This window comes from Lagopus leucura, unplaced genomic scaffold (assembly GCF_019238085.1).
Source record: "Lagopus leucura isolate 7727_CA_CO unplaced genomic scaffold, USGS_WTPT01 Super-Scaffold_100001, whole genome shotgun sequence".
Lineage (NCBI taxonomy): Eukaryota > Metazoa > Chordata > Aves > Galliformes > Phasianidae > Lagopus > Lagopus leucura.
Window position 1 is genome coordinate 13,241,154 of NW_024962262.1, and position 114,375 is coordinate 13,355,528.

The window sequence follows — 114,375 nt, forward strand, 5'->3', positions numbered from 1 at the left end:
GTCCTGTGGTGTTGAGGCTGCTGGGTGCTAGGGAGGGTAAATGTTTTGTGGTGGGGCAGTGCTGTGGCCCTTAAATGTATGTGGGAGCAGATGTTGACTCCACATAACCCATTTCCTCCTTGTCACTCTCTCCTTCCTGCCATGCTATTTCAAGCAGCTGTTTTCTGCAGCTGAAAAACTCAAGTGATTTAGTAAGGCAAGGGTTTGCACGCACTTAGTGCTGTAGCTTTGGAGTTACTACACTGATGGTAATCCCCAGTCACAACAAAATACCAAAACATGGACCAAGCTGAAGGGCAGCATAAAGACATAAAACAGCTTGTTTTAAAACACACTTACTGGGCTTGTTCCTTGGGAAGGTGTTTTCTGCAGCTGAAACATCTCTCATGTGAGGAAGGCCTGCACAGCTTCTCTCCCCAATGCCAGAGCTTGGCTTATGCAGCTCAGGAGAAAACTTCACAGCCCCAGCTCCGGTTTCAGCCCTGCAGCTGGGCTGCCCCTACACCAGCCAAGAGCCAACTGGCAGCAGAGTGCTAATAGGTTATAAAAAGAAGGAAGAAAAAAACAAAACACCACCAGTACTCTCCTCCCTTAGTTTCATACTTCTGTGCTTAACCATGTGGTGGGTTGGAGTGGAGGAGGAAAGCAGTGCTGCTCACATCCGATGCTGCCCTTGGCTTTTCACCCTTTGCTTGTCCCTGCAGCTTTTTTTATTCTCTTGCTCTCTTAGGGCGTCTCTCTGTCCCATGCCTGGTGCAACCAAGTGCTTGGGAAACCCCAGCTCAAACCTGGCAGTTAAAGCCCAGATGCTGCAGCTGCTTCCTTCCCCTGAGCAATTCGCTGTTGCTGAGCTGAGTCGGGCTGGCATGGTGCAGTCCTTGCAGTGCTTTCAGCAGTAGCCACCTGGGGAGGATGCTTTTATTGAACAGCAGTACCATCTGCATCAAGACACCTCGGCTTGTGGCACTGCTGCTGATTGCCTCCCTCCGCTCCCACTGACCTCTTCAGCTCCAGCTCCGCATCCCTGGGATGTGTTTACGATTGCAAATTGGGATTTCATCCTCCACCAGCTGGCAAGGAAGTGCTTGCATTGCCACCAGCCTGCAGCAGGAGAGCAGCAGTTAAACACTGCCTTCGTTCAGCTCAAGGAGAAATGTCTCAGTTGGAGAGAAAGAAAACTTGCCAAGCCTGAAAGTACTTGGCATAAACAGCCCCACGCTGCCAGGGCGCAGGCTTGCCGGTTGGTGGCCCTGCTCTGGTGAGTTCATTTTCCCCTGGTCATGGGGCTGAAGGTGCTCTCATCCCCCAAATCAACCAGTGCCATAGGTTGCTCACAGAGATGAATGATCTAAAAGTTCCCAGTGATCACAAGCCACCACCAGAACAGCCTCCCCAGGGATTTGGTGAGTCCCCATCACTGCAGGTATTCAGGAATTAGCAGTTACCTCAGTGCTTTGCAGTGCTGAAAGCCTTCCTTTCCTCTTGGAGGAGCTCATATCTCCATGTAAATGCCACTCTAAAGACCGAGATAAAATTGTTTTAGGAGATAATTAAATAGATCAGGAGTGAAAGAAACAGTCATTCGTTTCAAGATTTGAAAGCCAAATTACACAATTTTGGGAAAATACTTTCGGGAAATTCTGGACACTTGTGAGCCAGAGGTGTCAATGACTGCAGGTGACACTGAGCATCATTTCAGCCAACTGTCCAGAGTTTCCCACCCAAACTGCAATGAAGACAAACATTTCGGGAGGTTTTGGCTAATGGGCAGAGGGAGGTCTTCCCATGCCAAGCAATCAAGCTCGCACTCCTGTGTCAAATATTTGATACTGAAAGCAAAGCTCTCATAAGCACAGGACCAGCTCGTGTTGCTCCCCAGCAACAAAGCAGGACCACTCAGTTTTGCTCAGGTGACTTTTCTGCTTGGTGCTTTTTGCTCCCTTGCTTTTTGCTGCATCTGCCTGGCTGGATGCTCAAAACCTGTGGGGGCCACCAAAATAGGGAGAGGGCAGCAGGACCAGCCTGCAGGAACAACCAGGCTTCCCTCTCCCCATGTCAGTCTCCAGTCCCTCACCTTTTCAGTCCTTTCCAGCTTGAGGACAGCAGTGTTCCTGCAGTATTCCATCATAGGTGCCTTGCATCTACCAACTAAGTATGCACACCAGCAAAGCTATTTTGGTGCAAAAACCATCGTTGGTGGCAAGTTCTTGTATTAAAGCTGTCAAACACCACGTTAGCTCCTGGGGAGAGACTGCTTGCTGAGTCAATTCCAGCATTAAAGCATGGGCTAAAGCTTTCCCAACACCTTCCCACTCCAAAGCTGCTTTGCACAGTGTGGCTGCTGGTGTCTCAGTATCACGATGCCTCACGTGTTTGTTATGCATGTGGCCCATGGGACCACACGGTGCCCAACACAGCATCCAGCACTGCAGGAGTTGGTTCCCAGCATCACCAGACCTGGACTCACTACAGCAGCAAGATTCCCTCCGCTCAAATCTGGCACCACAGATCACAGAGTACAAAACTGCTGATGACTCAAAGAGATGGCCAACAGGGAGGAGTAATGTTAAGAACGTAGATGCACTTTCAATTTCATTTAATGCCATTTAGCACATTAATATGTCTGCTGGTGCCTGTGGGACCTGCTCATTTCAACAACTAATATTGAAGAACATCTGCACTAGCACAGAGCTCAGCAGCAAGTGGAGGCAGCAGCACGTGGGAAGACCATCGGGGAAGCAGCGTTCATCGCTGCTGTGAGTTCATGGTTTAAATCAATCAAAATGTGGGGGCTGGGGAACCAGGCACAAACACCTACAAGCTGCCTCCTCTCCTTGTGCAGATGGCAATCCTGCTAGCAGCACCCACGTTAGGTCCCCCTGCAGAACAAGCAGAGCAGAACTGGGGATTTTGGCTGGTTCTTACGTGCTGGATCCAGAAAGGTTGCCCCAAATGTTGAATATCTGTTGCAGCTTCACCCAGAGAGGCCAGTCCTCCATTACCTTGAGCCACTGCAGAAGGGAGAGTTCTGGTAGCAGTGTCTGCCCTGCTGATCGGTTCAGATGCAGTCAATTGTTGAACACATGGCACGGGTCCTGGGCACCACACAAGAGCATATTCCAGCCCCTCAACTGGCACCTCTGTAGGCTCTCCAGTCACCATCATTTTGGGACTGCTCCTGGATTTACAATTTCTTTCCTGCTCTCGCCTTCCAAGATCAGATAGAAAGCAGGAAAAAAAAGTTTCTTAGCTGTAGTTTTGAAATGGTATTTCTTCGTTGTCTCACTCTTCTTCATCTTGAATGCTGCAAGGCTGGATGAGCTGAGTGGTCTTTTCCAACCTTAATGATTCTTTGATTCTAAGTCAAACGAAGCACGTTGGCTTTCCTAATCTTGTCACTCATTGGCTGAAAACTCCACTGCCAGTTTCTCTCTACCACTCTCCATGTTTTCACACAAATCCCCAAATACAACCTCATATACTCTCCTTCTACGCTAATCCTGCTAGATTAGATATCCTGCTAGATAGAGATCCTACTAGATAGAGATAATCCATTCCCTCTGAAATGGAGCAGTCATTTTCACTTACACTAATCAAATAGCATAACATAAGTTCCTTAGAAGCATTAACAGTTGTTCTGTTCAAACTAGACAATTGTATCAGTAAACAAGAGTTGCATGGCATTCTCTGGCATGGTTTTAGAAGACCACAGGAAGGTTTGTCACTATCTTAGCAGCTCAAATGGGGCACAAATGCAACGAAGAAGTCCAGCTTCCAGCGAGCCAAGTCTTCCCATCCTACATGCCTGCAAACATCAGTCTGCAGAGGACTTGAACAGCATGGGAAGGACAGCAGTACGTAAGGCTCTGGCTATTCCTGGGAAGGAAACAACTTATCATAGAAACAACTTATCATAGCCAGCAAAGAACTCTGGCTTCCTGGGCTCCTGTCAGCATCTTCAAATACCTCCTGCAGCAGTAAGCAAGCTGGGTCCTGCTCATAGAATCTGGGGAGACAGAAGTCACTGGCAGGATTTATAAGAGCACACACAGAGCTGTGGAATGTGACTGGTGTTTTAAAAAGCCTTGGTTGTCCACCTGCTGGGATTGGGCAGATTGTGCTGCAAGAGGCTGAGCACCAGCAGGAAGCACATCTGTAGAGAGGAGTTTACACAAACAATTGATAAGAACAGTCTGAGCAAAATTAAAATGCATGACATGCATAGAGGGTCACTTGTTACACAAACCTGAGGCATTTGATCCTCCTCCTAAGCTTTTATTGCTTGAAAGTGCACCAATAATGAAATATTTGCTTTTAAAATAGGTCATTGATTTTATTACTGTGTGCAAAAGCAATGGACCCATCTGAAGAACTGGAAGGAATGTGACAGTCATGCTATAAAATCTCACCTACTTCATTCACAGACACACTAAGAAGTTCTTTTCCACTGTTTTCTTTGCTCTGTTTTTTAACACACGAGCTCTGAGAATATAATTAAGTGGTCCTGTACCACCTTCCTCCCTGCTCCCTCCCAAAAAAGGATGCTGAACATGCAACCCTACAATCTACATTTCAAAAATGGGGGAACAGAGAAACAGACACCTTAAGAAATCTTCCCCAAGCACAAGGGAACCCTGTCAAAAAGCCACCAATAACAACATGCTGTTTAAAAAAACGGCATACATAAGACCTTCTAAATCATGACATGTCTTCAGTCAGTAAGATAGGTCACTGCTTGGTACAAATTAAAACAATGCTTTTATTGGTATGCTTGAACACAAAACATAGGTAACACTAAAAAAAAAAGCATAAGATATATCTATTTCCTGATGTACCTAGCAGACAGTTCTCTTTTTCCCTCAGTCGTCACCTAGAAGGGACTGTCATCTTTCCCACAGAACTGTGTATCTAATAGCCCTTGTTTTAAGGTTTTCTAGCTGTGCTGATCTGTTCCCATGAAGTCTCAAGGCTGTGATGAACTGTTTTGGCTGTTCTTCCTAAAGCCTGACTGCCAAAGGAGCACAGTGTCTGTGCACCAATCACTACACAAGCACTGCACGACTTTAGAGCCTCCCAGGTGAAGTCCTGAAGGATGACAGCAGAAGTGAGAGCATGAACCTGGTTCTACTTGGATGCAAAAAAACGGAAGTTACAGGTTTCTCTGGGACACGTTGCCCTTCCAAGTCATTGAGGCTTAGAAGAACCACAAAGCTATCAAGAAAAAGCAAGTCAGAACGTAAAAAGATTTCTAATAAAGATTAATCTAATCCAAGTTTATTCTATAAATATTTTTTTTTGTCAAAAGACAAACATTTATAGAAACTTAAAAGAAATATTCCTTTGAAAAACAAATGGAGCTAAGGAAAATTACAAAGTATTGGTTGTTTTCATTTAAATTTAACCTTGCAGAGTTACGCTGTGCTCAGTCCTGTCTGCAAACCCATGACAGCTCCCTCACTGCAATCACTCTCCTCCGTTGTTCTCTTTTGCTTCATGAGCAGTTTCCTTAATCACTTTTGTCTTCTACTTGGTAATGTCTATATTCTGGCTTCAGCTCCCATGTGTTTTTGTGGGTCCCCTTCACGTTGTAGATGCCTATTTCTCTTAGAATTTCTTTCAAGTATATCTGAAAGGAAACAAGACAGCAAATTACAAAGACAGGCAACTGCCACAGTTCATACCTGATGTTCAATCTTCCACCACATCGCGTTGACTTTGCTAACACAGAGAAGACAAGGGGCAATAGGTACAAGCTGCACAATGAGAGATTTCATCTTGATGTAAGGGACATTTTTACAATGGGAGCAGTCAGTTGCTGGGACAACCTCTCCAGGGCCATGGTTGAGTGCCCATCACTGGATGTTTTCCAGATTTGGTCGGAGGAGGTTCTCAGTGATCTCGTCCAGGCTCCCTTTTCCCACGAAGGGAAGGACCTGCTGATATTTCAAATTCTCTTCCATCCAGTGACCCTAAAAAACGGCACACTTGGAAAATCAAATGACTGAGACATACCCAACGTACCCAAAGTGTCAGACATGCAGTTGGTCTCAAAATCTGTGCACGGCTACATTTCCTGCTAAGTGACGAAGGCGTGGGGGTGCTGCTTTGCTTTCTGCTTCGGAAGCTTGCTGCCATGCCAGACGTTAATGGGGCAGATGGCAGATCTGCATGAGGAGCACTCCCGGAGGTGGCTGTCACACAGCTCCGTCACCACAGCCCTATGGACATGCTCCTGGCTCTTGCTCCCTGTGCAGTCACATCAATGCTACTGTCTCAACAAAGTAAGGCATTATAAAAGCCTATTTCAGGCCCTTGGCTTTTCTCAGCTCCATCTGACCTCTACATACACGTGTCTTTCCTTGCACGGCTCCCTGTGACCTTTGCTATGAAATTCATGCAGCTTGCCTTAATGTGGCCACTGTGCCTTTTGGTAAGTTGCAGTTACCACACAGACCTTCCTGCTGGAGTTTCACAAGCCAAGCTAAAAGCTCCTGGCTTACAGTAGGAGAATCAGCTTCCTTACATTAGGATTTTCAGTACCTTTAAACCCGCTGTCATATTCTGATCCGACCAAAGCCTCAAGCTGTTGGTTTTCAGCTGTTTTGCAAAGCTTTCAGCATTTTATTTCTGCCTTGTTTTTAGGGAAGTGTTGAGTAGGTGCCAGAGAATTTCCTAATATATTCAAATATTAAGACTAAGCAGGGAAATTAGGGGAGAAAAAAAAAAAAAAGTAAAGCTACGATAACCAGTAGCACAAACTTTTACATAAGACAGCTCACAAATATTGCCCTCCTTTCCTCCTTGTAATAAACATCAATAATTTGTTGCATTTTTTAAAGAGCCATCTCCCTGCTTGCTTGTTTAAATATTTATCAGTGCTGACTTTGGAGGATCACCATGGCAACTGCAGGCCACAGTTTAAGAATCTCCACATTAAAATCACAACTGCTTTAGTCCGGATACTTCAATCCTCACTGAGTGCATATACAGATCGGGAGCTATGGGAACCCTGGTATATTCTGTATCTCCAGTTACACTAAGTGAAAATATCAACATCTTCCAAGTCATTAATGGCAAATATTTGTTGGTGACAGTAAAGAAGAACTGCCTGATCTCTTCATAGAATCACAGAGTTGCTAAAGTTGGAAAAGACCACAAAGATCATCCAGCCCAACCATCAGCCCATCCCCACCATGCCCACTGACCACATCCCTCAGTGCCACATCCACACGGTTCTTAAGCACCTCCAGGGACCTTCCTTACACTCTGTTCATTTTTCCCAAATGAAAAACCTGGGAAATGAAAATTATTTGCAGTGACTAAAAAGAAAAGTTCTTTTTTTTTTTTTTTTCAAGAAAGCTGTTGTTATTCTCTCTCCAGTTACACATAAAAATTTACAGAGCCCAAAATAGCCTGATCCCACACTAACAATGATACTTCACTGAAGGCTCATGTAGCAAAAACGATCCTTTAAAAAGACACCCCAAAGCAATGAGATTGCTTAAAAGATCACTTTGTCCACATTAGAAAGATGCCCACACCGGACTGCAGGCACAAACTAGCTCCTCAGGGTCTGCTGTTTGCCTGAGGCAGCTGTGCTTCTGCTCACCGCAGGGATGACTTCCTTCAGTTTTGGGGCACGCACGATGCAAAGCCCAGCAGGTGGCAGCAGTAGATCGGTGTGAGGCTCCTAACACACCTTCCCAATGCAACTTGATGTAGAGATGCTGTCACTGTTTGACAGTTGGGCCCATACGACAAATCTGCTCAATAAAACAGCAGTGAAAGTGCAAGCACTTTTCATGGAATCACAGAATCATAGAACGGCCTGGGTTGAAAAGGACCACAATGCTCATCGAGTTTCAACCCCCTGCTATGTGCAGGGTCACCAACCAGCAGACCAGGCTGCCCAGAGCCACATCCAGCCTGGCCTTGAATGCCTCCAGGGATGGGGCATCCACAGCCTCCTTGGGCAACCTGTTCCAGTGAATATTTCTGTACACTGATGCTGCTACTGTGGAATGTTTTTTTTAAAAGGTGATCAGAGCAGGTGGAAAAGCTATTATGTGAGTGCATGTAGATGTGTACGCTTGCACATCCAGTGCCTTGTTTGCTATCATTGTGTATGCATGTGTATTAGCTTTTGGTAGTGTCACCAACATACTTCAATAGATGGCAGCGTGGGTGGGAGAAATACGCTCAGATTCAAGGTTAAATTCTACCATGTGGACAGATTCATGAGAATTAAATACAAAATGCACCCAGTCACATGAAGCACAGCAAGACACAGTTACTGTGCTGAGAGACCCAACCTGCAGCGTGGGAGCTAGGTCCCAAGGTGGGAATGGGGAGAAGCACAACACGGTGAGCGAATTGCTGCTCCTTTGTGGCACTGCCTTTGGGTGATGTTCTGCACGATGTGATTCACAGAATCAATCACAGAATCATAAAGGCTGGAAAAAGCCTTAAGGTCATTGAGACCAACTGTCAACCTATCGCCACCATGCCCACTAAGCCATATCACTGAGTGCCACAACTACTTGCTTCTTGAAAATCTATCTCCTATCTCACCTAACACTGCCTGCTTCATGCCTCCGTGCCATTCCACCCAGTTAACAGAAGGTTACTTTTAATTTCACAGAATACAGAATGGCAAGGGCTGGAAGGGACCTCATGGATCATAGATCTCCAACCCCCCTGCGACATGCAGGGCCACCAACCTCCCCATTTAGTACCAGACCAGGCTGCCCAGGGCCCCATCCAACCTGGCCTTGAACACCTCCAGGGACGGGGCATCCACAACCTCTCTGGGCAGCCTGTGCCAGCACCTCACCACTCTCTCTGTAAAGAACTTCCCCCTGACATCCAACCTCAATCTTCCCTCCCTCAGTTTAAAACCATTTCCCCTTGTCCTGCTGTTATCTACCCTTTCAAAGAGTTGATTCCCCTCCTGTTTATAGGCTCCATTTAGGTACTGAAAGGCTGCAATGAGGTCACCTCACAGCCTCCAATTTCAGCTCATTTTCAGATGCAGTTCCCCAGGCAGTGCCACTTCTGCCTCAAACTTTCTAGACTTCCAAGAATTTCAGTTAGACAGAAAACTAAAACGGAACAAATTAACCCAATGTGATGAGTGAGATAACAGTTCTGCCACAAATAAGGGCAGTACAAGCCTGCAGCGACTGAGGTTTGAAACTATCTGCCATCTCTGCTCCGAGTGGAGGAACTAAAAGCAGAACTGAGAGAAACATTTTTGAAAAGCTGAAGGAGGCATTCACTTCCAAGCTCTAAAAACCTTTCTGAAACTTCAACAAAAAATAAAATCAAACCAGAATTAGCATAACCATTACTTAAAGCTGAATGTAGGAAAAAACTGTAATCAACCTACACTATTTTGAAAAGCAACGTTTCTGATTAGATGACTGGTTCCACTCCTTCCTGGTTCCAAATGCTCCAACTATTTGACTGCTCACACAAAAAGCGTATTTCCTTCTCAGCCATTAAGCCCAAATGTGGAATTACAGCAATATTTCTAGGCAGCACTGCATATTTGCATGTGGGTAGGTGACAATGGATTTGCCTAATACTGCAAATTGTTACTTTTAATTAGGAAGAAAGCCAAATAAAACCAGGCTTCTCTAAAACAAGAGGAGTTTGCATCCAGAAATGACTTGCTTTGTGATTGCACAATCCCAAAATAAAGATGGCAGCAACTTCCTCTGAGAGATGCAATATATTCTGCAGCAAGGATTCCATTTACTATTTACATTTACTACTGCATAAGAAAAATACCCTCATTTATTTATTATTTTCCTGGCAGAGTCTTTGATTCCTTTAAGTGTATTTTACATATTATTAGTTAGAGTCCACTGGTTGGCAACCCTGCACGTAGCAGGGGGGTTGAAACTAGATGATCATTGTGGTTCTTTTCAACCCAGGCCGTTCTATGATTCTAGAGATGTAGGCGCCCAGGAATTCATTTCAACAAGAGCTGCAGCAACCACAACATTTTTCCCTCACTTCTGAAAATAACCTCAGCATTTAGAAATCAGAGAAGAAATTACATATCCAGAAAATCTTAGACGCTATGACAGAAAATGAAGCAGTGAACACTCAGCAGAGATTAATTAACAGCCAACCTCTGTGCAGCATGTGTGCGCCTATTCAACCTGTTGGCATTTATGATTTTTCTTAGGAGGTCTGGCTGCTCTGTGAACAATTGGGTCACAGTGAGCACTGGGAACAGATACTTCATTTTCAGTAAGAAATACAAGTTTCACATTGGAGGTTGAAGCCCTCAGCATTAGAGAAAACCCGCGCACAGAGTGAAAACTGGCTGAGCAGCAGGAGATGATGGGTAGTGTTCTGAAATGGAACTGAATGCCATCAGCAACTCCTAACAGAAGTTTTTAAAGGGAACACAGTTGGGAAATTATCACAGCTTTACTTTTGAATTTATCAGTATATTGGCTATTCAGTGAAAGAAGAAAGGCACCAGGAAGAGGGTTTGATTCAGTTAGAGCATCCAAGCGTGAGGATGCTGTAAGGGCACCAACACCTAAGGCAAAAGTCCTCCAGGGAATTAACAAGAAATCCCAATTCTTACAGTTTGAAACTGAGACTGCACAGTCCTCTTTGAGGAAATGGTCTAACAGCTGGCTGATCTCAGGAGCCCTCAGCTAATTAGGAATAGAGGGGCTGCCACCCAGACCCTGCATACACAGACGGTGCATTGTGCTACGGGCAGAACACATTCAAGAGCATAAATTTACAGCAGACACACATAGGGAGATTTACAAATTCATCATAAATGTAATAAAAGTATTCACCTGAGGTACTTTGCAAATACAGAATACAAAACTGCAAGAAACTTGTGTCAGAAGCACAGCTTTTGCAGGCTCCTTGGAGATGACGCAGAGCAACAGGTACACTCCAGAGGTAAACTGCATTGCAGGAAGATGATGACTTTTGTTCCCCCATGGCTTAAGTGGGAGTTGCAGAAGACTATTTCTAGCTGAAGTCATGTTAGATGGGATAAATCTGCTTCAGCTCACATTGAGAGTGATCAAGATAGTGACTGTCACACCTATCTCTTATTAAGAAAAAAAAATTTCTTGCCACTGCTTTCATGCCTTTCTCCTCCTCCTTCCTCCTTCTCCTTTTCCATCAGCTGCAAGCCTTCTATGCCACACAGATAAGGAGCTGAATCATTAGATAAATCAATGAAACAGCAGAAAGAGATAAATGATCCAAGTAGTTTCTTCCAGGTTACTACAACACTGTGAACCTACATGTATTTGAACTGGGAAACATCTCTGTGCAGTTTCTTGACTGAACGCACTGTGTACCTTATACTATACAAATCACTGGTACTGATCCACTTATCTTAACCATCAAATGAGCAAAACTGGTAAGCATTTCTATTCTCCCTCTATTCTTTTGCAGAGAAGTATTTTTTTCTACTTTTCTATTTTTTTCCAGCTATCACTGTTCCTTTTTCTGCTTTAGCTCTGTTAACTTTTGAAATTGTAGCTCCATTTGATCTTAAACACAATTAAGTTTCCCTAAGTCTTCTGAAAACTCAGCAGGGTTGTAGAGAGACATCAAAGTCAACAGTAAAAAACATCCAAAGTACAAAAGATACCCTCATATCCACCGTGGAAAACAGGCAACAACAGATGCTACAAGCGCTGTTCAATGGAAGCCACTGATGAATAAAAGAAGGACAACTTCAAACTAAAGATCAGGAGCATGGGCAGGTGTTTGGAGCATGACTGTGGGTGAGGCTAAGGTGATACAGATCATAGGAAATCAGATTTTGTTAGTCCTACCAAATAACCACACAGCTTCTGCAAACACTTCTAATTTTATTGTGCTAGAACTTTATCTCCTCTGTGTGCCCATCTGCAACAAAGCCAGGAGACAGGAGACAAAAGAATCAGCTATACAATTTCCTGACCTGCCATCCCATTTCCTCAAGAGCTACAGCAGCATTTGGTAAGCAAGCAAAAATTACCGATTCTGTCTGTTGCAGTATCTCCTCACTGTATCCTGGTCTATAAGGAAAGCTTGAAGAGTAGAAGAAGGGAAAGAACTGCGAAGTTTGTGTTGACAGAGAAAGGAGCTGGCAAACACTGAAGATTAGCACAACCACCACGTGAGTGTAGGTCTTCATGCTTTTCTTGTTTGTGTATCCAAAGAAGTCTTTAAGAAAAGCAAACAGACACTCGAACCCTCTCTACTTTAAGATTTCTTCTATTTGTAAAGGAAATTAAGAGCTTTTGCAGGTGCTGACATTATGCTCAAGTTCCTAGCATGAACTACTTAGAGAAATAACACTCACAGAAGACACGGAAGCATTACAGAATTTGGTTTCTAGTATTGAAGAGAACCTAAATAAACAAGAGATCAGGTAAGTTACTCAAACCACCTCTCTCAAAAGTTTACTCACTGCAATGCTTTGTATCCTATGCAGTTCAATAAGGGCGCACTTAAAAGCTGCTGATTTCCATTAGTTGCAAAAAAAACCACTAAGAGATTTGTTTCAAATGCATACAGTGTGCATTAAACTATTTTCTGGATATGGAAAGTAAACATAATGTTAACTACTGAAAATGCTTATATTAGAAGACTACTAGTACATACCACTGGCTGTTTGGTTATGTCCACCAGGTCTTTAATGTTGTAATACTGATGTTTCTCAAAGGCTGAAAAGAGCATGTCCAATACTTGTTGTTTATCAGCTCGAGCCCGTTTTCCATCTTCTTTCTTTTTCTTTTCATATTCAATCTGTTAATGAGATGCAAAACATTTTAAATACATTCATATGTAAAACCATGTGATTCTCAGCACTGAATATTAAGACACCAAAATCTCTATATAATAATAAAACACTCTTCAGTGCTTTTTATCTGAAAATTTTTCTTTTGAGCACTCAAATATTCCTCTATGAACATAAACTAAGCACTATGTCCTTGCACAGCGAGCTTTTCAGATATGTATCTCTGCTTTAAAAACAAACAAACAAACCAAAACACCAGAAGCAAAGCCTGCATGATGTGCCCAAACCTGAAGGGAGAATTAATATTAGTACAAGCATCCAAACTGAGCTAGTGCTTTTGTTCCACCTCTGTTGATATAATAACAATAAACAACCTCCAAATTGCCACGCTCATGAAAATCCACAGAGCAACACAGCTGCACCATGACCACAGACATCACCTGCTCAAGGCATGCTTAGCTGCTCTTTGGACATTGCCTCATCCGTTCCAGAAATGGCACTCGAGACAATTACTCCACAAATAGGAAAACAGAATTCTGAGTACCATGAACAAACTTACTGTTGTCTGAAACAAAAACTCTAAGCAAGTACAGGCCCTCATCATCACGTATCATCCTATTTTAGGATATATATTAAAAATGTTTAATTGTTACAATCTATGCAAGTTAGCCATATATTTTTGCAGAAACTTTTATCCAACCGCTAAAAATGCTTTTTGTGTTTCACCAACTTCATCATCAGAAGCAAGACTTGCACAAACCAGCATAGATCAAAGCAATAACAGACACTACTGAGCACCAATGGCAGAATTTGCCCGTACATTATACCCCATTCACCCTCAAAAACATCCTCAATAGCAGAAAACCATCAAACTCCCCAGAACAGTACTGCATTTCACATGATCAGTAGATGCTTTCAAGCAAAGTCTATGAAAAGCAGCATGACATAGCAGAACAGAACTTGTGCACTGGATAAAGACCTGGTTGCCTGTGGGATAATTTCATACAAGTGGCATCTCTCCTCTGATGTCTCAAACCTGATCCTGAAGGAAGTTTTTCAGAGAGGAAGCCTACAGATGAAAATTCACAGTTCTACTGGAGACTGAAAATCATCTTTTTGACGGGAGATATTAATTTCATTCCACATTTTTCCTGTACTTCATTGCCAGCTAACTCCCTTCTTCTTTCTGATTGAAAATAGGCTGTCTCTTGCTATCTGTCTCAAAGAGGATAAAGCCTGTTACTACTTTTGCTCTTGTTCACAGGTCTCTGGACAGAGACACCTTTCCCTTTCAAATTCTGAAACAGACTTCATTACTAAATGAATGTAGAGCAATTGCTTCCAATCTGTAACTTGAAGGTTGTTCCTTCAGCTAAAAACCTGGAGGGAAGCTTAGGCATTCAAATACTTGACTGTTTTTCCAAGTATATATTAGTGCTATAAAAGATACAGCCTATCTAATTCAATTAATTTGCATCCACTGATACATTTTGGTGCAATTATTTAAATCTTGAGTCTCTGTATTTCAAAAAAAAAACAAGAAAACAAAAAAGAACAAGTCCTTCAAAACAGCAATAGCTTTGTAATGGTAGTAAACTGTAACAACAAGTAGAACAGCTTTATGTACATCATCTTGGTTGCTGTTATCTGGAACAGGACTGCTACACAGCACAGAAACTAGACTACAACATAAATGTAGGACATTGCCCCTGCTACAAGTAACAGTTTGTCAAAATATCTGCTGCTTCTAAAAGTCCAGCAGACTAATCATTAGGGTTGCCTGTTGACCTTGGAAAGATTTCAATTGTAAGCTTTGGAAACTCCATTGTGGATTCAATTTCTTTTTTCTCTTGGCAAAGTCTCACAATACTGCAAAACTACCAAAACAAGATACAGCCAGGATCCATTAATATAGTAGAAAATAACTACATAGCTTATAGAATGACAGTGTTCTTCTGGCTGTAAGGCTGAAATCTTTTCCAGGGATGTACTCAGAGTTATCTGCCTTGCAGCTCCGCTAGCAAAACAGCTGGCCAATTCTCTGCTGGTATATTTATATGGAATTTGGAGGGGCAGGGAAAATCTCATTCGTCTAGAAGTCTGCAGTGAGTCCAATGAAGGGATACCAAAATGGGAAAGGGCCTGAATCACCTCTCCCATGAGGAGAGATGAGAGAGCTAGGACTGCTCAGCTGGAGAAGAGGAGGCTCAGGGGGATCTCATCAGTGTCCATAAATCCCTGCGGGAAGGTGTCAGAGGCTGCAGCCAGGCTCTGTCAGTGGTGACCAGCACCAGGACCAGAGGCCATGGGCACAAACTGGAGCACAGGAGGTTCCCTCTGAACACCAAGAGCCCTTCTGTGCTGTGCAGTAACAGAGCACTGGCACAGGCTGCACAGAGGCTGTGGGGTGTCCTCCCTGGGGATCTCCCAGAGCTGCCTGGACGTGGCCCTGGGCACCCTGCTCTGGGTGTCCCTCCTGGGGCATGGGATGGAGCAGAGGGACCCAGAGGGCCCTGCCAGCCTCAACTGTGCTAGAATTCTATGAGTCTACTATGGCCTACAGCACTTCTCCAAGTTCTGCTAGTGAGCATGAAGAGTAGAAAGTAGGAGGAGACTTGTCTTTGGTTGCATGAAACATAGGATAAAACACAACATAGGTGAGACTGCTGGCCCTTTCTGCTACCTGCAAGATAAACAGCACACTAAATTGCAGATTGATTGCCAAAATGTTCACACATCTTATCTTTGACATCTCTGACAGTGGTCAGCTTTTGATGTACATTTGGCTCATGTCAGCACTTCCTAAGATACATGATGACATATGAAATATTTTTCCTGCCAGAGTAATCATCTCTCCACAGGAAGCATCTATGAATTATGCAGCTACCACTGTCAAGTCCTAACTCAGTGCATAACCATAGGGACTTGCCACTATAAGTTGTGAATACTGAGGAAAATGAGATATGCATGCTTTAAGACATGCATTTGGGATTTATTGCAGTATGACAGTCATCCCTTTGGTCTTAAATACATTAATATGCGACATCCCAGACTACAGTCTAGTTCATACTTCATTCTAACATCAAAAAGTAGCTGTAATGATCAGAATTCCATTAAACTGTCTGGTTAAGAGACTGTATTTGCAACTACAAGAACAATTTTGGTTTCTATTTTCTAGTATTATTTGTATTAAAAATCTTTGCTTTGTAAGCTGGAGAAAGCTGATGGGAACAACCCACTGTCATAAGTAATGAAATTGGAAGTGCTTCTTAATGAGTAAGATCACCACAAAGTGTGGCAGTATCATCTTTACATGGAAAGACACCAAGATAGAGACAGTACCATGTTATACTAGCTTTTAAGAAGAAAACAAGTAAACAGCAACCCAAATATTACCAAAAACAAGCAAATGTAGTTATGTACATCAGATATTTTTTGTTCTTTGACTGAAAACTGTTTCAGATTTTTTTCCCTTTGGTAGTTCACAGTCAAGCACAGGAATCGTCCTGTAGGATTTATCATATGTTTCCTTCAACATAAAAGGAAAGAAGGAACTGCACTTTTACTGGGTCTTCTTCAAAGATCCAGCTTTCTTGAGCCTGACTTTTCAGCCTTCTCTGACTGGGGATTCACATCATTTTCTAGTTTTTCTGTGCAGCTGCTGGCATTGGCAAACAACACTGCACTGTGTTGTCCATAGAGCACTACTACATTTAAGACACTGGCGTATGCCAACAATACTAACATTTTCAATGCATGCAGAGTAATCTATTACAAGAGGAAGAGAAGAATTATCCAGCTTTAAATTTGTTGCCAGACAAGCTTCTGATACATCAGAGGTCAAGTCCAGAGAAATGGTACGAGAGATGAAGGCATTTTTATTTTCAATGCTTGACTGAGTTCTGGTTTCCTGTATAACACCTGAGGTCACTTTCCAGTGTAAAGACCTCTGTACTTGGTTTTGGGGATAGTAACTTCTCTCTGAGTTAAAAGTACAACAGCTGAAAGATGTGGTGTGAAAGATTACAGACTGCATGGCTCTGCTACAGAAGCAGCTATTATGTCTGCTCTTCCCAACCCTTCAGTGATTTTCTACCTCCCCAGAAACAAAAATAAAAGGAACACAAAGAATAAAAACACAAAGAATAAAAAGAATCAAGCTGCAACCTCCTCAAGTAGGAAGGTCAAGCTGAAGTGATGGAAGAAAACAATCCCATCTTTTTCTGGTTTCTGGCTTGTTTTTAAGGGCCAAGAACAAGAGCCAGGCATTGAGGTTGTTCATCCTGTACGTGGTAGGGCTGCAGGAATAATGAGTAAATAACATGGAGCGATAAGGAAAGATACGGTGACTTCCAAAACAATCTCTAAAAATAATGAAAAAAGTCACAGTACCATTTGTGCCTCTTCAAATGAAGTATAGTGAAAATGTGCTCAGCTACAACTCTCTCCATGTGGAGAAAAAAAAACAACATTAATTTTAAAATTGATGTTTCCTACACAAAAGAAAAAAGTAACAGGAAGGAAATTCTCAAAGCTGCCTTTACTGATGCAAGGTCTCTGACAGGGTCATTTCGTGACTAGGAATTAAATACTAACGTGAACAAAAGTCTTCCTATAGAACAACATGAAGTGGTATTTTAAACTGAGCGATCTGTTTTTGCTGTAGATTGTGCTGCTCAGCATTCCTCTTTCTCCATTATTTTTTGTGACTCAGCAACTCTTCCCCAGTAGGAATTTTTATTTTACAGCCTCCTGATTCTCCAAAGCAAACCGAGTGGAAGTGTTTGGTTTCCCTATAAAAATACAAAGTGAATATTCGAAAATATTCTAAAAGTCTTCATTCATTAATGTATAAAACCTACTCACATACAAAACTGGTGACCTAACTCCCCCTTTGCTGAAAACAAGTTATTTGCAAGAAGTGTCTCAGCTGCCTGTGTTTTAATTAGCAACACTCTAGCATTACCTCCAGCTTCAGCAACAGCCACCACTGTTGTTTAGAAACACTGAGCACATTGTGAAGCGTGTTTAAAAGAAAACCACATTGTTTCAGCTGCCATTTTCTTCTTTCGCCTTGTGAATACACTGTTTATAGCAAGTTACAATGCATTCTTTCATTTTTTCCCCTTCTATTTTCTTTGCTAACAAGATGTTTAAAGAAATAGACTTAAAACACTTTCTGAGAGCCATATGACAGAATATATGTATATTGGAAACTAATTAGATTTATTTAAAACTGTGTAGTTTTCAAATTTAAAGACCATTGAAATATGATTTGATTTCAAGGACGGATCATTTTAGAACATGCTGCCAAATGTAGAAGTTGTTAGTTTATCCCTGCAAGACTTCATACAGGAATCAATTTCTCTTTGTTTATCATCACAGTATGTTGCTCAACTTGCTGAAAAGCTGCCAAAATTGCCTTCTTGAAGGTATAATTAGTAGGAGAGCAAAGTATTACACCTCTTTGTTAGACAGACAATGTAAAAATGATAGATAAGGCATTATAAAGCAAAACTAAATTTAAAGTTTCATCTGAAGATGTTAGAAATATGTTTTAAAAGGTCTTATATCCTTTTTACTGTTATTACTCTTTTTTTATCTAACAAATCGCTTGATAATCAACAAAACAATTCCGGTGCGTTGTTCTATTGACTGAAAAACAGAGATTTTAGTCCTATGCAAAGCAATGGAAACCACACCATGCAATACAGAAGTGGAGCTCAACTGGTCAAATGCAAAGCTTCCCTTCTTAAATCTGTGTCTATTCATCTATGAGCTCACTACGTGGCTCCAGACAGCCACCACTGTCAACAAAATATTCCACAGACTGACTGAGGTGAAAAACAGGCCAGCATGTTCAAGTAGTGCTTTTGCATGCATGCATGAGTAATTGGAAGCCCTGCTGCTCACCCATTTACTCTTATTTTGCTGATGTCTTCTCACAAGTCTCTATTCTGTCCATGAGTTGCCAGTCATGCATGCATGACTGCCTCTTCCATGCATCACTTTCAATGGATGTGAGTGCATGCGACAGTACCAAGACCAATTACAAGATGAAACAATGGTCTTGGGAAGTAATAAAATACCCCAGAGGCAGAAGTCATTTTGTTTCCAGGAAGTTTTTGCAGTTGCCCTGAGGGCCAGTTCAAGGCTTACAAGCAGTTCTGCCTGTTTATGTAGGATGGAGATGAATGGAAATGTTGGGAATATATGAGCAAGGACTTAATCCTACCTTTTTAAGATTCTCCTCCACCTACTCCTGATGATTACTAAGTAAGAAGCATTGTTTTTAGCATCTGTTTTCAAGAATCTGACATAAATGTCATTTGTTATTCTAAATACTGCCTTGGAAAGGAAACAATTACACCTAGCTAGCTATCAACATTTATCCATACCTACATGCAAAGTAAATCCACAGTATCTATTGCTAAGCTGGGAAAAAAGACTCAGAAAGCTTTTCTATCTCTTGGAATACGAATACCAACCTCCAAAGTAAGAGAAAAGGTGAACAGGGAGTTCTCAAAGAAAACTCTTCTCACTTTGTGTTTAAAAAATGACTCCGTACTTCAGAACAGCAAAAGGATAAAATCAATTATTTTGTTCTTGCAAGGTCATAAATGCTCTATTTTACACTAACTATATTTAAAATAATTATGTCTGTTGCATGTATAATGACTGACATATTATCCAGTTTTTGCTGAAAGAAGTGATCTGAAAGTGATGGAGGGATGACCCAGCAGGGCCTAGAGAACTTTTCTGCTGTAGTGCGAACAATAATTAAGTCACAGAAAGATTCCAGCAGCTGCAAGAACATTAATATTGCAACCGTGTAGACATAAGCACCACTTGTAGATACAGAGAAAATGAAGGTCCCTTCCTCAGAGAAGAAAAGCTAAGCTGTAATCATGGCATATATTCTAATGGAATAGCAAATTCTTCTAGGGAAAAGGTAGATGTATTTAATTTGCACAAAAAGCAATCACTTACTAAAGACAGAACTGGTAGTCAAACAAGCTGTCACTATTTCCCCTCTACGGGTAATTTTTCTCCCTCTTCCTTCCATCTGTATGTTCATTTAGGAGCAGTCATATCTACGTCCCACAGTATTCTATCACTCCTCCCTTCAGGAAGCTTTATCCTTTCTTATTTCAGTAGGTGTTCATTCATTCCTCATAAACTCCCAAGAAGATGACTGAGTTACAATTAGTACACAAGAAAACCACAACTTTTTTAAGAGGCCTTGTGAAATCCTGGTTATATTGCTCAAACCTTACACAAGACTATACTCATATGAAATTGCAATTACATAGCAGGATATAACAGTGTGACTATTTTGATTAAATGTCATTCCCCTAACTGAAATAGCTATACTGCTACGATCATCTATCTATAGATCAGACTTTCAACAGTAACTACTACAGAACAGTCCCATGAGGAAGAGAAATGATTATTTTGGGTTCTGTAGAAATAGACATTTCAGAATAATGCTTAAATATCAGCCAGCATATTGTCATTTGTTTTATGTAAATAAAATCTTAATAAAAAGTGTAAAAGTTTAAGTGACTAACACACTGACTCACTTTTAGCATGACTTAACATTCCTCACATTCAACAGTAACAGTGATTATATATGCATACATACAAATTACTCAAAGAGGATCTTTAAGGAAAAGGACATTATAGTTTGTATGTACATCAACTGATCTGGAACAGCAGCGTGGGTGTAATATTGACAAAGCTAATGATGCAAATAACACGTACTATGAAGGTATGAAACTGTGAAAAATTACCAGCTGTTATTCTTCCCTACTCAGTTCCAGCAAAGGACTAGAAAATAAAGATTCATTTCATGTCTTTTTTACCCACCTCCATGTGGTATTTTATTTGTCTCAAAGGAGCGTTTTATTGCACTAAGGCAGAATTGCTTTTTATCCCCAAACTTTATATTTCAAAAAAAGACTAGAGGAAGAACACAATCAAGACATTAGAGAAGGTTTGGGTAAAGGCAGTTTGCCTTCTAGCAGGTAACATGAGAAGGTAAGAATGGGCAGACCTTAACCCCAAAGGTGATGTGGCTCTTGAGGCAGAAGGAAGATTCCCAGAAGAAAAACCTTGGGAGAAACAACATAACGTGGAAGATCTCCAAACACTGTGTCCTACTGTGAGCAACAGGGCTACAGAAAGACTGGAGTGATGACAGCAGCACTGCAATTGTGGAGCCTGGAGCCTGCTTAGGAGAAAAAGTGAAAGTATTCAAAGCTACTTACATTATATTGATGATTAGCCACAGGTTTATAATTGGTGGTTACTGCTTTGTCCAGTTGCTGTGATAACCTTACAGGTTTAGAAGATTCCTCTATCTGAAATCTTTAAAAGAAAAGAAAAATAGAATTAATAAAAACTTTGCACAAGCACACAAGCAAAATGAATTATAAAAATCTGCAAGTATGAACCATCTCTTATCAGAGGTGAGCTGCAAACAAATAATTCACTCTTTTGAACCTTTTCCTGCTCTTTTTGCTTGAGGAAAGCAAGGACATTAGATGTTACTGAAGATACTGAAGTACTGAAAACCAAGCAACTGTGAAGGGATGATACTAAAAGTTCTGTCTGAACAGAGACTTCAAAAGTCTGACACGTGTAATAAAAGCCCTTGCTTTTAAAAATGATCAAAATCAATGGAAATGAATGTCAAATTTCCCAGCTTACTTAACTGAGGGCTGGAAAAGCTTTTAATTTATTTCTATCAATACTCAGACAACAGTGAAAATGACCTTCTCTTAGATATTTTAATGTAAAAATGAAGATTTCTTTTGCCACAATAGAGCATCAAAGCACAAATAACCATTTGAAGTGTACTTTTAAAGACACGAAGACAAAGAAATCCACACAGGTTCAAACCAATGCACAATCATGTCTCAAAGAAACTGCTGACAAATGGTGACCTTGAGTATAGTTTGGGAAAGATTAGAAAAGTGCAGAGGTTTAACATACTTTGTTAAGTTCATCTCTAGGTACAGTAAATAGGAAATAAAATCAATCTTCCTTCATATATAGCTGGTACTGCTGAACTGTGTAGTTTTGTCCCATATGTATGTAGATATGTATCTGCCTGTTTCCTTTTGAATTTTTGCAAACATGTCATTTGTTCTATAGTTTTATTATCCTTAAGTACAATACAGTGCCTTGTATTCTAGATTTCTAAATCAGAAGGTACATTGATGCCTTCTGTCCAAATGAAGCGTGTCTTCTTCTTAGCTTGAAAGTAAATCAATCCGAAGTTAAATGAGTGGTTAACATTTTTTACCACCATTCTAGCTCATAAAGGTACAAGTTTTTATCACAGGAGCTTGTCTTCTGGCCAATCTAATTAAACAATTTTAAAGATTTTAGTGATCTCATTACCAAAGGTCTCCTAAACATTTAACTTCCACAAAGAGGAACAGACACTACAGGAAAGCTAAACGCCTATATTTTCTACAAATCTTCTCCTCATTTTTATTTTTTAATATAATCTTGGCTATGTAGTGTGGCTTTATTCTTTGTTCTTACTTCAGGAAAACAGCCAAAGAATATCAGCCCTTCTGTAATTACATAACAGAATACTGCAAATATGGCTTGAACACATTTTCTCGGAAGAAAATGCTTTATAATGGTAGCATCAACCCCCCTCTAAATTCTTCATAAATTAGATATTTAAGCATGAAAATAATTGATAACTCTTTAGCCTAGAACCTGTGATGAACTTCATACAGCTGAATGCTAAAGGGCTCCTGCAGTTCTGGCATTTTAAAATTACAGCACAGGAAATTTCATCACAAATTTCAGTGCAGCTTCCATAAATTAATCTTTGCTCTCCTTCTCTTTGCACAGGAGAATTCCAGCAATTTCTTTCTTGACATTTTCCACTCCAAACTATTTGCTAGGCATAGTATTCATTTCTGTGTTTTTATTTTAACTTGCCAACTGCTGATTTTTAGAAGAATAGAAAACCGTATGTGTACAACTACTGCATTTCTCAGAGACTTCCAAAGACTGATGGCAGTGGAGTTACACATAACATGTGCAGCTCCCCAGAACGCAATACACAAAGCAAACAAAAACATTCTGCATGCTTAGGAAACAGGCTGAAATCCTACAATGTAAAAATGGAAATCTGAGTTTGTGAAATGACAGAAAAGTTCTGAAAGATCTACAAGGGTCCGGGGAGACCTCATCATGGCCTTCCAGTACTTGAAGGGAGCGTATAAACAAGAGGGGGAATGGTTGTTTATGAGGGTGGGCATTGATAGAATAAGGGGGAATGGTTTTAAACTGAGACAGGGGAGGTTCAGGTGAGATATTAGGAGAAAGTTTTTCACTCAGAGGGTGCTGACGCACTGGAACAGGTTGCCCAAGGAGGCTGTGGATGCCCCATCCCTGGAGGCGTTCAAGGCCAGGCTGGATGTGGCTCTGGGCAGCCTGGTCTGCTGGTTGGTGACCCTGCACATAGCAGGGGGTTGAAACTGGATGATCACTGTTGTCCTTTTCAACCCAGGCCATTCTATGATTCTACATGTACCAACTAACAAATGTTTCAGCTACAAACGTTTGTGTCTCAGATGGAAATTTCAGACATATCAGTGTTGTACTTCAAAATCTCTTCTACTTGGGCCAGTGGTTTGCAAATTATAACCTATAGATCTCATCTATAGAACACTGCCTAACGGTACAGTGCTGACTTTTCTTCCTGTTCCTAGCTGATCAAGTGCTGTAGTGAGAAGTACAAATACATGACACCCCCAGCACTGCTTTTTAACGCAAGCAAACACAGCAGTTGCAACACATCCGTATGGAAATTTAAATGGGAAGCACAGTGACTCATGAGGCAAACCTTTTTATTAATATGTATTTATTCAATGCATGCATCCTGCACTTCTCCCTAATGGCTGCCCTTCTCACTCCTTTTCTGAAGTGTTCAGAATCTCCTGCAGAATGACAGTCTATGATTGCCCTTCTTCTGCCAGATTTCCAGGCTCTACACGGTCCCAAATTACCAAACTGTTCATGTACTGAAGCACTGAAATTTGCTTAGTGCATAGCAAGGTTAAAACAAATACCCTGCAATCACTTTATCAAGGTAATTTGTTCATAAAGACACTATTTACAGTGAAAGCATAATGGGGCCATGATGGTGGAGGAGGGCGGAAGAGGTTCAAAATCCTGCCATCATTTTCCCATATTCATAAAGTAGTATGTCTGGGTAAATACATTCGACTTCTCTAATTTGTCTAGCTGTTGATTGAAAAAAAATTAATGAAACATATATTTATGTATTCTAATAATTACACACTACAAATTTGTAACAAAGGCTGTGAATTAGACATTATATTCATCTTTTAGACTGAAGTTTTCATGTTAGAGATACCACTTTAAAGTGCTCATTTCCTAAAAAGAAATTAAAAAGCAGTATTAAATGAAAAATATTACAACACATTTTAGACTGGCTGTTCTCAGAGTGGATCTGCTGAATTTTAATTGAAACTGTCAGTAAGAATAATTAAAAAAAAAAAAAATCAATAGGCATTCTGAGTCACTGGTGACCTTGATTTAAGAGAGCAGTCAGTGGCTTTTTACCTAGTACTCTTTATTACAATTTGCATGTGCGTGACAGTTAAAAGCCTTATCCAAAGATTTCAACTTTCCACATGGCTTCTGTTGAAATAGCAAACACTCATGCTGATACCTGGAGTAAAAAAAAATAAAGAGAATGCAGATTTTTTTTTTTTTTTCCAAAACTGCCAGTAAATTAATGACAGATCAGCCACCAGCTTGCACACTGTAGTTTTCTCTTCTACCCCCAAGGATCAAATATAGCTCTTCTGCCCTGAAATACAGCATGTAACCAGCATGGCATCAAATTCACCACGGTTATTTCCCAGTAAAATACATTTTATGCTGCAACTCTGATTTGTCATTGTGACTAGAGTTGAATAAGGGAGAAAATATTCAAGCAGGTTGGAAATAACTGTATAGGACTTGTCAACATGCAGCAGACTCATAAGGGGAGACAGATGAAGGCAATATGTATATTTGAATGAGATGCTCACTGGCTTTTAAATTCATGGATCTCTCAGCAACAAGAAAATAAAACAAAGGTAAACCTTAAAATAAACCTTTAGAATAGATTTCCTCTGATTAATCTTCCGCCACAAAACAAATGTTTCAGAGATTAGAAGCAGGTATTAATCAGAAGTGTTGATTGAGCTTCAGCTCTTGACATTTCTAAAGAAATTATTGTAAGGCTGAGACAGAACAGTTTCAAAAAGTTTTCATGCTTGATTTTATTTACACAGGGTTCTAGCAAGGCAGGAGCCAATACCACTGCTGTCCAAAAAGAGAGGTTGCTCAAGGTTGATCTGCATCTCCCTCTGCAACCTCATCTGACAGATGAACTTCAGAAATGCATGACCACTGCTCAAAGCTTTGGACAGGTGAGAAACACAGCTCTGGCTCTGCACAACTGTGCACCTTTTTTATTTTTTTTAATACATGAAAATGGCAACGAAGTTTTCTTCTTTGCCTTTTGATAGAATCATAGAAACCATAGAGTTGGAAGGAACCTCTAAAGCCCATCTAGTCCAGCTCCCCTGCAATGAACAGGGACATGCACAGCTACATCACGTTACCAGGGCCTGATCCAGTCTTGTCTTGAATGTCCCCAGGAATGGGGCATCAACCACAACTGCGGGCAACCTGTTCTAGTGCCTCACCACCCCCACTGTAAAAGACTTTTTCCTTATATCTAACCTAAATCTACTCTATTTAAGCTTGAAACCACTTCCCCTTGCTCTATCACAACAGACCCTGATAAAGAGCCTGTACCTTTCTTTCCTGTAGCTTCCTTTCAAGCACTTGAAAGGTCCCTCTCAAGTCTCCCTGGACACTTCCCCTGTCCATGCTGAACAGCCCCAGCTCTTTCAGCCCGTCCTTGTAGGAGAGGTGTTTCATCCCTTGGATCATTTTTGTGTCCCTCTCAGGATATGCTCTATGAAGTCTGTGCCGAGGACTCCACATCTGGACGCAGTACTCCAGGTGAGGCCTCACAGCACAGAGCAGAGGGGCAGGATCACCTCCCTTGCCCTACTGGCCACACTGCTTTGGATGCAGCCCAGGCTTTCTGGTTTGTGAGGGCACCTTGCTGGCTCATGTCCACCAGTACCCTCAGGTCTTTTTCAGCAGGGCTGGGCTCTATCCCTTCCTTCCCCAGCTTGCATTGGTTATAGTTTTTTTGTTTTTTGCTAAGTACAGGGATGTCCTAGAAAATCATATCCAAATCAAGCTAAGAAATTAAATAATATATGTAACAAAATGGGTTCCCGCCTACTTGTCTGCATTTATTTGAACCATACTTTGTTTAGGTTTAGGCAGTGCCTTTTCTGACTTCTTTCAAGTAGAAGCATTAATTACACAACAACTGAGTTGATGAAAGGCAAGAGACGGGTATTCCTAAGAGATGCTGAAACATCTCATCGAATCATAGAACATCACAAATTGGAAGGGATCACGAGTCCAACTCCCAACTACAAACAACAGCACCCAAAAATCAGACCCTGTGTCTGAGAGTGTTGTGTAGATGCTCCTTGAACTCCAGCAGCTCGTGCTGTGCCCACAGCCCTGGGCAGGCTGTTCCATGCCCACCGCCCTCTGGTGCAGACCCTGTCCCCAGCCCCCAGCTGCCCTCCCCTGTCACAGCTCCATGCCATTCCCTCAGGCCCTGCTGCTGTCACACACAGCAGAGATCAGCGCTGCCCTCCGCTCCCTGTGAGGAGCTGCAGCTGCCATTGAGCCGCCCCTCAGCTCCTCTGCTCTGGGCTCAGCACACCAAGAAATCTCAACCGTTCCTTGTAAGTCTTGCCCTCCAGACCCTTCACCATTTTCTTAAGGTTTTATAGTTCCATGAAGATTCCATGAAGATCACAGGAACTCATCACCCTGTGGGTCACATCCCACTGTAACAATCCCATGGCGCTGCCCAACCACAGCAGAACGACTTCATTTGTAAAAACACACATTAACTAATCAGAGAGATGACAGCCTGTCAACGACCCAAAGCTACCTGTCATATAGTCTGAAACATAAGAATTAGCAACATGCCACTGACATGTAGAACCATTGACTGTTCTCTTTCAGACATTGAATGTTACCCTAGCGCACACCAAGTCCATATACAGTAAGCCCAACCCTGCTCGTAAGGACAAGGACAAATTCTGAATAGAAATGGCATTACAAAGTACATTTCTCAGCCTTCATGAAGAAAATACTTCAGATTATTAGTATAGTATATGATTTGTAATTGCTTTTAAGTCCTGAAATCTTGGCAATTCAAGAAAAGTACCTCAATTATTTTACGTTTCGGAAACCTATTAGGCTTTTCTGAAGTTGATATCTTCAACTATGTATGCTGAAGGTTGAGCAATGAATCATTTGAAAGTATTTTCAGGCCTAATACCGAGACAAGCATCACAGCCATAAATGAAGACTCTCAGTTCCTCAGTACAGAATACGAGACGATATGAACAATTCAGCAATAAGTAACAATTTCTTATTACAGAATCACCACGGAAAAGACCTTCAAGATCATCCAGTCCAACCACCAACATCATTATGTGATTTTTTGTTTGACAAGATGGGAATAACTGATGAATAAACTCTCATTTTTCTCTCTGAGTTTAGTATCACAAAGTATTTAAATCCTTTTGGGCCAAGGTTGTGACAGTAAGTGACGCAAAGACAAAGTAAGACAGACTTCAGCATTTTAGGAGTGATACAATTGAATATCTTTCCTTTAGCATTAGATGCTTAACATTAGCCACTTTAAATGATGCTCTAATGGAATCAGTGTGAAGAAAATTACACGGTCTGCTTGACGTCATGGATATTTTTGTTCAAGCTCACACGTGTCTAACAGACTCTTCTGGAGGATGCTGACGACGTTTGGCCCTGGTGGTTGCTGGTCCATACTGTGGACATGGTGTAAATGTGCCATCCTTTTTAGCCCAGAGGAATGTCTTATGCAATGTGACTGTTAACAAAGGTTATAAGGGGCACCAGCTGTTTTGTTTTTTTTTTCCTTCTTCTTCTCTTTACTTACTCTGGGATAAGAAGGACACTTTCCAGATGCCTTCTCCTTCCACATGCCCTCACATGGATCACTCAGCTCTGTGGAACACTCTGCATACCCCCTGCCCACCCTGGAGGCTTGGTTCAAGCCAGCACAGGTAAAAAGCTCCTTCCACAGCTGTCAGGCACACCATGCCTCAGCAGGGCTGCCTGTTGCAGCCCGTCGTACTTACTGCAAAGAAATGAACACTTGCTTATTACAACTCACCTCTGCTGAAAGCACAGAGAAGTCTGCAGATCTGCAATTTCTGTAAATGTCAATGTTTCACAGTCCTCTCCATACTTCAATCATCATAGTCAATCATTCAGTGTCCATAAGGGAAACAAAACCTTCCTTATTGGTTCTTACATGTCTACAAATCTGTTTGCAGCTCATCTCAGTTTTTAAAGAAATAAAACTGCAGACCGCAGAGCATTTCTGTATTTGGAAAGTTACATGCGTGGCTTTTTCCAGCAACAAACAGGTCTAAAACTAGGCAGAAAGAAAATGTGAGAGCACTTTTTGTACAGTCCAATGCATGCAGGCAACCTTCACCACCGACTTGAGATGTGGAAGAAAACTGGCAGGGTGACAAGGAACACAGGGAAGAAGAGATCAGGTAACATGCCAGGAGAAATCAGAGTGAAGGTGAGATCTGGGACATTAGCTATTTCTGAATTCCCTCAGAAAGAATTATATACAATTTTAACTACATACATAACTGTGTACATATATTTCATTGTTGCTACTAAAAACGATCCTTTAGGAGACAACTATACAGTACAACTTCTTCCTCTTCTGTGCTACACAACGTAAAAGGTAATTTGGAAAAGAAAATAAATGGCTGCATCATTTTGGGAAAGGGTCAGACTTCCTGAAAATGCACAAATGATCTTAAATATATGCAAAAAAAAAAAAAAGTATTACAAATCAAGATGAGCACAGGGAATAATTTTATCCTCCCTATTGTTGGTTGAAGGCTTTTTCTTGCTGCAGAGCCAGATGTTGGCAATTCCTGCCTCTTCCTAAAACCATTTATCCTAAGCCATCAACAAAGCCAACAAACCCAATCCATCAAATGAGCAGTAAAGTATACGAAGCACTGCTGACTACATTCAGACTGGGTGAAAGGATTAAAAGCGCCATTCCTAACTGCACAATACTCCACCATATACACCCTTCTGAAAATTATGCAGTTTGGAGTTCTAAGCTTACCCAAATTTGAAGGACTTCCAGACAAAGACCTTGGCAGAGCACTGTAGCCCAGTCCAGACTACTGGGGAGAGTGAGCATTCAGTTACAGCAACTGCTTATAGGAAAGCCTGCAGTTTGAGTGGCTATTTCCTCTCTTCTTCAATGGAAATGAAAAAGAAGAGAGCTGGGACCTGCAAGTATCAGTGCCTGCTCTTTGCCATGTCTAAATGGCCACCAGCTGAGTTGCACTACCAAGCACTTCCCATGCAGGCCAGCTGCCCACCTGCAGAAGGAGAAAGGTAGGGCAGAACTCATTTTTAATCACCCCAAATCTCCACTTCCCTCCCCCTCCCTTCCCCTCCCTGCTGTCAGCCTTTCCATCAGAGTGCTGTGAACCAAAAACCCAAAATCTCCCCTCTCCTTTCTGACATCCCTAAGAAGCCCAGGAAAGGTAACCTGAGGGGTCTTCCTCTGGCATAGCCGGTCCTACAATTCTGGTCCATCCTCACTAGCCTGCACTGCCCACTCTCCCACCAACATGAATAAACTGTCCTGTTTGAAAGCATGTGCCTATACTTGGAATTTGAAGCTATAAATAATTTCTTGCTTAGGAAAAACTTCAACATGAATAGTTTTCTTGATACCATAAACCAATTAGTTCCAACATTAGAACTGGATGCCTGAGGAGATAAGAGGAAAGACAAGATCTGACTTCCTAATGTAAAAACCTAGACAAAACAGATCTATAAAAATCAAGTTACCTTCAGGTATTTATACATTTTAAAGACAGAAATGACTATTATAATCCCTAAATGATCATTAAATTTTTTTCTCCAGCATATAACTGACTAAGGAGTATCCAGAGATACTTCAAGCTTCTAATGTTAATTTTGCCATGCTACATCTTTTACAGAAAAACATCCTGTCACAGCTTAAAAACAAAACAAAACACACCTAAGTATCACAATATGCTTTGGCTTTTTATTATGTTTGTAAAGATACAGCCTCCTTTCCCACTTCCATTTGCAGACACGCAGCTTCCTTTCCTGTACCCATTTTGCTCAGTTCCCAAACCTCTTCATAAAAAAATGAAGTGTCTTTGTTAGACATGATCTGGATTTGGCTTTCAGAAGACAGATTTTAAATTCTTAACTACTAGCTATTTCTAAAATGAAAGATTTTCCTGCCAAACCAAATCTGTTCTCATTTGTTGCTGCTTTGAGAAAAATGGTAATAAAAAACAAGGACTTGAGAATCCTGTCAACAAAAAGCTACACGTTTCTTTTCAGCATGCTGAGATAGAGTTAAATTATTTCATAGCAGCTTTTATGGTACTGTTTCAGATCTATGATCTAAATAATGCTGGTAACACAGCCGTATTTTAGCTACTGCTGAACAGTGTTTGCACAGCACCTTTGCACAGCACCCAGACTACCCCTGTTTCTCACCCCTTGGTGCACAAGGGAAAGGACAAAATATGGCAGATGAGCCAAAGTAACCAAAGAGACATTCCAGTTCATACAATGTCATGCTCAGCAATAAAAAAGGGACAAGAGGGGGCTTAGGGAAGTTAACCATCTTTTGCTCAGAAACTGGCAAGGCATCAGTCAAGCAGTGGCAGGTGGTTAATGATCACTTTTGTATCACTTCTTTCACTTTTCCCCTGCTTATTAAGCATGTCTTACCTTACCCCATACGTTTTCAAAGAATAACAGAATCATGAAGGTTGGAAAAGGCCTCTAGGATCACCTAGTCCAACCAACAGCCCATCCCACCATGCCCACTGACCACATCCCTCAGTGCCACATTCAACACCTCCAGGGATGGTGACTCCGCCGCCTGCCTGGGCAGCTTGTGCCAGTGCCTGACCAGTCTCCCCTCTGAGAAGTTGTTTTTCCTAATATCCAACCTGAACCTCCCCTGGTGCAACTTAAGGCCATTACCTCTCATCCTATCACTAGTTACGCAGAAGAGCCCAATACCCACCTCGCCTAAACCTCCTTTCAGGTAGTTATAAGAGAGCAATAACGTCCTCACAAGTCTCCTCCAGACTAAACAATCCCAATTCCCTCTGCCATTCCTCATAAGACTTGTGCTCCAGACCACTCTTAAGCTTCAGTGCCCTTCTTTGGACACATTTTTTTTCTGGCTTTTACCTCTACCTTTCCTCTTCTTCCATACTACCAGCGGTGCACGCTTGTGGGGTGCTTAGCTGCTACCACAGTTACCTCAACCCAGTGTCTGCAGATCCACAACCACTGTGACATTTTACTATGAGCAACAAAAAAGAACTTTATGAAGGCATCTTTTAGACAGAAAAGCCACATCTTTACCAAATTCTCCAAAGGTCTAGGTTTTGAATTACTGGTAAACAGGCAGATGATGTACAAGCTTATTTAATTTGCTCTGAAGTTCTTTTGATGAAGCTGCTCATGTAGCTAAAGACAAGTTATAAGGAAAGAGGCAGACGGTTACAAGTTCCCAAAGGAAAAGAAAAAAAACTACAGCATCTCTGCTACCTCTTCTCTTGCAGTGACAACTGGAAAAAGGCTCCCCTTCACTCAGCCTTTAGGGAGTTACGGATGCCAGCACTCTGCCTCCAAGCAGGCAGTTCCACCTCTAAAGCTCCACTCACAGATACCTCATCACTCCCTCAGTAGCTCTGCAAACAGCCACAGCATCTGGCTCGACTAGAGAGCTTCCAGTTAAAATTTACTGTAAACAATTTAACAGTTTGCGGCAAGCTGGGAAACATTTGGACTACGTCCCTAGAAAACCTCACTGCTTCAATTTCTTAAGTTTTTTTTTCCATCAGACCTAAAATGCCAGGCAGCAGGTCATCTTTTTGTGGACGTCCACCTCCTTTCTGTTAAAATAGTCTTGGAAACAACCAGCAAGGGGCTTTTGCAAGGGACACTGAAATGAAACTGCTCCAAGAAAGCACTGCACTTGGATATGTGTTGTCATGTCAGACTACACACTGCTGTTGGTAGCTGAAAAGGTGAGCTTGCATACCTTATCTGCTCTCACATAGCTCACACTAAGCTGTTGAATTAATCCACTTAACACTTCCCAGCAAGCAAAGAGAAACAGATTATTGCTACCTGAACTTTGAAAGCATGCTTAAATACAAGCAAAATCAGCATTAGGTTAAAAGAAAAAGATGCACAGCCTCAGCAGCCCTAAGGAATCATCCAGTATAAACAACACACTAAGGGAGAAAAACCTATCTTTCTCCTTAGCCCACGTGAAAAAGCAGCTTTGCTTATCGTCTCTAATGGGAACACCTTACCAGCTTCTGCTGTTAAGTCACCAACAAAGAAATGAAGCAGAGCAAGTCAAACAGCAGACTGAAGGATGCATCAGATAAAGCAAGAGACAGATTTTTTTCTTAAATTTGATCATCATTCTTTCAGCCAACTCTAATTCCTTTGCCAACTGCACAGTACTCTGCTGCTGCGCTCTCTTTGTTCAAATATCTTAATTACATTTTACTTCCCTCTGTTTGGCAAGACCAGTGCTTCCCTTTCTTCCCATGGCTTTGCCCACCCAACCACCTCCACTGAAAACTGCTGCTACACCATCAGGAAGGACTGTGCTTCTACAAGCAGAGCAAGGGGACACAGCAAAGCCAGAGACAAAAACCAGCAGTGTGGATGGAGCCCAGGAATAGGGAGGGGTAGGAGCTGTTGAACTGCTTAGTGGCTGGGAGGAGGCAAGGGGAGAGAGAAGCTGAGGTAGGTGAAGGACGGCTTTACATTCAGCCTTACCTTCCTCCGGGTCTTTTCTGTGAAATCCCGCAGCACAAACCAAACACTTGTTCCATTTTCTTTAAAAATAGCCTTCTTTGAATCACAGAATCATTGAGACCTCTAAGATCACCTAGTCCAACCATTAGCCCATTACCACCTGTATAACCAAGATGTTATAATCACAATATAATTGAGTATAATCAATAGATATCAAGATGTTATAATTGCAATATAATCAAGAGAGTAAGGTAAAGCAAACAAGGATCACAAGAGAGAATAAGTGGAAGAGCTTACCCTTGGGTTGAGCTCACCAGAAAATACCAAAAGAGGGGATCTCCAGAAGAGATCCTTCCCCTCTGGTAGCCAGCTCTTAAGTAGGTCCAGGAGGGGTGGAGCCTGGCTCCACCCCTTCCGGCAGCACAGGTGAATTGCCTTCAGCTGTGCTCCTCTGGCTGACTCAAAGCTCACCTCAGGTGATTAATCAGAGGTTCAGGCCATGACTCAGCAGCTCCCATACACCACCATGCCCAGCAACCATATCCCCAAGTGCCACATCTACATGGCTCCTGAATATCTCCAAGGATGGTGATTCCACCACCTGCCTGGGCAGCCTCTTCCAATGCCTCACCACTCTCAAAAGAATTTTTTCCTAATATCCAGACCAAACCTTCCCTCACACAACTTAAGGCCATCACCTCTTGTTCAACTGCTGTTACCTGGGAGCAGAGACCAACCCCCATCTTGTCACAGCCTCTTTTCATGCAGTTGCAGACAGAGATGAAGTCTCCCCTGAGCCTCCTCTTCTTCAGACTGAACAATCCCAGATCCCTCAGCCATTCCATATAAGATTTGTGCTTCAGGGCCTTTGGCTTCTGTGCATCATCTCTGAAGCTTACAGTGCCTGTCACAGGCACATGTGTATCGTTTCTGAACCCTGATACAAGCTCTCAGTATGTTGAAAATACCTTCAAGACACGCAAGCTCTGGATCAAGTCACAGCTCCAATTTCTGCCACAACTAAAGTTGTTTTAAAAAAACTTTCCAATACTTTGTTTTTAAAAAACACCCATGACTAAAAGAAGAAATGGCTAAGTTTTGAGGTAACTGAGTCCAAAAGCATGAGATTCAATTTTAAAGGTTAAAGGTGTAACTTTATAACAAGCAAGCAAAAAATCCATAACATAAGTTTGGCAGCTCAGTACATTAATGTCAGAACACTCCCTACAGAGCTTGTTTGTTAAGAAACAAACCTAGAACCCTGCACTTCTGAGCTCTGCTACATGAGTATTCATGTCTTAATTAGTGTCTACTGAAAAGTGTTATTGTGAACGCACTGAAACTCACCCAAGCTTTGTGAAGCTGTACCTATTCTGTTATTAAATAAAAAAACAACAGATCTGATTACAGATTCATCTGGCATGACAAATTTCAAAACCAGTAAACAGCTGAAGCACAAATGTTAACTAGCTTCCCTAATAAGAAGCAGTATAATTGGGTTTGTCCATAAGATCTGTGTGAAAGCAGACTCTGTGCATGTGTAATTTAGTTGAGCAAGTCATCCACAGAAAAAAACAAAAAAAAGCCTTGAAAGCTTCAGGATCACAATATATAAAATACAAAGTGTGCTCTGCATAGCCTTTCTTAATTACACCTATGGCTACAGTTCAAAATACAGACATATACAATAAAAATACAACTTTCAATTCAGAATGCATTCACATCAAACACCAGTGTAGAACAGCATTATCATAGAACAGCTTGGGTTGGAAGGGATCTTAAAGCTCACCCACCTCCAACCCCTGCTGTGGGCAGGGCTGCCACCCATCTGCTCAGGCTGCCCAGGGCCTCATCCAACCTGGCCTTGATTGCCCTCAAGGATGGGGCACCCACAGCTTCTCTGGGCAAATCACAGAAACATTAATAACTCTTTTAACTTTATAAGAAGTATCTTGGGATTAGATATACTGAGAACAAAAATTGTAATTTTTTTAATGGTTTAACACTAATGTAGAGAGTCTTCTGTACTAAGTAATGCGCATACCATCGTCTGCAGAGGACACACAGCAGTAAATATAGGTCAGCTCAAAATGATGTGAATCACACGGCATTCCCACACTTATCGGTGGCATATATTATATATTTTTAGGAACAATCACTGTCTATCACACATACTTACCATTTTACAAAATGTCAGGTTTTATTTCCTCAACTCACACTTCTATGACATTCCTTTCTTTTCACACAGTACCATCACTGAGAGGGTGATGGGCATGGAACAGCCTCCCCAGGGCAGTGGTCACAGCCAGTGGTCAAGAAGCTTTTGGACAACGCAACACTCCCAGGCATATGGTTGGATTTTTGAGTGTTGATCCTTATGGGTCCCTTCCAACCAGGGACATTCTATGATCCTAGGAAAATACCTATGTACATCCTCCACAAATTAAGCACTGGATTTATAAAAACAAAAACAAAAACAAAAACAACCACAAAACTTAACAGGGAAACAAATCACCTTCTGTGCAAGTTGTGATGTTTAACAGCTTTGGAGCTGGTGGGCAGAGTTTATATTGTGTGGGAGATGAAATTTTGAATTCCAGCCCTAAGTCCAGAGCAGCTAACAATGCTCTGGAGGCAAGAACTGGAAAACAGAATCGCTTCAAGGAAAGTAACAGTTGTAACAATCATCTAATTCTCAAAAGACAGAGAACAGTCTAAAAATCCTAACAAGTTTCTTCCAAATGGACACTTCTGTATCATGGTACTTCTGTACTATTTTTGGAGTCGTTGCTTTACTCCACTGCATCCTTTAATTTAATTAACTACATACGATCTGGACGATTCTGACACAGAATCATAGAATGGCCTGGGCTAAATGGCGAGGCCGGACTCTTTTCAGTGGTGAGTGGAGACAGGACAAGGGGAAACGGCTGGAAACTGCAGCATAGGAAGTTCCACACAAATGTGTGCAAGAACTTCTTTACAGTGAGGTGACGGAGCACTGGAACAGGCTGCCCAGGGAGGTGGTGGAGTCTCCTTCTCTGGAGATGTTCAAGACCTGCCTGGATGCCTACCTGTGCGACCTGCTGTAGGGAACCTGCTTTGGCAGGGGGGTTGGACTCGATGATCTCTGGAGGTCCCTTCCAACCCCTACAAATCTGTGATTCTGTGATTCTGTGAAAAGGACCACAATGCTCATCCAGTTTCAACCCCCTGCTATGTGCAGGGTCACCAACCAGCAGACCAGGCTGCCCAGAGCCACATCCAGTCTGGCCTTGAATGCCTTCAGGGATGGGGCATCCACAGCCTCCTTGGGCAACCTGTTCCAGTGCTTCACCACCCTCTGTGTGAAAAACTTCCTCCTAATATCTAAGCTAAACCTCTCCTGTCTCAGTTTAAAGCCATTCCTCCTTGTCTTATCACTATCCACTCTCATGAACAGCCATTCCCCTCCTGTTTATATGCTCCCTTCAGGTACTGGAAGGCCACAATGAGGTCTCCCCAGAACCTTCTCCAAGTCAAACAAGCCCAGTTCCCTCAATCTTTCTTCACAGGAGAGGCACATCCTTCAGTGCAGAAGGAAATGGAATGTAAATTACCTAGTGCTTTCTCATCTTTATAGCTTGCAACATCTGTATCCAAAGCTGCAAACATTTTGTGCTGTAGTAAATGGGGAGAGGAAAGCTGCCCCTGTTAGTCGGTTTATTCATCTACACAGAGCCTCAGGAGTTTATCGTTCCTGACTAAACAGTTCCTGCTTTAGACGCTCCGAGATCTATCTGAGCTGAAGGAGACAACGCCATACGCTGTATTCTTTTCTGCACTTGGCAGAGCAGACACAGAACACAAACAGCTTTTATGTCTTTGGAACAACTTCGGAAAATTCTTCATTCTGAAGGAAAGAGGAAACTTGTATTTTATATTTTTTTTAAACAACAGGAAATATGCCACCTTCTGTGAAGCGCTGTTATAATTAATTTGAAATTCCTCGTCACTCCACAAATTAAGAAAATAATTTGCCATCATTTTTCCTCGTGTGCAAATTTTATTAATGACTACAAGAAAACAACGTTTGCAAAAGGGACTGGCAGCCCACAGCCTTAAACAGAAAAGCATAATGAAAAATGACAATACCGAATTACAAAGAATACAGTCTCGTGGATTTAAATAACATGCCTTTACCTCGAAGCAATCAAATGCAAACATGAAACAGGACCTCTCCCTTTGCACACATTCCACAACAGACTGTACTGGAGTGGTATTTGCTGCAAACCAGCTTAAATCAGTTTTAGAAACTGAACTCCATCGATGAACAGATTGCACCATCTGCTTCTACTAACATACATTAGAGAATGTGTATTTTCCATCGCTGCTTACTTACTCTGTAATCAAAACACCAGAAGACAAATAGGTATAGCTTGGCTACGGAGAGGCTGAAAAGCATTATTATTTGTGAATGTCAAGGGTGTAAACAACAACAAAAAAAACAGTGGGGTTATCTCAAGGCTGTGCTATGAAGTAATGAAAGGAAATTAGGCAAAAGAAAACTGAAGAAGCACACTGGGATATATCATGTCATATCATATCATATCATATCATATCATGTCATGTCATGTCATGTCATATCATATCAGTGAATGGCCTGGGTTGAAAAGGACCACAATGATCATCCAGTTTCAACCCCCCTGCTATGTGCAGGGTTGCCAACCACCAGAGCAGGCTGCCCAGAGCCACATCCAGCCTGGCCTTGAATGCCTCCAGGGATACTACCAGTCACTGCAGTCATGAGATAACTACAGCTGTTTAAAAGCATAGATGTAACCAAGTTTCTTGCTGTTACCATGTAGAAACAAAAGGGAAATAATCTCCCAACAGAAGTGGAGCGGTCTGGAAATCTGAATTTTTATTACACGATTTTTGTGTTTTCAAGAAAAAAAATCTAGAATCGGGAGGTAAGCCAACATTTCAAGTTTTCATGGAACAGAAATCCTTCAAAATTTTGTTTTGGAAACCCAAACATGATGTTCCCAAAACAAAATATGCTTTCCCAGTATCCTCAGCAGCTGCTGACTGCAATTAATGCAACTCTTGTTATTTCACAAGTGCTATGTCCATAGCTTGCTGTGGTGACAAAAATGACAAAAAGCAGGTTAGGTTCCAGCCTGGTGCCTCTCAGGGTTCAGTGTGATGTCCCAGTGGTGTAGCCACTGGAGCTGCACTGTACACCAGAGCCCAGAGCTCCACAGACAGGAGACTAGAATGAGTTCAGAAATACCTGCTGCAGAAACCAGACTGATGTATGGCGAGATGCTCACCTACCAGGCTGGCTGTGCAAAATTAAATGTGATTTAAACACCTGAGAGGCCAATGAGAGATTTCAACACTATGACTCTATGCATTCTCTCTAGTGATGATGATAGGCCAGTAGAAGCTGCAACTAATGTGACAGTATTTCCTCAAAAACAGCAATTTTCTCTTCTTTGTAAGAAACTGTTTAGTCTAGAAAAGAGGAGGGTTAGAGGAGACCTCATTGCTCTCTACAACTGCCTGAAAGGAGGTTGTGATGAGGTGGGGGTTGGCCTCTTCTCCCACGTAACAGTGCTAGGATGAGAAGTAATGGCCCCAAGTTGCATCAGAGGAGGTTTGGGTTGGATATCAGGAAATATTTCCTCTCAGAAAGAGTGATGAAGCACTGGCACAGGCTGCTCAGAGAGGTGATGGAGTCACCATCCCTGAAGGCATTCAAGAATTGAGAAGATGTGACACTTGGAGACATAGTGGGCATGGTGGTGATGGGTTGGTGGTTGGACTAGATGATTCTTGGAGGTCTTTTCCAACCTTAATTATTCTATGAAAAGCATTAAATCCTGAAAGGTAAGTGTATTGAGGACTGTTAAATGCTTGGACAACACAGCAATCACGGAGTTAGAAACTGCTGGGGACTCAAAGAATGTGTTGCAGAAGAGTCAGCAGGCACTTGGCCAGCTCCATGGCTGTCTCTAAGCCACTCAATTGTTAACTGCTCATGTTGTGGCAATGGAGATGTTCTTAGATTTAGGAGTTGGACTCAGCAATCTTTATGGATCCCTTCCAACTTGGGATATCCTATGATTTATAAAAACATGTTGTATGCATCTGATATAATCTATTATGCTTCTGTGTCAGAAGACAAGCATAAAACATGCTGGATTTAGCAGGAAAACTGAAAGAGACTCAGCAGTGTGAAGACTGCCCTCCAGGTCATACCAGAAGCAAGCAGACGTGTGGTCTGTCCTCTGTAACTCCAGCACAGCTCCATGCAGGTCCATAAGAAACAGATGACAATTTGGATGTGCTACATGTTCATTCCAGCTAAATAAAACTGACAGTTGACAAAGAGGAAATAGGCAAAGTGATTTCTTCTTACTCACTTGAAGTGACAGTCCTGAGAAATGTTAATTACTGGGCTAGTAACCAAATGTCATAAACAGTTACACTGCACTAGAAAAAAAAGGCTTATAATGTCATTCCAACCGTGTAGTAGATTTAATTATCTTCTCAGAATTATCTCAACAGAAGCATGGGTTTCAATACAGGGATAAAAAGTCATGTGTTGCTTCTATCCTGTGACTGGAAATAATTCTAAAAGATAAACAAAAAATTTACTGGAAGACTTTACAAGTTGAAAAAGTATCATTTCAAAAGGAAAGCTTTTGAATTTGGACTATTGGAGGGAAGAAGAATTCTCAGCGACACATATGGAAAAGAAAAAGAAAAAAAGAAGAAAGATTTAATATAGTTTTGCTTGAAGCTGGGAAATGATTGTGCCACCATCGTTTCACTCTTTCAATCTGGTTTGGACAGATTCTTCAGACAACTATTTCCCCACTTTAAAACACAGCATAAAATCAATCATCTAAAATGTAATGCTTTTCACGGCCCTTGAATACAGGCATAGGATAGAGAGTTAACAAGCCCCACTTGGCTGTGCCCTGGAGTGGGTACATAAACCACTTTGTAATAACATGCAGGGTACACAGTTAACCCAAAAAGAAGAAGAAGAATGGAAAAGTGAAATCTTTTTTCTTGCTGGCCAATGAAACTCCAGAGGAATTAAATTACTGCTCAAGATGGATGTCCATGACGTTTGCTATTTACACTCTGGCACAACAGAAAAGAACTGAAATGACTGAGAAAGGAAAACAACAGCAACAAAGCCCAAATCACAACAGTTTCAGAGATACTGGATTTATAGAGGATAAAGTAACATGCTCGTGACCTGATCAATATCACAAGCAAACAACCTTATGTACCTGTACAGACACTTCGTATCTTCAGATCAGCAATCTCCTAAAGCCAGAAGCTAAGTGAAGAAGAATGGAAACATAGACAAAAGTGTTGCAAAAAATTGTTTTTGTAAAAAGGTTTGTTTGTTTGTTTGTTTGTTTGTTTGTTTTCCCCCAAGTAGACAAAAAAAACATTACTATGTAAATAAAAGAGTCTAATTTGTTCTAAAAGGAGTAATGGAACAGTATGGATGAAAAAAGATAATCAACTAATAGAGAAAGAAGGCCAACAGGCAGCAATTGTAAGATATTTATTTTCTGTACCTCACACAGCAGGTTAGGGACATCAGACAGAACTCTGAATGCAAGGGATTCTTAGGAGAAACACATCCGTTTGTAGGTACAGACAGTGAAGCTGTGATTGCCCTTTAATCTCCATTCAGAAATCAAACTACAGCATCCTCGAGGCAATTTAGTGAGGAATAACAAATGCTGCTGGAATCAAATATTTCTATCTGGTTTATTTAAAAAAAAAACCACACAGCTTCATTTTCCTTGGGGATTGGCTACTAGCTGTTGCTTTGAGTCATTAACTTTGAACACGTTGTTTCCAAAAGGCTGCTATCTATAGCTGCCAGAAGCTATCCTGAACACAAGGATTCTCTTGTCAGCTGGATTTTGTATAGCTAAACTCACCTAAATCTGGCTTTTCTTTCCCTTATTAACTAATACTGTCATGAACTGGAAATATCTCTCCATCATTACAAACCTTCAACCTTTGATTTTTTTTCTTTAACTTAGGAAATATTCTGAAGGTAGGAAAGATGTCTATTCTTTGAATGAAAACTACTGATTTCTCTTAGCAGAGAGCAATAGAGTCCTGAGCACTTGCTTGTGTTCAAGGTGATTAATGAAACGACCTGTTGATCCAGTGTGAAAAGCCAGACTCTCTGAGAAGCATTTGGATGACAAAGCAATGCTCAGTCATTCTGCAGGCAGTGTTACAAAATGGACGGTCCCAACTTTGCATTTTGCTAGGGGAAAACAACAACAAACACTACAGTAACAGTATTCTCTTTCCTTACATAGAGCAGAGCAGGGAGAAAACAGCAAGGTATGACCGCAAATGACAGCTAAGGCATCTGACTTCAACATCATAGAAGCACACAATCACTCAGGTTGGAAAAGACCTTGAAGATCATCGAGTCCAACCACGACCTACCCTAAAAAGGGTAGTATGAAAGGGTTGGACAAAACACCTGCCGCCATCGATGGAAGTCTTCCTCCTTGATTTCACAGGGTTCAAAGTTCTGGCCCTAAAGCCCTGTAATAAGCACTTAATTGGTGCAGTATGTCACAACTGAGCAGTCAATTCAAATTTAATCTTTGCCTTTTAAATTTTTGAGTCACTTTTTTATATAGACACACAAACATATCCAAAGGCCCATGTAGACATCCAAGCTGATCACACATAATGAGATTTTTCCTTACCTCTATAAGAGGTACTTGTCTTTCTGAACTTAATAAGAATTTGTGCTCATGCTTTTTATCAATTTTTGGATATTTCTACTACATATACTTTGCATTCACCAGGCCTCCTAAAGCCCAGGCTCAAACCCTGTGTTTGTTCTTAGATTAAAATGATTGCATATGCAAGGCTTGGACAAATACAGTTATAAATTCTCTTCATCTTCTCTGGATGATGTATAGGACACTTGTAACTTCACCCATTAGTTTCTGAAATTGATCTATCCATAATCTATGCAACTCCAAATTACTTCATGCATAATTAGGCACTTCCTTGTTTTCATTACTCATGTCCCTTTCTGTAATATTTACACATCACCAGTCATACAGCTGCCTGTGTACAGATTGGAACACACCACTAATTACTGATGTTTAATTTGGCTGTGTTCCTCTATGAGAGAGGATATTGTTTTCAAGGGCCTTGTTCCATCCTCACCATCCAGATGTTCAGGGACCAAGAAGTCAGTGAGGTGCATAAATTCTGAATTTACTGACCACAAATGAAATCTGCGTGCCATTTTATTTCCTTGCATATCTATTTCTAAAACACGGTACACTAAGGCTTGTAACACTTTACCTGTGATCTCTTACAAATGTTTTACAGTCTTTTTTGTTACTTTTATTAATATATAGGTATTTCATCTGTTCAGTTTGAAAACTCTTTTTTTTTTTTTTTTTTTTTTGAAAATAGTATCTGTAGATTAGTCCATAACTTATTTGCTTTACTCTCACCAGTTTAGATGAATGTCTGCCCCCTGTTTACCTGCTAGAGAGGATGCCTGCAGAGAAGGACCCGGGTGTTCTGTTGGACGTGAGCCAGCAGTGTGCCCTTGTGGCCAAGAAGGCCAATGGTATCTGGGGTGCATTAAAAAGAGCATGGCCAGCAGGTTGAGGGAGATGATCCTCCCCCTTTAGTCTGCTCTGGTGAGCTCACATTTAGAATACTGCATCCAGTTCTGGGCTCCCAAGTCCAAAAAAGACAGAGATCTCCTAGGAGTCCAGCAGAGGGCCACAAACATGATGAAGGGCCTGGAGCACCTCCTGTATGAGGAAAGGCTGAATAACCTGGATCTGTTCAACTTGGTGAAAAGAAGACTGAGGATAGGATCTGATTAACATTTATAAATATCTGAAGGGAGGTGGGAGGCAAATGGATGAGGCCAGGCTGTTCTTGGTGGTGCACCGCAATAGGACAAAAAGTAATGGCCTAAAACTTGAACATTGGAAGTTCTGTACAAACATGTGGAAGAACAACTTTATGGCAAGGGTGACAGCACTGGAACAGGCTGCCCAGAGAGGTGGTGGAGTCTCCTTCTATGGAGATACTCAAGGCCCACCTGGACACTTACCTGTATCACCTATCGTAGGGTACCTGATTCAGCAGGTTGGACTTGATGATCTCTTGAGGTCCCTTTTAAATACAAAGAGGTGTGTAATAGAAAACTCTTTAAGTTATAAGAGCAAAGTAATGAAAGTGGATAATTCCCATATTCCAATCTATGTTCAGACTGCTTTGATTACAGGCACTGGCTACACAACAACTCATGTACTTCACTGAATATTCAAAAGCTATTCACTTTCAACACACGCTGATTCTTAGGCATGCTCATAAGCAACAATCAGCACATGCATACCAGAGCTAATGTGAATTACTTACTAAAGTAAGATTAACTAACTCAACATTACTAGCCTAACATACAGGTTAATAAAATTTAAGAAAATAGTTTTTACTATGGTTATATAATAAATGTTCTCCACAGAGTACAAAATAATATCCAAGCGACATTCAGAGTTCTGTTTGTTTCTAACAACAGAAGGATGTTCTATGCCACCCCATGCAGTTCTAAGTGCACAGCACAGAGAAGTAGGAAGAATATCTTGTTCGTTTGTAATAAATTGGCTTGAAACTGAAAGAACTATTTGTTAGCTTTGCCTTTGCTAAGGTGACACAAACTAGTAGCCTGTCAGAAGCATCCTCCACTTAGAATGGATACTGCATTGGATGTTTATCTACTAACACAAAATAGAGGTAAAAAGAGTTTTACAAAAAAAAAGACTTATAATCTAGCACTTGGTTCCAGGGATTTAGGCACCAATTTATAAAACCTACACCATTACTCCTACTCATTACTCCTACTCTATTACGCAGCAGCGTTAACTGTGCTGTAGACGTTTCTTTTTAGTTACCCAGAACAGCTTTTCTGGTCTATGTCACAGTAATAAGGAGAATTTTGTATTACTTTGTGCTAGAAAGATAGGAAAAAAGGGTTTAGGTGACTATTTAACATTCGCTACAGGGTTTGAAATGACAACAGATGCTTTAATTTTTCCACAGTGTAATAAGAAATATTTGTATGATTCAGTTTCACCTGATGTGTGACTATAAATCCGGTAGGGATTTAATTAGCTGGATTTTATCATAAACTTCATTCCCATCAACAGACGCTGCTACTGCATCACACCGATAACAACAAAGACCAAGTGACACTGAAGACAGCATCTGAAATGCATTTATCTGAAGATATCAGGTATAGTAAGAGAACCATTAAGTTGTGTTGAACAGAAGTACAGATGGTTTTCCCCGTCCGGTTACCACACCTACCTGAAGGGCAGCTTATTTCACATAACATCAACAAGTTAACCTTCTTCAATTTCATGAAGATACATCTATTTTGTCAATCCACAGAAATCACTTTTCACTCATGATACCAAAAATACCTGAGAATGGGAATTCTCAGCTTGCTGTATCCATGAAGGCTTTACAAGAGCCTACAAAAACACCCACTTGCTTTGAAAATCAGTATTTTGATCCTCTTTATCAGCTAAAAGGTCATTTCTCCAACACAGCCATCTCTTAATGCTCTAAGCAATTTGACCTTGGTTGAGCACTTGAAGGGTCCAGAGGAGGGTGACTAAGATGATCAGGGGGCTGGAGCACCTCCCCTATGAGGACAGGCTGAGGGAGTTGGGCTTGTTCAGCCTGGAGAAGAGAAGGCTGCGGGGTGACCTCATTGCAGCCTATCAATACCTGAAGGGAACCTACACCCAGGAGGGGAGTAAACTCTTCAAAAGGGCTGATAACAGCAGGACTAGGGGAAATGGTTTGAAGTTGAAGGAGGGAAGATTTAGGTTGGATGTTAGGGGGAAGTTCTTTACTAGGAGAGTGGTTAGGCCCTGGAACGGGCTGCCCAGGGAGGTTGTGGATGCCCCGTCCTTGGACGTGTTTAAGGCCAGGTTGGACGGGGTCCTGGGCAACCTGATCTGAATGTGTATGTTTGGTGGCCCTGCCAGGCAGGGGGGTTGGAACTACATGATCCTTGGGGTCCCTTCCAACCCGGGTGATTCTGTGATTCTGTGACCTCAGATACAAAAGTTTAGGTGTGTTACTGGTTCCCTGCATTTTACTTCTCAGAAAGAGCCGAAACGTCCCTTTACAGCATGGAACATCAAATGTAAAGTTGTTAAACAATCTACACAGCTCTCAGAGGAAGCAGTAAGAGCCAATGTCTGAGTTGAAATTAGAATTCAGAATTATTTGAAATACAACTTGAGAAGTTTTTTGGTTTTTTTCCATATTTTGAAGTACTAAATAAATTTATCTCTCAGATATTAGCATATAACATCTCCAGTGTTGATTTTCATGTAGTCTGCTATTTTTATCATACATTTTTATCCCACCTACACTTACAATACAGTGAAATTTTTCTTTCAAGATGACTTCTCAATTCAGAATATATTCCAGAAAGCTGGGATTTTCTTCCATTTTTTACACAGAGAAATCTGGCCATGAATATTTTTGTGTGCTCATTTCTCCTATCTGCTTTCCAGATGGAAAAATGAACTACAATGCAGATAACATTAAGCCTTATACCAGGTTTTGAACATTGGACTTCCTCCTAACCTCAGAAATAGAGCTGTAGTTAACACTTTTAGAGAACCAGAGAAATAGGATCCCTTCTTTTCCTTTTTTCAGATATGAGATAAGAACTTTTAAAAATAAGCTTGGCATCCCTTCTAGCTCCAACCAAACCCTTTTTTATCTCCCCATCAAAATGATTTCACAATTTTCTCATCATTCTCTGCTCTTAAATTGAAAGTGGTCACATGTTTGTAGATGTGATGGTCTAGGGATTAAAAAGAGTGGACTTGTGAGAAGTTAAACTCTTGCATTGGCCTATTTTTCTTTCTATTTTTACAATTAGTTTGTTTACATTAAAGCTATTGTCACCTTTTGGCCTTATTCTGACCAGAATTAACACAGTTCAACTGATTCTGCAGGAAGATGGATGTCCATTTGACTCTACAGCCTGCAGATTGGAATCCTGACCCCTATAAAATCCCCAAGTTTGGTGTCTATTAATGGGAGCTCTGTACAGAGCCTCAGAATTGAACACAGTCCAAAAGCAGAAGGAGCAGAGGAAAGCTCTTGGGTGAGCTGTCTCTCTTCTTAATTCATTACTATTTCTTCTCTTATCTTCCTCTTTGGCAGGGTCTCAGCCAGCACTCAAGCACACACATAGTCTGAGGGAACAGCAGGACAGTAATTCAAATTTGTATCACATGTTGCAGGGTACAGTTCCTCCTCATTCTGCCATCAGCATTAAAAAAGGGGTTAGCCAGATATTTCTGCAAAAATACTGAAGCATTCGGAGATCTAACACAGATACTGAATTCGTGTTAGCTCTGCCTAGGACTGAGCGAAGGAGGCTGTTCACACTTCTCTCAATTACTGTTTCAGAATGTCTGGGACCTGAAAGATGGTGCTGTACCTGTTAATTTTTTTGCAGGGCTTTTTGCACTTCCAGCAAAAAGGGTTCTGACAACTGTGTGCTAGGATGCTTGGACAAACACATTAATAAAGCTGGACGTTAGTTATCACCAGCATTATTTATTCTTACGCGAGTCACTCCAAAAGTAATGCCTACTCTATTTTATCATGTGCGCCCACACAGCATCAGAGGCAGATGTTGGTGGCATGGCAGTAGGAGTTGAACATTTTCACCAATATTTCACTTAATTTACTGCTGTGCGACAGATGGCAGCAGGACAGTCTGACAGTTTGACACAGAAGTGCAGACGGAGCAAAGGTGTGTCACTGAATTCCTTCATGCAGAAAAAACTGCACACACTGATGTTCACTGGTGCTTTCTGAGAGTCAGTGGAGACCAACCAGTGGATGTGAGCACAGTGAGGCAATGCATGGCACGTTTCAGTGATGTGAAAGCCACATTCTGGATGGCCATGCAGATTTTTATGTGTGGCATCCAAGCTCCTGTTTATCATTGGTGAAACACATAGCTAATGGTGGTGACTATGTTGAAAAACAGTGTTTCATAGATGAGAATTTGCTCTATTAGTGTCACCATGCTTTTTGCACCTATTGTAGTTTCCATGGAAATGAACAGGAGGCATTACTTTTGGAGTGACCTACAGACATGTGCAACAGAAGACAATCATATGATCCAAGAACAACCTCAAATAGAATTGTAATGCAAAGTAACACTGATCCTAAACCTTAACGATTACAGAGTAGTTGGCAAAAAATGGCTCAGCTCTATAGGAAAGGAAGGAGCTGGGCAGCAGAAAGCCCACAGTGCTTTTATGCTTTTTTTTTTTAAAGCAGGGTACATGACTCATGGCAATCATGGCATAAGGGAAGCTCAGGAAAAGCTTCCAGTTCCATCCTCAGAGATGGATAAAGCACTCCAGTCCCACGATGGTATCACACAGACACTGTGCAGCAAGCATACCTTTGGCTAGCTTTTAATAGCTCTATCTAACCACTGCAGATGGTTATGTGTTCAGCTCCACTGACTGTACCGGCTTATCGCATAGAGCAGAATTTTCACTGAAGCATCAGAGGTACTGAACTGGCAATGATGAAATGCTGGCCAAAACCACCGGCTGCAAACAAAGGATGCAACAGCTTGCCAGACATATCACAACAACCAACTGTACGATCACTGTTTACAAAGTCCACTTAAAAAACGTATTTCATCAGATAAACACAAAGCAAATGCAAACTTCAAAGTCAATGCAGACCCATAACTGAGGAATAATTTTATGATTTGTACATCACTAACACTGGCAGGTCATATTCTGTTGATAAAATATCATTTTAAATACGATGTTCGTTTGAATTCAGTTCTGCAGACACCTAAAAAACAGCCTGGACTGGGACACTGGCAGGTGGCAGAACAATATTCTCTTTTTGTAAAGTGTTTCTTGTGTACTAACTGATGCTTCAGCGCTCCAGGTATCTGAGGTACCTAGGGGATGACGGACGCTCCCATTAAATGTAATGCAATTAATTTCTAAAGCTGTGATCTCTTCCACCCACAGAGCCTGTGAGTAGCACAAGAGATACCTCATTTGCTCCCTCCGTGCTGTGGCTGCCCTATGGCAGTCTAACTGTTAAGCTCCTGCTGGAATTCTGCCCATATCTCAAGGAATTAAATCACTCATTGCTCACAGGGAAGCCCAGTTTGAGAGGCACTGGAGCTCTACAGTCTGACGCTGCTGCAGAAAAGAACCAGGAATGGAGGATGGATGGTTTGTCATCTATGAACTTGCTCTGAACTTGGCTATATCCCAAATAACAAGTGCTGTTTGGAGGGAAGCACCCTGTCACCCTCCAGACAGTTTTACTGTTCTTACAGTGTCAAAAATCTCAGACATATTTTAATCAGCCAGGAAATCAATACACCACCAACAGAGCTTGCCACTTGGTGAGTGAGCACAAGGATAACTTTTAGTACTCACCGAGATCATACAATTTTTGGAGCTTCTTGGCAGCAGGGTGGCTGTTGGACGATACCAGTCTACTGATCTTTCCCAAATTGCAAATATCATCAGTAGTATGTGAACAAAGTTGCTTAAAAATAGAAGATGTACTGTGGTGATGACATTCTACATATTGTGTAAATTTGAGCTCGTCAGGCTGGTGGCTGCCAAAGCAGTTTTGCAGAGCCCAGAACACCCGCAGTGTTCAGCATGACTATAGCATCTGGCATAGTGGCTAGGGAGAGATCCATGAGCTTCCCTGAGCTCTGCAACAGAGAAACCCACAATTAACATCTGAACTCTGACACAGAAATGGCTTTCTAGATACCAATAAGCTACCTCACCTTGTCTGACAGGGGCAAGCATGATGGTAAACAAAAAAACCAGAAGGGTAGTAAGGTAACTCATGACAGCTAAATTGGCATTCTCTCTCAGAGGTTTTCACCCACTACAGTGTGACAGCCACACTACAGAAGGAAAAGTAGCTGAAAAGAAGAACTGGTGCTGCTTAAGACTTAAGAACAGGAAGGATAATTGCAGTCAATACTAATTAAGAACCTCTTTGAAATCAAGAAAACACCTTATGGGAGGAGATGCCTTTACAAATACCAAAGACTCGGTAGCAGTAAAGTATAATGACCTCCAACACTGCTGACACCACAGGCTTTGGTTCCAAGAGCAGGAAATGGTGTCACTGACATTTAGGTTCTCTGGAAACACAAGTACTGAGGACTTCTGGTGCTGGTACTGAATATGACTTTTTTCAGTCTGAAGAATTGCTAGGATTGGAGCTGGAACATACTCCAGAGTCACTATTTTTAGTCTTGCCCCTTTCAGCAAATAGCTTCTTGGCTAATTGCCTCAAAGGCAAAGTAGCTACAATCTTAAATGCAATGCCTGTCATAGCAGGGGAAAAGAAGCAGAGTAATCAGAAGAATATTACTACATAAAGCCAGCTTTAAAGAAATAGGACAATGAGAGCTCCTCAGTTGCAACACCAGATTTCCTTCCCCGGTGGATAAGGAAAAATCCACTCAATATTTGCCATAAGCCCTTTTTTAAATACACATCCCTAAGCATCTTTACTCTTTTTGAAAATGACCTCCCAGCCAACTTCCTCTCAGCAATGGGCCTTCCCCAAAATCACAGGAATCATTCTACATGCCTGCTATAAAGGAGCACAGCAGCTCCCAGCAGCACCTCATCGCACAATTTCAGCTCCCAAGAAAAGCAGGCACATCTGTAACCTGGAATTGATGATGTGTAAAAGAGAGAAGACAATTTTCATGTTTTATCCATTTTAAGGCAAGAGAAAAGGAGAATGGTAAGTTATCCAGCAGAGAAGCCCACTTTCTCCATCCTGTGTCTCCATGCATTTGCAAGAGGAAGGAAACTGAGATCCAATGACTATTTATGCAAAATTAAAGAATACCCTTTCTCCATAACTGATATGACTGATATGCAACTAAGTATACTGGGGTGAAAAAGTTCCATGCTTCACTTCTTATTTTTTCATTTTTCTTTCTTTCTGGCTAGCAGAAGCTAAAGACAACAACGGGGCAAGAAGGATGTATTGACTATGCAGGTTTAAGAGACACTTGATAAAATATCTGCTGCATTGCAAACAGTAGTTTACTCCTTATTTGTTAGCATTTTTATAATGGCCAGAAGCAGCACCCAAAATTAGAACTGTTTCATATAACTGCACAAAATAGCATGGTAATATAACAGACCTATTAAAATACAATCTCAGAACAGCACTCTTAAAAAATGCAAGGGAAAAGAGACATAGGAAAGAGCCTAAGACCACAAAGCAATATGTAGCAAACCAACAAAACAATCTCTGAAGCGAGAAATAACCACTCCTCCGTGCTGCCGAACACATCTCACTTTAACCATGTTTTTCTTACTTGCTTCTCTTCCTTACTCTATTCCGAAAGTCTGAAAAAATCACAGAATTGTGGGGGTTGGAAGGGACCTGCAGAGACCGTAGAGTCCAACTCCTCTGCTAAAATAGGCTCCCTGCAGCATGTTACACATAAAAGTGTTCAGGCAGATTCTGAATATCTCCAGAGGAGAAGACTCCATAACTTCTCTGGGCAGCCTGTTTCAGTGCTTCATCACTCTCAAAGAAGTATTTTCTCAAGTTCATATGGAACTCCCCATGTTCCAGTTTGTGCCCATTGTCCTTTAACTGGGCACTGGGCACCGCTGAAAAGAGCCCACTTGACTCCCACCTCCCCTGAGATATTTAGAAGCGATGATAAGATTCCCTTTGCTTCTTGTGAGACCCCCCCTGGAGTACTGCATCCAGTTCTGGGGCCCTCAACACAAGAAGGACATGGAGCTGTTGGAGCAGGGCCAGAGGAGGGTCAGGAAGATGACCAGAGGGCTGGAGCACCTCCACTATGAGGACAGAATGAGAGAGCTGGGATTCTTCAGCCTGGAGAAGAGAAGGCTTCGAGGAGACCTTATAGTGCCCTTCAGTGATGATTCCCTGTCCGTCTTCTCCAAGTTACTCAGTCATTCCTTACACAGGAGATGCAACAGGCCCTGCATTGTATTTGTAGCCCTCTGCTGAACTCTCTCTACAAGTTCTCTTTCTTGAACGGAGGAACCCAGAACTGGACACAGCATTACAGATGTGGCCTCATCAGGGAAGAGTAGAGGGGGATGATCACTTTCCTCGACCTGCTGGCCATGTTAATTTAATACACCCCAGGATACCACTTGCCTCCCTGTCCACAGGGACACACTGCTGGCTCACGGCCAACCTGTTGTCCTACAGAACACCCACGTCCTTCTCTGCAGAGCTCATTTCCAGCAGGTCAGCCTCTAACTCTTATTGATGTATGTCATTATTCCTTCCCAGGTGTAGGACTCTACACTTGACATTGTTAAACCATCACAGAAGGCCACCATATTGATAAAATGGATGAATAAACTGAAGTACCTGTGTGCCTGCTACTTTGCAGTCCAAGTTCTACTGGCTTACAAGTAGAATGGCACTTGCTTGCTTGTAAAAAAATGATGGATGTCAAGGAAGTTTAGGGAAATATACAGCACCTCTCTAGACAGTATGCCTTAACCCGTATGAGCATGCACGTTATTCTCTAGAACAGTGCTAGGACTGGAAATGTTTTCCCATGTGGGAAAAAAACACTTGTTTTTTCTACTTAATGGTGTACTTAGGGAACATCTTTTTGAACTACAGTGAATTTTATTTCAAGACAAAGAAATTGATCTTCAATACTTGAAAACCACGGTTGCACTGACTGACAGGCAGATGCAATCTCAGCTGTGCACAGAAACAGCCTCCCACTTGAAACAAACTGAACAGCATTCGTGCAGCATGTCAGCTTTTGTGGAAAATGCATGAATTTATTCATACGTATTTTCTTCAAAAGGAAATTCGTAGCCAACTGAGAATATCTACAAAAATATACGTGAGGTGGCATGCTGGTCAAATTCTTCATTTTCTTTTCCCAGTAGGGGGTATTTGGAAAAAAAAAAAAATAATCAAGAAAATCCTGGCATAATGTTCATTTTCAGCAGTATTCTGAACTGTCAGCCAGTCAATACTCTTAGCACTATTTTTGAGATGAGAACTAATAAACATCCACACTAATTAAATTTCACTTTCTTGGCCTGGACTAGCAAATGTCAGGACTTACAGCAGCCTACGTAACAAAGTAGGAAGGAAATGTGACTTTTCAAAGGTAAAAGATCATTAACTCCTGAGCTTACAACCCATTTTTCCAAAAAGCACACAACACATGTTTATTCCAGCAGTTTTCTCTAAGGACATTCATCACATTCTCCACTGAAACCTTTAAACAGAAAAAGCAAGAAGACATACAGAATTCATGTCACCCTGTTATGAGATGCCATGTTGGCAAATACCATTTTCATTAACAACACTTCAGGTTGCATCTTTAAGTTACTTGAGAGAATTCTAGATATTATTGGTCTCAGTGAAGCCTTAAACGTCAGCTCTTATAGGCACTGCAAATACATGTTTTTAAACCTGGAACACAGTTTAGGAGAGTTCAGTAATTTAGGTTAAGTATAACCGATCCGGAGTCTGCCCCCAAAAAACACCTTCTGAAAGGCAACAAGCATTTGAGAAGCACATTTGAGAATGAAATACGTACTCTGATTTCCTTCCAGTTTTTGCTGTCCATTCATTACTTTTGGGGAAGTGCTATCAAACCAGGTTCATCAAACACTTGCACTGTATTTGCATTTCTCTTCAAAACCTCTCCTTAGAACTGTCAGACTGGTACCCAGCTACCATGTTGCACACAACTTGACCAATCCTAGGGAACTAATCATTACAGTGTTACAAAGAACAAATGCACAGTTAATTAAAAAAAATTAATAATCACCTATGAAATTGATCAGCCTGGAGCTGTACTAGGCAGTACAGCAAGTGTTTCATGGAATTTATTCCCCTTCTAGAGCTTGAAGTTCAGGAAAACAGAACAAATAGATAAACATAACTTCCAAAACAGAAAATACTGATTTGAAGGTCACACAACTTCTGCATTACTTTTCTGACTGGACACATGTTTGTACCTTGCATTTAAATTGTTCCGAACATCAGCTGTCTACACTCTTCCCATCATCAAATCGAAGGCTCTTTCCCAGGAAGAAGCCCTGAAATCTGCCAGCTTTGCCAACACTTGCACCCATATGTACGTGTCATCTAATTCTGTGCTCATTACCCACCCTTAAACCCACATATCTCACTCATCTCCCACCTAACTGCTGGTAGTCCCATCGCAAGGCGGTTGCTCTGCCCTCTCTTTGAGAATCAGGATAGAAACCAAGCACGATGCTGCACACCATACCCAGTAGCCTACAACCTTCAGCCAGATAAAGAGGGTCTAACAGAAGAGATCCGTATCTGCATTTGATACCAGGGAGGCATGTAACTCCTTTAGGTCACTGCCAGCTCGTAGAAAACAAATGATTGGAGTTATAGGAGTGTGCAGCTTAACTTCATTTTCTAGATCTTCAAAGTCTGAAGCAACTGCACTTATCATTTAATTTTATTTCCTTCCCAAAGTCAATTTATTGTTGTAGCACTTAAGCCTACACAACAGATTTGCTGTTTTCTCAGTATTATCAATCCCATCTTTGGAGAGTCTCTCTCATGTAAAGCATAATAGTAAATAAAAAAGCAAATAAAAATAGTTTAATATAACACAATTCTATAATTTATGTGGTTTATCTTCAATGTTCTCACTTGTCTTTTAGGCACCAATACAAACTGTAGCACGCTGAGGGTGGGAGAGAATAAAACGGGAGTGAAAAGTTAGATTCTACAACTGAAATGCCAGAAATTCTGTTTGGACATAAACCAATTTCTTCTGAGGCTGTGACTGCTAGATCTGCTAAATCTCATGCTGATTTCCACCAGATGAGATTTTAATTTATTTTTTTTTCCCCAACAACATGGAAAGTTAGAAAGTAGGCATGCACAGCCTGCCAATTTCCCTACAGGATAGGGAAAAAAATAAACCACGCAATACAGTCAGTTTTCAGTTTCTCAGTGCCTCCAAAGACAAAACCTGCTTTCCTTTTTCTATCTTTGTTGCTCCTGCAGGAGTTCAACATGAAAGATCAGGAGGGGCTGCATGCATGTGCACACGACAGAGTACAGAACGCTGAAAAACTGAAAGTTCAGGCAGCGTGTCATTAAAGCTATCAGTTCTGTTTTGACCTCCTGCTGTGGCCTTATCTGATCAGCTAATAGGAGACTGTAGAAAACGCTAAAAAGCACTTGGATCAGGCAACCTGCAATTAAAACAATTACGGAGCAAATATATTCCACAGACGATATTCATATATATTTAAATTTGCCAGAATGGAACGAGTCCTTTTCTAGTAATATCACATTTGCTTCATACTCCATTTCACACTGATGATAGGAATCACGATAGCAATCACAGAACACAGTCTGAAATGAAGTAGTTCACTGTACACGAGCAAAGTTATGGCACTGATTTGCCAGCAGCTAAAACATGAAGTCTCAGAATTGAATAAAAACAATAAGGAAATACTGGAGCAATTTAGATCTAAGAGGAGGTTAATAAAACAAGATACTGGAAGTGTGGTGTGTGATGCACATAAAACAGATCAGGAATTGTGGGAAAACATCAAAATACCACTTTGCTTTTTTGATTTTGAACATTCTGAAACTAAGTCTGCATTGTTAATTCTCTTCCTGAAATTTCCTGCTTTGCACTTCTCTCTAAACAACAAACTCAAAATATTAAGAGTGATTTTATTAAAACCCACATGCTTAAAACATGCAAATATGTATTTAATATAAAGCACAACTGAATTCCAAATTGGATTTATTAACAGAGAGCATCATCAAGTTAATTATGCAAATCATATATGAACCACATGGCAACTCTGAGATGTATTGAATGCAATTTTGTGGTCACTAAGTGAGACCGTAAAGGAGAGAGACCATTTAGTGATCTTCATGTCACTTCTACTATCTTTTCTAGAAAGTATCCTGGCTTAGGTCTCCCTGTTTAGGGCATTTTAATGTCACTGGTGCTCCTTGCCCACCATAGCACAGTACTAACTGTTCAGTGGAATTCAGGCTGGACAATCCACACAGCTGTATATACACACAACATACCAACTGACCAAACATAGGTAAACCTTTAAGCCTTCAGGAAATGTTGCATCAAGAACATCCAAATACAAGCACATATTCATATGTTTAGATGTGAACAGGCACAATGTGTGCTCTAGTAAGAGTTTTGCACGTGATGAAATGCACAAGCCAATATCACCCCAACAGGTAATATAAGAGGGAGGCATAAGTATCACGACAGCCTCCATTCGTCCCTTCTGGTAAAATCCACTCCCATAGAAAGATCTATTCCAATCCTGTATAAATCTTATATCAGAGCATGAAAATAGTGACGTTGTTCATCTCTCGGAAAACAAAAGCATCAAAGTGAGCTATCACATATCCATTTGTAGTAGAGCTGTCCTACCTTTTTAGTTTCATGTAATTTTCACTAGCTGCAGGTCTGCATTCAGCACGTTGCACCACTATTCCTTCCAGGGAAAGTTTATCTGGTACAAGACAACAAAGCAAAACTGGACATTAAAAAAAAAACCAACACAAACACAGTCAAAGCTTGCATTTCTGTTTAATTCAGATTTAATAAATACAATGCAATAATAAGTTCTCAAATGTCAAATTAAGTTCAAAGTCTCTGCTATTTTGACACTGAGGAAAACGAAGGAGAATCATTCTTGTACAGGTGGTATTCCCAGCACATCTTCATTTTGCAATCAGATGCTTTACGTATTAAGAATGAATCACAAAGGTGAGATTTTTAATAAAAGTGTGGGCCTACTTTCTTCAGACAGTTGCACTCAACTTACCTAGGAATGGTTTTCTAGAAATTCTCACTGAATACAGTCAGCATAAAAAAACCAAAAGCCTATCTACAAAGAAAACTTACCTACCAAAATATCCAAAATCAGTGAAAGACAAAATGAGATTTAATTTTGTTTTCACCTTCAGAAAAAAGAAGTAATTAATTTCCATCTTATTACAATAAAACATTGCTCATCAATGGAATGTTATTTTATTGCATTATGTATGTGCTAATGCTTGGGGAAAAAGGAAATGAATTACCTAGAAAACCACCTACCACATTACATTTAATAATGTTCTCTCCCCATTCACCTGGGTAGCAGTTGCTTTGTAGTCTGATGAGAACACCATTTAGCTTAGAGCAACAGTACTTAGACAGCAATGCGATAGTACCAGCCTACAAAGAAGTAAAAGCCTGAAAACTAAAAGCAACCATAAGCAGAAAGGAAGGGAGACGTAACACTTTTGCCAAGCACTTAATTTTGCACTACTGTGTCCTACTGCACGGAGGGTGGCGGTGCCAACTTAACAATTTCTTTTGGGCATAGCCAATGCAATATGTATAAAACCTACACCTCTCTGCAACAGCCTTGCTTAAAAGAAAGGATGAGTTTCTTAACTTCAACGCCTTCATTAACTCTATTTAAAAATTCCTTCTGGAAGTCTTGTCTTGCTGTTGGCGCAGGGTGCTACACTGTCACTGCCAGTTCCAGCTGACAATACCACTGATGAGAACAGAAACACTCAGAAAACCAACATCTAGTAACACAAGGCAATTTATGAGATGCCTGAGATTTTTACCAATGCCTTATCAACTTAAAAACTATTACACATGGAAATCCCTAAATAATGCAGACAGCAATTGCTTCAACAACACATATCTAGAAAATAATTTAATTTTAAAACTCCTGTTTTGATTCAAAAATTCATTAAATCATGTAAAAGGAGAAGAATACACTACTTTTGCAAGTACTTAGGAACAAAATTTGGTGAACGAGAAGCTGGACATGAGCCAGCAGTGTGCGCCTGCAGCCAATCCTGGGCTGCATTAACGAAGGGGTGGCCAGCAGGGAGAGGGAGGTGCTTGTCCCCCTCTACTCGGCTCTTGTGAGGCCCCATCTGCAGCACTGCATCCAGGCCTGGGGCCCCCAGTACAGGAAGGACATGGAGCTCTTGGAGCGGGTCCAGAGGAGGGCACTGAGATGATCAGAGGGCTGGAGTACATCTCCTGTGAGGAAAGGCTGAGGGAACTGGGCTTGTTTAGCTTGGAGAAGAGAAGGCTCTGGGGAGACCTCATTGTGGCCTTCCAGTACTTGAAGGGAGCATATAAACAGGAGGGGAATGGCTGTTTATGAGGGTGGACAGTGATAGGACAACGGGGAATGGTTTTAAACTGAGACAGGGGAGGTTTAGGTTAGATATTAGGAGGAAGTTTTTCATACACACTGGAACAGGTTGCCCAAGGAGGTTGTGGATGCCCCATCCCTGGAGGCATTCAAGGCCAGGCTGGATGTGGCTCTGGGCAGCCTGGTCTGGTGGTTGGTGACCCTGCACATAGCAGGGGGTTGAAATGAGATGATCACTGTGGTCCTTTCCAACCCAGGCCATTCTATGATTCTATGAAAATAAAGCATCATTTTTATGAAAACATTTCCCTTTTTACAGATCCGTAAGGTTTTGATGAAAAGAAAACACTTGGCCAATTTGCCTGACTGCCTGAGCATACAATTAAATGTTATCCTCTTTCTTCTGTGCAGAATCTAACAACCTGTGTGTGACTAAAGTGCTACTAATATTGGTGCTTAATTTCCAATATGAATTTGTCTCCAGCTTCTGGCACTTGGTTCTCATTACGTCTTTCTATATTATGATAAAGAGCCTTTGAGTACCTGGTATTTTCTCTCTGTGAAAGCACTTTTACACAGCAATCAAGTCACTTCTCAATCATCTTTTCAATAAATGAAGCTAGCTAAAGTTCATGCATTATCTCACCGTAAGGCACTTTAATAAAAAACACACCTCAATAAAGTTGTGTGGCTCTTACCTGCACTAACTCAACCTTTCAATGATAGTTCGACAACACAGAGCCCAGAAAAGAGATGAAATACTTCTGTACCAGTCTTACCAAAACCATTTAAGGGAATAAAATAACAGCTACAGGAGATGAGCTTGAAATTCATCTTGCCTGATGTTAGCCCTCTCAAGGTTATTCTGCAAACTCTGAATTCAACACACAGAGGGAGACTTTCAGAAGACAATCGGCCTCATTTCTTTTAGGATTCAGTGAACTGCTCTGTGTTGGTGGTTCCCCCCAAGATCGATTGTTCAGGGGCTTGATGGAGTTGATTGCTTATTATAGCACCACTGCATCTATTCTGAGTCTTCCGACGCCTCACGTTTTATCTCTCTACTCTGCATCCCCCGTTCTTAGGGAATATATACATGTAATTGCTTCTGTCTTGGTTAAAATGCATTTTCTTTAAAAAGATTCTGTGAATTAAGTGATCCAGGTCATGCTACGACAGTCCTGTCACAGTTATTCACTGCCTGACCAGCACTGGTGTCAATCATGACACATCACATAAGCAGTGATTCTTACTTGCTGCTGTCTCTCTTGCTAATCCTGGAGAAAGCCCTTCAAACTACAGCCCAAGTGACTTCTTACTGATAATTACTTTCTGATAACTGTCAGCTAGCTTTTAATCTTATTTCATGCTTGCTGATTTATTTTTTTAGACAAAAATCAGAATGCCACAAGATTCTAAGTTATGTGCAATATGAGATATTAAGCAGGCTGCAAACACATCAAGCATATTTGCAGTCCCCCAAATAACAAGTTAGGTTTGTTTGACTAGAAAACCTTTCCATAAAGCCACATTTGCTAGTAGCCATCACATTTCTGTTCACTTCTGCCCATTGAACTCCATGACTATTTTTCCATTAGTTTGTATGGCACAAGGTTACTCATCTGAACCACCCAGCCCAGCTGTCTGAACACTGACACTATCGATCTCTGCACAAAACCCTTACTGAATTTTGAAACTGATCTTCTGTTTTAAGAATCAGTATCAGTGAATTTGAAAAGTTCCCCATACCAACTAGTTAGGAAATAAAGAAGGTTGCTGGAACCTACCAGTTAAGCATGACCATCCTTAGTAGTATCTCTTGATATAATTCTTCAACAATATCCCCTTTTAATTACCAGTGACCTGGACTTGGTTTTTGATGATCCCAAGTGTTGGATTCCCAGTACCAGGCTGACAGCAGTGTCTGAGAAGACCTTACAGCTAACCTAGCCTGGTGTCAAATCCCATTCGCTACCCAAAGCTGTGGTTCATGTTCCATTTTCCCTGGACTCTCCTGGGATTTTAAGTCATGCAGAGGCCATCAGAATAAATCTGCAGAGATGCGTGCAAACTTCCAAATGCAAGAATGCAGCAGGGAAACAGTTCTTACTCTCTTCACAGCCTAATTAGACTTAAATCTCTGAACGATGCTTGCTATCTTCAGAAACCTGAATCTCTTCTCACCTGTTGCAGGGCCAGAGCTGCAATGAACAGACATCCAAAGTGTCATGTCTCCCTTTACACTTCCATAGTACAGTCACATCAACCTAGAACCCAAAGGAGGAATAAGGCATGAAAGCAGAAATTCCCTATTAAAAAAAACCTACTTAAAATAAACCAGCCAGTACAACACGAATGAGCCAGTACCTGGAAGATCAGCTAAGACCAGTGATTAGATGGGAAAAAAGATGTCTCCCCAGGTGTCTGACACCATCAGTGACCACAAACAGGGTCAGCACAGCACCAGATAGGCTGCTCTACATGATCCTTATATGCAGCATCAGCCACCAGATGCACTCACGCCTCTACCTGTGCATCCCTATGCCAGCCCATAAAGAAATTTCAGCTGCTGACTCCTTCAAAGAAATGACAGGGAGATGTTGGTTCCAGCTTCAAATTCTGCTGATGATCACCATCAAAACGTAGTTAAAATGCTTAAGGCAGTCTTAGTAAACAGGCACTGGGGAAATTTACTGGAACTGTGCAGAAGATGTTTTGATAGATTTTTTTTTTGAGAGAGATAAGGAGACAAGGAGCCACAGAGAAAAACAGGCTGGCCCAGAGATTTTAATGTGTTCATTTCCTAGTCTGACTGCACTGCACCTAGCTCTAAGTTCCAGCACCTAGACCTTGTCAGACCAGTGACTGCTAAGTTGAAGAGCTGCATATAAAAATTTCCTGCCCACCCAGGCACTTACGTATTTTCCACCTCCATTAAGCTTAACAGGCCATGTTTTCTAAAATCTTCTAGTAGGCTTATTTTTCAGTTTCTTAACTGGTCTGAGGAAGTTGAGCTCACTCATATCTCTTCCTTGATGATACACGGGGCAGGAACCAGAGCTTGCTGCACACTGCCCACAGTGATGACCTCACTTCAGTTGTTCATGATGCATTCAGTACACACAGGACAATACCACAGTCCTTCTCCTTCCACAAACACATGGACATGCCCTGACTACACTGTATTTCTTTTCAGAAAGGGTGTAAGACACTAGAACAGGATGCAAAGAAGCACGTAGATGTGGCACTTAAGAGACATGGATTTAGGGCATGGTGGTGATGGGTTGACAGTTGGACTATATGCTCTTAGAGGTATTTTCCAACCTTAATGATTCTATGATTCCTAAGCATATAAACTTTATATTTAGCCATATTAAAATATTGTCTTAGCCAAGTACCCAAATGATTATCTGTCAGAAATTACAGAATCACAGAAACAACAAGGTTGGAAAAGATCCACAAGATCATCCAGTCCAACCATCCACCCATCACCAACAGTTCTCACTAAGCCATGTCCCTCAACACAACATCCAAATGTTCCTTGAACACCTCCAGGGTCGGTGACTCCATCATCTCCCTGGGCAGTCCATTCCAGTGCCTGACCACTCTTTCACAGAAGTAGTATTTCCTAACGTCCAGCCTAAATCTCCCCTGGCACAGCTTGAAGCCATTCCCTCTAGTCCTATCACCAGTTACATGAGAGAAGAGGCTGACCCCCAGCTCACTGCAACCTCCCTTCAGCTAGTTATAGAGAGCCATAAGGTCTCCCCTGAGCCTCCTCTTCTCCAAATGTGTCTCCTTGTCTACTACACTTTCAGTCTGTATCATCTCCAGACTTCAGCAGTAACTATCTCCTTGATCACTGCTCGAGAACCAAGAACCAAATCACATTAATGTATAGGTGATAAGCCTCTGCTTAATATTTACCAGCTTGAAACCTGGCAGACAATTTTTGTATTTTATATAGTTTTATAATCTATATAATTTTTGCATTTTGACAAGCAGTATCTACTTAGAGGTGAAAAGAAAAAAGCATCATCTCTTTTGCTGAACAAATTACAACCAAAAACAGGAAAAAATATTTGGCCAGTCTATTTTGCCTACACTCACATAGATGAGCACCATATCTTTCTCCCTTAATTTTGAACTGATTGATTTCCAAGTCAGATGTTTATTATTTTTCATACAGTCAATTTTGTTTGGGTCATACAATTTACCTTTTGAATGCTGGCATAACATTTGCTTCTTCAGTCTTGCAGTGCTCAAAAGTTAATGAAAAATATCAACAGTAAGTATTGGTAAAATTTCATGGACAAAACTCTTGAATGTTCAGACTTTCTTATTTGAAGTTCTTCACTTTTAATTAGTGTGCAGAGCTTGTCTTCAGTAGCCATTAATCAACATCTTGCAAATATTTATTGGGATGAGAGTGGCTATGCTACTATTACTGTGAGACAGTAACTACTGAATGGTTTAATTGTCCCAACAACCTGGCCAGCTTTCTGTGTTACAACATTAAATGCCTAATGCATTTCCTCAGTAACCCAAACAGATTTTATTAGTGTGGCTTCCTAACATGTTTCAAAAATTCTCCACCTCTTTTAGCTGTAGATTTCCCCTGTTATCATTCTGTACTGAAATAAAATTAGCTGCTTTCTGTAATCCAAGACAGTTTCACTGATAACAGAATCTCAGTCAAGCTGATGCTGTTCAGATGTGTAAGATGAAGCCTTGGTAAAGCACTGGTTTTCCAGTGATGTGCTCCAGGACCAGATCCTCAGCTCTGAGGCATGCTCAAGCTCCACCAGGTGCTGCTTCCTGATCAGCAATCAGAAAAAAGATGGAGGCTGAAGAAGAGGAAGGTTTTTTTTCCACAAAGAAGCACATCAGTCAGAATGAGGGATAGCTCCCTAGTTCCATTATCCTCAGCTCTGCTTCCCTTGTAGCTGACAGATTCCAGAACTGCATTTTTACCATCTCTAGGACAGTGTCTGAGAAGAAACTGGATAGTTGTAGGGTGACAGTGCCACCCAGGTGGTCAGTTCCAGCGACCAAGTGACACACTAGCAGCCTGGAAAGCGATGGTTACTTCAGGACTTCTAGCTACCAACATCAGCAAGCACAATTCAGTTGTGCAGCGCACAAACAGAGGCAGTCCACCTGTGGCATGGGATAGCATTCAGCACTAAGTTGTTCAGTCCCAGTGGGAAGCAGAAAGGACTGAGACAGGACTGAGCGCAGTTCCCTCCACTCCCAGTACATCACACAGACTCTGAGAGCAGAAAACTAGGTGAAGTCTCTAGATTTGCATGCAAGTTGCCTACCTTTGCCAAAAGGGACCTCAGGGCAATTTTCTAGAGGAAGGGAAAAGGGAATCCAGTTCTTCTGGCGTACACTAAGCTACGTGAAGCCACTGAAATATCTTCTACTTCACTAAACCTACAGGCACTGCAATAGTGCATGCATCATCGAGTGTATGCAAAGAATGAGGGCTCTTTGGAACAGACATCTTACAGTAGATCACAGGAAGTGGAAAGTTGTCACAAAGATGTGCCAGCCTCAAATTCTGTATTACAGACAACTGTCAGCTGCAGTGAAGTAAAGCTGCATGGGTCTGTCACGAGTAAAATTTTACATCGACTCTAAATGTTTCAAGCCTCAAAGGTTTAAATGCATATATTCATGATCTTCACAGTCTATTTGCCATATCAAATAGATTTTGAATATTTTATCATATGAACCACTAGAATGATTTAGTGTGATCTTTCAAAGAATATGTACTTGTTCATGGAAGTGGAAAATTTCAACTCTAAGTATCAAAATATTCAGAAGATTACAAATGTGGAAAATCAAAAGAGCCCAGATACTGTTCTGTAACTGCTGCCTCTTAAAATGTAGAGAGTTCAGCTCTCCTATCCTTTACAAACCTCAGCTTCTTGGAAATCCCTGCTTAATTCTGCCAGGACATTACTTGTTCAGCTTCAAAGTGTTTCAACAACACCATGCAAGACAAAAGCACTGCAGAAACCATTCTCCTAGGAACCACTAACACTATATTTAACACTAAATTATATATGACATAAGCACATTAGCTGACTTTTCCATCACTGGATAATAAATTTGAACAGAAGTCTCTTGCAATGACAAAAAAAATAAATAAATAAATAAAATTCAAACTGTTCCAGCCTTTCATTTTCTTGATTATTCACTCAATAATTGTGAATGGAGTTGATTTGGGAAAAAGAAGTTTAAATGTTTAAAGATCAGAAAGTGGTTGAAATCTCTGACTGAACAATGCTAAACACTTCAGTGGTCTCAAAGAGTTAACATTAAAACCATGACTAATTCCTGATAAAAAAAAATCTAATGAATAATATCTGTTTAATAAACCACACGCGGCAGCAGAAAAAAATAGAGTATCAGTGGTAGGGATACCCTGGCAAGGCTGAATTTTAAAAGTGCATTTATTTCTACTAGGTTTAATTGCCAATTAATAAAATATTATAGTGATGATTCCACAGTATCAATAAACAGCCTTAGAGACAGTGAGAACAGTATGAGTAATATCTTTAGAAACAGAACAGAAAAATTCACAAAAGGATCATCTGACTTTCTGTTGTTTATTGGGCCCAAGCAGGAGGCATTCACCTGTAGAAGTGAAAAACTCAGCTGGACAAAGATGGGCTCTGCTCCCCCCGGCCAGCCCAACATAGTGCTCACTGCTCACACTGCTCACTGCTCACTGCCCTGGATGCACGCAGTGCCTGCCACCCACTGGTTCCTCACAGCCCCAGGAAATGTACACACAGATGTGTGAGGAGCCTTCCTCTCCCTGCTTAAAGGGGAAACCTTTCCTAAAAGGAGCCCGAAAGCCAACCTCAGTGAAGCTTCACAGAGAGAAGACAGCCATTTGATTGTAGCACGCTCTGCTGCTGCTGCTGCTGCCGCTGCTCCCCCCATACACAAGTGTTGCTAAGCTGTAATGTTAGGTGATGTTCAGCATGCTGTCTGTGAGCACACTAACCCTTTGTTCCACAGGCCAGCAGTTGTTGCTATTGAAAAAGAAGGAATTATGCCACTCAGTGACTTACACACCATGCATGTGAACAGCAAACCGCTCTCCTTTCCAAAACAGTTTTTATCTACGGCACAGATAAAGCCAAACCTCATTAGGCTGCTGCAGTGCTTGTATTGGTGCGGAATGCTTCCATCAGCTGAAAATGGAAGCTTTCATCACAAAAACTCACCAGACCGACAAGTCTTCAGCAGCACTTCCAAAGTAACAGTACAAAATCATCTCAGTGCCACACACACATCTTATACGTGAGGAATAACCATAACTGATACCTCTCTATGTACCACTAGGGATGCCTTCACTTTCTGTGCTGCCCTGCTGTACGAGCAGGTACCACAGATCAGTACCTAATACAAGGAAAATGTGAAAAAAAGCTCCATACAAACTGAGATCCTTGCACCGTAAATGAAGAGGAGTGTTTAACTCCAGAAGCATTACACACAATTTGGCCAGCTGATACTACAAACACATTGCAAAGCATTAAAAACAAGGTGCCCTTTAGAAGAGCATTACTCATTTCTGTGCGGAACTCTCAAAACTCTGTAAACTTCCTAGGTGTAAGGACAGAAAGAGAAGTGGTTTTTATCCCCTCCTTCCCTCACACAGTTAAATGCAAATTCCCTCTACAGTCATATTCCTGCCATCTCCCTGCATACACAGCTGATACGCCACCTACTGCAAAACCCAGCTGACAGCCCGAGCAATGCTAGCAGCATTTCCATTCCAACATCGTGCCTGAGCTGAAGAAAGGTGCTCTTAAATAAAAATTTCTCTTTCCAAGCTGACAAGAACAAAGCAAGATCGCTGTGCCTGCTTCGATAATGGAGAGAAAATCAAACAGGAGAGCAAAGGAATCTGAAGAAAACCACAGCAACTTCGAGGGCTCTGAGCAAGACAAGGACTATAAAACGTCTCTGATTACTCTGAATGTTGGTGGCTATCTGTACATCACACAAAAACAAACACTAACCAAGTACCCAGATTCTTTCCTCGAAGGTATCATCAACGGAAAAATAATGTGCCCGTTTGATGCAGATGGACATTACTTCATAGACAGAGATGGACTCCTGTTCAGACACATTCTGAACTTCCTACGAAATGGAGAACTTCTTCTACCGGAAGGGTTTCGAGAAAATCAACTTCTGGCACACGAAGCAGATTTCTTTCAGCTGAAGGTCTTATCGGATGCAGTGAAATCGAGGTGGGAGAAGGAGCAGCTCGCATCTCGAGAGACCACTTTCCTGGAAATAACTGACAGCCACGACCGCTCGCAGGGGCTCCGGATCTTTTGTAATGCTCCTGATTTCATAGCAAAAATAAAATCCCGAATCGTACTGGTGTCTAAAAGCAGGCTGGATGGATTTCCAGAGGAGTTTTCAGTCTCTTCGAATATAATTCAATTCAAATACTTCATAAAGTCTGAAAACGGTACGCGACTTGTGCTGAAGGAGGACAACACCTTCGTCTGCACCCTGGAAACTCTTAAGTTTGAGGCAATTATGATGGCTTTAAAATGCGGATTCAGACTGCTGACCAGCCTGGATTGTTCCAAAGGATCTATTGTTCACAGCGATGCACTTCATTTTATCAAGTAATTACAGAGGCAGAGGAAACAAGCATGCAGTCGGCAGACCTCCTTTAACGGCAGCGTCCTGGCATCACAGATCTCGTATCCAACCAGCCCCGTACCACACAGCTCGGCTGCTCATCGGTTAATGTGAGCTAATGGTATGTAAATCTCGTAACGACATCCATCTCCGGCTTATTTGAGCTGAATGAAATTTTTATTAAATTCAGGCATCAGATTTATCTGCTAACCACTGTAAACAGAGACCGAATGCTTTCTGGTATTTGTACTATGTTTTTCTCATGCTGTTTTTCAACCGGGAAGTCTCGCTGGATTTCTGTGTACTTGTATGACTAACACGCATACACCTAACTGCTGTGCCGAGTAGCACGGAGACTATTCTCATACAACAGGCAGGCTCACAGTATGTTCTGCTCCTCATGAATTCAGAATGGATTTTAACTGGAATAAATGTTTTTAAATGTTCCTTAGTGTTGATGCTAATTTGTTGTTACGCTGAATTTGCACAAAGAAAAACAAAAAACCAAATGTGGTATTAAAAGAGGGTTTCAAAATTAATCTGCTTGATTCTAAAGTTAAACAACTCCGATTTCAACTTTCTTGCAAAGAAATTCACAGCTGTGCTACTACATTAATAGCAACTGCTAAGAACATGTCAGCCAACCCATAATGCTGGGGGGTCAGTTCTATGATGGGAAATGAGTTGACTCTGCAGAGAATGTTACATTTTTCTGCATATATCTATTTATCAGATGGCTAATAAAAATGTTTGGCATAAAATTTCATGTAACAGGTTTCCAACAGTTTTGTGTAACAGGTTTCCAACCTCCTATAATGCTGAAGTCACTACTTTCCACTAATCACTGGTGATCATAGAGACAGGCAATTAGAGCCCTGCACAACAGCTTACCAAAAGCAAGTAGTAGTATTAGTTTTGAATAGACAACCTGTTGCATTTAGGAAGCATCAATGTAAGCGATGGAATAAATACCTTCTTTCTTCTCATCTGCACAGCTTATTAAATCTTCCCATTTGTATTTTAAACTGAGTTTACAAAGCAGTCAATCCACAAAAGCCAAATGAAAAATCATCAAGCAACGCAAATGGAAGCTGCTCAAACTCTGAGTTTAAGCTTCGACCATCAGTGAACTCTACCACCACAAACAGCTCAAATGAACCCAAAACTCAAGTGAAATGCTATTAAAGAAAGCAAACCCATCATCCAAGTGGTTTCTTAGCTTTCCCAGAATATCTGCTTTGTACAGAAAAAAGAAAGCAAACATTAAGAATGCACAAAGAAAAAGCAGTATAATCCATGCTAAAGTGACAACTGAGGAAAACAGACAATATCTGATAGGAAGAGAACAGCCTTCTTTTGGATTTTGGAGGGAATAAATCCATCTTTAGTAACAGTGACCAGGAATACAATGCCATACAACAACTCCCTCCTTACCCTCCACTGTCAAACTCTGTTCATTGTAACATACAACGGCTGCTGGTATCAGAGACCCTACAGAAGAACTCACAGAGGGAGATCAGACAGAAGTGACTGAACAATAACCTACTATGATTTTATCTAGTAGGAAAATCCACTATCTCCAGAATACCTCTTTAGAACAAACCCTCGGGCTAGAAACTTTTCTGTCCTCCCTATGCTAAAAACGTAACGATTAAAAAAGATGTGGCTTTAAGTGGAACTTTCCCAAACTGTTTAAAATTTGCATCACTGTAAATTTCAGGCATGCAAGTCTGTGTGTCCCAGAACTGACCCACGTTAGTCCAAATGCATTAACCACCCACAAAAGATATACAGTAAAATGTAATTTCTTACATACGCACCACTATCACACTTTTAGGCCATTTCAGCCAGCATGCTATCGCTGTGTACGTGTCCAACACCCTCCTTCACCACCACAATTGTCAGAAATCCTCACTAATCACTAATCGTATACTTTAAACTATCACTAGAACTTCTGTGGAAAGTAAATGCAATAGCTCACCTGAAACACATTCAAATTCCTGCTGATCTGCTAGGACAAGTACTAGGAATACCCTCACACAGAATGACTCTGTGAAACTCATTTGTAGACACACTTCTTCACATGAGCAAAAAAACAAAAGCGCTGGGACAATCTAACCAAGCTCCTTCTATAATCTACAGGTTTTAAAGGCTGCTCTCAGTGCTATCAAATACACAGCCTGTATAAGCACAATGTCTGGAGAATTTGCTCCTCACCCATTTTCACTTAAATGCTTTTGGTTGTAACCTTCAGATAGAATTAAACTCTGGTTGGGATTTATAACGCTGTTCCAGTTGAGAAGAAGAAAATAAATTAATTAATTTTGATTCCAAACCATTCATAAAAATCTGTCGTGGTTGCTTGCCTTTCATTTGGGCTCTTCGGAACTGTTAGCACCGTTGTATCAGAAAGAAGCACCAGTCGCCCACCTCAGTAGAACTTCACTCATGAAAAAGAAGCAGAGTTCGATGGCTCTGCATTTACTATGGAAAGTACTTTTGTAATGTAAGCTATTCACAAGTTGGTAATCATAGGTAACGTTCAAACCACTTGAAATACTTTCTAAGAATATTTTGCAGCTATTCTTAATAGTCTTACTGGAAAGCTTTTATTCGCCAGCATTTGGTTCAGAGTACCTACACCCTCCTAATGTATGAAAACAAAAAAAGCTCTTAAACTATTTTTGTTATTATTTTTGAAGTGAAAAATTACATAACTATGCGTACCTCTGATCAAATGTACCCACTCAGCTGTTGGAATCACAGAGCAGAAACAGAAGGAAGATGGGGATAACAAAATCATTGTCTTCCAGGTTCACACTGAACAAACCCACAAATACATCGAATTATACAGTTACCATTGCATTGTATGTTTCCTTTTTACTCCATAAATAAATTTAATAAAATGCAAATACACTTTGCATATGTTCACTCGGGTGGGTGCTTGTGTTCCTATCGCTGTGTCAGAAGAGACAGTGAGTTTTTCTTTTCCTGCCTTGCCTTTACAATTGGAAATTGTATACTTAAGGGTACTACAACAAAAATAAATCACAAAATCAAGTGCTTGGGTCAGAAATACTAACAGCTATTTTAACAGTACTGATTTGAATATAATTTACATGCAAGTACTTCTATTCCTCTTTCACTAAGAGCTACTTATCAGTACTAAAACCTACAAGAATCATGAAAGAAATGTGTGGATTTTCAAAGGTAGGAGTAAAAAGTAACTTCCTCTTCCCCTAGGGGGCACTTTGCCTGCTCTTGCTCTATGTCAACTCCACTTGCCTCTGTCTGTTTTTTGGGCAAGAAAAAGGGCCATCCAGCAAACAACTCAGTAGCGAAGGAGGGAGCTGAAGACAGGACTGACCAACACGCACTGCAGAAAGAATATTCTGGCCCCTGTAAACTCATTGAATGACTGTTCATTAAGTATATATATATATTGATCAAATCACCCATTGTACTGCCTCCTCCCGCACTTGCATATGCCAATTTTCCATCAGCTAAGGAGAAAGCAATGGCAGTTTTATCACACTTGGCACTATGCTGTTATAGTTATCACCAATTCAGTTTATTTCTGTACAGGACAAAACCTAAGAGTGGCTGCATTACGTCAGACTAAGGTCTGTCTTTCCCAATATCCCGTGGTGACTGTGAACTCTATTTCCATCCCTCAGTCCTTCATATCTTTTGGCAGGATCACCAGTACTGATTCTCTGCACATCCTTCCCTACCTTGTTTTCCCCCCAGTATCACACAGCTACTTTTCATTTTTCTCTTAAGCCACTCACCCCCTTCATTAGAGGGGCTGTGGGGCTTTGTTAGGGGTGAGCATCAGCCTGACTGTAAGAGGAGAAATCAGTAAAGAATATAGGAAATAATATAGGAAGCAGACAAACATCTATGATGCTCCCCTGAAGTACTCCCTCAGACTCCAATCACTTACTACCAATGATCTCTAGAGCCAAAGGTGGCTTCGAGAGGTGGCCTCGATGCTAGGAAATAGGGCCCTGAATCAAGGCCAAATTACAGTTCTCATCTCAGTCATTACTGCCTACCCACTGATCAGTGTTCAGCATCCTAATTGCACTACTGACATTTTCACATACTTACGCCATATTTTTAACTGTATCTTCGCATTCATACTTACTACGACTGTGTAAGTGACAATTGGCTACTTCTTTTCTAAGGCAGTTAATACTTATTTAGACCTTAAAGGGAAAAACATTACATCATTTGCAGCAATCAGTGACACTGTAATTTTCACTTGCTTCTTACAAGCATTGCAAGGCTGCCATTCAATGAGACAGGAAGGTCTGAAGAAACGTAAGCTCTCTAGCTCTCTCCCCATTAGCATACAGGCAGAATAAGGGCATGCAATGAATATAACAATTTAACAATGGAAGTGCTTCATTCATTACTTTATCTGTATAGAAAGGTCACAGTGCCCTAATTCTGTCAACTAATGAATCAGGATGAGTGATGGGGGCACGAGTCAACTTGGGTCTATGACAAAATAAATATTATTTTCTTAGACTAGAATTAATTCATCTTTGCTAGACAGCTATTATCCAACCTCAATCTTGTCTCCTGCCTTAACATGTGGCAGAAGTTCTTAGACTGACAGGAAAATGACTACTAGTTAACAAAATACAAGCATTTTCACACGAACAGACAGGTTTGCATACTTTATTCAGTTGAAACAAAGCCATCATTAAAGTACAACAAATTTAAGATCAGAAAATATGATGGCTTCCAATTAATTTTGAAATTGCTGTTCTGGAAGCGCTATGCAAGGGTATATCACACAGAGCGCTTTCTCTAAACGCTGCCTTCATAAATCATCATTCAAAGTAAAATGCCAGAAAATAAGAAACGCTGCAAGAACTCAAGACCGTAGGAGGGAGATGTACGATGGCACCAGAGCAAGCATTCTGAAAGAAATTGCATAATAATCTGCAGAACCAGACAGTTGATTTCTCTTCCTAAAAATGTGTGTAGTAGGAGTGCCACAGCTAAAGCAACAGTCTCCAAAAAAACTGTTTCTATCTGCACTGGTAACAGCTTAACATCATTGCCATTATCATATAGCACCACATTTGTTCATTTTAAGCTTCTGGAAAGAATACTGCCCTGCTGCTTCAGAAAGAAAAATGTTCAAGAAACTGGTACAAGAATTGTACCCGTAAACATCAGCTACTCATTTAAAACATTATTACATGATGGCGTGCAAGTTCAACACAGTTAAGGTTTGAAAAGCAAGTAATTAGAAGATGATTTTAAAAACCAAGTTGTTCTAAAGGTCTGTAAAGTTCTGATAATGCTAAAAATAAGTAGGTATTGCCTTGGTGTCTGGTGTTAAATAATTTGGGGAGACATTACATAGGTTAGTGGAAAAGAGACCAACTACACCAAGGAAAAGAGAAGTGAGATTTTAAAACCCAAGGCTGCTTCCTAGGGAAAACTCCAGCTCCAGGAAAACAGGGATCCAAGAGGCTTGCTAGTGCTTGTAGTGCCAGGCTGTCCAAGCAAAGAGGAGGGGGTGGTGCAGTGAGCCAGCAGTGAGCCAGCTCACAATCCCTGAGCACCAAGGATGAGCAGGGCAAAAGGACTCTGTGAGAGTGACTGTAACCTTGGGGCCTTGGGTTGATGATGAGGCACAGCTGCACAGAGTGTAACAGTGAGATTGGACAACACAAGTTTATGGCCTAATTATCTCCGAAGTACTGCTACCACAACCAACTTTTGGTTTTTGATAAGTCATGTTTCAGAAAGACTTTTTTTTTTTTTTTTTTTTTCTGCAGCTGCAGCAGCAGAAATAAGAGGAAAGATTCCATTTTTTTACTTGTTAACAGAAAAATACCAAGCTATAAGCTACTCCTGCAGCTCTGCAGCAAGCTGCTTGCTAATTCAAAGGAAGTTCTTGATTTTGTACCATAGTGAACAGATGAATAAAAAAAAGAACAGGTCAGATGTGGGTACAGACTCTCTCAATTAGAAAGAAAAAATTAAGCAAACAAACTAGCAATGAACAGCCTAAGCACCAAAAAACATAAACAGAATATGCAACTGTACCACCAAACCCAGTCATTTTCTGCTTCTCTACTACGTAAGTAAAGCCTTCAGCAAGTACTTGGGATACAGAAGTATATTTTCTCAATGCTGAAACTGGTAATCTCATAAAAAACAAACCAAAGCTCCTGCAAATCAGGCAGGTCAGAATCACCTAAAGAGAGAAAAGGGTACTCTCAGCTTCCTAGCTTTCCCAGGGCTAACTCCGCATCTCAGGCATTGCCAGTTCTTGTGCTATTTCCTATACATTTGCTAAAACGAATAGAAACTCATATTCTTTCCCTACAGTTCAGAAATCTAACATATAGACTTCTTCATGCCTTCTTATACAATAATAAAAATCCATCTCTCTAGTACTTTCTGCCGTGCACAATGATGATTTCTGGCTTGCACACAGATTACAGTGCAGAAATCCCAAAGACAACCTGCATGAGTAAGACAATATGCTGTAGCACAGCTACACACTGTTCCTGCTCCTGTTGGCAAGAAGCTGGGGCTGGAAAAGCCTTAGAGTCCAAGGAGAGCACCAAATGAGCTCTGCTAGACTGTTTCCAGACTCAGGCATACAGAAAGCTGAGGTCCTACTGCACGACAGCCTCCAGTACTCTCGCATCCAATTGTAACTAAGGCAGAGGTAAATAACTACAGGCAACCTTAGAACTGCTCCTGGCTTTGCCCTCAGAAGTCACTCCCACGTTGAGCCTGTTCAGTCGCTTCAAGTGGTTAAGGCTACCAAGCTATGTGAAGCTTCTTCATCCTCACTATAAAATGGAGTAGTAATTTGTGGTAAGTAAAGAGGGAAAATGAAAAAAAAAAAGAACTTATCACAAGCACGTTGTTTAAAAATGCAGGCAGATGGCTTACCATATAACTAGACATGCTCCAAAAGAAATGCCTCCTATTTATTTCCATGGAAACTACAACAGCTACAATGAAGATAACATTATTTGATAGAATATATTCTCAGCTACAAAACACTATTTTGTGACATAGTACCTCATGTTAGCTAGGCACATCTCCATAAACATTCAGCACTCATTGATGAATGTCAGTGGGAGCTATTTTTTCTGCATGGAGGAGTTCACTGACACACTTTTGTTTCATATGCACTTCCATATCAGATGCCATTTTGTCAGACTGCCTCTCTGCTGCCATCCGTCACATGGCAACAATCTGTAACAGAATATTGGCAGGAAGGTTCAATCTCTTCTGCCATACCATCAACATCCACCTCCGACGTCACGGGCCAATGTAATAAAATAGGAGGTATTACTTTCAGAGCAGCCCTTATCAATTGGAAAAAAACAAACAAAAAACTACAGTTGGAGAATAATAGTACTGGGTCAGCTCAGCATCTTGTTTCCAACACAGTGGTGGATGCAGACATCCATGAAAATGCTTATGGACAGATTAAACATGTTGGATTCTCACCCTAGATACACACCAAGCCACCATCAGGCATTTGTGAGTCTCTAGACTAGAATCAGATGTCTTCTTAATCTCCAGACCTTTCAGTGGATATTCTTTTTACACGTCTTTTTGGTTGTGAAAGCCTTTAACATAAAGTATCTTTACAAACACATCTTCTGGCAAGGAATTCAGCAGCTTAATTACATTTTGAGTGTAGAATCACTTCATGTTTGCTTTGAAACTGCTTCCTGCTAGTTTTACATCCACTACATATCAGCCCTGTACTGGTCAAGGCAGCAAGCTCTTGATCTCTCTCTCTGCCCCTTTAAACCATCACCTAAGGCTTTAATTTAGTCCTCTAATGCTGCAAAGGACTGATGATGGACTCCAGTGATGCAATCATGCTGGCAAGTAGATGAACTCCAATAATCAGCAAAATTTCTCAGAAAAGACAACTACTTGTGGAGTCATGGTATGCAAGATCAGACGTGGCTGAAATTCCTGGGATTACTTGAGAGTCACAAAGAAAGCCCAAAACCTCCAATACAAGCCAAAAGTGTACTGCTCAGCAATGTAATCCAACAAACTGGACACTGGCACAGCTGAAGGAGGGAATATGCTTGGGGCATTGACTCCCACTGTTTCATACTGGGTTCTGTTCTCAGAATAGAGCCTGCACAATAAAATTATAGGTCTGTACTGAAAGCTGTGAAGTTCACTACATTTAATTTCTTATAGTATTTTTTTAAATGAGTTTGAGACAAACTATAAATGCAATAAAATGACTGCAGGCTAAACACATCAGGAATTCTAAGTCAAGAAGATAAATACTATAATATTCATACAGTATTCTAAGATAAACAGACATTAAAGACAGTATTTATGCAAGTTAAAATAAAAATCAGCTCCAATTAATATTAATCTACATTAAATCCATATCCTTTATACTGTTCTACCACTTGGATATCCACAATATTTATTTTACCCAGTATAATAGACTCAGACTACCTTGAAAGAGAAACGGTTGCCTCTCTGTGTATATTAACAGCAACAAATGGAGCCTCATTACTTATTGTGATTCCTGGAATACTACCAAGAAGCCTGTAATTTAAGTTTTATTGCATTTACCTGCCAACAGAAAGAAAAAAAAAAGTTACATTTCCAAGACAAAAACTGCTTCTGTGGCTTGAAAATGACAGATTCTGTAATTAAGTTATCTTCAATACTGAGGTTTCTGCCAGCATTTAAATAATTACTCCTTTACTGCTGATGATCATTCTTCCCTTTAAAGCTTTACTTTTGGAGTACAATTAATATATACTAACCACTTTCAAGTAGATTAAAATCAAATGTGCACGTAGCAGCTTCATGCAGTTCTGCCATAATGTAAAAAGTCTGTGTCCTTAACAAAAAACAGCTGGTTTACTGCATGCAGTTCAGCATTTAATAGAAGTACATACACTGAATTTTAAGTATTCCAACACATGTATAATCAGTACCCGATTTTTTTTATTACATCAGAAAATGGAACAAGTTATCATCATCTGCAGACAATTCAAATGTTACATATTTGTGTCTGCAGTCAAACATGTATGCTCACAATTGGCAAAATTTTAGTACTAGGTTCATGTTCTATTGTCTGCAGCATCTCAGATAATTTAGTCCTCTTACCCAAAGTCCAATAAATGGTCCCAATGGTGCTTCTCCTCTCACTAGTAGGCTTTAGTATTACTCACTGGCAGGCACAGGGAAAGAGATGACTAACCTTGTCCTAAAGCATGTTAAGTTCTGATGGCTGCTGTTTGCCATGACCTTATGTCAAACATTTTAAGAGATGAAATTTAAACACAACGGGAGGCAACTGGCTTGAAGTGGGTTCAAGAGCTAAATACATGTGATATTCCTTGATGTACGTGTCCTTGAAAAAAATATGCACCTGGAGTTTCCATACACAGCTGACACACACTTCCCTATGAAAGATTAGCTATGCTTTCCAAATGATGCTCTCAAAGCCTCAGTAATATTATAATTAGCTGCTGCCCAGGCAACTTTAACACACCTCCAAGAGGACAACACAAGAGAACACATTTCTTTACCATACCATGCCTGAAAGACCATATGTGCTAGAGACAGCAGCTTTGGGGTATTTCCATCTGGGGGCAGGTTGGAGCACAGGTCACACTTCACCTGGCAGAAATGCTTGGTTTTCACAGCTTCTGTCGTCACTGACAGCACTTATAGGGAGGTGCAAGAGAATCTATAAGCCAACAAGATCTACGTACATGTATTTGGGTTTAAATTAGTTGCTCAGAAAATATATGATGTTGCTCAGCGTCATATAGGAATGAGTAGGACCAATTCACATTTCTCTTTCCTTTAGTTGACATCTTACCTGTTACCTTCCTTTCACATTCAACAAAAACCTGGCTCCAGGCACTGAACAACATTGGCTGAATCCCTGAGCACTGTTGATCTCAAATTATCAAACTGAATATGTGAAAGGAGCTCACATTTTTTTTTAGGTAAACTTGTTTGATGTTATACCTTAATTCCTTAATATTTTGACTACAACCTTCACATCATTCAAAGTTGGAACCAGTTACATGGGCTCAAAAACCAACAGGGATACTTCACAGAAGTGAAATCGAAGAGGGCCTACTAAATAAAATGCCATCACTGCTCGGTCTGGATCTCTTTACATCATTAAAGACTGGAAGAAGTATTCCTAGGGAAGCACCACAATGCTGTTACGTTGTTCTTATCCTCTTCTCATAAATTCTTAGGCACCACTGAGGACAAGATACTGGGTACATGATCTTTGGTCTGAACCAGTATTGTGTTGTCTCTCTGTACAGTATTAGGTATTGTGGCAACACTGATCCAATTATAAATGTTACTACAAACATCATACGTAATGCTAATGATCTATAAAATAAGTTCTGAAGATTTACAGTATCCTCCTAAAGCAAAAATTCTGGTTAAAATCTTAAGGAAGTAAATCAAAGGATCTCCTTGTATTATTTGTCTCATTCACTTCCTTTATTTACTTTCTAGGTACAAATAAATTTTATTGCAGAAACATCTAAAAGTAGTCACAATGGGTCTTGTTATGCTAAAATAATACACAAAAGTATACAAGACATCATCTTTGCCTCAAAAGTACTTATTGTGGGACAAGATAAAATAGACCAGCAGTGAAATGGAGGACTGAAGAAGCTGAATTACTTGAAGGGTAGTTAGGGAAAGGTCATCTGAGTTCCATGATGCATTTGGGAAAAAAAGTGAATAAACAAATTCCAAACCAGTACGTGTAACCGATGGCTAAGAGTCTTCCTTTAAATGCCTTTAAATGGTGTAACCAATTACCATCATTTAGTAACTGAATCCCCAACCAGCTTAATTCTATCAGATGAGTTTGGCACTTTATCTTGTCAGTGTATTTAAACAGTGCCCAGCATGCAGTTGCTCATTCTCCTCACTGACGCAACAAAAGCAACTAAATATATACAGTCATCTTACACAACGTACCATGGATGAGGAGCAGCAGAAAGAGTGAGATGCAGACAACTTAATCATTCACATGAAAAGCCAGAACAAAACTGAACAAAACAACTGCAAAGCACAAACAAGCATGTATGCCTACAGCTACATAGAAATACCAGAGAAATGCAACGTAAGTATTGATATGCTGACTCATTTTAGAAGTGAGCTCCTTTAAATGCAACCTCCCATGGCAGTGAGTCTCAGTGTTCAAGTGGTATACAATACCAATCTCTAGAAAGTAGCCCTTCATAACCTGAAAGTCATATCACAATTAACTTATAGTTACAGTGATTGGGCTTTAACAACTATCTGGAATAAACTGCTAAACACAAGAAACAGACATCTTCATGCTACAGTGTACAAAAAAACACATCCAGAAGACAATGTGAAAGACTATTAGCATTATACTTATGTTTAGGAATTCCTTTTAAAAAGAAGGACGGGGATTGTAAGACTCTTTCCAGTTCATCTACTGCCTCTGCCATTCCTTATTCTTAGTGTTGGTACAATTAAATCTGTATGCATCACAGGTAATCCTACAAACAAGACTGAGATGTGTCTATATACACACTGCATTAGCCATGTCTAGTTGCCCAGGATCGCAGGCTCCTTCTAAACCTGCCACTTATTTGCACTAGTTCATTAATGACCTTTCTGAAATCTCATTCTTTCATAAAAGCAAAAAGGGAATTTTTATTGAATGCTACTTGACACTAAGATTTTCATGCTGTCATGTACATATCTGGCAATTTCAGTAATGTAAGCCCAAAGGATTCAGCAGAAGTGAAGGGAGCTAGGACTGACCTCAAGAGGGTTCTGCTTGAGCTGCTAGGGAATTGCACTTGCACCTCTCCCTCTTATTCTCAGCTATTTCATGGAGCTGACTCCTTCCTCCTTGCTGTAAAGGAAGCCTGCAGAGACTAGCTTAGATTTCAAACAAAATCTTTTGATTCCTAAGCCTGCCTGATATCCTACCTAACAGAAGCATTTTACATGAGTGAACGAAGAATTTCTGACTCTTTCCAAGGAATTGATAAATCTTTCTCAAGCGTTAGAAAAATTGAATGAAGTACAATGCTAGAATGCCATAATTTAGACTAATTAGTCTATGCAATTAAAATCAAATAACACAAGATTTGGAAATCTACAAATTTTCCAACCAGGATGAAAGGAGCCAAGCTAAAAGGCCTAAAAAAAAAAAAAAAAAAGATAAGAAATACCAAATATAAATCTAAAATGACATTCCATAAAACATTACATTTTTAGTGCTCTCCTCCATAATTTTTTTCCCATTTAAATAAAAGTATTAATAATTTAAGCTTCTGGTTGCAGAAGTTTATGATACGCTGCCCTAGAAATACAACAGACCTTTCTTTGTTTTTTTTTTAGCTACCAATTTATTGAAAAGTAAAACTGAAAAGCCTCAGTTTTAAGTCATTACTGCAGTGTTTCAAAGAAAGTGTCCACACTCACCATAGCTGCCACTTTCAGATTTTTCTTCTGGTTGGCTCTCTGGAAAAAAACACAAAAGAGCAAAATAGGAAATGTAACATTTCTGTACTGACAAATACAAAGTGGGCTGCAAAGCAAAGAAGGATAGATTATGATAAAATCACAATTTTGAAGATTATGTTTATAAATTCACTTTTGGAAGAAAAATTTGTCACATGGAGCAACAAAAATCTCTTTTAGTGCACAAACTTGCAACTTAAATGAGATAACTCCATTACACCTCTCACTGAAATCTGCATAAAAGAAGCTACAAAGTTATGGAAATCTAGTGGTACGATTATACTTAAGATAGAAACAATATCCATTTATCTCACCAGTCTCTGTAAATAAATGAACATTGGTTTTGTATATTAAAAAATAAATAAATAAAAAGCTCTGCAAAGGAATACTGTTAATTAGCAGTATGTACATAACGAGCATGAACAACCTCTCTAGCTTTCCTGCAACATTCCAGATAACACAGTAATTTATTTTTTCAGCCTTTCCAACTTTTCATCACTGGCCCTCAGATGATGCTATAGCCCAACTCTTCAGGTGAAAATATAAGTTTCAGATAAATCAGGAATGTGTACTGATCCATGGAGAATCAAAGTACGCATGAAAGAAAAAGAAAAAATGACACATGCTGTGGATAACAAAAAGAAATTATCACCTAGGTGAATGGCAGAGTGCAAAGCAGAAACAGCTTTCTGTGTTAACTTCCAATCCAGCCTTTCAAGAGATAGTGGCCAGATGATTTTGGTAAACCAAGATTTAACATAGAAAGCCCTAAGAAAGTAAATCTCCACATGAATTTCTCAACGTGAAGTTTGACTGCACCTCCTGTATTTGTTTGTTTTACACCTCTCCTAATGTAGGGGATATAAAAAATGTTTTAACTCACCTGAAACGCAGTTAAAAATTATGAAATACTCTCATATTTTGCTTCTAACTCAGACATATAACAGCTATCATTAAGAACACTTTACGTATAAGCAAGAAGGAATTACTGCTGTAACTTGGAGATAAAAGTTTTCAGTTGTTAGTTTGATCGTTTCTGTCATTTGCAGGCTGGGTATTTACAAAACTGAAAACAGGACCTATATTACAAAACCTTCTTCCTGCCACTGGTTAACATGGCTGATTTCCTATTTTCTCAGTGAAAAGGTTGATTGCACGAGGACCAATGCAAACAGTAGGATCCAACAACACCAAGCTGAATGGTGCAGCCGATACACCGGAGGGAAGGGAAGCCATCCAGGGGGACCTGGACAGGCTAAAGAAGTGGGCCCATGAAAACCTAGTGAGGTTCAGCAAGGCCAAATGCAGAGTGTAGCACTTGGGCCAGGGCAATCCCAGGTGTTTATACAGACTGGGTGAAGAACCCTTTGAGAGCAGCTCTGTGGAGAAGGACTTGGGATTCTGGTGGATGAGAAGCTGGACATGAGCCAGCAGTGTGCGCTTGCAGCCCAGAAAGCCAACTGTGTTCTGGGCTGCATTAAAAAAGAAGTGGCCAGCAGGGAGAGGGAGGTGATTATCCCCCTCTACTCGGCTCTTGTGAGGCCCCATCTGGAGTTCAGGTCTGGGGACCTCAGTACAAGAAAGATGCAGAGCTCTTGGAACAGGTCAAGAGGAGGGCACTAAGATCATCAGAGGGCTGGAGCACCTCTCCTATGAGGGAAGGTTGAGGGAACTGGGCTTGTTTAGCTTGGAGAAGAGAAAGCTCCAGGGAGACCTCATTGTGGCCTTCCAGTACTTGAAGGGAGCGTATGAACATGAGGGAAATGGCTGTTTATGAGGGTGGACAGTGATAGGACAAGGGGGAATGGTTTTAAACTGAGACAGGGGAGGTTTAGGTGAGATATTAGGAGGAAGTTTTTCACACAGAGAGTGGTGAAGTACTGGAACAGGTTGCCCAAGGAGGTTGTGGATGCCCCATCCCTGGAGGCATTCAAGGCCAGGCTGGATGTGGCTCTGGGCAGCCTGGTCTGCTGGTTGGCGACCCCGCACACATCAGGGGGTTGAAACTGGATGATCACTGTGGTCCTTTTCAATCCAGGTCATTCCATGATTCTGTGATATATAGCTATTTGAATCAGAGATACCTCTTCCACAGGAGGAGTGTGTTCACCTGTATATAGCAGAGGAATCTGCCTTTAACAGAGATTAAAAACATAAAATTCAAGTATTGCAAAAAAACAGTACTTTTCCTGAATATTAGAAAATAGTTTTTGTTATGACTGGATCACATCTCTGCATTTGAAATCTTCTGAGTATGAAAACATTGTGAAGGTGGTGAAGGCAGTTGTACTGTGCCTACTTATAATATATATATATATATAATATATAATAAGCTTTATCTGTGCAGACTGCAGTTGTTCAGCCTCCTCTGTAACATACAAGATTCCCATATAGAAACCTGGTGCCTGACTTTTTCCCCCATCATAGAGACTGAAAGTCATTGAAGTAGGCAGAATGCCAACTCTACTCTCATCATATTGAGTCCACAGTAATACTCCACATATTTCATGCATTATATCCTCAAAACAATTTTTCATGTTTGCATGGGAATTAAGAGTCTGTAATTTTAATAATAAAAATGAAAAGTAAATTAGCTTACCCCAACAACCAGCTGAACTCACTTTATAGTAATTTGTTAATCCTCACAGTGCTCAGAAGAAGCTGGTAAGTAAATACCATTTCCATCTTTTAGAGATGGAAAAGAAAGATGCCATAAGCAAACACTTTTTTTTTTGGTGGACTGCATGTCACAGTAACACATATGAAATCCTGACCCATCAAAACGCTGCCTAATGTAATTACATGACAAACTGGAGTCACATATTCTGCTTCTCTGATAATGGGTTGCATCTTCTCTATGATCCTTACAAATATTTGGAAATTTGCATAAGTGCCAGAGACCTGAAAGGCAGCTGTGGATTGTTTCTTTTGATTCTAAGGATGTCAATAGGGCTTCCTCTCCTGCTGTTACCTGAATACTCTAAAGCCAGTCTATAGAGGACTGAAGGAAATAAAGGAACAAGGAAGTATTAATTAAGACCACAAATCATTTTAGATACCAGAACATTAAGTGACAGCTCAAAGAAATAGACTCAACTGCAAAATATGCTGAAGTATACAGGCATATACCAAAACTCCTGACCAGGCAGAGCCAAAATGCAAAACAATGGGGACATTTATTTTCCAAATAACAGTTTGATGAGAAATGTGAGATGTCAAACACGTATCTAATAAGATTGGAAGTCGTATCCCAAGACAACAAGATTCAGAGTGCTGTGGAAACAATTAAATGTCATTATAGCAATAACTGATTTCTTTATTGAAAGAAAATATCTTGGAAAGATGCTCCTTATTAGTCATTTCTTCCCTTCAGATTTCTTCAAATGGCTGGGTATAGCTGCTATTTCAAAATTCAAGCTCTGAACAATCATTTTCACTGGAATACAATCAGGCACACTGTAAGTTATACAGTAGGCATGATTAATGTGCCAGCACAAAAAAAGGGACACTCCCATTAGAAGTTGTGCTTAAGTAGAATAGACAAGAGATGAACATTGGAGGGCAGTGGAAATAAAGGAGTTGGTACGTAGGCAGAGTTATTGGTACCACTGAATGGGATTATAAAACAAAGAAGCTGCTCTTCATGAAATGAGATTCTGAAAGAAGATGCAGAAAATTGGGTAAGAACGTCTTGGTAAGAGCTTCTTCTGTGAACTACAGGACGGTGAAACAATCCATGCGTGGATGCTTCTCAGGAGGAAGCAAAGGTTCAGCAGTCATTCTGCCAACGCAATTCTCTGAGCACATTTTACTCAAACATCAGTAAGATGGGACAAGAATGAAGGAATTAAATGTCACTAAATGAAACACGAAGGAAATCTCACTTACAAAGAGGGGATTGTGAATAAATATGCAAATTTTCAAGAAAAAGAGTAATCACATCCAAATTTATAGAAATATCTTATGCCGTATTTTACCCTACAGTATAAAATCTTTCTATCTGTCCATCAGTCCTTTACAGTTAGGAATGCAATTGTCTGCCAAGGTCTGTGTTTTTCCAAGCCACATTAGTAGTACATTTTTCCAATAACCAGCTCAGTAAGAAACTTTTCTCATCGTCTGTAACATAGCTGCATTTTTTATTTATATTAAGTGCCAGCAAGTCTTAACTACCTGCTGGCAGAAAAATTAAGCAAGAGGAAATTAAAGTAGTTAAGGGAATTCATTTACAATCACAATTGGAAAAGTTTAATGTTAAATATTTAACAAAAGCATGTTCTCAATTCTTCAGTCAAGACAGAAGCTGTCAAATTATACCACTTCCTTATACCAGTAGGAAGCTTATAAGGATATTTCTAATCCAATATACCCCATACCAAGTCTAAGATTTGCCCTTAGATAGTTCTTAGCTACACACACATAAGAAAAATTCATTCTGCATATATTTCAATGTGCTGTATTGAACAAAATGCTCTCCTTTCCTCCCGCTCAAAAAAATTACAACTGTGATAGCTGATGACAAAGATAAGATAAAATAACTGGAAGCACAAATAGCATTGTTGCATAGCAACTGTTGATGTACATATGGTGATGTTTATGGAACAGAATGTAGTTCATATTTAATGCTAAAATAATACTGAAATCAGCCTAGACAGCCAGAGACAACTGTGCTCCGGATCCCTCTGCAGTCATCAGTGAAGTATTAGCTCAGACCTAGTACATGCAGTAGAAGATCAAGAAACTGCACATGCAGTAGAAGATCAAGAAACTGCACTTCATTAGACTCTGGACGTAACGAAGGGAACGTCAAAGAAGCTATTTCTGTCCATTAACTAACATAGGACAACCAGAGATAAAGAGATTCAATGTGAAGTGCTGAGTTGGCCAGCTGGGTAAACTCCCAACAGCATCTTCTCTGATTACAAAGGATTTCAGATGCAGCTTTGTCAACCCTCATTCATTTTCTGAATTAAAAAGATCAGAGAACATCCTGAGCTGGAAGGGTCCACAAAGATTGAGACCAACCCCTGGGTCCACACATCCAAATCATAGACCTGAAAGTGTTATTCAAATGCTTCCTTAACTCTGGCATTTTGGGGCTGTGACCACTGCCTTGGGGAACCTGTGCCAGTGACCAACCACTCTTTGGTGAAGATGGTCACAACATAATGGGGATCACAGGATTAGAGGATAGCAGACACAAAAGATCTGGAAAGGAAATATAAAGGAAATCCAATTGTTATATGCAATTTTCTCTGTTTTAGATTAAGTTCAGTCCTCAGGAAAGGTACTGAGTGAGAGCAACAGTGCAGAAAGCACTTTTTGGTTCATATTTTGTTCATATTATTCCTCGGATATATCCTTACAGATGCAACATCAGAAATGCCACTGGTGCAGCAGTTCTACACCAGCTTAACCACTGGACCATGTTTCAAATTAACATATCAAATCTGTAATATGGTGTACTTTGCAGAAGACAAAGCAGAAAGATCACCAACACTCTGCACAAAATATATTAATTATAATTTGAAAACAAACATTTGTCTGTGAGCAGAAGAATTTACGCATTTCAATTTCCTCCAACTGCTTCTTACTATGGATTAACTGGTGTTTAAAGAGTTGTTGGAGCCTTTTTCCATGGCTGACACAACATTGAAGGATCTTTTCCATTTGGACTCAGAGAGGGCAGCAGCATCTCATTTGGTTAGGGTACACTCTTCAGACACTTAAGTTTTCACAGGACTGAAATTGTCCATGGAGCTCAAAACATACTGGAAACAGGCATTCCAACACAAGAGTGGGTGCAGGAAGATGGTGTTGGTAAACAACCAGGATGGAACTTTGGATATATTTGTCATATTCTTTTAAACAATCAAAAAAGTAAAGCAAAAAAGTACACTGATACTTATTTTTGATTGTATTGCCAATACCAGCTTTAACACAACATTAAAACTGTTTAGATATTTTGCACTAATTGCAAGCCATGCTTGCTATACCCAAGTAAAAACAGTGTTGACAGGTTCTGTGCTTATTCAGTGCTTCCATCCAAACATTTGCCATTCCAATAAACACTCTTTACTCCTAATTAATATTATAACTTCTTAATAGATTTATGGTCCTTGAGTAACACTTTGTAGTTGCTAAGAAATGCTATCTTTTTAATCGATTAAATCAATAAAAGCAGGACAGTATCTTAATACCTAAAGGTTTCAGTTCTTTGTATTACAGCTGGCAAAATGGAAATCATAGAATCATAGAATGCTTTGGGTTGTAAGGAACCCCAAGGATTATCAGGTTCCAACCCCCCTGCCACAGGCAGGGCAGCCAACCTTCAGATCTGGCACCAGACCAGGCTGCCCAGGGCCCCATCCAACCTGGTCTTGAACACCTCCAGGGACAGAGCATCCACAACCTCTCTGGGCTCCTTCTCTTATGACTCCTTCTTTCTCCAACACCCAAAACATGGCTATGTAACTTCAGTGGAAAACCTTACAGCACATGAGACTTATAAACAAGGCAGTCTGCTGAGCATACCATACACTATAACACCACCATGTAGCTTAAACCTAACATGGAATTTAGGATGTATTACCTTGAACATCCAAATCAATTACATAGATAGCTCCTGAGCTGTACTTAAGGCATGCAAGGCAACTGGTATTCAGCAAGAAAAAAAAAGCAACCTTACTGCTGCAGTGTTCAGTATTATGACCTTGTCAAGCTTTAACATACTTGAAAAGACAGTTTTATTTGCAGAAAATGTAGTAAACTGATGTGTTTATTGCTAAATTGAACCTGTTCAACTGGACTGAGGAGCAGTCATCATTTTTATGAAACTAAATCCACAGTTGAGACCTTGGTCTTCCCAAAAGCACATGGGAACACAAAAGCACTTTTCCAATGAAAAGTCTAAAAGAGAATGACAATATACTGCACTGTATGCTCTCTGTTCGTTTTAGCAGACCCACAGTTGAAATGTATAAGATAACACAAAAACAAACAAACAAAAAACCAATGATGATACATAAGCAGAAAACCACAAAATAAAGCGTAGAGCTTACTTCTCAGTCTTCTGGCCTTTACAGCATCCAGATCATTGAAATAATGCATACTAGGACTATAACAAATAACAGCAATTCTAATTTACCTGTTGAACTTTCTGTGAACACTGTTAAGGTCTGTCCTCCCACACTTTGCAAAAGAAATGGATGCTCCCTTGGTGCGCTGACAGAAGCGGGTTTTCCTCCAATATCACTGATGCTTGCAAGCTCTTCATTCAAAGTAAATGACACCTAGCAGTCACAATTATCAAAGTGTTACTAAACAGACTCAACTACACAGTTTCAAGAGTTACAGGGAGATACAAAGAGAGGAAAGGCAAGGAGCATAGAACATTTCTATTTCAAAAACATAGAGTGAGACAAGACTTCATACATGAATCTCCCGTTGAAATAAGGTATTACAAGTTTTCATGTATTCAGTAAAATTTACTCATCTTTTAATAATTTTATGACTCCTTTCACTCAAAGAATGTTTTCATTTCACTTACTAAAATCTAAGGCAAACAGCTTTTCAGACATCACTTAGTATGAGCACTTTAAAATGTTTCACACAGACAGTTTATTCCCCAAGAAAGTGCTAATGTGCACAGCAAGTGTTATTAGCCTGGGAACTCTGAGCTGCACGTAGATTAGAAGTTCAAATACAGCTCCTTTGCTGTACTTACATCACAGGCCTAATAAAGATTCTGAGGAGGTACTGGAGTGACTGGGTAAGCAGAATCCCTAGCTGTGGGATATGGCAAGAAACCTGATGAAGGATTGTTCAGATCAGTATCACATACTTTTCCTGCACATCCTGCTCAGCCTCACTTTGCCACACAGCTCCAGCATCCCTGCAAAGCCAGCTGTTTTCTGGGGTTCCTCACTGCTGGGCTCTATGCATTCCACGACTCTCATCAATATCAAGGCTTGGGCAAGGGGCTCACAAAAATCAGGAAGCATGGCCCATATTCCAGCCTAGAAAAGTCCACCAAAACATGCAGACCTCCAGTAATCTCTCCACTTATTCTATAATTTGTACAAGTTCTCAAACGGTGAACATGGTTTGCTTCCCTGTCATAGGTTGGGTCAGAGCTTCTTCCAGTTCTATGATTCTAAGCAAACTTCAGGAACAAAGAGATTTTATGGAAGTCATAGAATCACAGAATATATCTTGGGCTGGAAGGGACCCAACATGGATCAGTGTGAGCCCAACTCCTGGCTCCACTAAGGTCCATTCAAGATCAAACCCTATGTCAGAGAGCACTGTCCAAAGGTTTCTTGAACTCTGACAGCTCAGCCTCATGACCCCTGCCCTGGGCAGCCTGTTGCATGCCCACTGCCCTCCAGTGAAGAACCTTTTCCTAATACCCAACCTGACTCTCCCCTGAAAGGGAAATCCCACAGTAAGCATACGGGCAGAGGTATAAATAGAATTCTCTACTCTCAGCTGTGTGATGCACTGCTTTATCACAGGTTTAATGAAAAATACAATATTAGAAAACATCAAGTTATAAGCAATTCTTAGAGTTCAAAATATAACACATCCAGAGCCTTTGGATTTAATAGTTACTTACTTCTGTTCTTCCTTGATTTCTGCAAAAGAAAATATTTCACGTTTTAGTTTCTACTTCCACAAGCTTTGCCTTCCCCAATGAAAAAGCAAATTCAGATTCTAGCTTTGTTACTCATTTTGATTTCTGAGCTGCTCAATTGTTTTTGGATGCTGACACCCAAAAATCTATGGGAAAATTCAACAGGTGAGAACAGAAGCAGCAAAATAGCACATCAATAAGTTATAGGAGATTTTCCAGTTAGATGTGCATATTTCTTGGGTTTAAGAAATCAATCACCACGTTATGGGTTACAGCCACTCCCCAGTATAATTTCATGTATTTATGTATAATCAATATACAAGTGGGTTTTTTCAGTTTATAGAGAAATATGCACACAGTGTTTGTGAAAAACAAAGTTATGTAACATAAGAGGTGCAACATTATCTGTTTTACTGCAGGTAACTTAGAAGAAGTACACTGGCTAAGAACTGGAAACAGTGAAGGTACAGTAAAGGCTTACTTGGCAATCCTCAGCTTTCCCACTTCACCTCTTCCTGAGGCTTTACTCCACTGCTGAGACAAGTATTTGGGGACCTAAAAGACAACAGATTTCAAAAAAGCAGATTTTAAAATTCTGTATAAATTGTGTACGTGAACAAACTTTAAATGCTCACAGACTGACCACTTTAGAACATAGTTTGAAGTGCACACAGTAGACAATTTATTCCACTGGGAGAGGAAAAAAAAGAATAAGAAAGCATTAAAATAAGGCCAGGTTAGAGTATGTTTGTCCCAAAGGAGGGATTAGCGTTGAACTATCTTGAATCTTGAACAAGCAGTAAAGGTGCCTCACAGCACAAGGCGCAAACCAACAAGCTGAAAGGTGGCTCATTTCTTTTCCTACTAACACAGCGTGAGCTGAAATCATGACCTGCCCCTCTGCTCTCTGGCCACAACAGACCAGCTCATTGCTGCCAGGTAACCCTGGCTCTTCCATGGCCAGCCTCACACCTCGCTGCAGCTGCCATGCTGCACACACACACTGTAGGTTTCCAAACACATCCTGGAGGGCAGGTGCACCTGCGACAGCACGTCATTTTTCTGGAGATAACAAGGCCAGAAGAATGTGGCCAGTGCTCAGCAGGGTTACCCAGGGGTACTGCTTAAAGACCAGACAAGCTTAAAGAAGATGAGTCACATTTTCTTCAGGGAAATCAAAATGTTAAGTGCTTCTGTCAATAGCCTGTGCTGTCTCTGTTTAGCTGGCAAACAGTTCTAAAACAGAGTGGTGGCGTGAGGGCACATTTCCAGAGGACTTCAGAAAGTGCCACAGCCTTGTCCCAGAGAGCAGCACTGCTGAATTCAGCCCCAGGGCAATGGGAACAGCACTAGTCCTCCAGCCCATGCCTATCTTTCCTTGCCACAAGTCAGCCAAACCGTTATTAGCACAGTGCAATCACGTAGGATTTTTTTCCCCACCATTCAGCAATTATGGCTGTCTTTCCAATGATGGCTTTTAATACAGACTGAACATAACACGTCATTATAATAAATGTGAGGTGGAGCAATTTACCCTCTACACACACAAGCTATTAGATATAGAAGTAACACATCAAAAGAAGGAACACACACCTGTGGCAACGAGGACAATCTCATACCCGACAATTTGCAACTGTCTGTAAGATGGTTCAAGTGATATGGGAATTATGGATTGTGTTCAAAAGGAAATAGCTGAAAGCAGTCTAATTGAAGTTTCTACTTCCTACAAACTCCTCTTAAGTACAGATGTAGCAGTCACTGCAAGAACATTATCTCAAAAACCTGAAGCTTGGTGAACTGTTACAGGAAAAATCATTGTTCTGCACCAGTACCACGCACTAAAGAAGTGTTTCAGTATAGGAATTATGTACCTTTCTTCTTCACATACTTAGGACGAATCGGGGCAAATCTGCACTCTTTATTTTTGCAGGAATGCTTCAGTTCATGTTACTGGCACAGTAAAGTTAATTCCAGCTGACAAAGTCCACAGCTACTGAAAATATCTGTGCCCATGTAGGGAAACGTTGCAAGATGCAGACACTGAGAAACATACCACATTCTATTTGTGATATTTAGTTTCAAGCAGCAAATTGGCACTTTGTACTCTGATTGTGTCCTGCAGAGAATAAAAGTAAGCCAAGTTTTATTCCAGAGCTGAGGAAGCTGGGCTAGAGGGAGGTGTCCCTGCCTATAGCAGGGGGTTGGAACTAAATGATCTTAAAGGTCCCTTCCAGCCCAAACCATTCTATGATTCTATTCCAATTTGTCTGTTCTGACAAACAGTAATCTGCAAAGTTCTAAAGTTCAAATCAATTTAATAATAACCTTCCATTTAATAACCTTTCCAGGGGATCAGGCCTAACCAGCATGGGTTCAAAAAGGGCAGGTCCTGCCTGACCAACCTGATCTCCTTCTATGATCTAGTGATCCACATGCTGGATGAGGGAAAGGCTGTTGATGTGGTCCACCTAGACTTCAGCAAAGCCTTTGACACTGTCACCCACAGCATTCTCCTATAGAATCTGACAGCCCGTGGCTTGGACAGATGCATTCTTGGCTGGATAAGGAGCTGGCTGGAGGGCCGGGCACAGAGAGTGGTGGTGAATGGAGTTAAATCCTGTCGGTGACCGGTCATGAGTGGTGCTCCCCAGGGGTTGGTGCCAGGATCTGTCCTCTTCAACATCTTTACTGATGACCTGGATGAGGGCACTGAGTGCACCCTCAGTAAGTTTGTGGATGACATCAAGTTGGCTGGAAGTGTGGATCTGCCTGGGGGTAGCGAGGCCATACAGAGGGATCTGGACAGGCTGGAAAGCTGGGCTGAGGCCAATAGGATGAGGTTCAACAAGACCAAGTGCCGGGTCCTGCACTATTGCCACACCAACCCCAGGCAAAGCCACAGGCTTGGGGCAGAGTGGCTGGAAGACTGCGTGGAGGAAATGGACCTGGGGTATTGATTGATGCTCGGCTGAACATGAGCCAGCAGTGTGCCCAGGTGGCCAAGAAGGCCAGTGGCATCCTGGCTTGCATCAGGAACGGTGCTGCCAGCAGGAACAGGGAAGCAACTGTGCACCTGTACTCAGCTCTGGTGAGGCCGCACCTCGAGTGCTCTGTCCAGTTTTGGGCCCCTCACTGCAGGAAAGACATTGAGGCCCTGGAGCGGGTTCAAAGAAGGGCAGCAAAGCTGGTGAGGGATCTGGAGCACAGGGCTTATGAGGAGCGGCTGAAGGAGCCGGGATTGTTCAGCCTGGAGAAGAGGAGGCTCAGGGGAGACCTCATTGCTCTCTGTAACTGCCTGAAGGGAGGTTGTAGTGAGCTGGGGGTCGGCCTCTTCTCTCGTGTAACTGGTGATAGGACCAGAGGGAATGGCTTCAAGCTGTGCCAGGGGAGATTTAGGCTGGACATTAGGAAATACTACTTCTCTGAAAGAGTGGCCAGGCACTGGAATGGGCTGCCCAGGGAGGTGGTGGAGTCACCGACCCTGGAGGTGTTCAAGGAACATTTGGATGTTGTGTTGAGGGACATGGCTTAGTGAGAACTGTTGGTGATGGGTGGATGGTTGGACTGGATGATCCCGTGGGTCTATTCCAACCTTGGTGATTCTGTGATTCTATGTTCTTCCTTAACAAAAGTTAAGGAAGAACAGTTAAGGAAGCTGTTCTTGCTTAACAAAACAAACAAGCATACAAAATATCTTTGAACTGGTGCTTAGCTCTTTCCCTTAGCCTTACTGCACCTTGACAGCTGCAGAACAGATAGACAGCAATGTCCTCCAACTTCCCAGCCAAACTCAGCATCAGTCCAGGTGCCACAAGCTGCTAGCATTGGGTCAATCATGTCACAAGCACACAACAAAGCAATAAGTGAACACAACCTATTAAGATATATTTTATTCAGTTTTTGAAGCGGTAACTTTCTATAACAGATTTCATGCCAAATCAAATCTCATTTTCTTTCTAGTAACACGATAAATGCTTTGACATGTGCTCTGGCTGACTCAATGGAAATATTATGATGTGCTCATACCTCGTCAGTATCTAATTTATACTGCCAGGTAATGAGTAGATACGCATTCAGTATAAGTGGAAAAGGACTGAAGGACTCTGATGCCATTAAAATCACTGACTTGCTATACAATATGATCAGACAGGGAATTTATTCAGACTGAGAAGCTGCAGATCAATCATATTCCTTTCAGCTGCACAGACTCAAAGGATGCAATAAATCATCTTTCTGCCAGCCTATCTGAATCAATGGCTACTGTGCAAGAACGAGGAAAAAGGGTAATGAAGAACAACGATCAAAGGATTCTTTCTATCTGTACATGGTTACTTCAGTTAAAATTAGATGGCACGCTCAAAACCACAAGCTAAAATCTCCAGCTCCGTGCCAATGGCATAAGCAATCACAGGAAAGACAAATAATGTCTTACTTCTGTAGAGAATGCTTAACTGGAAAGTTCCTTTTAATCTTACCATGCTAAAAGTTGAACTTGCAGAAGCTAGTCCACTTTCAGAATCTTTAACGTACAGAAAATGTAGTAAGAACAACGCATAAAATCTCAAAATAATGTGCAGAAAACAAGAGCTTGTCCAGAACAACAAGAATTTTCTAAGAATCCTAACCAGGATTTGGAAAAAATGCACTCTCCCAGAAAGACGGAATTGTGGACAGAAGAACTGCCCCTCTGAAAGATTACTTACAGTTCTTGAGACAAGCGGCCTTTATTCTGGGGCTCATAGGTGCAAATACTCTTTTCTCCATAAAGCATACAAGTGAATAAGGAGAAGGAATCAGAGGTACATCACTTCAAGACCTCTTAAGACTGCTGTTCTGTTCTTGCTGTTCACATCACAAGGACACCAGGGCTCCAGCACAAGGGCCCTGCTCCATGCATCTCTCAGCTGCCCTTAGAGAAAAACACACAGGCAGCCCCTACCTCTAATAAACCACTGACCATTTCCTCTCTGTGTACTTTGCTCTTTACATACATAGCTATCCTATCTGTATGCTGTACATACATCATAAATCAAGTAAGAAGCTGAGCTTAGTCTATGTTTCTGTTTTCTTTTATATTATTTCCTCTTTTGCATGTTCAAAACTATCCTCTTTTTTAATATAAACCAATGCAGCAAATTAAAAACAAAACTACAAAAAACACAGACAGAAAAAGAAATTAAGAACTCCAACGCCTAATACTAAACGGACTTTACTTTGCTCTATATATTACTTCTCTTTGTAGCTTTTACATCTTGCTATGGTTTACCAATGTTAGCAATTTTCTACTATTTTTTTATTTATGCAAGATGACAGCCAAATTATTAATTCAGACCACGTGCATGAATACATACCTGCACGAACCATACTTAGGTGTTCCTTTAATTCAGTTTTCTCATTAAAGCAGGCAGCACCCTGTGCTGTAAGAGCAGTATCAGCTGCAAGCACTGATGTGCCTGAACATTCCTGTCTTGCTTCAAGAACCACTAAACCATATCAGACTAAAAGACAGTAATTTTTTCCACACACAGAGGGTGGTGACGCACTGGAACAGGTTGCCCAAGGAGGTTGTGGATGCCCCATCCCTGGAGGCATTCAAGGCCAGGCTGGATGTCGCTCTGGGCAGCCTGGTCTGGTGGTTGGTGACCCTGCACATAGCAGGAGGTTGAAATGATGATGATCTTTGTTGCCCTTTTCAACCCAGGCCATTCCATGATTCTAAGACAACTGAGTTCAGAATCCTTTCCTCAGCTGCAATCAACTGCAGGCACATATGGAAGAGCAGAAAACATCAGAAGAACAGATATTTCCACAGCACGCTCTTCTAGTTTCTGTGATTTTTTACTCAGTGGTCTTGAAAGCATCTTCATTTGTAATATCTCAGTACAGTATGCTTGCACCCATCTGCCTAATGGATTTTTCAGTTTCTGCAAAGGTCTGACAGTTACATCTTCCTACTTCAAAATGTTGCAGAACTTAAATACACATTGTGCAAAGCAGTACCTGATTTGTCTGCTCTGAATGTCCACCAAATGAACTAATTTGTCACTCCCCTCATTATCGCATTAGAGCTGACTCTTACCTGTTCACCTTCTCCTGTTCACTTTTTTCCCCAGTCTCATGCAAAGTTATTCACTATTCTTAGACATCTGTAGGACTGACAATTAATCATGTTCTCAGCCTGAACGATAATAGCATATTGAGGAGTTCCCTCACACAGATATCATTCCTCATTCCTCAAGCTCTTCTCTGACCTTCTAAGCCTGTTATGTCCCTCTCACTGCAGGGATTATAAGGCCAGGTACAGGCCATACAGTGGCATGATATTTCATCTTTTGTTCTCCGTGCTGTTTGTAGTCATGCCTAAAATTGAATCTGCTCATTTGGCTGTTACTGATGTGGCATTTTCACAGAGCTATCCACACCTACTGTAAAATCACAAGCTTCTGACTCAAGGACAACATGCAGGAGAGATCCAACCATTGTGTAAGAATAATTAGCATAGCTTATGCATGTCAGCTTACATTTCTCATCTCCAATTTTCATTTGTCATTTCACCTTCTTGTCTATCAGTGTCATCATATCATTCTGCAGCTTTCTCTGTCACTTTGATTTCTAACTCCGTGGATAAGCCATTACAATGTCTACAATTTCCTGAAAGAAGGTTGTAGCAAGGTGGGGTTTGGCATCTTCTCCCAGGTAACAGAGATAGGATGAGAGGTGATGGCCCTAATTTGCTCTACAGGAGGTTCAGGTTGGATATTAGGAAAATTTCTTCTCAGAAACAGCAGTGAGGCACGCCTAGGGAACTTGCTGCCTAGGGAGGTGGAGTCACCATCCCTGGAGGTGTTTTTGAGGAATGTGCAGATGTGACAGTGAGGGACATGGTTGGGCATCATGGCAGCTCAAGTACGTGCTACACCTCTCACCACTCAGAACCAGCGCTTGGGAACTGTCGCGTCTTTACATCTTCCTTCACACTAAAGCACCACGCCTGTTCCTTCTGCTTCTGAAAGAGGAAGAGGAGGAGAGCGGCGTTCTCCCCAGCCCTGGAGGCACCCGAGGCCAGGTTGGATGGGATAACTCTCCTCACTCCCCTCGCCCCGGTCTCGCCGCACTTACTGGCAGCGCCTCAGGACGGCCGCACAAGGCCCTGCCGAGCCCACGGCGCCGAACGCGGCCCGGCTCAGCGCAGCAAGGCCTCGGAGGCCACTCACCTTCACCAGCCACATGCCCGTGTTCTGCTTGGCCCCCGTGAGGTCCAGCTCGCCCTTCTCGCTCATGGCGGCGCGGCAGCCGGGCCGGACTGGCCTCACACGCAGGACGGCTCCTCCTGCTACCACTGTACCCGCCCGGACCCGCACGGCAGCGCACAGCCGGCAGACGGTGGCCCGCGGCGGACAAGTTACTCCGCCCGCGAATGGCGGAGAGGAAGGGCGGAGCGGCGGCGGGTTCGAGTCCCCGCCCCGGCGTGTGACGGCCACACAAAATGGCGGGCAGGGTGCGTTGTTTTTAATCGAGAGTTGTGGGGTGAACTCGGGAGTTCCGATCTATCCACGTAGCTTCGGGTTCTGGAGGAAATGCTGGAAGAAACAATGAGATGGGTTGCATAAAGGAGCCCAGAGGGAAAGTGAAGTGGTTGAGATGGGTCATTAAAGAAAAAAATGCGGTGTTGTCCTCGTTTCCTTCAATCTGTTATCAGCAGATCGTTATCATATATATGTGTTCTGCTACACAGCAGCCCAGGCAGTGTGAAGGGAGCAGAAGAGAGAAGGCAGAGTGGGAAGCACTGGACAGAGGTTCAGCTGGGTGTGAAACTGGATGCTTCATCACAGGGCACTGCAGCCAAGGGTAGCGGGGCAGAGGATGAGGAATATGCTAACCTTCACGTGTATGAATGTACGAGGGAGGAGGGAGATTTGTTCCACGAGTCCCCCATGGATAAAAAGTGAATAATTGTGCTTAGCTTTCTGAAAAAGGCTCTTACTTCAAGTAAGAAGGTTGCCCAAGGAGGGGGTGGATTCTCGAACACTAACAATTTCTGGCTTTTGTGCAGTTAATTCTGCTTTGAGAAGGGGTACTGGATTTAAATACTCTACTGGATAAAGAGTGCATTTACACTGATGAAGAGCATCACTTGTCAGTTTGCTTTTGGATGCTGTTTCACTGCTTCTCTGTGCAGTACATAGGACAGTTTGTTCCCCAAGTCTCTTTGAGAATGGCCCAATGAAATCTCTCTAGTGGAGACCCAAAGGCCTGGCTGAGTATCCACCAAGGCAGAGATGCAGCCCACAACCTCACTGACAGCTTAACTCTGTGAAACACTGCACCCACACCTACAGCTGAATTCTCTCAGGCCATTTGTCAGCATATGTCCCACCCCTTGCCCTGCTGCAAAATACCCAGAGGTGGCTCTGGCAGGAGTGAGGTGCTCTCCAACACTGTTTTCTCCTTGGATAAACAGCAAATTAGTGACAAACTTATCTCCACTTTTCAGGTCTGTTTGCATGCTCTGATCACACCTGCCACCTCTCTGAAAAAATAAATAAATAAAACAGAGAAGTGGAGTGCATTTTTTCTAGCATGAGTGACATCAACAGCATGGTGTCAGGACTGGTGGTTTCATGTTGTGTCTCATCCCCACCCTAGGACAAGCAATTAGCAGAGAGGAGTGTGGTTTACAAGTGGCGCAGGGCCATGTGAAGGCAACATGAGGAACAGGCTCGTGATTTGCTGCAGAAGTTTCTCCATGGGGAATCTTCGATCTTATCCCAACACAAAAAAACAATAGTGAACACGTCTGAGAGAGCCTGGCTATTGCAGTGGCTCGGCTGGTAAACCAGCACAGAAAGCGGCAAGCCCGGGATTTCTTCTTGGTTGCTCCCTCCAGGCAGCCTCTCCAGACCCGTTTCCATGGAAACTAAATTTAAAGGGACAACAAGAAGGAAAGGCAAACTTTCATTAATTCCTCATTTAAAATCTGAACCTTATGTTTGCCACAGAGACATTTCACACCATGGAGGAGGATCTGGGGGCCAGCTGCCGAGGAGTGGAGCTGTGCATTAATCACCAATTTTCTTCTTGTTTGCATGGAAACAGATGTTGTGTCTGAGAAAATAGATGGCAAAATTCAGTCTGGGCTGCATTAGGCAAAGTATCAGCAGCAGGTCAAGGGAGGTGATCCTTCCTTTCTGTTCATTACTGGTGAGGCTGCACCTGAAGTGCTGGGTGCAGTTCTGTGCCTCCCAGTTCAAGAGGGACTTGGACATAGCAGAGCACCTCTCCTGTGAAGAGAGACTCAGAGAGCTGGGGGTGCTCAGCTGGAGAAGAGGAAGCTTGAGGGGGCAGGGGGGATCTCACCAATGTCTACAAATACCTGGAAGGAGAGTGCCAAGAGGCAGGATCCACTTCTGTCAGTGGTGCCTGATGCTAGGACCAGAGGCCATGGGCACAAACTGGAGCACAGGAGGTTCCTTCTGAATACCAGGAGCCCTTCTGTGTTGTGCAGTGATGGAGCACTGGCACAGGCTGCACAGAGGCTTTGGGATCTTCCTGGGGATCTCCCAGGGCCACCTGGACATGGCCCTGGGGCACCCTGCTCTGGGTGTTCATGCCAGAGCAGAGGGGCTGGAGCAGATGGCCTACTGCCATGTTATCATCAGCTGCACACAGTTTCTTCTTAGCAGTTATAGGAAAGGACTAATGATGCAGTTTGACAGTGCTGATTGAAAACCACAGCAGCAGAAGACCAGAGGCACAGAAAGCCTGGTGCTGTCCTGTACCGTCAGAAACTTATGTGCTTTACTCAAAGCCCAGAGAAGATGAGGGCAGATGTGCACCCAGGACCTGGCAGTCAGAAATAGACATAATCAGATTAATTTAAAAGAAAACATTTCTCAGGAACCAAGTCAAGTCTCTACAGCAAAAGAACAAAATGGCAAATTGAGCACACTAGTGTCTTCTAACTACTAAACTGTCTCTCCTGTGAGGAAAACCTGTTTTATTGAAGACCAGCCCTAAAATGTGCCTTGGGAATGCCTTTCAGGTCCCAGGGATGTGGGCATATCTTGTCTTCTCCATAGATGCTCTCCAGGGGCAGTGCTGGGCACAATTTTTTTTTTGTTGATTCCTGCTGGAAGGAAGAAATCTCTCTCTCCCAGCTTTGAAAGCAGATTCTCATAAACAACATTTTTGGCCCAAAGAGGTTGCTTTCAGCCCAGCATCCATCTATAAGCACTGGTGGAAAGAATAAGCCTGCAGAGAAGTGGGGATAGATCATGTTCTCAGCCTGCACTGCGAGAAATGCAGCCAGTGAGGGTGTGGTGGCTATGGGGAGCTGCATGGGCTCAGCCTTCTCCAGGCTGGCATGAAGAAGTCATGGGATGATGACATTTTAGAAAAATGAGAGGTCTCTATGAGCACTACATTTTATTTTTTTTTTAATTTTTCCTGGTGCAGAGAAATCTCTGAGGGAGTAAAGCAGGCTGTGTACAAAGAAGATAAAATAAATCACATGGTAATCTGTGTATTATGAGATAAACAACATAGAAATCTGTATTGCTTTTTATGCAAATATCCCCCAAAATTCCATGTCAGGTAAAGTAGCAGATGACAAACAGTTTTCATACACCTGATTAAATGAATCAGCTATAATGACACAAAACTGCAAGTACTGAATTATATTAAGCAGGTAGATCTCAACTTGTATTTCAGTTTATAAGCAAGGCAGAGTGCGTGCATGGAATTACAACAAGAATAATACAATTTCTGTACTGCAGATGCATGACAACAGAGCAGAAAATTCTTGTTTTTGCAAGATGGAAAAATGGAGCCTCGCACCACTTTGGCTCCATTTCACAGTTCTGCTGGCCACCTTCCTATGAGCAGACACATCCTGACCATCTCACAGCCCAGAGACCCAGGTATCTGAGACCAAAGGGTTTACTCAAAGTCACACAGCTGGAAGGCTCTGTTTTGGTAATATTGCTGCTAATGGCAGATATGCTCAGGAATGGCTGGAGTGCTCTTGCTCCATTTCTGCCTGCTGAAGCCAAAGATGTTGTATGACCAGTGCCTCCCTGAGTCAGACTTGGTGTCTGATGGAAGCCTTTGCCAGCCGCAAGTGATTGCTTGTGTGTTTGGGATATTTCCTTTTCTCTTGCTTCCCAGCTTTCTAGAAGCCATTTCATCAGAAAATGGTGATGCCCCATAGCCTACTTCCGGACCCCCTCCCATGTGGAGGGGTTGCACTCCAAATCTGTCCAATCTTCCAGCTACCATGCATTGCAGAAACTGGGTGGTGCCTGTATCTGGGTGCACCCAGACTCAGCTGGAGCTGTGCTTAGCCTCCACAAGGTGGGAATATGCTTGGGCTTGGAGCTAGGGCAAGACTCTGCAGTCAAGCACCAAAGGGAAGCTCCTGGCAGAAGCTGGCTTTCACTCAGGAGCATGTATACAGGCAGGAAACTATTCTACCAACAGCCATTGCTCTGACTTAGTTCATTCCTGCCAGTGAACACCCTCTTTAACTAATTAAAGTGAGCAGGGCACACATTTGGAAGAGGAAAGCTGACAGGTGTAGATTGCTACAAGAGCTTTCACGCTGCTCGGGCACAAGTACCACACTGTGGTAGCAAAGCTCTACTGGCCAGCGTGGATCTCTGCTACCCTCTGAACATCTGATTCTGCAACCAGCAGAGAACCTGTGGCTTCTCCAGTGTGCAAGAAACTTGAATGTAATGCTTGGACTGCCAGGGCAGCCTCTTTGCCACTGTTAGCTGTAATGCATAATTCTCTCACCAATACTGCAGATAATCTATGTGAACTGGAAAAAGAAAGGAAATAATCTGTGGAAAGACACACACACATATATATAAAAAAAAGTCCATACACAGTGTGATACACAGTGTGATTATGTATGTTGGAATGAGAAAAAAGTCTGTGTAACTAATTCCCCCAAACAAGGCATGGGCCAACAAACTATGTAGCCGTTTCTCTGGCAGTGGAGGATTCTCATTTGGCACCCCTTCAGAAGCTGCCAAAACATATGTTGCAGCCATTGTCAGACAGCCTTTGAGCAATGTGTTAATAACAGGCTTGTTCACCTCAAGTTGTTCTGTGCCAGAGAGTGCAAAGGCATCAGGGTCATAGCAGAGTTCCCATTTCAGTACTGGGCACTGTAAAACCTTAAACATCCCACTGCTGTCTGAAAGCGTGACTCACATACCCAATTGGAATAGAAGGCAGTCTTTATTCCCAATCCTTTTTTGTTCTTCCTGTATGTTTATAAGCATGCACATTTTTTTATGCTATGCAGTTGAAAACATCTAGATTCCAAGGTGGGGGAAGGAAGTGCAGCCATGCTCCATAGTCACAGAATCATAGAATGGCTTGGGTTGGAAGGGACCTTGAAGATCATCAAGCTCCAACCCCTCTGCTGCATGCAGGGCCACCAACCTGCACCTTTAATACTAGACCAGCCTGCCCAGGCCCCATCCAACCTGGGCTTGCACACTTCCATGGATGGGGCATCCACAACCTCTCTGGGCAGCCTGTTCCAGCACCTCACCACTCTCTCTGTAAAGAACTTCCCCCTGACATCCAACCTCAATCTTCCCTCGCTCAGTTTAAAACCATTCCCCGTTGTCCTGATATTACTTACTTTTGTAAAGAGTTGACTCCCCTCCTGTTTGTAGGCTCCCTTGAGGTACTGAAAGGCTGCAATGAGGCCACCAAGCAGCCTTCTCTTCTCCAGTGCTTATTTTCAGCCATACTATGTCTTTCATTAATAATGTACATTGAGTTTGACTGTAGGCAGCTTGGCCTCTCATTTGTTTAGATTTTCACCATAACAAGGAGGGGAAAAAAAATTTAACTAAAATAATTAATATCAAAAATAATAATTAAAAAAAAAAAAAAAAAAAAAAGGAAACAAAATATTTGACAGGGTGTTTCAGAGATACTTGTCTGAACCTAATTTAAAATCATTTCATAAAAAGTGACAGTGAAATTGACATTATCTCTTGAAGTCAAGGCCTGATTTGCCTATCCTTGATATAAAATCTGCTAGCTACCATTTTTTCACTATCATATTTCAATAAGTGGTTCTAAGGATGTGAATTATTAACCCACTATAAAAGTAATGTTGGCTCTGTGCAGCTTTTTGCTTTCTACAGTGCCATTTCCTGTAGGTGAGTAGATGTAGGAACTAAATCCAACCTGTTCTCCAGTGCTAAACCCCTTTACCTTTAGTCTCATCCTTGAGTTTTTCTAGTGATGCAGCATGAAAGGTCAGCAGTACTGAACTGGTTGCTCATCTCCCGAACTTTCCTCTGAAGACACTGTGGAGAAGAAGGCATTTAAGTTTATGGGTGCTTCACAACCGATTGCTCCAGTATGCTGCAATACCACATGCATTCATGGAAAAGAACCACCAGTATTACCACCTTGAGCCTGGTGGTAGCTTGACCGTAGCAAATCTTCCAGCAGCTCTCCCTGAGATAATTCACTGGAAGCATCAGTTGTGTCTGCCTCATTACTGCTGCTTACTGTGCCTGGGTTCCCTCCAAAGTCTTTTCACCTGATGCCTGATGGCTGCTACTGCCAGCTCTCTTTTTTGTCCCTGGAGTGTCAAAGTGTTGGTGCTTTTCTGTACCAGTGTTAATCTAATCTGATCTAATAAACACAATTATTTAAAAGTGGTCAATCTCATTTTGTGATGTCTATGCTATTACTGACCTTAAATTTGCTCTCTTGACTGTAAAGAAGGACTTTCCTGCTAAATTGAAATTATTAAACTAGAACCAATAAAAAGGGCTACAGATCTACAATCAGATTGCATTTTACTGGATTTTTTTCCACAGATGAGCTTATACAAGCTCTGAAATTTTGCCCTCCCGTTTATTATGAGTTAAAAATGAAAGGAGGGTAGAAAGCATTTCAGTGAGCTTAATGGAAATAAGCTGAAGTGTAACAGAAGAAAACAACAAAACCAAACAGCAGTGACAAGATGATCCAGTGAGAGCATAGATGCCAAAGGGCTGTGAATGGGGCACGGAAGGTAACCCTGCTGGCCTCACACTGCATCCTTTTATCTACTATCAAATGGCGTGTGGGGCCAGAGGAAATGAATATGGTGAGCATGGGATTATTTATTATCAGCAACTATTTCCTTCTCATAGTCTTTTTCTTGCCAAAAATCTCAGCCTTATCACTTAGAACAGTTTTTACCAGAGGCCAAGTGTTTGGAATCAACAGCCTCCAAGGCACTCCAAAAAGCTTCCAAGGCACTTGCACCTTGCAGGCTACTCCAAGCTCCTTCCAGAAGCTCTTGACCTGTTTCAGGGATCAGAGGAGACCTCAGCACTCCCTACAACTACCTTGAAAGTAGATTGTGGTGAGGTGGGAGTGGGCCTATTCTCCCAGTGAATCTAACTAGTGATGGGGCAAGAGGTAATGGATTCAAGTTGCACCAGGGGAGGGTTAGAATGGATATTAGGAAAAATTTCTCCTTTCTAAGAGTGGTGATGCACTGACACAGGCAGCACAGGGAAGTGGTGGAGTCACCGTCCCTGGAGGTGTTCAAGAGCCGTGTGGATGTGGCACTGAGGGACGTGGTCAGTGGGCATGGTGGGGATGGGCTGATGATTGAAGTTGGTGATCTTTACGGTCTTTTCCACTATTAATTGTTCTGTGATTCCATACACGCTTGTCATTCCTGAGGAACCAGCTGCACCCTTCACACTGTGTGTGCTTAAGGGCGGATTAATGAATCTTTATCTCGTGAAGTTGAATGTTAACTTCTTTCTTAGAGAAGTGGAAACTAAGTTACCAGAAGGAAGGGGAAAAAAAATAATAATTAAAAAAAAAAAAAAAAAAAAAAAGAAGTGGATTTCTGACTGCAATTTCCTCTTCAGAGTTTCCAGTATTTTTCAATTGCTCTGCAAACTTCACCCTATTGCTTCTCCCTGCCCTAAGGCTAGCAGGACTTTGTGAGTTTAAACTACTGGCCTTCACATTATCACATTACTTAATTGCCCTCTTTTTGTAACATGCTTCATCTTCCTCACTTGGATAATCTTACTGTTGCTACAGTTATTTTTTTGAGACTTTACATTTAGATTCCTATTCTCACGCACAGGTTGCCTTGAAACTCCCATCTCTCACTCAGCACCAGTGCTTCTTCAATTGCATGCAACATAATCAGAGCATTTCCCTAACCTCTCCTTTCTCTCAGCCTGGGGATCAAAGCTCCTCAGCAAATTAGCTGTGCCTTGCTTTTCTGCTCTGTTGTTCAAGAAAGACTATTCTCTTTCTGCCTGCCTTGCCTTGCCCCTTGGATCAGGTTCATGCCCGCACAGCGCATTACCTAGTTACTTCTTACAGAACAAATGAAACAAAATCCTTTCAGGAACACCTTGATATAAGGCACAGCGTGTCTCCTGCCTTTAAAATCTCTGCCCCTAATGCTTGTTAGCCCACTGATTTACTGCTAAAGATTTGCTATCGTTGCAGACTCTGACTCAGCCGTCTGGCAAATAAATGCCAAAGAGCGGAGCTGGCCCCAGCAGAGATTTTCACTGATGTCTCTCACCCTGCTCTGCTCTGCTCTGCCCTGCTGTGCATCAGCAACATCTCCAAGGTCCCCCAGCCACTGCTGAAGGTCTGGACAGCAATGACTTGAAGTCACCCTTAGGCTTTATCCTCGCTTGCTGACATGTGCTTGGAAATAATATCTCCCTAGCTGCATGACAGCTCCATCACCTGAATTTGCTTTGTTCGTGTGGAGATCTTCTGGATTGTGAAAGAGGGCATCATTCTGGCACTGCTATAAGTAATGAGGCCTGATTTCTTATCCTTTTTTGTCCCTTGCTTGACTGACCTTGAGTTCTTCCTTTTGCTTTTTTCCCATCTGACAACTGAGTCTCCTGTAGCCCTTTGTCACGTCCTCTTTTCCTCAGCTTGTTCTCTTCAAATCCAGTGGAAATACAGTAACTTCAAGACACCTGCTCTCTTGCTCACATTTGGCTGAAGATCACCCAGTGTGCTGAAAATTGAGGATAGAGAGCTAACCTCTACCAGTGAAAGAGCATTATAGACAAAAATGTTGATAAAATAGGTATTACAGGTTGTGACTGGCACCCAAAAGATGGTGGCTGCTATGAGTCTCTGTTGATTCTGTGACTTAGGGATTGCTTCAGCTCTGGTATTTTCTCCAGCCATTCAGAAGTTGTTATAAGCCCACAGGTCTCAGACAAGTTCATGGTGTGAGGCAGAGCATGGAAATGGCACCCACCTACCCTGTCTGTCATCACTCAGCAGTCAAGTGATGGCTCACAGTCATGAAATCATAAATATTAGCACTACATTAGCATCTATACATTGCACTTAACTTTTAGTTAAAACAGAAAATGTAAGGACTTTCTCACTGCACTGAGAGCTGAGTGGCAGAACTGAGAATATTTTACAAGACTTGCCTTCTTTGCCCTTTCGTTCTGATCTCACAGTGCTGCTGCTGAAGAAAACGCAGACAGAGGGAGTGCCTTTTATCTTGAAGTTCCCCATCAGGGGATTTTGAGGCAAATTACAAAGGGGATTCCACTGCTTTTCTAGAAATATGGGCAATATGAAATCCTCAGTGTGACTGGCTGCTCAATAAAACTCAGCTTTTGATAATGAAGGCAGGTTGTGCTAAGTGCCCTCCTATCTCGATTATTTGTGTGTTTGGCATGACCTCCAGCTTGAGTTCTTTTGGATTGAGACATTTCGCTCTGGTGAAACATTATTGATTGAACCACGATTACAGTTTTGATGAGGGATATTGAAGTGACTGTTGGAGCAGCAGACAAATTCACAAGGAGACAACTGAATGTAAGACAAATGTGTGGCAGTTTCCTTCAGGCCAGATGCGAGCTTATCTGACATGTCTGGGTATAACAAGAAGCCTGGATATTAAACCACCCATTGCCTCTTCTGGGAAATGGTGCAAATTATTTCTGACAGCCATTCAGAGGCACTTTAGTTGAACAACCAAAATCATAGAAACATAGAATGACCTAGGTTGAAAATGACCGTAATGATCATTGAGTTTCAACACCCCTGCTATGTGCAGGGTCACCAACCACCAGACCAGGCTATCCAGAATCATGCAGCCCTTCCCTAGAATATTTCCTGGTGTTTTGAAAACATGGGATCACTTGCTCAGTCTAAAAAAATCACTGTCAACTGACAAAGATTCCTCATGCCCTAATAAATGCCCTAATAAATACGCTTCTAGCCTGTTAGAGACAGTGCCAGTTATTCACCTTCATCTTAGGAAATGTGAAATCTCTAACAACATTTTTAATGCATTTACTACAATTGCCCACTCTGACCCTTTCTAGAAATGAAACTTCTGCAGGCTGCTTTAGAGAGTGCTGCCTGATAGCAGATTCCTGTTTCACTGCTGTTAGTCTGCGCTTGTAAACAGTGACCCCAAAATAGCAACAGGAGTGTTCGAGCAGATAATATTTGCTGTGAAGAAAGAGATTTCACGACAAGGGCAGACCCCACTACCTCTACTTGAGTGAGTCATCTGTCTGTACACAAGGAGAGCTGTCAGGTTCAATAAGCCAATCTGTTTAGGGCTCTGGGTCCAGACTCATCTGGCTCCAATTGTCTGTTGTTGGGGATGAAAATGTGGACGGCTGTTTGCATTGCTGATTCTCCTCATGCTGGTGCACGTGCTCACGAATCTCCTCTTTGTGATCTGTGTGTGTGGGGGATGAATGTAAAAAAAGATAAAAATTAAGTCAAATTGAAAATGTATCTTCCTCAACATCAAATTTAATGCGCATTCCCACAAGGATTCATAAAAAAGTTTCCATGAAAATGTCACTGCAATTGAGAAGTTGAACAGCCAAAGAGTAAAACAGGCCAAAACGCAGGCTGCTCATGCAGCATTATTTCTGTGCCTCTAAGTTTCTGTGTTACAATAGAGCTCTGAATGATGTGATTACACAGCATTTACCTTGTCCTGTGTAGGTGTACATCTGCGTGATGGTTGTTGCCTCCCCAGCTTTTGAAACCATCCGCCAGTTTCAACCCAATTTGAGGATGGGATGAAAGTCTCAAAGATAGTATTTTGTCACAGCTACGTGGGAATTGGAAGTCCAGTGGAGGAAAAGGATGCTAGTAGGCATCCTGTGAGAAAGAGCCTACAGTGTAAACCCAGCCAGCACTAGATGCTTAGAGAGGCAACCCAAGGAAGAGATGCTAAAAAACCTCCATTTGTGAGAAGAGCCTCAGTTGGGCTGTTGATGGACTATTTATTCATTAGACAGAGCAGTCCTGTTTGGTCAGGTCTTCCTGCAGGGCCATTACTGCTGTGAGGAGTCCTGGAGCTCACACTGCACACTTCCTTCCCCCAGCAATGGAAGTTTTGCATGGGATATTCTGCAGCAGCCACTGCTGTAGTAGAAGTGTTTTGGAAACACTGAATAATTCCCTTCAGAAGCTCCCAGTGAAGATGCCTGGCTTCCAGGACAATAGTTTTATGTCTTTGCTGTCAAGTCTCACAATAAAGATATGAATGCAGGTGCCCCAGGAAGTACAGTATCCAACTGCTTCCTGCTCTCTTTTTCCCAGTGTACGCAGCATTTCAGAGTGGCAGTATTGTTGGAGCCAATGGTCTAAAGATACAGATTTTAGGTAGGTGTAATAGCTTTTAAGAAGTCAGCTCATCCAGCTGGAAAAAGCAGGTGAGTCTTAGGGCACACCTGCTCCTCAGGGAAGACATAGAGAATTTTAAACCTAGCTATGTATGGGAATATAGTAAGACAACTGCCTGAGTTAGACATCTGACAGCATTTATGGAATATAAGAAGATATAGATTATCTTCTCTGGAGAAAAGAGAGATAAGTAATTTGTAGAACAGTAGTGGCATGGTGTAGAACACTGGAAGATTTTTGAGCATGGTGAAAACAGGAGCATCATAATTTACTCTAAAACCTTACTACCCAGAAAGGTGATGAGATTCCCAGACTTACCGAAGGAATGTTTTGTGAATTTCCTTTGAGAATCAGGGCAGAGAGATCAGAAGTGGAATGACTACGCTGTAATAAATATTACCTGTTGGAGACACTTTGTCCTAGCTGACTCCTAGAGAGAGTTGAAGACTGTATCCTTTGACAGGCTGAGAAGAAAGAAAAAAAAAAGGTTTCTTTTATTACTGCAAAGTTGTGCCTACTGCATTTCAAACTCCCAAGCACTTGGCAGACCTTCACTATGTCAGCTTAGCTGCTAAACCATGAATTTCTCCCTGTGAAGAGTTTTAAATGTTATTTTGCAACCAAAAATGCTCAGCTGCTAATTTAAGGGTGTGCAGCAGTAAAAATAAGATGATGCCTCAGCTGCCTGTATCTCATTTAATCATGCTTGCTGTTGATATTCAGTTGGTGAGGTTCCTGGCTTTTCTGTGTACTGAAAGTCAGCTGAGAAATGCTAAATCCACTGTCAGGCAGCGTTTATTCTCAAGGAGAGCAGAAAGAGTCGGAGGAGGGGGGCCGCTCCTCAAACTTCACGTTATGTATATGTATATTTGAAGTCTTGTGGTTTGATCAGGTGTTGCCAGTGGACTGAATACGTGAGGAAAGCTGCAACAGCTGAAAGAGAGGGCCTCTAGTCCCCTGAGACCAGTAGTGGACTGCAGAAACCTCCTTGCCTTTTTCAAGACGCTCCATGAGTTCATGTGGGAGCACAGCCCATGACCATCTCACTATCATCCTGCCCAGTTGATGGTCCTACACTGTCTCATCCCTAAAGATTCAGCCTGGCACCTGCATCCCTTTCTACCCCACGCAGCTGAGCCCTGGCATGTGTGAGGGCGATGAAGAGATGGCAATGGACTTTCAGTTACAGAAGGGCACAGCTTGGACGTGTGTTCGTGAGCTCTGCTGGAAGCCTGCATACAGCACAACTAAAATAAACACGTGAAGCTTTCAGGAACGGCCTTGATTTCTCTACTCCTGGAAGTACTCTCTTCCTCTTTGTAGAATCCTTTTACAATGATGTCAGCATCAAAGAATTAAAGCTCTGCATTCAGTAAGTGACCGTGAGTGCACCCTTGTCGCTCTTGTTTTCCTCATCTGCGCTGATTTTGAAGAGGCAATTAAAACCCGGTGACTTCTGCAGCAGGCAGCACAGAAGTACGAGCACTGACCCACACGATCTGACGCACGAATAGCTCCCGGCTTTCATTTCACAGCTCAACTTCCCCATGGTTGCCATGGAGATGAAGTCTTGACTCCTTTATTTCCCTTGAAGACCTCAGGAAGGCCTTGAGGCCTCAAGCAAGCCGAGCACGTGGCTGGTTCCTCAGGGCTGGGCAAGTGCTGAGGCCCTGTGCTGCCCTGAGGTGGGCACGTAAGAAAGGTCAGAGCTGATCTCAGTGGCACCGTTCAATGCAGGTGCTGGTGAGCTGGATGCTAATGGGCTCCGTGGGGTTTAGCATCAGAACTTCAGCTGGAAAATCACCTGTGGCAATTTTGAATGCTGGCCAGACCTCTTTCCTGGGGCTTTGCTTTGTGGGCTGATCTGGATGGGCAAAGCTGGGGTAACACGCAGCACTTGGGGTACATCTCGTTTTCCACCTCAGACCTACTATTTGTATTCTGCCCGTGTGCTTGTAAAGGCTGAGCCTCACCTGGGTCTGAGAAGATGGGAGTTACCTTGGAAACTGCAGCAAGCCCTTGCTGCTTACTAGACAGCTCCCTCCAGGCTGTGTGCTTTGTGCACTCCAGGAGCCGGGCAGCCTTCTTTTCCCAAAGTTGCTCTTTTTCCAGGAAACCAAGAAGCACAGCACAAAAACACACCGATGGTTCCATGCAGGGTGTTGAAGAGCCGGGAGGTGAAACGCTGGCCTCTGTTTTACCCTCTGAAAAACAGAGTGAAAAAAGCAGTGTGGCTCTTGTTTTTTTCCAACACCAGCCTCTGCTGGGGGTCCTGGAGACTCCACTCCCAAGCTCATATTTGGCTCCTTAAAATTACATTGGAGGTTCCCTTCCAAATGACATTCAGGAGATCCCATACCTGGCAAGCTTTTTGTACCTATGGACAACCCTCTCCTCAGAAAACCTCCTTTGCTGGAGGGTTTTGTGTGGGAGAAGAGAGATCCAGAGCAGAGCTCTGATGAGAAACTCAACGTGATGCATGAGGTCCTTCAGAACATGCACACAGCCTTTGTGCTCTCCAAGTCTGTAGAGCCTCTCCATGCTAGAGGTATTAGCTACCGCAGTTCTCAAGGAAGGGTATGCAACCCTTGTCAGGATTTACTGGACACCTCCCACAAAGAAGAGGGGTTTTCAGCTCTACAGGCACTTTCTAAGAGTGGGTTATATTCCCAACAGCGAGCTCAAGGCAGAGTCCTGGCCAATCAGTAGCATCAGCCCTCTGAATTGATAGGCCAGGCCCATCGAATGCTGTGCTAGACAGAATTTTGATGTGGGTACAATGATTACTGGCTGACTGTACTCAAAGGAATCACAGATGACCACTCTCAAGCAAGGCAGGACTGGAAAAAGTAGAAATGGTAGAGGAAAAAATTGAGAAGTGTCTGGAGAGATAGTTTACTGTCCTAAGAAGATTAGCAACATGTTGGAAGCCTGACTGCATGTAGATCCGCAACATTTATAGGCATTATGTTTTCAGGTGATATGAATAATGAATGGTAGGTTTCACTTCGACACCCAGCAGGGCCAGAGCTGGGGCTTTGCTGCTGAACACCAGCTCAGCTTTCATAGCACAGCATAAATCTGAAGTCTTGGATCTCCCTGCTCCCTGGGAAGCATATTTAGCAGAAACTCATTGCCAATAAAGCTGTAGGGAAAAAAAAAACAACCACAAAACACACACACACAAATAAACAAAACAAACAAATAATAATAATAAAAAAACCAACAGTGAGAATATTCATTTTCAAATCTATTCTGGGAGTAAATTATGTTTTTAGCAACAAGCTTGTTGCGTATGCCAAGGTAGGTCACCAGTCTACCTCATCTGAGGACACTTTGAATAAAAGCAATGTGGATCAATCCTGAAAGTTGCTCATACTCCTTCACATTAGAAAAAGGTGCTGTATTCCTTATGTTGGGGCTTTACAAAGTCTTCGTAGATATCACTAGGGAATTTAAGAGTCCCTTCTCTTTGGGACACGTTTTTACCCCCAGAGAGAAGAAGTGGTGTGTTTGCCACTGTTCAGTATACCCATCCTTGCTGAGTCAGACCTAGGGTCAGACTCCATCACTAATACAGGGTTACATGAGAATGATTACAGATTCAGAGAAGTGTTGGTTGGGAGGCAACACAGGTCTCTGATCCAAGCCCTACTGAAAGAGGATCAGACCTGGTCGGTTGCTGATTTATCTTGCTAAGACTTGGAAGACTCCAAGGGTGGAGGTCCTGTCCTGTAACTTCACTAGGAAACCTAATACAGTGCTGCTCTGCTCTCCTGGTAAAGAATTTCTACTGTTCCCATGATTTCTGCTTGTTCCCCTTCCTAAATTGTCTGCCATGATGGAGAAAAGTAAGGTGAGGCCATCACTGAGACTCACGTACTTCTGAACAGAAGTTCACTTTCCCAGTATATGACTCCTACCCAAGAACCAGCAATGTCAAACACCTAGAGCCTGTGTTCTCTAGGCTTCTCCCCACATGTCGGACCAGCCATGTTTCTGAACATCTGTTGGAAGCCAGGATACAGGGACCTTGCCTAAAGCTTTGCCAGCTTGGCCAACCCCCTTCTTTGCCATCATTTTACAGAGGTGAGGGACAGTGCCCTCATAGACACAACCCTTTCAGCAGACTCATAGGGATTCCATCCTGCCTTGCAACTGTGAGCACATCTAGCTTCTCTTGGAGTTCTCGAGATAGTCCACTTCTTTACAGGCAATATTGCAGAGCCCAGTGTTAAATGTCTTCCCTGGGTATAATGTATGTCTTGTAATGGGGGTGCTTTACAAAATATATTCCTTACATAGGTATTCCTTGTCCAATTTAAAAAAAAAGTATGGTGGGGAATGAAGGTGGGCTTTAAGGCAATTCAAGTTTGTTTGTGGATGGTTTGGGTGTTTTTGTTTGTGAGGAGACCAGAAGTTATCAAGAGTAGACTCAAAAGGATTTTCAGGACAAGATGGTGGGTATTGGATTCCTTCTGGGGAGAAACATGTTTGGTGTTGTGTAAAACTTATTGTGGGATGTTTTCAAGCAGTTTGTGCATGTCAGTGCAGGACGATGGGTGGGAAAAGGAAGGGATCGAGGTGGGTTGGGAAAGAGTCTGGGGGAAAAAATGAGGAGAAAAGGGACATAAAATGGTATAAAAGGGTCCATACACTTATCTGAGCCCTTCATGGCTGGGCATTTGCCAGTTATATCACACCATCATCTTCCAAAGCCTGTAAAATTATCTCAACTGAGCTTTGTTTACCACAAGCTCTCAGCAGCTCTGTTTTCCCCTTTTCATGTTTTCCTTGAAAGATACGAAATTGCTCATCTGTATCTTTCAAAAATGACACTGATGGCAGATGCTGCTCCCTGGTTCTCCCTCTCCTGCACACATCACTGCAGCACCACACTGCCCTGCTGAGAGGGATGCAATGGGAAGCAGATCATCACACTGTCTTTGAGCTGTTTCGAAGTTTGGATTGAAGGGACGGGTGTGCCATGATGCCTCTCACTTAAAACTCTCCTGTTTCAGGCACAACATGTGAGATTTCTTCTTGTCTTTGTTGCTTTACTATTGAAGATGCAGCTGAAAGCTTATTGCAAAGCCTTCTGACAATACAGCCTTAGTGACATGAATAATAAGTTTTAGAGTAAATTACAAATGAGACAAATGAGGAACAAAAAACCATGCAGTAATGTGTTGAATGGGATTGAAATCTCATGTCCTGACCACGTGCAAAGCCTCTGCAGATTTAGCAGTGCAATCTTCTGATGCATCTTTAATCAGCATGGATGAGAAAGACCAGGATTTCCTTCCTAGTAATATTTCAAGGCAGACTTCATGATACTATGATTTTATATCTTCAGCATCTCCTTACAGGCTGCCCAGAGAGGTTGTGGATGCCCCGTCCCTGGAGGTGTTCAAGGCCAGGTTGGATGGGGCCCTGGGCAGCCTGGTCTACTATTAAATGTGGAGGTTGGTGGCCCTGCCTGTGGCAGGCGGATTGGAGACTCATGATCCTTGAGGTCCCTTCCAACCCTGGCCATTCTGTGATTCCTTGTTTGTGTCTTCATTTTTGTGCCTTCAGCATCTCCTAATTTGCAACAATGTTTTGCAAATTGGTCATTGAGAGAGGTGTGTGGTCACACAGTCACCATCCTGCTGAGAAAGGGGCTGCTGCTGGGGCTAAGGAAGGTGGACATCTGCCCATGGGTCTCTGGTGCTTAGAGCTTTGAAACAAATCCTAATTCAAAGGACATCACGAGGGTGGCTTCTGAGTTTGTGGTTGTCATGCTCTAGGGAGGTGAAGCAAAAGTGGGTAAAACCCTATGAAGCGAAGCAAGTGACAGCAATATTAAGCATCTAGGAGACCAAGTGAACCACCTTAATGAAGTCTGCTTATGAGAATTGCTTTTGAATATTTATGTTTGGATTACTTGTTTGGAAGAAGTCACAGCTGCAACTGCTCCTGCTGAAGTGACAGCCTGTGCTGCTGTCTCCTGGAGACCTCAAGTTTCCACTCAAAAAGATGTTGTTGTTTTTTTTTTTCTGTCTTGCTGTGCTGATTCAAAATCAGTATAATTTCAGAGAGAAATGAGATTTGCTGCTGGTTTGAACACCAGAGTAGGAAAATGGATGGTTGGAACCACAAGGAAGGATGGATAGGCTGGTGGAGAACAGGCTTTCAGTTGTCACAGGGGGACATGGGGAAGATCAGCTTAGCAAAGGCATTGTGGCAATCTTCTCATCAGAAAAAGAACATAAATTCCACGCTTGCTCAAATTATTGCTCAGTCTCCACCTCCCATTCAGCAGACAGAGCCAGAAGCATCAGGAAGATGCATCATGCAAGAAAGAATCAACAGTGGCCCGTGCTTTCCTTCCTTGCTGACTTGAACTAACGATGCTGTCTTCATTAAGGAGTGTGAGAAAAAACCTAGAGCTGCTGGCTGAGAGATGCCAACTTTCCAGCTTCTCTCTGTGTGTTACTTGAAAGACACCTACTTTTATAGCAGCACAGGTATGGTGTGATAGCCCCCAACAGAGCTGAGATAGGTGAGATGAAGAAATACCTTTGACTGTCCCTCTGAATGAGGGCTTCAATTTATTTAACACATAATATGTAAGGACAGGAAATGACATCTATGTGTTTTATCTGAGAATTATTTAATTGTGCAACTGCGTGTGCACACAGGGCGGCTGAACACAAGGATGCAGGTACAGAAAGTGAACAAGTGCAGGTACAGCATTGCACAAATGCTGGTGTTTCAATGCAATACTACTCTTAAATCAACATATGAGTGATAAAATGTTGAACAGGAATAAGGAAGTGTATGTTTCAGAGACAGAATCAGTCCCTAAATGTAAGGAGCCCTGGTCTCCCAAAGCCCTCTGGATCATTTTAGGAGGCAGTTTTTCCACACACAGGGTGGTGATGCACTGGAACAGGTTGCCCAAGGAGGTTGTGGATGCCCCATCCCTGGAGGCTTTCAAGGCCAGGCTGGATGTGGCTCTGGGCAGCCTGGTCTGCTGGTTGGCGACCCTGCACATAGCAGGGGGTTGAAACTGGATGAGCATTGTGGTCCTTTTCAACCCAGGCCATTCTATGATTCTGTGATTTGTGGTATTCTTTTACTTGGAACAGAACCTCTTTTCACACTGATCAGAAACAGATCCATGTTTCGTTCAAGAAGAAAACTAATTGACAGTGCAATTTTCATGCTCTCTACATGATATCATCACAACCCTAAATAAACTGCATTTCTATTATGTATATTATTTGGGAAATGCAGTTGATCTGGAAATGCGTATGGAACATCCACTGACTGTAACAGCAGATGCAAAAAATAACTCCCCATGAATAGGTGCTCAAATCACAGAGATTTTTCTCAGGTGACAGTACTGCCACACTCCTATCCAGCAACATTTTTCTGTATTTTCTGGAGCATCATGATAGCTCAGTGCAGAACCACAGAACGGCCTGGGTTGGAAGGAACCTTAAAGCCCACCCTGTTTGGGCAGTGCCACCTTGCAGCTCAGCTTACCCAGGGCTCCATCCAGCCTGGCCTTGAGTGCCTCCAGGGATGGGGCAAAGAAATCAGTTTTCTCAAGATGTCTTATCTTTTCCTATCTTGTATTTTTCTAAGTTAATGAGTAATATTCCTTAAAATTACCCTGAAACACCCACTTTAGCACTCACTTTAACACATGCTATCCTTCTCATTGGCTTCATCCCCAATTGCCTTCCACATATCTGACATCTCAGAAGAAGAGGACTTTACTCTCCAACAGAAAATGCTTGTGGTACTGCATGAAATTTTTATAGCAGCACAAAACAAAGCTGAACACTGGGCTGATGGGCTTTGCACACCCTAGAAAAGCTTCCTGACATCTTGTTACAAAAGAGCATTTCCTGACATGTAAGCAGACAGCACAGAATAGCAAGAGACCATTACATACATACGAGGAGCTGGTTACCAGAAATGTTCCGTGGTAATTAGAGTGACGGTTTTCAGTGAAATAAACTCTTTTTTTTTCAAATGAGATTCTTGAAAAATCACCCTCTAGCAGCTCTGCAGAAATGCCTTACAGCTTGTCCAAACTGTAGAGGACAGCTTGTCTTTTTGTACAAAAGCTCACAGATCTTGTAATTTACTGGGTTGCTGTTTATTATAGTGACTGTTCCAGGCAATGGCTTGACACTGGTAAGAGGAGATCAGTTTGTGTATTAATGCAATTCTAAAGTTCACTCCATTTACACAAAGTAATGAAAAGATTAATTTCAACTCCCAGCGCTTCCCATTTCCTTTTAACTCATAATGCAGATTTCACTGAGTCTCTGAGAGGCTGCTCCACAACAAAGAGGAGAAAGGAAAAGAAAAAAAAAAAGGAAAAAGATTGAGATTACACATTCCCAACTCACCTCAAGGCTTTGCTAATTAGAAGTGCACATCCACAGATAGAATTGCAGTGACTGCAATGCAATGCCACATCAATCCTGGAGTGGCTGCCAGGGCTCCTGACAGCTCTTGTCCTGAGCAGCAGCCCAGAGTTTCAGCTCAGCATGGCCTTCCCTCAACATGGCCTTCATGCAGCATGGCCTTCGCTCAACACGGCCTTC

The 114,375-nt window shown here is 41.7% G+C and overlaps 2 protein-coding genes across 2 annotated transcripts; one reads left to right on the plus strand and one right to left on the minus strand.

Moving 5' to 3' along the window:
- Positions 1-4,739: 4,739 nt before the first annotated feature.
- GTF2F2 (general transcription factor IIF subunit 2) lies at positions 4,740-95,809 on the minus strand. The gene is made up of 10 exons (XM_042868591.1): positions 95,741-95,809; positions 94,276-94,608; positions 87,543-87,616; positions 87,044-87,062; positions 85,574-85,718; positions 78,388-78,426; positions 55,470-55,551; positions 21,052-21,151; positions 12,646-12,789; positions 4,740-5,626 (listed from the first exon to the last, which is right to left on the minus strand). Exons 1-10 carry the CDS (start codon positions 95,807-95,809, stop codon positions 5,507-5,509), a joined length of 1,125 nt encoding a protein of 374 aa, XP_042724525.1. The 3' UTR covers positions 4,740-5,506.
- On the plus strand, positions 65,031-65,877 carry KCTD4 (potassium channel tetramerization domain containing 4). The gene has a single exon (XM_042868511.1). It carries the CDS (start codon positions 65,104-65,106, stop codon positions 65,875-65,877), a length of 774 nt encoding a protein of 257 aa, XP_042724445.1. The 5' UTR covers positions 65,031-65,103.
- Positions 95,810-114,375: the final 18,566 nt, after the last annotated feature.

Excerpts from the sequence above, each read along its gene's own strand:
- KCTD4 (XM_042868511.1), top strand. The coding sequence starts at position 65,104 with ATGGAGAGAAAATCAAACAGGAGAGCAAAGGAATCTGAAGAAAACCAC.
- GTF2F2 (XM_042868591.1), bottom strand. The coding sequence starts at position 95,809 with ATGGAGAAACTTCTGCAGCAAATCACGAGCCTGTTCCTCATGTTGCCT. Across the intron at positions 12,790-21,051 it reads TGGCTAATCATCAATATAAT|ATTGAATATGAAAAGAAAAA; the intron begins GTAAGTAGCTTT and ends TCTCATTAACAG. Across the intron at positions 5,627-12,645 it reads ACATAACCAAACAGCCAGTG|ATATACTTGAAAGAAATTCT; the intron begins GTATGTACTAGT and ends GTTTCCTTTCAG.